The 144,179-nt window shown below is 38.0% G+C and overlaps 2 protein-coding genes across 6 annotated transcripts; both read right to left on the bottom strand.

The window, feature by feature from the left end:
- Positions 1-29,974: 29,974 nt before the first annotated feature.
- GAS2L3 (growth arrest specific 2 like 3) lies at positions 29,975-66,544 on the bottom strand. 2 transcript variants are annotated; one of them, XM_070507137.1, is made up of 9 exons: positions 56,250-56,493; positions 55,276-55,323; positions 49,384-49,552; positions 48,123-48,238; positions 46,229-46,370; positions 41,185-41,248; positions 40,377-40,515; positions 36,467-36,574; positions 29,975-34,287 (listed from the first exon to the last, which is right to left on the bottom strand). In XM_070507137.1, the coding sequence occupies exons 2-9, from the start codon at positions 55,297-55,299 to the stop codon at positions 32,953-32,955; spliced, it is 2,097 nt and encodes a 698-aa protein (XP_070363238.1). In that variant the 5' UTR covers positions 55,300-55,323; positions 56,250-56,493; the 3' UTR covers positions 29,975-32,952. The 2 variants fall into 2 exon arrangements, with proteins under 2 accessions (XP_070363238.1, XP_014690554.1); XM_014835068.3 differs by lacking the exon at positions 56,250-56,493 and adding an exon at positions 66,428-66,544 and having other exon boundaries at positions 29,980-34,287.
- A 4,554-nt stretch (positions 66,545-71,098) lies between these two features.
- On the bottom strand, positions 71,099-142,451 carry NR1H4 (nuclear receptor subfamily 1 group H member 4). 4 transcript variants are annotated; one of them, XM_014835067.3, is made up of 11 exons: positions 142,183-142,451; positions 126,445-126,588; positions 125,654-125,788; positions 111,060-111,425; positions 96,510-96,650; positions 94,447-94,580; positions 92,952-93,050; positions 92,515-92,614; positions 89,224-89,370; positions 75,107-75,220; positions 71,104-72,284 (listed from the first exon to the last, which is right to left on the bottom strand). In XM_014835067.3, exons 3-11 carry the CDS (start codon positions 125,730-125,732, stop codon positions 72,046-72,048), a joined length of 1,419 nt encoding a protein of 472 aa, XP_014690553.1. In that variant the 5' UTR covers positions 125,733-125,788; positions 126,445-126,588; positions 142,183-142,451; the 3' UTR covers positions 71,104-72,045. The 4 variants fall into 4 exon arrangements, with proteins under 4 accessions (XP_014690551.1, XP_014690553.1, XP_014690552.1 ...); XM_014835066.3 differs by having other exon boundaries at positions 96,498-96,650; positions 142,183-142,320; XM_014835065.3 differs by lacking the exons at positions 125,654-125,788; positions 126,445-126,588; positions 142,183-142,451 and adding an exon at positions 118,328-118,484 and having other exon boundaries at positions 71,099-72,284.
- Between the last annotated feature and the right edge of the window lie 1,728 nt (positions 142,452-144,179).

The raw sequence follows: 144,179 nt of genomic DNA, 5'->3' as shown, positions 1-144,179 counted from the left end.
ATGGAATCACCCCACTATTGAGACTGCTGAGTATGCCCTGAAGTCCCATGTTGATTTAGGCGTGATCATCTCCCTAATTAATACTTCAGCTCAAACCTTCTCCCTAGAATCTTTGCTTATAAATCCCTGGACATTTCTAGAGCTAACTCTGGACTCTTGGTCCTCAGAGGGCATTAAAGGAAACCTCTGATTTAATCTTCAGGAGTCCCTTTGTGATTCCTTGATGCTGTCCAGGGCACCAGGACACGAAATCAATCTTCCTCCAAATTCTGCTCCTCAGCCAATTAAGTGAAACAACCCTGCATCATTTCCCACTTCTCTTCTTCTGTGGCACAAGCTGTTTATCATCTGAATAAGTGGACTTGAAATTACAGGTGGAACCCGTGTCCCCCATCTCTTCCCTCCACACCAGGCCACACTTCTTGGGAGTAAAAGGGTAACAATGGGGTTATCCCCCAATTATTCCTGGAAAGCTTGGGGTTGGGGAGCTCATGGGTTCACCAATACAGAATTCTGGGCTTCCTCCTGCCAGTCACCATTTCAGCCTCGATGATTGAGGTCTCTGGCAAGGTCTCAACCTCACCCAGCAGGGCCAGTGCAGTACTCCCTCTGGTGCCCACTTGGGGGCACTGTTTCCTATTTCACCACTGCATGCCTTGGCTCTTGGAGGCACTGGGGCCCACAAGAGCTGTACCCAAGCCCCTCCCTATGGCTACCACAGCTGCCACCATCCTTCATGCTCCCTGCACTGACTCCTCAAGTCTTACTGTGATGCCCACAGCTGCTCTGCTAGAAGAAGGAAACGCTCTTTCTGTGCCTTTTGGGCTGTCCCCCAAGCATGGCCCAAAGCAGTGCTGACTTGTGTTCCAGACACTCACAGAGATGCATGACAGAAGCTCTGACATGTTCACTTGTAGCTTCTCCTCTAGGACTCTGATGGGAGCAGCTGGAATGTGGACTCCACTGCACTTAAACCACCTCTGCTTCAGACCATTGGGACATTGTCCTTGGGCTGGATTGTGTGCCTGGATCTCTGTCCTCAGGACCAGTTCTTTCCCAGGAGGATCTAACGGCCCCTCAAGTAAAGAGGTTCCTGCCAGGCCCACTCCACCTGTCCTTTCCCTCTGCAAGTGAATCCAACTAGCAAAAAGGGATCACTCTCCAATCAGGACCCTTGGAACCAAGACATGCTCAAATTACCTGCTTCCAGTCTTGGGTTTACCATCACTCAACCCCAAAACACACAGGAAGTTGTTGGAAAACCAGGTTGGTTGACTTCCACAAAGCAAACCCAGAAGATTCTCCCCACTTGAGGCAGATTTTTCGGAATGAGAGGTCACTGCTGCACCCTGCTCCCCACTCCCAACACACCACAGACAGAGCAGAAAGTCCAGGCCAGCCACACACTCATGCTGTGGGACAGCCCGCTCCAGCCAGCAGTTCTGTGTCACCTCCGCTGATCTTCCAGGCCTAAAGTAAGCCAGGACACCTGTTTGTTCCCACTTGGGGTGGCCACTTCTTAATAATTATTAAGGTACTCAGAGCAGGAGTCAAGAAAAATTCAGCCATTGTGAGAGTCTTTGCAATTCTGGAGTCCCTGTGACATGCCTGAGTTGTGACGGTACTTACAGAAACCTCACGATTTCTTCTCGGGAAATTTTGCTTTTCTGAAAGAGTAGTTGCCACTGGCCCCTCTGACAGCAGTAAATGCGAGGATACTGTGGGCTCTGACAAAACAAACTTCCTCCTGGAAACAGTTGCAGGAAGAGGACAAATGAGGCCAAAACAAATACAAATGGTAGGGAAAAAAACAGCCACACCACCTCCAGTGTAGCTTTTCCCCTGACCCCCGAGCTTCGACTTCCGCTCATGTTGGGAATGCCTGCTGCCAGAAATGTCAGTGCAGTGAAGCTCTGCTCAGCCTTGCCCCTGGCTTCTCTCTCACCTGGAAAAAATAGGAATAACCTGACAAATGTCGAATGCCCTCAAGACATATTCAACGATCTGTTCATGTCGCTGCGCTTGTAGGACAAATGGAGAGCATATAACCGAGATGTTGACAGTGAGCAATGACTACTACTGACCAAGCACTGTTCTCAGCAAAGCCTCATTTCGTCTGCGCAGAGGGAGGGAAAATTCAAGGGCACAGAGCAAATGGGAGAAGCCTGGCAGAGGCCCTAGACTTTTGTACATGTTTCTGGTGCTCATCAGTGTCCTAATATGAGGCAGGCCCTGTGAAGGTCTTACTTAGTTCCATCCTTCATCTGCAGAACAGGTACCTCTGAAGCAGATATTATTTTTCTTTTTTCTTTTTTTTAAAGATTGGCACCTGAGCTAACAACTGTTGCCAATCTCCTTTTTTTTCTTCTTCTTCTTCTTTTTTCTCCCCAAATCCCCCCAGTACAAAGTTGTGCATTCTAGTTGTGGGTCCCTCTAGTTGTGGCATGTGGGATGCTGCCTCAGCATGGCCTGATGAGCGGTGCCATGTCCGCACCCAGGGTCTGAACCGTCAAAACCCTGGGCCGCCGAAGTGGAGCGCATGAACTTAACCACTCCGCCACGGGGCTGGCCCCTGAAGTGGATATTGTCAACTCTACTTATAGGAATCTTGGGCTCCTCAGTGACTTGCCATGGCTTCCACAACGACAAAGGAAAATATCCCTAAGAGATGCTGACCAATCCTTAAATCGTGACTGCATTAGTAAAATCTCAGTTGCAAGAGACAGAAACCCAATTCAAACTAACTTAAGGGGGAAAAAAAGGAATTTACAGCTGATCTAACTAACTTCAGGCATGGCTAGACCCATGGACTAAAAAGTGTCACATGGACTACCTCTGTCTCTTTTCACTGATCTTTTTGTCTCAGCTTGCCTCTGCTGCATTTTGTGCGTCAACTTTATTCTCTCCTGCAGACTTTCCCCCATAAATTCAGGAAGATGATCATAAATGGTTCCAGCGAGCATCATCATTTATCTCAGGATCCCAGAGGAAGAGCGAGCCTGCTCTTTCAGAATCCATGTGTAATCTCTCAGGGAAGATGCTGGATCTGTTTAGGTCACATCCACCCTGCTTATCCTTTAACCAATCACCAAGCAGAGAGCTTAAGTCCCATGACTGACAGCCAACCGAGGCCACATGGGGAGGGAAGTAGGGGCTCTTTGAAAGGAAGGTTGCTGGATGAAAGGCCCAGGTGTCCATCAGAAACAGAATTTAACAGACCTAGTTGGAACTAATTCAGGTGTAATCCCTCACGAACTTAAGTCTACTGGTTTTCATGGTGTTAATTTCCTTTTGTTTTACATGTTTTCCGTTATCTGTGATAATACTTGTGAAAATAGGGTCAGAATGGCAAACGAGGAGGCAGCAATAAGGTTTGTGTGTATGTTTTTAAATTAATTTAAGAGCCGACAATTAGCAGTTTTCCTTCTAGAACAAAAAGTATGTTGTTAAAATAGAGTTGCTGGAATCTTTTAAAAATTGTTTTCAAGAGAATGCAACATCACCTTGTGATGTTCTTGTCAAAAATTTTAACAAATTTAATCATGAAAAAAGAATCAGACAAATGCAAAAAACAGGCCTGCACTCCCCAAAAATGCCAATTTCATAAAAGACCAAGAAAAAGGCCAAAGAACCACTCCAGATTAAGGAGACTGGCGACTCCAGAGTTGTGACAACTAAATATACTGTGTGATCTTTGATTAGATCCTAGATTTTTAAAAAAATTATAAGTGGCATTTATAAATTAAATTAAAGACAATTTAGAAAATTCAATACTAAGAGCTATATATTAGATGATGATGTTGTACCAATGTTACATTTTCTGAGTGTGATTGTGGTTCTACAGGAAAATGTCCTTGTTCTTAGAAGACGTGCTGAAGTATTTAGGCATAAAGAGTCAGGATGATGCAATTAATTTTCAAATGGTTCAGGAAAAAAAATGAACACATAGATCTGGTGAGAGAGAGAAAATGTAGCCAAACGTTAAAAACTGGTGAATCTAGGTGAAAGGTGTGTAGGTGTTCATTATATATTGTATTGTTTCTGTAATTTTTCCCCAGGTTACAGATTTTTCCAAATAAAATATTGATGAGAAGTGAAAAAATTAAGCTACAGCCTAATAAAAATCTAAAATTTAACTTCCCCATCCATAATACAGAATGAGCAGTGCAAAAGAAAAAAGTTGTGTAAATATGAGGTCATTATTGCTAGGTTAATTAAATGAGGCGAGTTTAGCAGCCAGAGCCGCAAGATCCGAATCTGTTCAAGTCTGAGCGCTGCAGTTGGCGCCACCTGGCGGCAGTTGTCTGCTTCGGCTTAAATAAGGATGGTGATTGTTCTGGCTCCTATCGGAAGTGATGCCAAGGATCTCCAGGTAGTAGCATTCATTTCCCTGACTTGATCCGGGAGTTTGGCCAGGAGTATTCTGGGAACAATGAGACCCACCCTTCCTTTTCATACTTTCGAAGCAGGGTTGCGAGTCGTGGGCAAGGATGGAGATTAGAGTCATCTGGGTCCAGTCCACATGGGAAGCAGAGGCTGCCTGGCTGTGACAGTGGCAGCAGGCTTAGCTGCTCCCTGCCTGCAACAAAGTCCCTGGCTACGGGGAACCTAACATCCATCCGTTCAATGGAGAAGTATTTGGAAGAGTTTGATGCAGTTCCGGGTGTCAAATCATGGCGCAGACGTGGACGTCATTTAGCCAGTCACATGAAAGGTAACACCAGCAATTTCTAAAAATCAACAAACAATTTAGAAATCATTTGATGGATTATTTTCACTACACGTTATATCATTTAAAGCAGTTTTATTAGAGAGTAAAAGGGAGTGCATTTTAAAAATTTTATTTACATATGAATTTAGATGACCATATCGTTTTAAAATGCTTTTAATATCACCTGTGCACACAGGCATATTTTGAATACCAACCTGTACATGTACATACACATGGGTATATATACAAATACACACACATATACATATATAGACACACAGAAGGTATTCTAGCATGTTTTCTAAATGGAAAATTGATCATGTAATACACTATTATGTGCCCTATCCCCACTGCTTCACCCTCTTTTTTTTTTTATTGATGCTGTTAATCCAAATAGTGTACATGGTGTGATTTATTTAATAGTACTATTTACTAATTATTTATATCTTACTTATTTTAAGAAAAGATTTCACATGGTTTAAGATGCTAAAACATATATAAAACAAGACAAGGAAAAAAACTTACAAGATTGAAAACCCATTAAGAGAAGAAATGAGCATGAAGTAAGCTAAATAGTCACAAGTTTAGTTTTGAATTTCTTGGGAAACAGTAAGGAAACAAGTGGCCTATTGCTCCTGGATCCTAACCAGGGTCTATTCTGGCTGGAAGGACTTTCAGGTGAGTAGGACAAACAGAGACAAAGAATGGCTCTGTGGTAGCAGCTGCTGACACTAAAACAAGAGGAGTGGCATCGTGAGGATGTTGGTGAGAGGCCACATTCCATAAGCCACAAGAGCACTCTGAATGGACTGACCAAGCCAAGGGGCCCAAATCAGGAACTGGAACACCAAGGAGACAAATTGACCACAGCTCGAATTGCAGGAACAGCTATGGTGTTGGAGGAAAAGCAATATTTTGAGGACCAGGGATGCAGAGCACATAAATATATCTCTTTGCCTCCTATAAGTAACCTATGTTCATCTTTCATATAAGGGGCATTGAGTCACACGGTGACTCTGGATTTTGTAAATGATACAGAAAGTTCTTCTCATGAATGCTTCTCCTAATACCCCTCTACAAAAGATAGGACCCATGATTTTTAAAAGCCTGGATAGGAACTAAGCACATTTTGTGAAAATCAATAGCATTTCTATATACCACTGAGAAGCCATTAGAAAATACAATGAGAAAGAAATTCCAGTTGCAGTAGCAAGAAAAAGACAAAGTACTTGCATGTAATGTTTATAAGAAATATGTATAAGCTCTATAACGAAATTCCAAAATTTTATTGAGAGAGTTAAAATACTTGGTTATGGAAAGGCATACCATACTAGAAAAACTAAATAACATGTCAATTCTTCACAAATTCATTTATAGATTAAAGACATCCAAACAGACATCTAACAGGATTATTTTTATGGAAAAAAGGAAAATATTTTAAAGTTCATGTTAAGCAATAAACAAAAGTGAGGAGCTGGCCTGGTGGCATAATGGTTAGGTTCGCATGTTCCGCTTCAGCAGCCCAGCTTTGCAGGTTCAGATCCCAGGTGCAGACCTACACACCACTCATCAGGCCATGCTGTGGTGGTGTCCCATATACAAAGTAGAGGAAGACTGGCATGGATGTTAGCTCAGGGACCATCTTTCTCCAACAAAAAGAGGAAGAAACAAAGGTGAATATGAAACTTTGAAAAAGCAGTGGTGATGTTGTTGGTGGGCAGACCAATGGTGGTGAAGAATCCTCCGTGGGAGAAGATTCTAAAGCAATATTTGAAATAGTGCAGTAATCTTTCAAGAACAGACAGATCACTGGACTAGAATAAACATAAAAGACGTAGATCCTATTACATATAAGAACTTAATAGATGATTTTTCACAAAGGCATCACCAAATAACATAGAAAAGAAGAAGAACACAATGGTGTTAGGATCCTTGGTTAGCAATTCGGCAGAAAAATAATTATTTAGGTCTTTATCTCACATGTGGATCCCAGTAAGTTTCAAGTGGATTAAGTCTTTATGTATAAAACTTAGACTATTTTTTAAAAAGTTGAAGAAAATAAAATAAATTTTTATCAAACTTCTGGGGGCAGTGCACTTTCCAAACTTGGGAGTGATTGAAGAAATCACAAGAGAGAGATTTCACTGCACACAATTTTAAACTTCTTCATAAAAAAAAATAACCAAAACAAAAAAAGTATGTCTATATGTGTGTGTGTGTATATATATATATATATATATATATATATATATATAATCAAACAAAAGACAAATAGACTGGGATATATATATATATGTGTATATATATATATGTATATATATACATAAGGACAAAGGCAGGGATTAATATTTTTTACCTTTATGTAATAACATGTATGGAAATTAGCAAGAAGATCACTAAAACTGTTAGGGCTAAAAACAGCAAAAGGACATTAATAGAAGAAATTGTTCAGCGTCAGTAGTAATCAAAGAAATGAGCATGGAAAGAACAATGAACTAGCATTTTCCATTTATTAAGTTAAGAAAAATGACTACCCAGAGTTGAGGAAGGAGAAGTGCTATAAAGGGTATGTTTCATCCTTCAGTGGCATCGGAAACCAAGAAAACATGTCCGAAAAGCAGTTGGCAATATTTATCAAGAACTATAAAAACACTCCTTAACATTGACCAGTAATCCTAATAAAATTAAGCTATTCTGACAAGTAAAAATATTTTTAGATTAGTTGCACCAAAGGAGTCTTCTTCTGTTTACGTCCACTAGCACATTCTTTAAAGTTGACGTGCAAACTGTTTAGATATCTAGAAAAAAATTCCTGCTGCCAGAACTGCTGTTCCCTAGTGCTGACATCTTTGTTCTCCATATGAATGCATTTGTGGAGTATCACAAGGCTGATGGTAAATTAGAGTAACCTAGTAAATCTCAAAATGGCTTAGAGTTCTTTCTTCCCTCAGTAATGTGACCAGTCTTTCATCCAGCAAGTATTTATTGAGCACAATCTGTATGCACACCGTTGGGAGAGGTACATAGATTAATGAGACCCAATTTGTGCTCCCAGGAAGTTTAGAGCCTGGTGGAAGGGCTTATATATCATATTTAGGGAGCATCCAAGCAAAAATCCAAAGTAGAAAACCAAAAATCACAATTTGAAGTACCAAATGCTTTGTAACACTTCTATTTTGAAGTATCTACTGTATACACACACATCGTCTTCGATATAAATTTCTAGAATGATATACAGTGCTGGTCTCGTGTTACTTCATTAGTAAATGAAAAAGCAACAGGAATTCAGTAGAGATCCTTTGTAAATAGGCATCCTGAGGTGAACATCCTTGTCAGAGGCTCAGGCACAGTGAGCAAAAGGTGAACCATTGACCACGCACGCTAACAGTTCCAGGAGAGAAGCAGGAGTGGTGGGAAGATCCAGCGAGATACCAAGCTGCTCCTTTCCCTCTTAAATTCGCTATGTGGCATCTATTCTGACCTGAGATGCATTTGGTGTTCTAACATTTGAACTAGTAATCTACAAGAACCAGGATCTGGAAGTACACATTCACTGGCCCGCCAGTCCTACTCCAAAGTGGAGGGTCTTCGTTCTCGTCGTAAAGTCTTTATTCCCAGTTGAGAAGTTTGCTAAACTTCTTTCTTCTGTAAGGAACCACATTCTGCATACCAGGTTTTGTACTTATGTACATTTTTAGGTTTAAGAAGGTGTCTAGCATATAGTAAGCACTAAGAAGAAAAAAAAAGGTTGGGTAAGGTTAATCTGGACAGGCTGCATTGAGGAGGTGAATCTTAGGATGCTTTTTAAGGGAAAAAGCTCATCTACAAGACTATTTTATAAAAATTGGTTTTCCCCCAAAAGCTTAATGCTTCACTTTAGTTTTCATTTTTGATTCTATTTCTTAGAGCCACTGCTTACTTGGTATACATTGATTTTATTTTTGCTCCTAGACACTTTAGCAGTGAATAGAGGTTAATTTGTTATCTGGTCCATTGATTTTTCTGCTAAGAGAATGGGTTTCATTTTCAGCATTTCCATAAATGAGTTCTCTAAGCTAACTTCTGTTGATGTCTAATATATTTTCTGAGTCACGCAGTATTCTGTGCTTATTGTAGTATTTGGCCATGATTGTTTGATCTCACACTTCATTCTTATTTCCAAATTCCCTAGAGTGTTTGCAGATATGTAGGAGGTCTCCCAGGGACCTCCCAATAAATAGTCACCCTATTCTTTGTCCAGGCTTAGAGTAAGTTCTGAAATAAAATAATGAGTAAAGACAGACACCAAAATATCAACATTATTCATGAGAGAAGCTAGGTGGGAGGGCAAAGTTTAGGGTATTAACCAAATGAGCCTGCTGATGGGATTAGGTAAATTTAAGCACCAAATTCCAGGCAGAAATGAACTAGAAAGATTCCCTCATTCTCATCCACCCCCCTACCTACACCGGACCTCCTGGAACTGCAGAGCAGAGTAGAATCTTGCTCTGGGCAGGCAGACTCCCTCCCAAAAGGAATAAGGGGAGAATTCTTCCCAAATTACCAATCAGATAAGTTACTACCTCCCAAGAGTAGAGAGAGGAAAGGGAGAGAGGCCAGTTGTTAAACTGACTGAGCGCCCTTCGTGAGAAGGAAACATCAGATGAGAAAAATGATTCCCACTAATAAAATGCATATTGAGAAGCAATAACAAGAAATGGAAAGAGCAAGGAAATGGAAATCAAAATATTTGGCATTAGTCCTGATTTTGCCATATTTTCTAGCCATGAGGACTTAAGAAATAATATCTCCCAGAGCCTCAGTTTTCTCGTCTGTAAAATGGAGATAATATCTGTTCTTCTTATCCTCCAAAGTTTTTACAAGACGACAAAAAATAATGCAACATAAAAAACTGCTAAGCATGAGGCTATGATATTAGCAGATTAAAACATACACAGAATCCTAACGAAAATCATAGGATCAAACGTTTGATCTCTTCGGGAATGGTTTCTTTCTCAGGTTTTAAAAGCAGAGTGTGGCTATTTTTAGACTTGTTTCTTGAAATGCTAAGTTCCTTCCTTTCCTTCTGTGCATTTCTTATTGTGACTCTAAAGTGACAAGAGATTCCCCAGGGACCTCCTGGACATTTCTGACTCAGGCGCCACATCTCTCTCACTCCCTGTACTGATGTGTTAGCACTGTGCTCTCCCACAGCAACACTACAGAAGGAAGTTCTGAATTGGTTCTTTTAATAAAGCAAATGACTAGCTCCTAGCCAGCCTATTACACCTGATCCCTCACAATAGCTTGATTCTTCCTAATTGGTGAGCAGGAAATCTGAGGCAAAGCTGTCCCTCCTCCAAGGTCCCTGTCTCCATGAGTAGCAGCAGCAACTTCTCAGTTGCCAGGCCAGAAATCTGGGCTTCATTTCTAGTTCCTCCAGCACCCTCCACATCCCACGTGAAAAGAATAGTTACCAGCCGGGCCCCCAGGGCTGAGCGGTTAAGTACATGTTCTCTGTGGCCACCGCCCAGGGTTTCGCCTGTTCAGATCCTGGGCATGGACATGGCACTGGTCATCAGGCCATGCTAAGGCAGCGTCCCACATAGCACAACTAGAATATACAATGATGTACTGTGGGGCCTTCAGGAATAAGAAGAAAGGAAAAAAAGAAGGAAAAAAACAGATGCTAAAGTGCCAATCTTTAAAAAAAAAATAGTAATAATAATTGTTAGCATTTTTTAAAATTTTTTTTTAAAGATTGGCACCTAAACTAACAACTGTTGCCAATCTTTTTTTTTCCCCTTTTTTCTTTTTTCTCCCCAAAGCCCCCCGTACATAGTTGTATATTTTAGTTGTGGGTCCTTCTAGTTGTGGCATGTGGGACCCCGCCTCAGCATGGCCTAACGAGCGGTGCCATGTCCGCGCCCAGGATCCGAACCCTGGGCAGCGGAAGTGTAGCACACGAACTTAATCACTCAGCCCCGGGGCTGGCCCATCGTTTATTGATACTTTCTGTGTATTATTAGCATTAGATGTTCTTTCAAATGCTTTATGTGTCTTGTCTCTTTTAATCCGCAACACAGTCTCATGAGATAGGCCCTATTTTTATCCTCAGTTTACAGGTGAGGAAGTTAAGACCCAGAGAGGTCAAATAACTTACACACATCCCACAGCTGGTAAGTGGTTTTACTGGCATTTGAACTTCCACATTCTGAAACCAGCTCAACACGAGGTTGACATAAGGGAAGCCATATTGTAGAAAAGGGACCATGTCATAACTTTGAACAACCTCTGACTAACTAACCCAGCTGGATTTGCACCCTCCAGGAGATCCACCTGCTCTGTGGATTTTATGGCCCCTGCTAGTGCATATACCTCCCAGTGGCGATAAGACGATAACTTCGTTCTTTTGAGTTCCTTAGGATTGTGACGAACCTCCAAACAGAGTCTGTGCTGATAGCCATCATCAATGACAACTGAAAGATCTGGTGTGGCGACTCCCAGTCTGTAACACCAGAGGGTCAACATTCCTAACCCCCTTCCCTATAACCTACTGGCCTATATAACTGCTTCAAGATTCTGTGCCCTCCTTAAGATGGTTCTTTTGGACATTAGTTGGCCATCTTCCCTCTTGCTAGCAAGCTATAATAAAACTCCCTTTCTCTGCCACCATCTTGCCTCTTGACAATTGGCTTTTGTCTCGCAGCGAGCAGATCGTGCCCTTTGTGTGGTAACAATTCTGTCAATTGCCAAGTCTTGTATATTTATCTCCCTTTTTTTCAAATCTATTCTCATCTCTTCACTCCTACTGTCTTTGTCTAGTTGAGGTCTTCATCATTTCTCTTCCAGACTCTTGAAGCTTATAACTGAAACGCCCTTCCCTCTTTCCTTGGCCTCTGCCTACCTCTTCAAATACATCTTTTCTAGCTCTGCTCACCCCACATCTTCCACTCTTCTTGAGTGTTTTCAGTTCCCAGAATGTAATTTGTCATTTCAAGTTTCCACATCTTTGAATATGGTTTTCCACGCAAACTCCTACTCAATCTGCAAGACCCAATTCAAGTGTCTTCTCTACAAAGGCTTCCCAGCCGTCCCAAGCACAGTTGATCACTCCCTTCTTTGTTTTATAAGTTTTTGTGTATTTAAATACTTACCTGATTATCTTCCCACAATCTCCATGATGACACAGTCCGTTGATAATATTAATAGTAATAATGGAAACTCCCATTTATTAGTGCCTACCATGTACCAGATTCTCTGCTAGGCACTTTATAATCTTCATCTCTATTCTTTACAACTACCTAGCATGGTATATGCTATGATCCCCATTTTACAGATGAAAAAACTAAGACTTACTGGTCTTTGTACAACTACACTTAGTACACTTCCAGGGAGAGGCATTCAATAATTGTTGAATTCAAAAAATAAGTGAATGACTTCATAATCCTCAATTATTTATCTTTGGAAAAGCATTGCACTTAAATGTGTGTAATCCTAACAGAGCTAGAACCTCAGCTTCACACAGAAATGTCTAGAGCTATAATCCGTGAATATTTTTCACATGTCCTATTTAACTCTACCCAAACATATCTGCTATATTTTTCTGCTTTATCTTTTCTCTTACTGTTTGATTTTTCAAACTCAAATAAATTGATTTCCAGTCACAGTAAAGAAGTAAGAACACATAGAAGTTTTTCTTTCCAGCACAGATACATCAAAATGATAGCTTATATATTTTTTAAGTTTAGAAATCTATAGTCACCATTAACAACAAGTTTCTATGGGACAGGAAAAGAGTCATCCACAGTAACAAGTGAGGGCTGAGGCCACAAGCTTACAAATTCACGAGGTAATCCAAACCCATGAAAGATATTCAACAAACCAAACAAATAGGAAGATTTATACTCAAAGAAATAGAAACTCCCAGATGGAAGGGTGTGTGGGAGCGGTGGTGCCAGACTCTGACACCTGCTGTGCTTCTGGGACCTTGGTTCCTCCAAATATAAAATGGGGGAGGATCTCCAGGGGCCCTTCTGTGAAGACCTTGTAGGGACTTTAGGCGGAGGCCCTTTCAAAGGTCCAGAGGATCCTATTTTGAGAGCCAGTGGGGATTTGGAGGGCTGCCTCAGGGGAAGAACAAAGAGAATGATAATGATGATGTCCCTTTTTACAGCAGATATTTCTGATACATGTGAAAATCTTGTGTAAAGTAAACCCTACTGAAAATGTTCTGGGGAACCCAAAAGGACTGTCCATATTGCTTTCAGGATAAAGTCCAATTTTTTGGTCTGGCTTTGAAGGCCCTTCATAATCTTGCCTCAACTCAATTTTTCCGTCATCATCTTCCACCTCTCCTTTCCAACCTGGCAAGTAGATGGCTCCAACCTGCTGTGTGATATTACTCCTGTGTTCAAGCCATCCCCTCTGCCTGGAGTGCCCTTATGCATGAATGCTTGTGAATCTGGATGCTCCTTTGCAAGGCCTGCCTCCCCCAGTTGGAAGGAATCTCTCCTGCTTTTGTGTCCCTGTTATCCTTGTGCATCACAGACAGCTTCTTGTTTCTAGATTGTGATGTGGTTGAGGTCAGGAGCATGTGTGATTCTGTTTGATCTCTTGCACAGGGTTGGGCCAATATTTCCCAAATTGGTGTTTAAAGGATTTGAAAAACTACAGCTTTCTCTACAGCCCACAGTTACTTTCTAATTAATGGAATTAGCAAAATCTAACATTTTTTCCTTGGACTTTCTTAAAGTGGGACTAATTCCAAAGGTGATTCTTCTTTCTATCTGTGGCCTTCATTGGGTCATTTTGTAGCTGACTATACATTGAAAACTGTTTCTTGGTGGCCTTCTTTTGCCTCAGTGTCACAGTTGACTATAGGAATGGGAGGGGAGAGGGGCAAAACACCAGCCCTCTGTGCCAGGTACTGTCTTAGGTTCTTAACATTATTTTACCTTATAACTCAATGTTCTCATTTTCAGATGAAATGTGAGATCAGAGAGTGTAAGACACTTAAAGTCAGTGGCAGAGCAAGTTTCTGAACCCAAGTTTGATTCTAAACCTGTTGCTCTTACTGCCTCTTTCAAAGAGGTTGGATATATCCCTTTGTAGGTCAGAGAGCCTGCTGTATCCAACTCTAAAGGAAGAGTTATTAGTTTTTATAACATTTATGTGATAAGTTAGTCTGGCACTTAAAAATATATTGCGCTGTTTACTTATCCCCACAGACCTGGAGGTTGGTGATAGTATCTTCATTCTACCGATGAGGGGACAGATTTAGAGGAGTTCAATGATTTTTAGGGTCTGCAAGCCTCTAATTTACATGATTTGGCCGCTGGACCTTACTGTCATCCCAGAAGGATGCTGTGGGAGCTGGGACTAGGACCCAGACCAGTGTTTCCTTGTGGGAATTCCTTCCCAGTCTTTCTCAGGAAATGTATTTTTTTGAATCTAGAATTCCCAGAAAAATCAGTGGAGAAAAGGAGAAAAGTTATTATAATTATCTGTGAATACCAAAGCTTAAAAGTATAGAGATGTTACTGGTTTGAAGGGATCCATTTTCATCAAATAAAACACAAGAGCAAGAAACACTAATATGTTTACCATCTACTCAGAGAAATGGTTACCATCTACTCAGTCTTGCTTGTGATCGCTGCCATGTCATAAGTGTGTGTGTCGGTAGCCCTGTTTGGGGCAAACCATGAGTTTTTCTTGCAAATAAAGTTAGTTTATATGTAGTATACTTTATGCAGATCCTATGAGCAGTATTCCAAGAAATAAGCCTTGGAAGCAAAATAAATTCTTAATTTGGAAAAAAAAAAGAGATAGAAATATAGCAATTCCCAAAAGGACTTTTAATTAAGTTTAAAATCTTGAAAGAGATAAAGAATGGAAGTTATAATCAAGAACAAAGAATTATGAAAAACTACCAATAAAAAAATTCTGGAAAATAAAAAAGTAGTCATTGACTTAAAAAAGATATAAATAGTTGACTGAATTCAGTTAAAGACTCAGTGATTGAAAGTAAGAACATCATCCAAAACACAGCACAGAGAGATGAAGTGACAGAAAATATGAAAATGAAGTTGAGACATGAAAGACAGATTGTAATCCTCTGACATAAGTCTTCAGAATAAAAAGGTATATCAAAGGTATATTAAAAAGTACATCAAGGTATGTCAAACAGGACAACTTTTTAAAATTTTTCCACTCTTAAATATAGTCACGTGTCGTATAACAATGTTTCAGTCAATGATGGACCACATATACAATGGTAGTCCTATAAGATTAGCAGCATATGGCCTATGTGTGCAGTATTCTGTACCATCTAGGTTTGTGTCAGTACTGTCTATGATGTTTGCACAACAAAAGAATCACCTATTGACACATGTCTCAGAATGTATTCCTGTCATTAAGTGACATATTACTGTACCTTGTAGAAGGAGAACCGCAGAACTTCAAGAAAGAGAAAATTCTTAAAAGCCACCAGAGATAAACTACAGAGAGTTACACTCAGAGCAATGAAAAATGTCTAATCAGCAGAGACAGATGCCAGAATAAACGGAGTTATAGCTCCAAAGGGCCAGGGAAAGCAATACTCAATCTGGAATTCTAAACCCGACTAAAATAACATTTAACCTACTTGAATTTTGTGTTCCTTATTCCCAAAGATAAGTATAATTAAAAAAAAGGGGAGAGAGAATGAAAGATATTTTCACACAAAGACTAACTAGTTTATTATCCAAAGATCTTCTCTGACAAAATTACTAAAGGAAGAAGAAAAATAAATCCATGAGGATGTGAGGGGTGCAATTACTGACTATAAAATAGAAATAATGACTGGCTGCAAAAATAAAAATAATATTTTTTTCTTATTTAGAAATAAGATGGACCTAAAATTCTAATTAATAATGTGAAAGATGGTGATGGCTGGGTTAAGAGGGAAGATAAACATGCTAAGTTCCTTGTTTTCTTTGAGAGTTGTATTTTGTATGTGTGTTAAAGCTTTTAATGAACAGAACAGAACATTAAAAGAACAGAAACAGAATGTTTGCAAACTAGTAAAAAGAAGAAGGGGAAAAACAGAACAGAGTGCAGAGAAGGAAAAAAGAGAAACAAAGAAGAAAGTAAGAGAATAGAAACTCAGAATAAAATAGCAGAGATAGTCCAAATAGATCAGTCCAGTCACGCGTCACTTAACAACAGGGATACATTCTGAGAAATTAGGCGATTTTGTCATTGTGTGACATCATAAAGTATACTTACACAAACCTAGATGGTATAGCCTACTACACACCTAGGGTACATGGTACTAATCTTATGGCACCACCGTTGTATATGCAGTCTGTCGTTGACCAAAATGTCATTATGCAGTACATGACTGTAACATTATGCAGTGAATGATTGTAATCACAATAAATGTTGATGGATTAAATTCACATAATAAAAAGACTTCTAGATTGAATGAAACAAGCAAAATAAGATATTTGCATATGACACACCTAAGTGGAATCATTCCATGTTCTCTGAGCTGAGCATGTATATGTGTGCATGTGTGTTTTGCAGGGGTGAGGGGGTGATAATTCAACCTAAATGCTCTTTGGAAAAGATTTTAGTGGCACTTGAAAGTTTTGTGGGCCCAGTAGCATGATTTTAACTTTTGCATACATTGTCTTACAAGGTATAATTCAATTAATTAAGATTGTCTTCACTGAACGTTCTTCATCTGAAAAGTACAGAACACTGTGTAGGGGAGGAAGACATTTCCTCTTCCCAAATGTGGGTTTGTCTGGCCGGAGAATGAATTAAATTCACATGAGACAGAATAGCAAGAGAAAATTAAACAAAGCTTTATGAGGAGCCATGGCCCGGGGCCTTTCTTCCCGAAGGAAGAAAGGGCACCAAAGAAGTGGGGTGCACATAGTGGTTATATACCCCCAAACAGGGTGTTTCCCATGTGATTGAAATGTCCCTCCCACAATAGTCACAAGATTGCCCTGTCAGCACAGTGCTTGATGGACACAGCAGGTAGTGGTCTGCTGTCTCAGAGGGCGTAGCCGGAGGCAAATCGATTGTCTGGAGCTGGGTGGTCACAGCTGAGCTCAGCAATCAGTTCCTAGCCTAAAGAAAGATGCTTAATCCTTAAAGAAATGCCAAAGTTGGGAGGGAGAGGGAAGTCAGTTACAGGAGGTTCCAGACTAGCACAATAAAATGCAGATTTAAGTCCTTGCCTTTGGTATTGATTAAGATTTTCTAGAGAGAAGGTCATCTCCTTTCTTCTTCCTGGTACAGAGAGGGAGGCACCTTTTACAGATAGAGATTTACCTTACAAATGTAAACGTGTCCTAACAAGGGCAAGTTCCACTCCTCAGAGCCTCCTTCCCTGTCCCAGTTTATCAAAAGCAATCAGCCTCAAATAAGCCTGATGCCAAAGAGACATATCTTGGGGTGGCCAATTTCAGGTCTCCACAACTGAATATGAAGCAGATCATAGTGAATATTCAAAAGAGTGATATCTATGAGAATGATTAAGGGACACTCCAAAATATCAGCTGGTTTATTCATGGTATGAGAAAGAGGTCAACATTACCATTCTATTCTAAACACAGCCATTAAAATCCCAAGGAGGGAGCATTTCACATATCACTGATTATTCATTTGACAATTTTAGCCAGATCTTCATTCTTTCCTGGGGCCTGTATAAATCAATTGTAACAAACTGTGCAATTATCATTCTTGGAACCGACTGTGGCAGATTTAAATTCCATTTGGCAAGAGAGCCAAAAACTCTCCTTTGCCTCCTAAGCTCAAAAGCCAGAAAGCAGCTGAAAGATGGTCACTGCTTTGTTCTTGAATGGAGCTAATTACAGAGTTGTCTGCAGCAGGATGCGGGCTCCACAGTCAGTGTGTAAATAGGGACAATTAGAGCTCATTTCAAGCAGACATTACTTCTAAAATAAGAAATGGAACTTCAGATTTTAATTACTCTCATAGGAATTGTTACATTAAACAGAAACTGATCACTTTTTCTCAGAATTCAGTTCAAAGAACATGACAATTCTCTGTCATAAGAATGTTCTAATTTTAACATTTCTACAGATGGTTTGGTAAGAATGTGAAGTTTAGTCCTCCCTTCTTTCCTCACTAGATTTATTTTAATCCTACATCACAGTCAGTTTAAAATAATTTGCACAGTATTGAAATATGTATGCATTTTTATTCCTACACTTTCCTAGAATAGTTATTTTTTCATTTTTAAAATTCAACTAATCAACCATTTATTAAACCCTGTATGTATTTTTCAAACATTGCACTTAACCCTTTAGAAACATTTTCTTGCTTAATCTTCATATCTACCTTATGAGTTTATTCTCATTTTATAGTTGAGGAAATTGAGGTGTGGGGAACAAGGTCACACAGCTGGTGAGTGGTGGAACTGTGATTCAAATCTAGCCTACTCCCAGGGCCCTTTCCTGCCAACAGAATTTAGAAGGCAGTACAAACAGTGCCTGTCCCCAGGGAACTTGGCTGGGGGACATAAGACACTATCAGGTAGTTTCGGAACCACTGGAGGAATTTTGGGTGTGTGTGTGTGTGTGTGTGTGTGTGTTTGTCTTTCTGGGAGAGGGAGCCCTGCAGTCTTGGCCTCTGCAGTTATCCAGGTGCTCCCTGTCACGGAAGGAAAGGAGCAAGGATTGGGCAGAAGTAGTAGTTGGGCTGTGATGTTATCACAACAGACATCTCAGCTGATCCCACAGGGAGCTCTAGAGCCCGGATGGCCCTTCAGAAGGGTCCCAAATTGAGAAAAGAGGGATGTGCCTTTATACCCATGTATCAACCTGTCATTGACCGCAGGCCACCCCCATAAATGAAGTGGATCTATAAACAAAGGCAATTAGGAATTGGAGAAGCTCAGATCTCAAGAGTAAGGTGACAAACCTGCTGACACTCTAGGCAGTTGGAGGAGTGAGTGCTTCAGTCTTGAAAGCTGGCAGTGAATCTGGGTGGCACACCACAGCATCTACTACAGGAGGTTTTTGGGGGGTTTGTTTCTTAATTATGAAATACTTCAAACATACACATGGAGAATAATAAAACAAATGCCCACATACTCATAATCCAGTTAAGAAATAGAATGCTACAAATTCAGCTGACTTATACCCAGTGTACCCTTACCCAATCCCATTTCCCTCCCTCCGTCAAGAGGTAACCACCATTCTAAGCTTGATGTTTCTCTTTTTCAGGTAAGATGACCAATCGTCTTGGTTTGCCTGGAACTGGGGGGTTTCCCTGGATATGGAAGTTTCAGTGGTAAAACAGTGAAAGTTCTGGGCAAATGGGATGGTTGATCACCCTATCAGGCATATTTTATACTTTTACTACTTATATATCCATTCACAAATAACATATTTACTATATTCCATGTTTAAATTTTATATAAATTGGATCATGCTGCATTATCATTCTACAATTTACTTTTTTTTAAGCTCAATATAATATTTGTGAGATTGAGTCGCGTGGATAATTATAGCCAAGTTTACTCATTTTTACAGCTCCAGAAGATCCCACTGTTTGGAGAACTGCAGTTTATTTATCCATTCTGCTGTTGATAAGACGTTCCGTTGTTTCCAGCTGTTCATTTCAAACTGTGCTACAGTTAGCATCATTGTATCTGTCTCCATGCACACGTCTGAGAGTTTTCCTATGTAAAAGGAGAATTGCGGGACTGTCGTGTACACACATCTTCACCTTTACTAGATAACTGGAAAATTGCCTTCCAAAGTGATTGTACTAATTTTTCTCCCCACTAGCCACGGTTGAGGGTTGCTGTTGCTTCATATCTTCACCAAAGTTTGGCATTATCAGACTTTGAAAATGTTGAAATCTAAGCGACGTGAAGTTCTTGTTCTCTTTTTAACAAAAATCTAATGTTTTTACCGTTCCCTACTGATTTTGGGCTGTGTTAAAATGTAAATATTCCCCAGATTTTGATTCTGTAGGATAATGATTTTGATCTCACGGTGAACTCCTTGAGGATGGACTCCAGGTCCAATCATTTTTTGAATATCCAGAAACCACCACAATGCTTGTCACAATGCAATCACTCAGTACATGCTTCTTGACTTAATGAATGATCAAACGCATTGTGTTCTATTTCTTGATAATATTTTCTTTCTTAAATATTTGGGGAGGACCGAATAGTCATTCATTCATCCAACAAATGTTTATCAAGTCCCCACCATGTTCCAAGCACTGTTCCAAGTGGGGGAATAGAACAGTGAACAAATAGACAAAACTCCCTGCCCTCATGAAGTTTATATTCTGGTGTTACATGCTTAGCTCCAAGCTACAGCAGATCAGTTAGGCATGAGGTGGTTAGAGGAGGCTGCATGAAGGAGATGAAGCTTAAGCCAGCCTCAGAGGATGGTGCACTGCAGATAACTACAGGGAAGACAAAGGGCACTGAGGTGGAAGAGAATGGAATATTTGTGTAACGGTGAAAAGAGAAGTGTCCAGGTGAGTAGAGGAATTTAGAGTTGGAACCATGGAGCAGACCCAACAAAGGGCCTTGGAAGGAAGTTCAAAAATTCATGTTTCTGGAGTATGAAACACTGAGTCAAAGTTTTGGAGCAAGGAAGCACTGTGGAGAAACCTCTGTTCAAGGAAGATAGGTCTGGTTTTCACCTACAGACTGTGTTTAGCATGAAAAGTCTGGAGTCTAGGGATTGAATAGAGGCTGCTGCAAAAAGCCAGAAGCCTAGGAGCCTCATGGACTCCTTCCTCTCTCTATCGCTCTCTCTCTCTCTCTCTCTCTCTCACACACACACACACACACACACACCCATACACACACACCTGAATCCATGGAGTGGCCAAGTTGCATCGATCCTTTCTCTTTAGTAGCTCCTGGAGTCACAATGCTGGTAGATGGTTTTCCTAAAAGGCAAACCCAATCATGTCATTCCATTGTTTCACGTCCATCAACTGCTTCCATATACCTCACAATAAAATCCAAGCTCCAAAACATGGTTCACAAGGCCCCACATGACCTAGCTTTGTCCACCTGTTCCCATGCCCTCAGAGGTCTGCATTCCAAACTGTGAATGATATTTCCCATTTCCATACCTCAGCATCCTGCCACTCCTTCTACTCAAAACATGTTTCCCCAAATATCTGGAACATCTTGTTCTTTCAAGTCCTAGCTACTGCATTAGCTTCTTAGAGAAGCCTTCCTTGGCCACTTGGAGAGATCACCACTCACTCCCAATGAACACCTTCATATACTCATCACACTGTGTTTGCAGTTATGCTTATAAGTTTATCATCCCTTTGAAAGAGTGAGCTTTTTGACAGCACAATCTGTGTCAAACCATGGGCATAGACATTACTTCCATTAGACTGCAAGCTCCATGAGGAGTCAACCCATACCTATTTTGCCTACCATTACCCAAAGCTGAGTACATGTAGGCAATTAATAAATCTTTGTTGAATTCATAGAAGATAGCAAGTACTCATAAGTGTTGAATGAAGGAATGAATGAATTACAAGTGTTAGGTCATGGTAGGGAAGTTGGAGCAAATTTTCCAAACACCTAGGGGTTCATATTTCTTGACTCACTGCCTATTGATTAAAAATTATAAAGCTAGACATCTTCAGGAACTGTTTATACAATATAGAGTGTCCCCTTTGTGACATGCCTAGTCTTGTATGGCTCACAGTCAAGCATTTAGTTGGTGCATCCATGTTGTTGATGGTGTCACTTATTATTCGATGCCAAGTATCCTCGGTTTGTGATTAAAGAAACAGAAGTATCAAGGGGCATAATAACTAACTCAGTCTCATCCAATGAAAGATGCAAAATCTCCCAGTTTAGAGCCCTCAGCCAAAGGCACTTTCCTTCTTAGCTGACACTTATTTTGTGTACATTCCATCAATAACATTTGCAAGTGGAGACAAGTCACTTAACTTCAAATAAAGCCAGCCAGAGCATATAAGCTTGAGATTTAAAACTACAAAGTGAGTACAAAGTGAACAACCATTTTATATACTTTCTGGACACCAGAGATCTCTCTTCAGACTAAAGGTCATTACATAGGATGCTCTCCTGCTACTTCAAAAGAAAAGGAAAACATTAGAAAAGCCCAACAAATTATTTGTGTTGGCACACTCTAAAACCCCAACACAGTGCCCAGCTCATAGTATCTCCTTGCTTGAATGAATGAATGTTCATTTCTAATTTCTGTTAATTGGTATCAAAGATTGCAACCATAAAAAAATTAGGAAAAAGCAACTCTTTACTATATTTGCAATCTTTATCCTTGAGAATTATTTCACTTTGTATCTTGATTTTGTTTGAAGAGAATCAAGGCATTTCTGACATTTTTATAGCTGTAAATAAATTACCTTAACTCTTTCTTTTCCTTCTATACCTTTCTTTTTGCTTATGGAACAAAGGCTAAATTCTTGAGCCAGGCCTTCAGGCTTTACACTGCATGGATCCTATTCCCCACTGCTTCTCTATTTCCACACGTGTTCCAGAATTTCCCACCTGTACCTTTGCTCACACAGATGCTCCAGCTGGAATGCTCTTTTGTGCCAGTGCAGCTTGGCGTGACAGGATTCAGAGATTCAGCAACAGTCAAGACAGGATCCACCACTTACTGTTGTATGACTTTAAGTGAGTTACTTGTGCTAGTAAGATTTGCCTGTTTGCTCTCAGACCCACCCTTTTCCCTTCCCCTGCTCTCCTCTAAGTCCTATAAGGTTGCATTTCCCAGACTCTGGGGTCAGCCAATGGAAGGCACCAGTAAGCCATTAGAGGACAGGGAAAGGAAGAAGCCAGAATATTTCTCCTCCACTCTTGCTGCCTTGGATAGCATCTCTGGCAGCAGTTGCATCTCCTCCTTGGCTCCAGCTCCTGTCAGACAGGCCTGCTGTGGTTTCAGCTTCCTGGGATGGAAAAAGAGGGAAGGAGTCTCAAGGATCTCAGCTCAACCCTGCATTCAGCTATGCCTGAAGCAGTAGGATGTACCCTCCTCAATTCTCATTTATGTGAGCTAGTAAGAGAATACATTCACCTAGAATACATAGTGAATGATGCTCCCTAGAGTTGTACATCGTGCAGCCTTGAGCTATGGAAAGAAGCTGAAAGTGTGGTCAAAGAGCTATTGAGAGGCTATTGTCTTCAGGAGAGAAGTGAGAAGGCCATGAATTTGGGCAGTGGCAGAGGGAGGGGGATGGATTTGAGACACATTCTAAAGTAATTTGAAAGTTTCAATGTGGGGAGAGGAAGAGATGTCAACAGAAATAGAGGAGTCAAGAGGAAGAGTAGATTTGATAGAGATGGAAAGCTCCTTTTTAAATAAGAGATTTTGAGGTAGTAATGGGAGAAGGCTGATGGTTGCTGACAGTGGAACTGGGGCTCAGGGAAATAAGGCTGAAAATAAAGACCTGGAAATCACTCACATGGAAATGGTGCTAGAAACCATAGTGCAGAAAAAATTGCCAAGAGAGAAAATATTTGTTAGAAGAGGGCCAAGGAATAGACCTTAGGGAGTAGCTACAAGGAAAGGGCAGAGAAGGAACACAAGTCAGAAAACAGGAGTGAAGAGAGAGGGATCAGAGAATCACGTGAAAAATTAGAATTGCATTGAAGGGAGGAGTTTCTAAAAGGAGGGGCTGGCTATTCCCAAATCCTTCTCCCTGCCACAGTAATTGCTGAAGTATTTTTCAAGATGGAGCTTTCCTCAGCCTGGGTCCCTGAGATGCTATGATGGGCAGAGGCTCAGATGACCTTGATGGATATCTAGTAAGAGTGAGAAGTAACCTTGGTTGCTATAAGCCACAAGAGTGTCTTATTGTTTCTGCAGCAAAGCTTAGCCCATCCTGACCAACACACGGTGGCCACTTGGGGATAAGAGAAAGAGGAGGAAAAGAAGAGAGAGAGTGTAATCAGAGACTTGAGCATGCTGATAGGATTAAGGGGGAAAGCTTGGAAAAGCGAGAAATTGAAGATGCAAGAGAGGTTGTGGTTGGCTGGTCTTGGCTCTAGGGGAGGCCAATAGCTGTGTGACGCCTCTGCAGACCAGTATACCACAGACCAGTTGGCACACTGGATATGTGGCCAACACACTTAACTGTGAGACATTTGTGACAGGCAATACCACCACATTTTTCTACCCAGTGAATCACTTCTGGAAAAAACTAAAGGGCTGATGATCAAGTATTTGTCTGAGATGATTTAGTGTCAGAGCTTCTTTAACAAGCAGAGGAATGGAAGAAACATCTCAGTGCCTCAGTTTTCTCATCTGTAAAATGGGGATAATAATAGAATCTACCTTATTGAGTTGTAAAAATTAAATGAGTTACTATCTGTAAAGCAATGACAACAGCGTCTGGCACAAAATGAGTTCTATTTAAGTGTGATCTCAGACCCATTCAGGTTTTAGAAAGAAGCTCTAAATATTGTGGTGAAATCTACTGATAGCTTTTTTGCGGGGGAAGGATTTAAACAACAAGGAAGAATTATAAGGAATAGCAAATTTCTGCCATCCTAGGAGGCAAACAGGCATGGTAAACAATGAATATATTTAACATCTCTACCAGCTTCAAAGCTAGTGTTATTAAGTAAAAGTCAATCTTAATTTACCTTTATACAGTTTTGCCATTTCATCTAATAGAAATGTCTTGGGAAGAAAAAACAACCAAAGATTCAGGATAGGTAAAAGCCCTTGAACACTTTCAAGGAGTCGTTGAAACTCATATTGGGACAGAATTTCAAGGGTAGGAATGATTGTGGCTGATAAACTCTGGGCATCTCAAACTGTGTCTACAAAACACCAAAACCACCAACATAAAAAGTCAACCAATCTGTTGTTTTATTTACATGATTCCCAAGCATTGGTTTGACTGATAGTTTCAAAAAACCGATTAAATCAATAGTTTGTTCTAGCACTGTAGTACAAGGTTTGGAATGGCTTCTCTAGAAATTGAGAAGTGAGGTTCTAGAACATTTTATCTCCCACTCAGACATGGGCTTTGGAAGATCCCACAGTGGGCCAATTCAGGGAAAACTGGTGAGTCTCCAGGATGTAGCCTTGCCAATTCGGACATAATTGGTACTTATCCTCAGTAGTATCCATGTATTTGAGCATTTCAGCCATCAAAAGTGTATATTTGGATTCGGGAGGATCCAAGAGACATATCTGAGTTATGTTGGCCTCAATGACCTTAAAAGAAAAGATCAATGCTGGAAATTGATGGCTCCTTGATGCAAGAGACCTCCAAATTCAACCAAATTCTGGATTTGTTTTCCAAGACTACTAAACAGATCAGTCCTGCTCAGCCTTTTAAGGACAACTGCCTGGCTGCAGCTTCTGCTAAGATAAATGAACCAAGCTACTCCTATATCAAGGTAGCCACACTCTAGACCGTGTGATCTATCTGTTCACTATGCTGCTTGATCAAGAGGGATGGGTATATGCTCTAAGGCAGCCAATTCATTGCTTGACTAGTGACCTACGCAGTGGCCTGCAGCAAAAAACCGCCCAAAAAAGAATGATGGTCATTAACTAAGCCAATCAGATGCTCTCCTGAGACCTTGAACTGGCAGATGGTATCAGGTAGAGGGTTTTTTTTGTCAGAGAACATCCAAGAAAACAGACAAAGAGGAATAGAAACTTGCAGGCTGGCTAGATTATGTTCATGGCAGAGCACAGAGTGAAGGGGTGGGAGCTAAGGCCGCAGAGGGATATGAGATTACCTGTCTTTAGAGCTCCTTAGGCTTTTTAATGACTCTAATTCCACTTTCACTGTACAGTTCACTGTACAGATATTTCTGGGTTGCTGCCAGATCCGATTATCCTTTTGGTTCTCTGTATCTATGATACAACCCAGTACTAGAGAAAACCAAAGTGAATCTGTTTCTTGTAACCAAAAGAGCTGACCTAACACTCCAGGACTTCCCAGGACACCTATGGGTCCGTTGGGGCTACAGGCCAGCCAAGAAGATGCTGCAAAGGCCCAGAAGGTATTGCTCTGTGATTCATAGCGATGCATTTTACATGACAAGTTTCCTCTCTCATCTGCTGGGGCAGCAGGACAAGGCAATGCTCTAAGGGAGCGTCTGCTCTAAGCTGGGCTCCTCTGACATAAATGAGGTGGCTGGAGGGACACCAGCCTTACCACATGCAGCTGCTTTGAGATCCCATCTCTGTGCTGTGACACACTTGTTAAAACCAAGGTGGAGCTTAGTGGAGGGGGCAGAGGGAATCAATCCCCGGTGTCACAGGAAATATTCTATACAGTTAGAGAAGCATCCTTGTATTGCAGATGTTTCTTGATTTTAAGTAATGGCTTACCCTGAGAAAGTCAGATTCCTTTCTGTTTCCAATCTCTCACTTAGCACTTGATTCTTACTACTCTATACTCTGAGTAACAACTGGTGGTATATGACTCTTGTACTTGAGACACAAATACTAGGTTTTCATTTTCTTGTATGGGCTCCTGATCTGAAGCAGTATGAAAAAAGACAAGCTCTTCTCATCAAGGTATTTTATCCCATGGGTAAAATAGATCACAAAGAAAGAACTGAGTGGGTTACAGTCAAAAAGAACATCACACTTTTTTTAAACCCACTTGAATGAAGATTGTAACGTCCTGGAGAACAGTGACCGGTCTCATCACTATATCAGTAGCACACAGCTTAGTGTCTGGCACAGAGCAGGCACTCAGAAAAATTGTGTGCTAGATGTGCAAATGAATGAATTCGTGTTTCACTGTGTTGTGGTCGAGTTGATTGCTTTAGAACCAATCACAAACTCAAGTAATACGAGGAATCTACTAAGCAGGACTCATTGCTTTTAGGACCCAGTGAAGCAACCGTGATGATTCACAAAGGCCCTTGGGATAAATACCTCTACCATTCTGACTTCACTCTGCTACCCAGAGTTTGCTTTTAATTCTGCAGCTAACGGGCTCTGTCAACAAACTCCCTGGCCCGAGTTTCCGTATCTGTGCAATGTGAGCATTGAATTAGGTGGCAGCGGGACCACCGCTGATCTAAGTCTGTATGTCGTGCTCTGAGTAGCCTCTCACAACCCCGAAAATAAATATTTTAAAACAAAAACTTGGATAGTAAGTTGAGAAGTTTCTAACATTTGTCTTTTGTGCAGCATTCTTTGCTGTGTTAACGTAACAAAAGAAATCCGTAACTTCAAGGCCTCTCTTATTACTGCCCTCCTCTCCTCTCTTCTCCAAAAATAAGCAGGTCATGTTTATAGGCTTCTTCAAACTCACCATGACATTTTCTCAGGAAAAACTCCTTTCACAGGTGGATGAACAATATTAAACTAGAGGATCACTTTACACATACTGGTGCTTATTTCCATCAGTAAAAGGATATTTCCTTCCCCACTTCCTTTCGTCCACACACATTTAGGTATTAAGTGCAGGAGATGCAGTTGTGAACAAGTGAGATATGGAGTTCCCATCCTACATTTGGTGAGGGATTTAGACAAGTAGATGGGAAATTAGTATTAGGGGCAACGCAATGATCAGAGAAAGGTAAGTTGGGAAGAAAGTGCACTGGAGGCATCCAATCCAAGTTTGGAGGGTCTGGAAGTTTCTAAGTACGTGATGTTTAAGACATGAAGGATAACCGTGAGGGAGGTGAAGGGTTGGAATGTGGGGAAGGAATGGGTAAGTCAAAAGACTAGCACCTCTCATCTCCTGCTAGTATTTCCTCTGAAGACTCTGAATTAGTCTCCCTTCTTAGCTTGCCCTTTGAGTTTCATTTATTTCAAAGGCTATAATTCTCAGCAGCGTCATTTTTTTTTAAGCTGTAAGAAGACTTGGGACTTTATGAACTTGAAAAATTGTTTTTGCTGATACTTAAGGTAAATGGAACTTACTGCAAATTGCTGCTTAAAGGCACTTCCCTTCATTTTACCTCAGTGCTTGGGATTAAAATTTTAAATGTCATGTTCCACTCCTCTTCCAAAATACACCAGTTTGGCCTCCTCCACAGCTATTTATTGGATTCCTGAACACCTAGAATGGTGCAATGAATTACTGAAGGGATCTACATGACACAACTTTGTATCATATTTTCAGGACTGTGTGAGAGAAATTTATTCCTTTTGGAAGAAGTGTATGAAACCTGCTTACTCAGAGAACAAACACATATTTTTAACTGTTTTTTAAAATGGAGGTTCTAGGGCCACCTACAGTAGTATCTTTTACCAATATCTATTTCCATTGCACTGTCAGGAAACTGATTTTAATTGCTAATACAAGTATTTTGTGCTAGATTTAACTTATTTTTCTCTCATTCATTTATCCAGCAAATATTTACAGAGAATTCCTACTTCATCACAGCATCCTGAGGATTAAATGCAATAATTCATTATTCCAAGAATGTTTTGAATACAGTTAAGTGCTTTATAAATATCCAACTATAAACATAATAATACACTAATCTCTAAATCTATTCAAGTTTAGAATATTTAAAATAAAGGGTAATTCAAAAACAAATCAAGAAAATTTTTCTCAGAAGAAATAAAAACCAGGATGTGATATTCCAGTGGATTTTTTAAAAGATGCCACTTAGGACCTATTTATTTATTGCATTATCATAAAGAGCAAATCAAGTTTGTGGAAAAGCATGAATAGGTAAAAATATCTATCCTTTAAATAAAATTCAATTAATCAATCCTAGTAGGTATTTTCGTATTTATTGTCAATATTTGTGAGCCTTAGTTTCCTCATCTACAAGGAGAGTTTATTCATTTATTCATTAACAAATATTTACTGAATGTCTACCATGTGCCAGGTGTTGGTTTAGGCTTTGGAAACAGTGGTAAACAAAATAGATGCCACTCTTGTCCCTATGGTAATTACATTCTAGTGGAGATAACACTACCTCATGGAATTGTTCAGAAGTTTGGAGGTAAATGTAATAGTTTTTCTTGAATTGCAAAGTACTATATAAACCCAGGGTTCTTGAACGTGATGACTATTGTATTCCTCTTTCCATCTCCCATAATTCAGATTTTAGTAAATGATGATTTCAGTCGACAAAAAAGTGTTTCAACACTGCTACATTTGACCACTAGGGGTCCTCAACAGTCATACCCAACATTAATCTGTTCTATTTATTATATTTGTTCACTCCACTATGACAATTTGTGAAATAACTACCAATAGTAATTTAAGAAAGTTGGTCATATTAAATAAAAGGTATTATATGAAACCCTAAAAGACTAGCCACAGGAGGTTAATTATAATAGGTAACACATACCATGTGCCCACATAACATGTAATAAGCATTGTGCTGTTCTTGGCTGAATGCAGGAAATTAAGAAATATTACATATAATGTCTTATGACTGCAGTCTCTCAAAACAAACCACTTCATCACCGCACATACTTCTTTTAAGATAAATCAACGTCTACAGCATTTTTAATGGCTGTATGGTATTCTATTTTATGGTTATACCAATATTAATGATGATTTGATTAATATCTTATAGCCCAATCTTTGCATATATATTTCTTCAAGATCAAATCTTATTGTATTTTTTTACAAGATCGAAGCAATATATTCATAGGAAAACCATTTAAATTTAATAATACATCTATATTTTCAGATTTACTGGCAAAGATTTCATTAATATTTTCCTAACATTACCCAAAATTTCATAAAATGAATTTAAGTGTAAACATTTTACATTCACAAATGGTTAGGAAAATATAAGAATTTTGTCAAGTGGTGTTTCCCTTTTTTCATTTTGGAAACATCACAGGAAATACATATTAAATTAACTGCTTTTTATAATTTCTCTGATCATGAATATAGGAAAAAATGGGTACTTCAAGAATATACTCACTCTATCAAAGTGTGAAATTAAAACAGAATTACAGGAATTGGAAATTCCTACTATCAGCAGCCTTCTGTGAACACAATATTTATGTGATCTATAGAATTCTGCTTTACTAACTGACAAATTATTTCTCTTATCTCAGAAATTATTAAATATGAGTCTAGCCTTACTGAGACAAACTCCTAGCAGATACAGCAACTTGGGGAAATACTGCTACTTAATGGCAAAACCTTAACTCCTACAAGCAATGACATAAATTCTACAAATGTAAAAAGAGCATTTTTAATAACAATAAAATTAAAACTACTCTCAATTTATGAATGCTTCATATATGCAACGTATCACATGAACCAAGCGATCAGAATGTATTTAGAACACACAAAAAAGCAAATTGAGAACTTGGTATATATGTTTAAATTTTAATACTTGAGAAAATAAAAGTTACAATCTGATACAAATACTGATGGCACAAGAAAAGAATATACACAAATTTGGATTCAAATCGAGTCAATATATGAACCTGGATGTAAGAATGCATCATAATAACCTGTTACCGAAGCCTTTTAAAGAAGGAATAGATTTTTAAATCAGATAGATTACAGAAGAAACAGTATTTTTCTCTCAAAAAATTTCCCTTATCTATTAAGAACTGTAAACTCAGTGTGGAGAAGAAAGTTAGGTCATCTAATTTATCAAGACATTTTGAAGATATAAACCTTAAACATCTACTTAGTTCCAGCAATTTAAAATACTCAGCATTTCATTTTCCTCTGAAGATTAATTTGATATATTAGTCACACTAACAAATTATAGCAAAAAAAAATAAAAACTTATTCCATTCTTTTTTGAAAGTACACATTGAAAGGTACTTCAGTAACTTGAGCTTAATAATCATTTTATTAAATATTAAATACAAAAAAAATCTTGCTCTATTAAGAAAAAATGGAAAACTTCTTTCCAATTTCAACAATGTATTTTAAAAATTGTGAACACAATTAGAAACACTAGCCCTTAAAGAGTATTTCAAAATATGTTTGTTTGAAGAAAGTGTCTCTGAGCCCTTGTTTATTTTAAAAAACCTTTATTTTCGAAGGGTAAGCTATATGTAAATAAAAATCCTCAACATGAATATAATTGGAGAAACTCCCCATTAATGAAGAATAGGCGAGGCCTGCCCGGTGGCGCAGTGGTTAAGTTCACACATTCCGCTTCTTGGCGGCCCCGGGTTTGCCGGTTCAAATCCCGGGTGTGGACACGGCACCACTTGGCATGCCATGCTGTGGTAGGCGTCCCACATATAAAGTAGAGGAAGATGGGCACAGATGTTAGCTCAGGGCCAGTCTTCCTCAGCAAAAAGAGGAGGATTGGCAGCAGATGTTAGCTCACGGCTAATCTTCCTCAAAAAAAAAAAAAAAAGACAAAAAAAATGAAGAATATGGCTATTTATAAATTAACTTCCAATTTTTCAAAAAAATAATTCTTGGAACTGATGTCACATGCCTGTGGGATACTTTTATTCCTGATTATTCTCAACACAAAAGTTACTATTTACATATTATAAAATCTACTTGGATTCATAGGTTGACTATAATATCATTTAATTTTTTTTTATGCTCTAGAAGTTACTGATACAGAAGTATTGTTTGGTCTTACAAGGGAATAAATTCTTTCTTGAAGGTAAAATTCTGCCTCTTTGAAAGATCCATTAAAAATTAAATATTTCTGATCACTAAAAACATAAAGCTTCTAGAACTTCTTGAACATTGACTTCACCTTCCAGAGATGAAAATATTCTCTCTCAATGCCCAGATCAATAGTAGAACTAAACCAAATATATGGTGACTGTCTCTTTTAAGAAGCATCAATTATTCCCAAAACTAGCCTGTATATATCTTTGATTTTAACTGTATTCCTCAGACAAAATATCACTGTTTTATACAGTTTTCTTGTTTTAGAACCTATAGAACATTAGTAGTCAGCTTAAGATGCTTATTCTATGAGTGCATGTTTGTGTAAACCATTATGTATTTTTCTTTAGAAAACACATTTTAGTTTAAAATAGAAAAACACAAACCTCAATATTGAATATAATAACCTGTGATAATTGATAATGCTGTAAAGTTATTAAACACACCCCTAAAACTTCTAAAAGTACATTAATGTTTTTTTAAATAGTCACAATCTCTTAAAAAACACATTATTTACAAATATCATCTTAGGTCAATGGCATCTATGCAGTCATTACATGATCTGGATACGGTCCTTGGCGAATCGTCTACAGAGCAGAAAACTCTGCATATAAACTGTCCACTTGCCATTGGAAAACTGAACGCAGCATGAATTTGTGAAAGAAAATTAACATAATTGGAAGAGTCTAATTAAAACCGGTATTGTTGTGCTATCTAAAGAAAAATAACAATCACATGATAGAACTTTTATATAGCACCACTCTAAGATTCTTTAATATAATCTTAAGATTGTTAAAACACAGTTCTGATGTTAAAACATATTTTAATGTAAAAATTCATATCTGCACTTGGAAATTACAATATTGAAATATATTTTGAATACGCTAAACACTACTAAATCAGTTTCCCCTTTCACATTGCACAACATCCATTTAAAATATAAGGTATAAGTTCTTATAAATAACATAAAAAGCCTTGTATTTTTCCGAAATTTCAGTTTATATTTCAATACCTTAATTTGTTTTACCAAAAATATCGGTAACAAAATATTACCAATGTTAATATAAGCCAGTTAAAAAATCAGTTTCTTCCTATTTAGAAAGCTTAAAAAAATTTAGCACGCATCCTACGAAACCTGCAGTAATGCCAAGCTAATCCGCGCCAGTCATTAGTGTTTACAGTATTGTTTAATCAGGCAATCCCGATCAGGAAATTAAATTAAGTGCCTTTTGTAAGAGAAGTGCCAAACCGTTGCTTTTTTACTACAATGCAATAACTAATATTAAGAGCACCACTGTTGCTATTAGCAGGTATATAACCTGCACATTTAATACATATTCAAAAATACAGCAACCAGTTATAACTCTAGCAGTGTTATTTGACCCTACATTTCCCTTAAAGGGCAGACAATAACAAAGATACTATGGATTGAAAATCATATAAATGTCTATTATTAATAAGAACTTGTGGTGATTTTACAACTGTCTGCCTCAAAAGGGTACCTTCTGGTGAATTCAGACATATGAATTCTGATGAAGCCTTTCCTCACCCCAACCTCTACCCACATCTTATTATACTTAATGTCTGAACCTATTTGGACAAACGCAAATAGGAGAAACTTTTAAGATGTGAAGCTAACAGCTTTACTCTCTTCTTTTCTCCTCTGTTTTCTTAAAATGACCCATTTGTGTTTATTTTCTAGGTTTCTTACTTCCAGTCATAACAAAATAATGGTCATCGTCTTCCTTTTTCTTTGCAGTAGGTTTTTTATCTTCACTAACTGCTTCCTTACTAGATGAGGGTGGTTTCCTGGTTGAAGCTGGGGCTTTGCCACTTTTTGGAGGCCCTGTAGCTGAACACTGGCTCTTAGTGGCAGTCTGTGCTGACTTTGATACAGTTTGTGTTTTGGCAGAAGACTGGGGAAGACTCACGATGGACAGTGGGGTACGGCCAGGGGACTTTGAGGAGCTGGGTCCTGTCTTCTGGGATGTACTTTTATTCTGAGGCTGCTTTTTAGCAACTGAAACCATATTTTTATCTTTTGATTCATGTGCAGCTTTTGCAAGAGCAACTGAGGATACAGAAAGTGGCTGGTTTAAATTCAAGGCTGACTTAAGTTTCTGTGCTGGTGTTGCCCCTGCTTGTGAGGTTCCATCAGATGGCTGAGACCGCGTTCCTAGACCTGTGGTTATGGTTTTAGAACTGGATTTTGTCATTTTTGCAGGGGACTGGGAAGAAGGAGAAGGTTTAGGCCTTATGTGTATATTTGCTTTAGGCAGCTTCGGACACTTTGATGATAAATTTAAATGTGCAGCTGAGTGAGATACTGCATTATCCCTGGAAGATGCATGATTGTGCTTCAAATGCTTTGGTTCTGTTTTTCCAGAAGACTTATTTGGCAAAAGTGTAGACTTAGGCACATCTCTTGACTTCTGGGCTGGAATAAACTTGACCTTAGGAGTATTCAATGATGAGATACATTTTCTCGATGACTCAGAAACACAAGGTGCAGTTCTTGATAAAGCTGGTGGAGCAGCGCTTTTATCTACTGGATTTAAAGAAGCAAGTGAAGATGATACACTGTTTGAAGGAGCCTCTGGTTTCTTTGTTATGCCTTTTGAAGACTTGAGTTTGAGATGAGAAGACGCTGCTGGGGAATTTGGCAATTTAGAACGGACTGACACAGAGCCCAGATTACTTCCTTTCAGGGAAGATGCTGGCAGTAACCCACCTGGTGGACGTACCTGCTTTTCTTTGCTCCTTGGAACACCAATTGGTGTGCCAGGTTTTGATTTTTGTTTCTGAATCATGCTAACTGCTGACAAAGGATTCATTTCAGGAGGCTGAGGTGTTCTGGCAGACGAATCAGGTACACTTTCATTAGAAATTCCTTTTTGAAATGCTAGAATTTTTTGTTCTAGTGTAGCAAACTGTAATATTCGACAGGGATCATATTTAAGCAAAAATCCTTGAAGGGTATCCCAGCCTCCACCAACACGGACCATGACATGTTTTCCATGAAGCATCTTTTCCCCAAAAGAAAGTAAAAAATAAAGCTGTAAAACTGTAAGGTTCACAGTTACAGTTCATTAGCACTCACAATTTGTGATGTCTGTGATCTATTAAATTCAACACATTTTTAATTTGCCAACAGCTTCATTATAAATTGACAGTCTCTTTCTTTTATTATTAATTAATAATTCATACTGAATCATGCAACTAATAATACAAAGTCCTCCAATTTGTAAGGAAGATGGTTAAACATATCTTGCATCTTAAAAATCCAAATTGCTAAGAGACAAAATTGCAATGGCAATATTGTTCAGTAAAGAATTTGATATTGTAATAACTTTGAATGGTGACTAGACTTATTGTGGTGATAATTTCATAATGTATATAAATATCAAATCACTATAATGTACACCTAAAAATAATAGGATATTGTATGTCAATTACACTTCAATAAAAAAAATGAGCATGATCTCATTTAATGCGGAATCTAAAAAGAAGTCCAATTCATTATAACAGAAAGTAGAATGGTGGTTACCAGAGGCTGCAGGGTGGGTGAAAAGGGGAGATATTGATCAAAGTATACAAACTTTCAGTTATAAGATGAGTAAGTTCTATAAGTTCTGAGGATCTAATGTACAGCATGGTGACTATAGTTAACAATAACGTATTGTATACTTCAAGTTTCCTAAGAGAGGAGATCTCAAGAGTTCTCAGCATACACACACAAACAAGAAAAAACGGTACTTATGTGAGGTGATGGATATGTAAGTTTGATTATACTAATCATTTCAAAATGGGTACATATATCAAAACACCATGTTGTAACCTTAAATATATACAATTTTTACTTGCTCAATCATACCTCCATAAAACTCTAAAAAAGTTTTTTAAACTTGTCAAATTTTACACATTAAAAAAATTTTTTTTAATTGAGTATCAAAGGAAGAAAAGAGCAGAGAGAGGGAAGGAGGGGGAGAAGGAGAAATAGGGACTTACAGAAAACGTCTCATCATAAAGAAAAAAAGTAATTATAGAAGAAAGATAAAAGCCAAAACATACTTTACAACTTAATAAATTACTTTCATATGTATTATATCAATTTTTTCTTTCAAAAACTTTGATATAATTTACTCTTAGTTCTTCTATGCAAATGAGAAAATTGTGGCTCTGAGAGATTAAGGAAATTGTCCCCAGTCACATCGCTTGGCCTGGCCTCACACACCAGGCCGCCCCACCTCAAACATTGCTTTTACGCAGATAAGGTACATCCAGGTCACCAGCACAGCTCAAGCTGGATTTCAGGCCCCCCTCCATTCAGCAGGCAGATCTGCACAATTATATGAGATTGCCCTGCGAATTTTAACTCTAAAGCCCATGCTCTGTGCACGATCCCTATTATCATATTGCCTTAAAAAACAAGCTAATTAAAAGATAGAAAGTGCACACTGGTGTTTCTGTGTGAGTTGGGTAGGGTGAGGGGAGGTAATAATAATATAAGAAATAAAAGAAAATATGGATGGTGAAATTATATTTTTAAATACTTCCATATTATATTCCTAAATTGAGAATAAAACAGCTCTTGTATCAGAAGTGGACAAAATATGGAGCAGGTGAAACTCCAATCCTCCTATCAGCAAAGGGGACAAACAATTGCAGACTGCAGATGGGACAAAGAAAGGAAATGAACATGTATATCAGCATGTAGTATATATACTGATGCTGTGTCAGTGACAAAAGGTTTTACTCTTAAGACTCGAAGTATATATTACTATAAATGGCAATGTTTCTATTTCTTTTTCTTATTACTGATATTTAATCTTATTAGATATATTGTTTTGGTTTTTTTCTCCTTCTTATGACAGAGAATTATTCCTTTTTAGAAAATTTGAAAAATGGTATGTTACCTGAGGTACACAAAGACTTTTTTCCTCCAATTATATTCAATGTCTAAACAGTCTTAACTATCCTGTAGTTACTTGTTTGCTGTGTTAAAGGTGTTTATCTAAACCCATTATATACTCATGAAAGCAAGTATGCCATAACTTTCCTGTACAATGCAATTCTTCCATAAATAACACCCTCTATTCCAATTTTTTTAAAAAGTAAAAGGGGAGCAAAACGAGGTTGGTAAAGCAATAAATCCAATTTCAAAACAAGATCTGTATGTAAATAGGACGTAAATGGTGGACTTACTCTTATAAAGAGTATTTTATCTCCTAGTCGGTACCGTCCTTCAGATAAGTACTCAATAGAAAATCGATGAGAACAACTACAAGGAGGGTCTTCAGCAATATGTTTAACCTAAGATTAAAAACAAATACCAAAATTTAGTGCTTGTGACAAAAAGTATTTTGTTTAATGTTAAAATGCAAGGTTATTTCACAGCTGGGAAAGTTAAACTTAAAGATAAAAATTTAAAGATTGTTCAGCTACTTATTATCTCTTCTCCTTTATTTGGTGACATATTGAGATTAGACATTAGCTAATCTAATAAAAACTAGCAGCGATGAAGTCTTGAGTCAGTCTCTCTCTCTCTCTCTGGCCCAGCTCGGTCAGGCTCCGAGAGTACTCCCTGACCACCGGAGAAGATTTGTTAGTGAGTACCACAGTGAAGTCAATTCAAAATGCATTCACTAAGTCACAGGAAACATACGAGTTCATTATCATGTTTGATTTGTTTTAAGGTCTGGAATAATCTGTCTGTGTCAAATCAAAGATAGGCCCGTCAGGTAAAGCTTAAATAGGAATTCTTACTTGTCTCTTAACACTGTGCTAAACTAATACTGTAGGGGAGTATCTAGATTTGTTCTAAAGATACTGTTAAAACAAGCAGAGACATATTTATATCTATTCACCCAAGATTAGGTAAAATTGTAAAAAATTCAATTCAAGAGGCCTTTTTCTAAAGTGCTCGCTTTGTTTCAACAGCCTGCTAAGGAGACGAGAGTCAGGGAGAAATCCTTACTTCTATCCCTCAAGGAGTTTACAAAATTTCTAATTGCAGTGAATATCCAAAAAGTGGCAAAAACTGGAGTACATGTAAAGAGAAATTCAGGAATCCTACATTGAAGACAAGGAAATTAAAATACATTGATTAAATGAAGATATTTGTTTAGATATGTTTAATTGAAAAAGAGAATCACATATCAACCACTGTGGAAAAATTTTATTTTCCTAAAATTACCTTTTTGAAAAAGCAAGGCCATGAATATTTTTCTCAGTTACTTGTCACACACAATATATCTAAACAAATTCATTTCATTGAACTTGGGCATGATGTTAAAGAAAGTCTCTTTAGATATGCCCAATTTAGCTGATCACTAACAGAAATTACGACTGTCTTCATTATCTACTCAAAATGAATGGACACACAGATTTACCAGGGCCTGAAAGATCCAGAATTTATCTCCCTACATCATTCATTTTACAAAATAACATGATCATAAATAGAACTGCTTTTCATAAGCTAAACAATCAAGTTTGTCTTGTTCATAGCCTGAATATATATGAACACACGCACACATATTCATATGCACACATATACATACATACACCACATGCATAAAATGGCTAAAAATAAACTGAACTTGGGCAAAGGGTTTACAGTTATTAGAAACATTTACACATTAGTTAACCAAAGTAATTTGAAAGGAGGTATTTATTTCAATCACTGCATTCTATGCATAAACGTTTCGTAAGTACACGGAACTGCAGTTGTATACTTCTTAACAGCACTTTAAATAACGAATCAGATAATAATTGTCCCTTATTTTAAACATGACCCCAAGATCTCTGTAGATCACATAGGTATAGGTGGACCTTGAATGTATTCACATAGCACATATATATTGAGAAAAATGTGTGCCTTTTTAGTTTTCATAGAAGAATGCAGACATGAGAAGTCACTTATTTTCTTTATTTAAATATCCAAATTTCACTTATTTTCAGCAGTACAAATCAGCACTAACCCACAATATAAATAAGGGTGTGAGCCTAAAAGATCTAAGAGCTGTGAGTAAGAACTGTTTTCTTCCCGTTTTATCTATTGCATAATTAACATTATAACACTACAGGAAACAGCCAAAGAAATTAAAATCATCTGCAAAGGCACTACCCTACTATCGATTATTTTCTTTCTCCTTCTTCCTATACATTTTGTCTATATACACGTGTTTTTCACAAAATAAACATTTTTCTCATTGCTCCAGTCTTCATAATGATCACATAAAATGATTATTCTGTTCAGATAATGAATCCTAATTTACCTGCCACTGCCCTATTTGAGATTTATATATTCCACATTTTCACATTATAAATTACTGTACAATAAACACTTTCATTCACACTTTTTTTTCCTCTTCAATTACAATAAAAATGAAAGAGGAACACTTTTACGGCTCTTGAGATCTATTTGTCAATTTGTTTTTCAACAGCTTACATCATTTTCCATTGCCAATAGTAATCCCTAAGTATAGTTTTACCACAACTTTCCAGCACTAGGTTCCATATTTTTAAAAAATTTTGCTAATGGGGTGAATTGTATATCTGATTTCCTTAATTATGAGCAAGTTTCAACATCATATGTTCTTCCTGTGTGAATAACAGTCCTTCTTATTTAACTACTGGAAATGTCTTTCTTATCTAACTGCATATGGTCTTTATATAATAGGGAAATTAACACATTGTATTTCTTATTTAATAAAAAATATTTTCGCAACGTTTTTCTTTTTATTTAATCATCGTTTTAGGTTATATGAGATTTAAAATAAGTTTTACTTTTTACCTACTACATTATTGCTGCATCACATATTGATATTCAGTCATCATGGATGTCAATAATATAATGTAGGTAAATACATTTTGGCCTGATAAAGAGTTGTTCAGGCTGACATTTTCTTAATCTGTCTTACAGGGCTATCCAAATGTTTTACTATAGACTTTTATTAACATTAAACAAAACAAACAAAGCAACACTTTCTAATGTTTATTAGTAATGACTTGATTATTTCTTAAATAATTTTGTACATTAAGCACTTTCATAAAATACTACTACCCAAACAAGACCAGGAATTCTAAGAACAGTCTAAGCAGAAAAGTTCACCTCCATCACTTAATATACTGTTGTAGTCATTCCAGAAGACATACAGCCTAAGCAACTACAAATTCTATTAACTTCTACATAAGGATGAACAGGTAAAGTTAAGAAGACTTTCCAGTTGAGACCCATCATCTAACAAGTCCACATATATCCATCAGGGAGAATATTCAGAAAAACTCCATCAATTTGCCCTCACAACTTTTCCTCGTCCTGTAGTCTCCAAGAATCAGCATACTACTTACTTAGAAACCTTAGGAATCATTCTAGATTTCTTCCCTCCCTATCAGAAATAGTATTCCTCAGGGCCGGCCCCGTGGCCGAGTGGTTAAGTTCTCTCACTCCGCTTCAGCGGCCCAGGGTTTCGCTGGTTCAAATCCTGGGTGCAGACATGGCACTGCTCATCAGGCCACACTGAGGTGGCACCCCACATGCCACAACTAGAGGGACTCACAACTAAAAATACACAACTATGTACCAGGGGACTTTGGGGAGAAAAGGAAAAGTAAAATCTGTAAAAAAAAAAAAAATAGTATTCCTGTCAATTCTAAGTCCTAAATATGTCTTATATTTGTTCCCTTTGCTTCATCCTCACTACTACTGCTCGAGTTCAGGTTCTGATCATCTTATGCCTGGATTTCTACAATGAAACCAATATAATCTCTACATGACCATGAGAGTGATTCCTATAATTTGCAAACCAGGTTATAACACTACCATGTTAAAGGAAAAAAAAAAAACAATGAATTCTTGTGGCCAATAGTACTGTTCATGATGGGTCCAGCCTATTTGCCCAACTGCTCCTCAACTACACATCCATTCCTCATCATACACAAGCAACAAAAAATCACTTTTAACATATAGTGCCCTGAACTCACAAGGGAGTGGAAATTAGTACTAGTGTATATTCTGAATAAGAAACATTTTCTTTTAAACATAGTATCACCTGTGGCAAACTATGAGACTTTGATGCATCATAGTCAGAAAGAAAGTGTGGCAATTACTTACAGCTTCATGCAGCTCTTCATGCTGACAGCATGATTTTGGAATGCTGATGGACTCTTCAGGCCCAGAAGTATTGAGTAAGGTCTCTTCTAGCTCAATTTCTTTCTCAAGTTTCACTAATACTGGTGGTTCAACCCCATACCTGAAAACCAATTAGGAGATCTCATCAATCAAGCTAAGTCTGACCCAAGCACTTCCCTGCATGTCACAATAGATTATATTCTATCTTTAAAAGAAGTCTTGTATGACTCTCTTCTACCAATTGTTTCACTGAGACATCTGGAAATCCTTTTAAATTTCCCACAGATTGCCAAAAATTCAGATTATAATCTTCACATCATAGCATCTATTTGGGTTACTGGATGCTCCCAATATTTAATATTTCAGAGATCCTGAAAGGCACCTTCAAAATCAGCTCAGATAGGGCTCAGCTAGGTATGGAGGACAACAAGGCTCAGCCTTCTCATCAGATCCTCTTTGAGTCTGGAGGACTTGCCTAACTTTGAACTGCTAAAAGACTACATGCTCTTACTCTATTCTTAATCTAAAAAACTTAAGTAACCACTTTTACAGTTTAATATACAAAAAAGGCAAGCTATATGAGCAAGCAGATGTTGACACATGACATAGGTCACACAAAGAGAACAAAGTTAACAAAGAAACAAAAAGAAAGAAAAAATAGGAAATTAAGTTACTTTATTTCAATAAAAAATTATTTTCTTTTACTTAAAGAAAATAGTGTTCTAGCTAAATAAAGTAGCTTAAAAAACGTTTATGACATCGAAATTCTGAAATATCATGAAATACACACCTTGACACAATTCGACCAATTTCAAGAAGACAAAGATACACCTGTCTTGGATCTTTATGTAAAACTGTGAAAAAATAAGATCAAATATTGTAAGGAGCAAAATTAAATAGGGAAATATATTCTGGTATGGAAGAAGTAAAAGAAAAGAATGATGAAGAAAATAAGTTTACTTGTTTGGAGACTTAGAAAAGACACTTTGATTTTCTCTACATATTCTCATCTTCCATAAATTAAAAAAAAAAAAAACTGGCTAAGAAGAAGAGGAAGAAAACTTACCATGGACCCTTATTCATATAGCATTTTAAGTCGAAAAAGCTAAGGGCTTAGTAACATTAAATTATTTATTTTTCAGATCTCTCAATAGGAGACACAATTTGAAGAGATGTAGCACATCAATTTTATTCTAAACTATCTTTAGCATAGGACTATATGTTAACGGCCTTCTCAAAGTCTTTCAAAAATATGAGGACAGAGCACTTCCTAACTCATTCAATGAGGCCAGTGTTATCCTGATACCAAAGCTACATAAAGACATCATAAGAAAACTAAAGACCACTATCCTCTATGAATAGATGTAAAAATCCTCAATGAAATACTGGTGAACTGAATCCAGTAGCAAGTGGGATTTACCCCAAGAATGCAAGGTTGGTTCAACACACAAAAATCAATCAATATAATACACCATATTAACAGAATAAAGGAAAAGAAACACAATTATCTCAGTAGACACAGAAAAAGCATTTGACAAAATCAAAAACATTTTCACCAAAAAAAAAAAACAAGACTCAACATGGGGCAGCCTGGTAGCATAGCAATTAAGTTCACACATTCCGCTTTGGTGGCCCAGGGTTTGCCAGTTCGGATCCCAGGTGCTGACCTACACATGGCTTATCAAGCCATGCTTCGGCAGGCATCCCACATACAAAGTAGAGGAAGATGGACACGGATGTTAGCTCAGAGCCAGTCTTCCTCAGCAAAAAGAGGAGGATTGGTGGCAGATGTTAGCTCAGGGCTAATAGTCCTCAAAAAAAAAAAAGACTCAACAAACTGGAAACAGAAGGGAAGTTTATAAATCTGAAAATGGAAATCTATGAAAAACCCACAGCCAACATCATTCTTAATGGTGAAAGACTGAAAGTCTTCCTCCTAAGACCAGAGAAAAGACAAGGATGGCCACTCTCACCACTTCTATCAACATTGTACGGGAGGTTCTAGACAGGGCATTTAGGCAAGAAAAATTAATAAAAGGCATCCAGATTGGAAAGGAAGAAGGAAAACTATGTCTATTCACAGATGACATGGTCCTCTGTATAGAAAACTCTAAAAAATCTACAAAAAACTATTAGAATTAATAAGCAAGTTCAGCAAAGTTCCAGGATACAAGAGCAATATACAGAAATCATTATACTTTATACACTAGCAACAAACAATCTGAAACTGTAATTAAGAAAACAATTTCATTTACAATAGCTTCAAGAAAAATAAAGTACTTAAGAATAAATTTAACCAAAGAAGTGTAACACTTGTACATTGAAAACTATAAAACACTGTTGAAAAAATTAAAGATATAAATAAATGCAAAGACATCTTGTGTTAATGGACTGAAAGACATAATAGTCTTAAGATGGCAATACTTTACAAACTGATCTACAGATTCAGTGCAACGTCTGTCAAAATTCCAATAGCCTTTTTTTCCAGAAATGGACAAGCTAATGATAAAATTCATATGGAATCGCAAGAGAAATAGAACAGCCAAAACAATCTTGAAAAAGAAGAACAAAGTTGGAAGACTCAGACTTTGCAATTTCAAAACTTATTTCAAAGCTACAGTAATCAAGACAGTGTGTTACTGGCATAAGGATAGGCATACAGACCACTGGAATGGAACTGAACATCCAGAAATAAACCCATATGTTTATGTTCAATCAATTTTCAACAAGGGTGCCAAGACCACTCAATAGTGGAAAGAAAAGTCTTTTCAATAAGTGGTGCTAGGACAACTGGATATCTACATGCAAAAGAATGAATTTGGACCCCTACTTCACATCATATACAAAAAATAACTCAAAATGGATCAAAGACCTAAATGTAAGAGCTAAAACTATAAAACTCTTAGAAGGAAACACAGGTGAAACTGTGTGACCCTGGATTAGGCAATGGTTTTTTAGATATGCCACCAAAAGCACACTTGATCAAAGAAAAGACAAATTGAACTTCATCAAAATTAAAAACTTTTAGTATCAAAGGACACTATTGAGAAAGTAAAAAGCCAACCGAAAGACTAGGAGAAAATATCTGCAAATCATATATCCGACAAAGCCTAGTCTCCAGAATAAATAAAGAACTCTTACAAGTCAACAAAAAAGGACAAATTACACCCAAAAAACAAGCAAAAGATTTGAATAGATATTTCTCCAAAGAAAATATACAACTCTTCAATAAGCCCATGAAAAGATCCTCAACAGCATTAGCCATTAGGGAAATGCAAATCAAAAACCACAATGAGATAACAATTCATACCCACTAGGATGGTTATAATTTAAATTTTAAAAAAGAACAATAACAAGCATTGGCAAAGACGTGAAAAAACTGGAACCCTTGTGCATTGCTGGTGGAAATGTAAATGGTATGGCCACTATGAAAACAGTTTGGTAGTTCCTCAAAAAGATAAACAAAGAATTACCATACGACCCAATGACTCCACTCCTAGATATATCCCTGAGAGAACTAAAAACATATGTTCACTCAAAAACTTGTACACAAATGTTCATAGCTGCATTATTCATAATAACCAAAAAGTAAAAACAATCAAAATGTCCATGAGCTTATAATGGATTTTAAAAATGTGGTATAGCCATACAATGGACTATCATTCAGCCATAAAAAGTAACATAGTAATGTTACATGCTACAACATAAATGAACTATTATGCAAATTGAAAGAAGCCAGATGCAACAGCCACATACTGTATGGTTCTATTTACACGAAATGTCCGGAATATGAAAATCCATAGAGAAAGAAAGTAGATTAGTGGTTGCCAGAGGATAGAGGTAGGGAGTAATCAGGACCAACTGCTAAAAGGCATAGGCTTTCTTTTGAAAGTGATGGAAATGTTCTGAAATTAGTGGTGATAGTTGCACAACACAGTGAATATACTAAAAGTCTCTAAAGTGTACATTTTGAAATGATGAAGTTTACATCACATGAAGTATAGCTGTTTTTTAAGTGCTATTAATGAAATCTAACATGCTTAAAAATGGTTAAGATGGTAATTTTGTTCTATATATTTTACCACAATTTTTAAAGCTTTTTAAAAAAATTTTTAAGGAAACCAAATGCTACTAAGCCTAATAGTTCAGAGATCCTTAAAAATTAAAAAAACAAAGCAAAACAAAAAACCCCAGATCATCAGAATTCTTGCTAAATGCACCAATGTGGTAGTTGTGGATCATCTACCTTTCTGCTCCTATCTTTAAGAGTTAAACACTCTAGGAAACTTCTGAACTCTAATATAATAATGGCATGCATGAGGAATTATGAGTACACTGACTCCTCTACAATGGAAATAACAGCTGTTCTTTGATTTATGGATAGCATCTATCATATACCTCAAGCATAAAGTTTACTCTGCCAAAGCAATAAAAAGGCCTATATTTGTCTTTAAAAGTCATTCCAAAAGCAATTAATCCTGAAATATTTATTAAATTTGTTTCTCTAAACACTGAGAAATGCCTTAAAATAGTGTATTTGTTTATTTAAGTTGTTTTGAGTTCCTAGCAAAATGTAAAAAATTAAGAGGCTCATCTCTGAGACTTTTAGAAAGTAAAAACACTAGCTTATAGTTCAATGCCTAGAATGAATTAATGTTATTGGCAGTGCTGTATTAGTCCTATACTGACCTTCGGGACAGTCAAAAGATGTCTTCTACCGGGAATGAGAAATGTACAACAACCTTATATGCTTTCAGAAACAGTAAACTGGAAACTAGAGAATTCAAAGCATTTCCTCTTTTCTTTGATCAGGAGAAGCTAAATATGTCATTAAATCAACCACACTGTCACCAATGATCACACATCTAGATTAAAGTAGAGTTCAACTTGGTGGGGGGTGTCGTAAAAGAGTAATCGATTACAATTTACGAGATAGGAATATCCAGAGGCGTACCAAACGGGTAGCAGTGGGAACAGCCTACGCCATGTGTAGGCAACAAGGGTGTGCATAGTCAGTAGAGAATTTTAAAACAATAATAAAACCACCTAAAAGTTGGTGTGCTTTTTTATTATCACCCTGAAGCAGCAATTATAAACAATGTCAGTGATAAAATACTTCTCTCTACCAAGGCACACCACTACTCCCACAACCTCTGCCCTTGGTATGCTACTACTCCTATCAAAACATTATAAATTCTGTGTGTGTCTCTCTCTATATATATGTATACACATATATAAATGCTTTGAGGAAATATATATATAGTCTAAAACTTAGATAACTTCCATATTAGTCACTGCACAGATGCTTCTGTTGACTTAAACGAAATGAGAAAATATGTCAATAATTCTTCAGTAGAGCCCATCTTCTTAAAATGAATTGTCAAAACATTAATCCATGTAGATAATCAAGTTGGCAGCTGATGTTCACAAGGTAAATTTAAATACCATGAGCTTATATTCTTTGGCCTTCTGTTATTTCTATAATTATCTAGTTAAAGAGAAATTACTAGTAATTTAGACTTGGTAGAGTAATTCTTGATGAAAACATTAAGCAGTAAAGCGTTAGTCCAGAACCTTCCTACAGCCAACTCATTTAGGAAGTAAAATATTTCTAGGATATTCAAGATGAATAAGATCTTCAACTATAAAAGAAAAGCTTAATATATTTGATTTGGAATCTGATTCTCCAATTGTTTCACAAATATTTAAAGTATAAATTTTCCTAGGAAAATGGGATATAGCATTTGAGTCCTTATTTGGAAAGACAAAGAAGTAAGGCATAGAAAAATACCCAAATAAACATTAAACAGAACAGCGATAACAAATATACTTACCTAAACCTTCAGATTCAAAGAGGTAAGTTTCATCGACCCCAATGTGTCTACACCAGTGAAGGAAGTTTGCAGTATTATCTCTAGCAAAGAATGAACCTGAGGCAGCATCTTTCTTACAGGGCACTTTTCTCATTGGAAAATTCTGGAAAAGACGAATAATTTCCAAAATGCATCAAGGATATTTCCATGAGAAATACATTTTAATATTATGGACTAAATAAGTGCTCAGTGCATTGAATGTAACCTAAAAGTATGCAGCAGTAGGGAGAAAAGGTATCTTCAAAAATTACCTTATTTTACTTTCCTTTAAGTATATTTCAGAAAATAATTCCTAGAAAAACAATCTGGTCAAAATTAGCAGTAGGACCATGCATCTATAACCTCTTTATTTTTAAAATGACATAAGAATCTTAATTAACATAAACAATGACAGTCTAATAATTCCAAAGCATATCTCTATAGTATGTCTCTCCACATACAGTTCAATACAAACACAAAATTATTGCTATGTCAAAGTTTAACAGACACACTCATTTTTGCTTACTTCCTTACTTGCAGCTTCATAAATATGGTCCTGAGTTTCTTGAAGCGACTATCAAATAAGGAAGTAGTGGCCCAGTCTTAATTCAAATTCTTTGAAAATTGATGGTCTAAGTTTTACAGAATCCTAATTTTTTGACTATCTGGACCAAGAGTATTTAGATAATCTTGCTGAGGCTGAGGCATTTTTAGGTTTGTTTTAAATTTTAACTTGAATAAGCAATACATGTATATGATTTTTTAAAATGCAATAGGCACAGTAGGGTATGAGTCTTTCTCCCACCTCTCCCACTCAGTTCCTCTCTCCCTAGAGACAACCACTATTATCAGTTCCTTATATAACCTTCCCCTTGCTATTATTTTCCAGAATTAAAATAGCCTTGTAAGTTTTTCTAATTGTATACAGAATATATGATCACTGAAAAAAAAAAGCCAAATACAAAGACAGTATCAATTGAAATCTTCACATCCACGTTTTAGTAAGACATCTTCGTGCACAAGTATATACAAATCTGTACCTATAGAATGTTACATAAACATGCTATTCTACAATCTGATTTGTGCAAGTATGTGTGCAAGCACATTTAATGATAGGTGGTAGGCATCTTTTAGGGTAAAAAATAACAGATTAAGGTAGTCATTTCTAACGAATGGATGATATTCTGCTCTCTTTAGGTACCACACAGTTAATCACCCACTGTCCCCTAGAAAGATGATACCACCTTATATTTCCACCAACACTATGTGAGTGTCCAGACCCTACACTCACAGACCCCAGATCCCAAGAGTGAAAACACCGACGTGGATGAAAAGAGAGGAAATCTTACCTACTTCAAATCATGACTTGAGGGTCAATGGAGGAAAACTGTCTAAAAAGGAATACTATTCATTCAATCAATATTTACAGAATTTACCACCTAGACAGTATATGGAGAATATAAAGATGATGATGATGATGATGATGGCTCCTAACTGTATGCCAGGAACCACCAAAAGCTCTTCTGTCATTTAACTCTCACAAGAATCATATATGGAATGTACTAACACGATTCTCAAGAAGAGCTAGCCACTGGATATTGACTATGCACGAGGCACTAAGCTAAACAGCATCTATATAGTATCTCATTTAATTTTGCTGAATCCTCACAAATAAATCCTACAAGGTAAGTGTTAATATCTCCATTTTACAAGTGAGAATATTTTTCCAGATGCTCAAAAAGATTAAGTAAATTATCCAAGGTCTTATAGATAGTTGGAGTAGAAGTTTACAACCTTGTACAGATGATAAGAAATGTACTCAAACAAATTAATATGTACCAAGGTATAAAATCACAACTGCCAAACATTTTCTTACCACTGGTTCTTCAGAGTTGCATGTTTTCACCATGTTTTGAAGAACATTAATCAGCTGGCATAATAGTACTCCATTATCAAGTTCTTCCAATAATCTTTCTGCCTTAACTTCAATACCTAAAAATATATTTCAATGTTAAAGTTCTTCTAGAAACAGTAAATTCAAAGAATATGGTAAAAATTTAATTAAATGTAATCAGATTATAGTCGAAACACTAGACAAATATCATGTCAAACTCCAAGTATTCACTCTTAGAAGGTACAGTTAAAATAGGAGATAATGTCAAACTAAATATAAGACAACTAAAATAAAAATATCTGTGATGTGGAAGTGCAGAAAAAATAAAATGAGATCTATTTTATCTCATTTAAAAAAGATCAAACTCTTTTACATTTCAATATTCACTATTAAGTTTTGATTCACTGCACATTAATACTGCTCGCACAAGAGAAAGATTCTCTATAAATAAGAAGGACTTTGCTGCAATTTAAAAATTAAAGATAATAACAAACACACAGGTAATAACAACTTTTCACCTCTAAAATTCCTTGTTTAGAAGCATTATTACATAATAAATTTTTAAAAAATTATCCAAATCATCAAATTGATATGAGATAATTAGAGCAAGTGCTTAGTGTGTTTTTGATTATCATGGGAAGGCCATAGATGAGCTTTATACATTCCTTTTCACGAAAACCTTGGAATGTGACATGTAATTCTGTATTCAAAAGAGAATTTTTTCTTGGGAGAAAGTTCAAAGCACTCATATTCTCTGAGTAAACAAATATGATGCCAAACATTTGCCAAACTGACATTTCCTCCTGGGTTTCATAAGCCTCTGCCTCTCAATGCCTCAAAAATAGTTATCATTTTAACTACAGTGTATATTCTACTCAGAATCTCATGCCTTATACAAGATTAAGGGAGAAAAAATCAGTAAAATATGGACCCCAAATTAGAGCTATATACATTTTAAAAAAATATTTTTACATTAACATGAACATGTTCATTATTCAAAGTTTACTACTGACCTCTTCCATTAAGCATCAAACTTCCTTACTATTCAAGCCCTAAAGGTTGGGGTGAATTGGAATATCTCCCCAACTAGAATGTAAGCTTGGTGAGAAGAAGGACATGGAATATTTTATTCAATAGAGCATCCCCGGCCTCTAGAACAATCACTCCTTGGCAAAGAGTAAAATTCTCAGTAAATATTTACTGAATAAGAGAATACAATTTTGAGTATCTTTTCAAGCCTTACCTAATAAACCTGATAACCAGATTGACAGATCTTCTTGCATGGGCAACAGGGTAGCTTCATGCCTCACAGCTATCCACTCATCATACTGACAAACATCAGCCAAACCTGGCCCATGCCTGGGGGTCAGAGGATTCCGTGGACTTAGAGGTAAGTCTTCTCCAAACCACACCTAGAGAAAACACCAACCAACTGAATGGATGCAACCTTATTAAAAGTCAGCATAATCCACATCTATATTTAGATGATGAATTATAGACATATATAATACACACATAAACAAAAATGCAGCAGCTCACAGAAAGTTAATAAACTAGAGGCAAACTATTATCTAGATAATTGAGACATTTTCAGTATTCAATACTGTGGTAAATGTAAGTGAATCTCTAATTAATGGACAGATTCTACTAACAAACCAAGAAGATAAAAGTCAACAAATAATATTTTTCTTTCACTTGTTAACTGAGTAAGTTTAACAAGTTACTTGACCAGAGTCTCAGCATCTTGGCTGTAAAATGGCTAATGACACCTGCCTTACAAGACACATCTTTGTAGCATCTCGCACAGAGCCTAGCAACATTTGTTGAATAATGGATAAATGAATGAATGTATAAATGGCATTCTGTAAACTTCAAATCACAATAACAGTGTTACCTAAAAAAAAATTCTAAGTAATCTGATCTGTCACCTGATTTTGCATGGCCCACAAGCTAAGAATGGTTTTTACATTTTAAAATGGTTGTTACATAAGTACCTACATAACAGCCTTGATTTTGCCTGTTGACTCCCAAGCCAAAAATATTTACTGCCAATCCTTGGTTTAAAACAAAAATGGCATAAACATACTATCAAAGTAACAATTGCAAGATTTTGAAATATGATTAGATATGATTTAATATAAGTTTATTTACAGAAAAGACTGTAGCAATTCTCAATTCAGGAAGGGGTATTAGAGCCTAAGTGAAGTGACAAGGGGGTTCTCCCAGGAGGGTTGCTTGAAATGGAGGGTCAGAGCTTGACTGAGGTGAGAGGGCATCCACACATGGGGACAGCCCTGTGAAAATGTCAGACCATGAATACGATAAGGAGGGTGCCCACTGGGGACAACGGGGGAACAACTCAGTGCAGGGTGTCAGAGCCCAAGTGAGCTGAGCAGGGCATCAACTCAGGGAGGGGGTGGCAGCAACAATGGGAGACTGCTTACATACATGGGGATTTATAAAATGCGAGCCAGGTTTCTCATTGACAAACAAGAGAGGTACAACTATGAAATGAGAGAAAACTAGAATGAATTCTATGGTGTAGGACTAGAACAACTTTTACCAAAAAAGCAAAGACGTGCTCAAAGAATGATGGGGATATGCCAAAGGACAGAGAAGTCCGCCTAAAGGGACTTCTACTGGCTAAATCAAGGGCAATTTGAGCTTCAAAATAATGATATAAATAGATTATAACACACTGAATAAAAGGGACAACTATGAGTCAGTCCTTATAGATATAAATAAGTGAATAAAATAGATTATTGATGAGGAATGAGATGTTTATACAATTTCAAAGTACTTCCCCACAAAATACTTATTACAAAGAGAAAAGAGTAATTTTACAGTAAAGAAACTTGACAGACAGCAACTTAACCAAGTGACAAAGGTGAACACCATCAATAATAGGGCAAATCAAAATCACACACCACCTGCTAGGACACAATGAGAAAACACGACATCCCTGTGTGATTTTCCTGCCAAAGACACGTAACCTGAATCTAATCATGAGAAAACGTCAGGTAAATCCAAATTGAGGACATCTACAAAGAAATTTATCTGTACTACTCAAAAGTATCAAGGTCACTAAAGAAGGCAAAGACTGAGACACTGTTGTAGACTGATAAACACTAGAGGACACGACAACTACATAGAACACATGATTCTGGACTGCACCAATGTTAATATCCAGATTCTGATTATTTCATTGTGGTTGTATAGGAGGATGTCCTTGTTTGCAACACACACATATTACAGTATTTGGAGGTAATGGGGCATTAGATTGGCAACTACTCTCAAATGGTTCAGCAAACAAGTATCTCGGTTCTACACTTAACAGCTACTTTGCAGGTTTGTGATTGCTTTAAAATAAAACTTTAAAAAGCTGAGAAAAAAAGAGATATAAGTATAGGTAATATCAAGTGAATCTAGTCCTTTCTTGGTTTTTAAATACAGATAATCTTCCCCCTACACTATGTTAAACTCACAGAGGTTTACTTGAGGAAAGTCTTACCACACCAAATCAAAAGCCATAACAACACCATTGTTAATCCAGATAAACTTTGGAGGGAAAAAAAAAAAGGACATAGTTGCTTCCAATCACCTACAATGAGAAACAAACATTTTAAAAAAAATCCCAAAAGCAAAGAAATAAAATGAATATATACCACAAGAGGCAAGCAGGAGTAGCAAAACTCAACAAAAATACTCAAAGACAGAGAAAAATAAGTTATTTGAGGGACATTATTTGAGGAACTGAGGGTAGAGATTGGGCAATCAACTCCTAAATATATGAGGATCCTATAAAATTTTAGGACAAAGACAACATGTTATTTCCCTGAATTCTCTTCAAATTATTTCAAAGGGAGTATAGCAAAGATTTACTATAAGATTTACTATCTAAATCTTCCTTTCATAAGCATTTCTTATTTCTCTTTGTAATCCCAGGACTCAGTATAAGACCTAGCACATGGTATTCAGTCCAAAATATCTGTCGAATAACTGAGGAATAGATATTAGCAAACAACTCTTTGTAGCATCAAAATCCAGATGCATCTTGGGGCTGGCCCCGTGGCCGAGTGGTTAAGTTCGCGCGCTCCGCTGCAGGAGGCCCAGTGTTTCGTTGGTTCGAATCCTGGGTGCGGACATGGTGCTGCTCATCAAACCACGCTGAGGCAGCATCCCACATGCCACAACTAGAAGGACCCCCAATGAAGAATATACAACTATGTACCGGGGGGCTTTGGGCAGAAAAAGGAAAAAATAAAATAAAATCTTAAAAAAAAAAAAATCCAGATGCATCTTACCATCAATGGTATTTCACAGTCAATAAAATGTTATTTGTCCTTTAACCATTTGGCTGAGATGGAAAAGGGCAGAGCAGATGTAAATGTTTGTCAAGGAAAGATGTGCATTAGTTAGGAGGGTGATTTTGAAAAACTCATGTGTGAAAATGAAGAAGCTAATATTAACAAAAGTCATTCTAATTTCTTGCCGTGTTAGAAGAGTACTTGGATTTTCCTGTTATTGCAAGCAGAAGCCTATAATAACCTGGGCTAGTCAGTGGCACATTAATGTTGCTAAAAGTTAGATGTTAATGACAAAAACTGCATGTTCAAAGGCTGTTCTCAAACATGCTGAAAGCTGTTTGATTTCTGCAGAGTTGATACTGCAGAGATTCTTAATCCATAGGCAGTCTATAGAGGAACTTGAGTAGGTATATAAACTTAACTCAGATTTGGGTAAAATTTTATGCCCACGTACAAATGGGCCTTTTCTCAGAGAGAGAGTTCATAGCTTTTGTCAGATTCTCAAAGGGGACTATGACCTGAAAGAGATCAGGAACTATTACTCAGTGATTTTTAGACTGTATGTTTATTTACTAATAAGAATAAAGGACATTTAAAAAAAAAAGGGCAAAGAAGATCTTAATGTACTAAATTAACAAAAAACAACTGATAAGAGCTATCTACTGGATGTCTCCTCTCTGCAAGGCACTTACAAATAACTAAGTAACTGTCTAATATACTCAGCAGAGAAAGGGCTGAAAATCCTAGAAAGTTCTCACATTCACCAGGGAGAGAAGCAAAAACTTCCATGAGAGATGTCAAGGATGCTCTTGGAGAAGAATCAATAAAGACGGATCTGTGGAATCTAGATCAGGGAAGGTTTCATGGAACTATAAGACAAAACTATGAAAAAAGTCACCAAGTTAAGAAAATATTAATGGCCATTAGGGTAGAGATGAGAAAAGCATGGTCGTTGCGGCAATAATAAAAAGCACTCCATAAGGAATCAAGAAAATATAATCACCATGAAACTGATGACATTTCTGACTCGGATAAAAAGAGGACAAATAGAAGTAATCAGATAAAAAATGGTTTTCAATAATAAAGGAGTTCTGAGCATACTCAGTGTGGACTTGAGAGGACCTAAAGGGGAATAATAAGATCTTTTGGGAGACTGCCATGGACTCTCAAGTCCCAGAAGGAAAACAGTACAATGGAACTCTTTATTAGCAGAGTGGAAGGATACAGCTGCACAGCATAAGAGGGAGTACAAGCAGAATCACATTCAGAGTTGTTCTTAACCACTTGATAAATTCTCTTCTCTAGGCGACCACCACTGCTATCTTAATAAGCCTTCCTTCTTAATTAAAAAAAAGAAGAAAAAAAAAGACTTTCAAGGCACAGGTATAATCTCCAGCTTTACAACCAAATTTCTGAAGTGCCTGCTATGCAACATACTTTCCAGTAGGCACTTTGCTCATGTTATCTCTGATTCCCCACAACTACCATGAAAAATAAGTGTTACCATCCTCACCCTAGAGGTAAGGAAGCAGAGACTCAGAGAGGGAAAATAACTTGCCAAAAATCTCACAATCAGAGTGGCAGAACTAGAATCAGAAATGAAATTTGGTTTTCTCTAAAGTTCTCACTTTCCAAGGCAAATCTTATTATCAGCTGCTTCCACCTTTCTAGGGAGACGTTCAATGTGATTTTTATCTTTAAATTAAAATTCAGTCATGTTCTTGGCTGGCTCCACGGCCTAGTGGTTAAGTTCAGCATGCTCTGCTTCGGCTGCCCGGGTTCAGTTCCCAGGTGCAGACCTATACCACTTGGTGGCCATGCTGTGGTGGTGACCTACATACAAAATAGAAGAAGACTGGCACAAATGTTAGCTCAGGGCAAATCTTCCTCAAGCAAAAAGAGGAAGACTGGCAACAGATGTTAGCTCAGGGAGAATCTTCTTCAGCAAAAAAAGAAAGAAAAATTCAATCATGTTCTATTTTTATCAAAAGAAAGAGAACTTAAAAAGATATAAAAATAATATAACAAATACCAACTCTGGAAATCATTCAAAAGTAAAATTATTCTGGTTTTCTGGTTTGTCTCATTATCTCCATCTTGCCTCCCCTTATCAAAAAATAAACAAAAAAACCCACTCTTTAAATTTTAAGGGTTTTTTTTCCCTTTTTTATTTTTAAAGATTGGCTCCTGAGCCAACAACTGTTGCCAATCTTCTCTTTTTTTTTCTTCTCTTCTTCCCAAAGCCTCCTACTATATAGTTGTATATTCTAGTTGTGAGTGCCTCTGGTTGTGCTATGTGGGACGCCGCCTCACCATGGCCTGACAAGTGGTGCCATGTCCATGCCCGGGATCCAAACCAGAGCACACAAACTTAACCACTTGGCCACAGGGCCGGCCCCTAAATTTTAAGTTTTAATGCCTTGTTATTACAGGCATTACAGGGCACATGAAAAATTATCTAAAATAAAAAATTATATTTGTTTTAATTGAAAGCTCTTTAAACTACAAATGCATACTAAGTTGTAATGAGAGAAAAACTATGAAATATTCCAATTCTTTTCCCAGGGTAATATAAGTAAGATAGACCCACCAACCCTAAGGTATTTTTGATTCTTACAAATATTCAGTATAAATGAAAGTTTAAAATTAAAATCTTTTCAGAACTAGAAAGTCCAAATACAGTATTCCTGTTATTAAAATTTGATGCCTAAAAAAATTAATGCAATAAAAACATTTTGTGATAATTTTAGTCTTTAACTAATTACATTATAATTTTAGCATATTAATCTCATAGCCTAATTATACATTCTTCCAAGAAAAACACTTACTTGAATTGCAGGCTGCATGGTCATCTATATTGAAATGAAATCGCTTTTCTGAAAATAGAACAAAACATTAATATGTAGACAATGGTAGCTTTCCTATACCCCAAACTCTCAAAGGAATCTGCTTACTCTCCTATTTGACTGAAAACCCAAAACTTTTTCTTCTAGTTGGAATAGCTTGACTATAGGAGAATTCAATAATCACTCCAAGCTTCTTACTTTATAAAGTAAGCTTCTTACTTTATAAAGTGCTCATTTGAAAGAGGAAAACATGAAACACATTTTAATATGTCATTTCTGGCATTAATATCAAAGTAATTCTTGAAGCATCTGGCTAGTAAAATAAAATTAACAATGAAACTTAGCTCATGTGAAAGTCTCCCAGAATTTTCCCCTGTAAACATAATGTAAACATAATGCAAACAGAAATATCACAACTGATATTGAAAGTCAAGTATCTCTCATCTAATCTTTACAAAGAAATCATATAAATTCATCTAAATTCTATGTAAATTCATAAGCTTAACCATAAGCTTCTTCTGCCAGACAACAAAGTAATAAAGATAAACATCAATTTTAACTATGAAACAATATTCAATGCCTTTCTATAATAATTTTTCTTAAGTTTTCTCTGTGAGATGCTAAAGACAAAAAAACAAATAGCAATTTTAACTCCAAAGTACTATTCTTGAAATCTGTAAGAAAAAAAATACAACTTTAATTAAGCTAGGTTAATAGAATTCTTTAATGTATTTTCAGAGGAAAAAGAAGTGAAGAGTTTAAAAGCACTCAGAATAACATAGACTATAAAACCTAGGATTTTTGATTGCTTATTGCAGCATAATATATGAGTCTAATTTTTATTGTAAACCACCATTAAAACATTATAAGAGAAAATATAAAATGGTTTATAAGGCTATAATGCTATCCATTTCCAAGGAAAAGTTATTTTCTCCTCTAAGTTACACCAAACATACCTCATGCACGGTGCCCGCTACACATACCACCTTCCTTACAGGAACATTTCTTCTGGGACCAAAGGTGAACTTGAGCTAAACCTAACTGAAAAGTCTAATATCGCACCATATTTTCTTTGCAGGAAGGCAAAGGATAGCAGAATGTCCTTTTTGATATCATTTTTCCTTCTCTCTACCATAGCAAAAGGCCAAAGTACAATTGCGCATTACTAACGAGCTTGTTGTGCTTCCCACAAGCTAATTCAGTGGGGAATACATTTTCCTTGAGCATAAATAATCCTTTGTCCCTAACAAAGATCCACAGTAAGAAGCTTCCGAGACCATTTTTAAAAAATGCAGCAAAGAAGCTGCTCTCATTAAAATAAGGAGTCCCACATAATCAGACAAGAGCTTGAACAGTTGGAACTGCCAACCCAAAACAAAAGAAGGCCTAAATTATAAGGCGTGTGCAAAGCAAGAACAGTGACACTTTCACAAAGAAGCTATCACAAGAATGTTTAGTAGTTGCACTTTTTATGGAAAATTCAACAAAATTCATTCTATAAAAGAAAAGAAGGATTTGTGCACAACCTTCGGTCATTGAACATGAGCAGAAAAGACTTTTATATATATATTTTTTCCACATCACTCTTCTTGTGGAATGGAAAGCACTACTTTTAAGATGACAAAAATATATCCATCTGTATTCCCTTTAAAAAGAAATTACTTAATAAATGGCACTCAAGTTAAAATGTATCCTCATATATGAAAAACTATCATGCACACAAATATATGCTTTTATTGGAAAACTTTCATAAACTGATGATATTGTATCAGTGACTCATCAATTAATTCATGGGTACTCATTATGTCCCAGATACTAAGAGCCAGTTATTGATATTTTCTAGTCATTCACCATTCTCTTTCTAAACCATTTTTGTGTCTCAGGCATTTAATCCCAAGACTAGCTTCTTTTCCATAGTTAGCCCCATTCCCAATCTGCATCACAATCACAATTCTTGCATCTCACTCATTTTATTATCTATTTTCCTCTTTTCTATCTTTCCTAAAAGTCTCAGTCTCTATTTTTTTCACATAACCAATTATACTGATTCAACAACTCTTCATGCTTGGAGCTGCATCTTAATTAGCAATTTATTGACTTTATCTTGTTTTTGTTTTTGTCTTTCTCTCTTTTTGGAGATTACTTCAATTATTTGCCAACTTGAGGATGTCTTTTTTCCCTTAGATTTGGGCAAAGAAGGACCTCTCATGTAACCAAGTCCAAACTATACTCTAACCCTGATGAAAATCTTTCACAAGACAAGGAGCTTACACAGAGATCATGGTGAAGAATTCTACACTAAACCTGGGAAAAAGTTAGAAACATAAAATGTGCTCATCCACCCAAAACTTGAACAGATTTTGGGCCTAATGCAGTTTCCGTCATGAGATCCTCAAGGTGATTTATGGTAAGGCTCTTCAGGGCAATTTGACTTCAGATGATAATGGAAAAAAAAGTCAACTGCTGAACTGATCCTTTGTCCCATAGCTGTAGGCTCTGAGGCTGGGTACATTTTTATTCCTCACCCACACATAAGATATGGTGGGGAGGGCACAAGGTGGCATGACTCAGTCCTGGTACAAACAGGGGCCAATTTGGAAAAGAATTGGAAAAAAAAGTTAAAAAATAGGGTAAGTTTCTTCAGAAAAATAATAACATGAACCACCACTGTACCACACACACATTCAGCACTCAGCCACTAGATGACTGCCAAGATACACAAGCTGCAGGGCTATGATAAATGCCCAAGTCAGGGCAGTGGTTACTGCTAAGGAGAGGGAGGAAGATGAGATCGGGAGGGATGCACAGGGGACTTTCAACTGTACCAGGAAGACTTTAGTTCAAGATAGGTGGTAAGAACACAGATGTTAATACGCTAGTCTGCATGCCCTTCTGTATGTCAAAAAGCATTTCATCATTTTTTAATGCTTTATTTAGAAAAATAGTTGAAGAAGATATCCTCTCTGATTTGTTCAAAAAAACTTTCTCAGTTTTAAAATTTTGAGCTAAGTATTTCCTAATTACTGAATAGAGAAAATAGAAATGTTACATCCATACCAAACACATTTCATGTTTTTTTATGTGTACTAAAATAACTCACCATAAAGACACCACTGTGTTAGTAGAAAGTAGCAGACACATCTGGTTTGAATTCCAGCTCTAGCATACACTGGCTATATGACCTTGGGATCATTAACTTCTCTGAGCTTCAGTGTTCTCACCTGTAAAATGGAAGACCACTACTTGCCTCATATGGTTATTGTAAAGATTAAATGAGACGATGCAAATAAAGTGCCTGACACATAGCTAGCACTTAACAAATGAGTTGTTATGATTAATACTAGGATGAGACATAATTATAGTTCATTTAATATAATTTATCAAATTAAAAAGGTAAGAAAACAAGGATAATAATACTCAGAAATCATTAAACATAATTTGGAAAGCATTTACTAACATAAAAATAAACATGGTTATAAGTGAAAATAAAGTTTTAAAATATCCACGTAATAACTGGGAAGATACTCAAGTATAAATTTGTGACTTACAACTCTCTTGCTAGAAGAAAAGTCTTTAGAGTTTAGCTAACATAGGCCCTTTGCTCCCACTCAGCCTGTCTCCTCATTGTCCCCCCTATCGGTTTCACTCTATTCTGTTGCTATACAGCTGTTCAGGCTATATGCTTTTTCATGTGCTGTACACTCATTCAATTATTCAACAAGTATTTGCTCACACCCTTTATTGAACTAGGCAGCAGAGGCAAAAGACACGGCGATGAACATAACAGACCTGTGACTGCCCTTATGGAGCGAATACATTCACTTTGTACGTAGCAAATACATGAATGAACACACAATGTTAAATCACGATAATTGCTTTGAAGGAAAGAACAGAGAGAGAAAGAGCACAGGTCTACTTTAGACTTAGATTGAGTGATCAGAAATGGTTTTGTTGAAGGAAAAATACAATTTTGAAGAATGGTAGGAATTAGCCAGGGAGAGAGGAGGAGGAAAAGTTCTTTGCATAGAGAATAATTTTTGCAAAGACTATGAACAGAGAAAGAGTTTGGTGCATTCCAAGAACTGAAAGAAGCCAGTATGGCTGAAGCATGGAGAATGTGTGGCTTAGGACAGGGTTAAAAAGGTAGGCAGTAGACCCATCAAACAACACCACAGTGAGGAAACTGGATTTTTTTTTTTTTTTTTTTTTTTTTTAGGAAGATTAGCCTTGAGCTAACTGCTGTCAATCCTCCTCTTTTTGCTGAGGAAGACTGGACCTGAGCTAACATCCGTGCCCATCTCCCTCTACTTTATATGTGGGACGCCTACCACACCATGGCTTGCCAAGCAGTGCCATGTCCGCACCTGGGATCCGAACCGGCGAACCCTGGGCCGCTGAAGCCGAACATGCGCACTTAACTGCGGCGCCACTAGGCCGGCCCCGAAATTGGATTTTTTATTCTAAGTACAGTGGGAAAAGTTTTAACGAAGGGAGAGACATACTCTAATTCACAGTTTTAAAAGAGCTCTCTGAGTGGGAAAGAGAAAGATGGGAATGAAATAATGATGGGTTTAACAGAGAAAGGGGGGAGGAAAAAGAAAGAGGGATGAATAGAGAAGTGGGGAAAAGAACCACAGGAAACAATGAGAGGAGGAGAAACAGAGGGGTAGAAACAGTGAGAGGAAAGAAACAGAGCACATAGGAAATGAGATGGAAGGTAGCCTGGAAGGGGAGAGTTCGGAATCCACAGCAGTAGTTCAGTGACAAACGACAATGATTGCGCTAGAATGCTGACACCGTTTCCAGTGGAGAGAAGTGGATGGATTTGATATCTATCTTGCAGTTAGAATCAAGACTTGATAATGGCTAGAGATGGAGGGGTGAAGGAGAGGGATGTAAGGGCAGAATGAAGTGTCAAGAACGACTCCTAGGTTTCTGGCTTGAGCAACCAAGCAAACAGAGCATTTACTGAGGTGAGGATGATGGAGTCTGAACAGATTGAAGCTGGGAACACAGCATAGATAGGTCAAAAGTGCTGCATTTTGCTCATGTTTAATTTAAGAAACCTTTAAAGATATTCAAGTGGAAATATCAGGCTGGCAGTTGGAAATACCAATCTAGAGCTAAGAACAAAGCTCAGAAGGAGAAAGAAATTGTCAACAAATGCTTGGGAGGTAAAGCCACTGGAAAGAATGAGATCATCTGAGAAAGAAGTGGAGAAAGCACTGATAAGGGCCTAAGAAGATGTTCTGTGAAAATCCAACATTTAGACATAAGAGGAGTCAGCAACGGAGATATAGAAGGAACAGTTGAAGAGATTCTTCATCATCTCAACTAATCCAGGTTTATAACTTGATTACCTCCTCCCAGTAGCCCCTTCTAATTGGCCTGAATTAATTCTGATTATATCTTTAGCTCCTGAATTCACATAACATTTCTCTCAATCACTTGCCTTTACAGTGCTTTAACCATTTTGAGTTAATTCTGTAGTACACTGCTTGGCTAAGTATAGCAAAAGTTCCTGGACTGCTGTTGGAAACAGTGTTGATAGAAGTCTCAAGCCTAAAGTTCAGGAAATACTTTTGGTGAGAGAAATGTGAAAATCTCTAGGAAAAACTGGGTTGTCTCCCTTCTCCACAGGGTTTCTGCTGTAGAAGAAATGTGACAGCAAATCTTGGAAGCAGCCACATAGTAGACAAGTGTCTTACAGAAGACCTTTTTGGTATTATTTATTAGTTATTATTTGTTTTATTTATTAGGTGACCTGAATTGATAAATGATTTTGCTTCTCACTCAACATGTCCAAGGTGAAATATGTAGAGTGGTTACTAGTCAAGGCACCAGCAGGTCAAGAGAGCTGCCTGATATACCAGCGGAATCACTAAGAAATAAGTAACCAAGACTGATGTGTAGGCAGAGGATCCAAAGGAACAGGACAGAGTAGCTGTGCCAAGGGGCAAGGATTCTGGGGGCAATGTGCTACCCAGGAATTCATATGACTGTCCCAGTAGACAAGTGCATTTTTATTACATCTTAAATAAACTCCATTTGTGGTAGATAAAATAATGGTCCCCAAAGATGTCTATGTCCTAATTCCCAGAACCTGTGAATATACTACCTTCGTGGGCAAAATGGACCTTACAGATTGAATAAATCAAGGACCTTGAAATGGGAGATTATCCTGGTGGGCCCAATGTAAGGACAAGAGTCCTTACAAGAGAGATGCAGAAAGGTCAGAGTCAGAGAAGGTGATGTGAGAACAGAAGCAGAGAGAGAGAGAAAGAGATGTCATGACGGAAGAGGCACAGGGAGAGGGATGTGAGGGGTTATGCTGCTGACTTTGAAGATGCAGGAAGGAGCCAAGAAATGCAGGTGCCCTTGTAGAAGGTGGAAAAGGGAAAGAAATGGACTCTCCTCTGGAGCCTCTAGAAGGAACACAGCCCAACTGATATCTTTTTTTTTTTTTAGCTCATTTTAGATTTTTGACCTCCTGAACTGTACAATAATAAATTTTTGTTGTTTTAAGCCACTATGTTTGTAGTTATTTGTTCTAGCAGTAATAAGAAACTAATACACATCTTAAGTGAAGAAAGGAAGATTTGCCCAGAAGGTCAAGACATTTGACCTAGAGAAAGCAATACATATCCAAAACACGATCAGAAGATGTAGCAAGCCCAACATGTTGAAGTAATGAGAAAAGGGCACCAGTTGTATATAGCATGCTAAAAAAAAAGCAGCAAAATTTATAGGCAAAACCCATTGAGCGCTGTGTGTTTGCTATCATCATTGTCATCAAATGGCTCTGCCTTTGTATGTCTCAGATCCTTCATTCATTCACTCACTCATTTAAATATTTACAAAGGCTTCCTGTGTTTACTAGCACAGGGAATGGCACCAATATTCACCAAGTCACCAGGTCATCCTCGATTCCCCCCCCTTACACCTCCACCTCCTCCCAGGTCCCTACTTTACCACAGCCAAAAGAATCAATGACCATATCTTGTTGCTTCTACCTCTGAATTTTCTTTTCAATAACTATGGCCACCCTTCTAGGTCAAGCCACCATCATCCTTGTCCAGGTTTACTCAAACAGCCTCCAACCAGTCACCCCTTCTCCAGCCTTGCAAGCCTCCAACCTGTTCTCCATGTACTGCAGCCAGAGCTATCCTTCACAAACTCCATCTGAGGACATGTTACTACTCTGCTTAATACCCTTAATGGCTCTCGACTGCCTTCAGGATAAAGCCCAAACTCCTTAACAAAGCCTTATGGGTCCCTTCTAGCTCACCTCTTGACCTGTACTCTGCAGCCGTACTGAACTTCTTTTAGACCCTTCAAGCACCATGCTCTCTCATCTCCGGCTCTTTGCACAGGCAGATCCATCTATGTGAAACACTCTTCTTCCTCCTCTCTTCCAGGCTCACTCCTACCTATCCCTCAGATTCAGTTCCTCTAAAAAGCCTCTCTGAACCCCCTCCCCAAGTTAGGTTATACAGCAATATATGCTTCTATTTTATACTTTTTAAAATAAGATCCGTAAGGGGATAACATTCTCCATTTCTTCTAATTCTATGTAGAAATGAGTGCTAAAATTGGTAGTGGAATTACTCCTAAATACAATAAACGTTGCATTTTTTACTAAAGGAATATGAAACAATAAAGAAACAAATCTGTGGTATATTCATTTAAGGAAAAGGCAGCTTCTGAAGCAGATGAAGACTTTTAAGAGAAAGAAATAAGATTTTAACAGTTTAATAAAACATCACATGTTATTTGCAAAATATAGAGACTGTTCATTTGTTGGGAGTCTCTGCTTTTTTATCCGAAATTTTCTTTTTGCAATGTTTGCCAGAGGTTCAACCTGAATAACTTAATTTTATATTAGATAGAATTGTCATAAAATTTTGTGGGATACAAAATTTTTTTTAAAGAACTTAAAATAAGTTTGCCTTTATATATAAAAGACTTTGTGGAAAACATACACACACACACAAGTACTAATATAAAGAACTGTAAACACATTAAGTGTCCATTAACAGGAAACTGCTCAAATAACTCATGGGACATTCATACAGTGGATTCATTCAGCCACTTGAAAGAACAAGATAGAGTCATATCTACTGATATGAAAAAATGTCTATTATATGTTATGCAACCAAAAGAAATCTGCAGGACAGAATATAGATTACGTCACTGGGATCACAATGTCTTTTAAATTGTGTGTAAAAAAAAAAACTTCTGAACAAAGTTACACAAGTTTTTCAACAATTTTATTTTCGGAATCAAAAATATTAACAAGTCATCCATCAAGGGAAAACAAAAGTCATTATGTTTAAAACTCTATATAAAGTGAGCCCTTCACCACAGCTAACATTATACTTTCTTACAGATAAGTTTATGTTATGTTGTATGATAGTAGGCAGAAATCTCTATCAGTCAGCATGTCAGCAATATCCAGCATGTGACTAATGGTCATAATACTGTAAATTCATGACACTTTCAGCAGAAACTAAGAAACTACACTTAATGTATCTGCTATATTTTATTACACATGCTCTTTGGAAATTAGTAATTCATTTATAAAATACATGGTAACTTTCTGTTAAAACAACATACTCTGTAACAATGTAATAACTTGAGAAAACTTTTTGAGTTTTTAGGAGAAACACTAAAGAAATACAATTATAATTATTGCCTGTATCTTGTAAATGTTACTTCTTAGGCATTTTTCTATGGCAGTTACATTTCAATTAAAAATAGGGAAATCAAAGTGGGACAACTACCTGACAGACTCAAGTTTCCTATTCTCTCAAATTCTATGTACAGCAGATAGTTCATTAGGTATGTAAAGGTATATTTGATGTCAAAGGATAGAAAGCAACAAGTAACAAGAAGAAAGTGAAATACACACAGACATTCATCCACAGGCATGTTACTGTAAAAGAGTAAAATGTAACAATACATAGTAAACTTAATCCCTTACTTTCTTCATCAACACTCCGCTTGAAAAAAAATTACTGAAATACCTGAACTTTCTTCTCTTATCTCAAAACTGAAATTAAGATTTACAGGGGGGAAAAAAATAGAAGAGTGCTGCTTAGTAAAAATACAGTGAATAAGCAAAAACCTAATAGGTTAATAAATTAGGAAACATTGATTCTGAACTGACCAATTCTCCGAACATCACTGTACTCATTTAGTTTTTTAGTAACACCACGTATATTGTTGACACTATTCTCTTATCACACACTTTGACATACCATCACAAGTTATTTTTCATTATTTTTTAATTAATGAAGTATTCAAAATAAACCCATGCCCATGGCAGAAATTAACCAGGGCTATCCAAACAACTCTGAACAGAGAAGTTGCTTAATGCTGGGAATATAAATGCAAGGGTGGTGTGATACAAAAAAGAGGCTGGATGTTGGAATGAGACACTCTGGACCGAATTCCAGGAGGATCTCGATAGATTATTTCCTTTCTCTGAGCTTCAGTTTCTTCATCCATAACATGGAGACGACACCAACTACATCGCAGGATTACTAAGAGACTTAACAGCAATAATATAAGTAAAGCAGCTAGAACATGGTGCCTGCACATTCTAGATAATAATGTGTTTGATAAACAGTAACAAGTGCTTAGTATGCGTCAGATACTATTTTAAGTGCTTTACATGTATTAACTTAATCAATGAATGAAAACTACCACTACCTATGGCACTGCCTTCACCTTCTGCTCCTCTTTGCCCTTTGGGGATAGCTTGAAACTTTTAATCCAAATTAAACAGCAGAGAAATAACAATAGCTATGTGTCAGGCACTGTACTAAACTACTTATATGGATTATTTCATTTAATCTTCACAAAAACTCCCGCATCAAAAAGGTAGGAACTATTATTAATCTTATTTTATGGATTCGGAAATTTAGAGTTAGAAAGATTAAATAACTTGCCTAAGGTCACACACACAGTAAAGTCTGATTTCAGAGCCCACACGCTCAGCAACAACGCTACACTAAAAAGAATACTACTTTCATTTCAATAATGTCAAAATAGGAGAGACATCTACTATTCAAAGTCTGTTGGTTTTTAATGAGGTTTTGAAACAGATGAGTCAGACAGACGTGAATCAGGATCTATACAGGAAGATTATCCCTAGAGTTTCCACTTTTTCATTCAAATCCATTCCAATTTCTTCCCAAAGGGAATCTGAGGTGATGAAAATGCCAACTCCTAATCACTTAAATGCCAAGGAAGATGATCAGATAGCAGTTCACAGACAGCTTACCTTCTGAGAGAGTGGTTATTAGGGCTCTTCACACAAGCGAAGCAAACCCATACTCTGACCTAGACTGGGTCTACAAAAAACCATCTCTTCACCTAACGACTCGACCAGCTACTCCACCACGCGGACCACAAAGAATACTAAACCCATAAAATTCAATCCCTGGGTTTGAAAATTCAGTTAGGAACCAGGGGTGACTGAATGGGGAAGTACGCCCTCCAAAGCTTTCTTCTGATTTCCAGCGCGACCTACAAGCCTTCCTTTTTTTTTTTTTTTTTTTTTTTTGCAAGCCTCCCCCAACGCAGCCCCTCCAAAACTGAGGAAAGAATAGGAAAGAGACTGAAACTCTGCCAGAGGACAAAATAACGTTCTCTTTCCAAGGTCACTAAGTTCATCAATTCTCCCCGAGGATGATGTGGAGCAATCAAGTGACCCCATACGTGCTAGGCGCTTGGGGATAAGGTGTCCCTGGAAACTCTCCACTAGCTTCAGGCTCTGATCCCTCTTCGGATTCTAAAGCAGAGTGGCAGCAGCTCCAGATCTCTTCCCCAGCCTAACGGGCCTGCACCCGCCGCCCCCCGCCCCGGCACACCTGTTGCCCCTCACAAGGCACCGCGGTGGGCAGGTGAAAGGCAGGCATAACTTCACCTTGACGGCCCCAGGGACCAATCAGAGCACGCGACTCCCGCAGCGGGCCAATGGCCGAGCGTCTTGGAATCCACAGCTCGGGGCCCAACTAAACCACCTCTTCGACTCCGCGCGAGCAGCCCCCAGGCTGAGGCCCGGCAGCCCCGAGAAGGCGAGTAAAAGTTCGCGAGGAAAAGAGAAGGCAAACAGGGAAGTACTCACCCGCCCTGGCGCGTGAGGGTCACTTCTTCCTACGGGGCGACATCTCGGCTCAATCTCTGCCGTGCCGACACGCCCCTGACCAACTGCCGCCGCCGCCGCCGCCGCCGCCTCGGCCTCACCATCTGCCGCGGTTCGCCGCCGCCTGTTTCGAAGGGACCAATCAGAAGGCGGAGAGAGGGCGTGGCTGGAGTCCCCGCCCCCGAGCCGCCCGGGGAGCACGCGGCCTGAGGGCGCCTCTTGTCACCCCGGGGCGCGCGCCTTCCAGCGCCCGGCCTCTCACAACTCTGGCGGCCAAGCCGCATATTTCCCTGAAAGGTGAAGAGGCTTGCTCACAGAGCAAATCCTCCCATCGGGCCCGTCAGCGACAGCAATAGCCCTTCCTATTTGTCCCGATAGGCAGGAGAGGCGAATCGACCTCGCCTGTAAGCGTCTGGAATGTTGCGGGGTAGAGTTCAAGGGCCTGCCCTGAGTTTTATCCTGATCTGTGAAGAACCCCTTCCAACCCTAGATCCACTGGAGATCTGACTGGACTGGGAGCGCCACTGTTGCCGGAGACAAACTGTCACCCAGCCACAATGGGAGTCTGAAGCTGAAACCTTTCAGAGAGAGCCCCCTCCTCCCGCGAGGGGCTGGAGTGAGGGAGGGAGAGGAATCCTGTAGCGCCAGGCCACAGCTAAAAGCGAAAAGAGGATTTGGCTCTTCCTTCAGGAAACACAGGAAGGGGAGGGGGTGGTGGGGAATTAACCTCAACACAATGAGGGATGCTTACTAGCTCTAAGAGTTGAGGGAAAACAGACTGGTCTTAGATGTAACAATACGTAGATGGGTCTATGATCACTGTAAATGTGGCTTGTTAATAGCCGGGGCGGGGGGGCGGGGACACGACTCAGTGGCTCTAAGCCAAGAGGCCCAGGCTCCTCCCCTCCTGTTAGTTCTGTTAGTGTCGCCTCCCTGAGCCTCAGTTCCCTACCTGTGCGGGGATTGAGCTAGAAAAATGGTCTCTCTCTAGCGTTTATTCATTCATTCACTCATCAAAAACAATGAGGAGATACTTTGCTGAAGAGACTAAAATAAATGAGACAGTCCCTGCCTTCAAAGTGCTAAGCAACATGGTAAAGGCTCAAGGGAAGTCTGGGGGGGCCTGTGAGAGAGGGAACACCTAACAGTCTCCAAGGGCGATGGTCAGAGGTCTGAAAGGAGCTGAATTTTGAAGGATGAGTAGGAATCTGCCAAGAGACAGGATAATCGGGACTATGGAGTGCTTTCCAGGCAGAGAGAGCAACAATGTTCCAGAGATGTGAGAGTGCCTGGAATGTTCTAGGAGTAGTAGTTCTTATAACTAAAGGTTGGGGATCAGGACATGGACCACCCTGGAGGAGCAGGCCCAGATGAAAGGCCTGGTAGGTGCTAAGAAATTTTGATTCTTTCTTGCAGGCAATTGGGGTTGATTATAAAAAGGGAGTGGTATGAATAGATTTGTGTTTTCAAGCATTTTTGAAGGAAGGAATAAGACTGGCAGCAATTCTAAAAATTAAAAGATGACAATTACCTAAACGAGCTCAGCAGGGACGGTGAGGAAGAGGTGTCCCGAAATACCTAAAAGGCTGACTTATCTGGACTTGGTTATCATGTGACAGTGATGCCGATCTAAGGAATACAGGGAAAACAACTGTGGGGGAAGAAGAATGCATTTTGGTTTGGGGTGTGTTCAGTTCAAAGTGTGAGAGGAATGTGCAGGTAGAGGTCTTCAGAAGATAGTTGGAAAGTTAAATCTGAAGCTATCAAAATATGTATGTACACTTTTCTACAGAGCCTTCAGAATAAGTAAATTGGTTATACAGATCTTGTTTGATGGTCATTAGTTAACAGTTCTTTTATTTTTTCTAACTTGTATACTGTGTGCCTAAACATTCGAATACCACTTACTAAAAATTGAAGCTATGCTATATGAGGTATGTACACAAACATTTTCTCTGTCTCTCATACACGCACATACACCCCACTTAATATTTCTAAGCCATTTACTGATACTTTAGCTGCAGGGTACTTTACAGTTGCTTTCTTTTTATTCTCATTGTCTATTTGGTTTGTCTTGGTAACTCCTCTACCTTATAAAGATATAATACAATGTGGTGGCAAGTGAGCCTCAAGTCAGGAAATCTGTGCAGATCACTTCTCTTCTAAGCCCATATTCTTCAATGGTTAAATGTGGGATTGGGTAAGCGTTCTCTTCTAGATTCTTTGATTCTTGTTGCTTTTCCCTTCTGTATAAAAAAGAAAAAAGTTGTCCTTGTTGCTTTCTCAGCCTCACTTTTATGTTGATTCCCAGTTAGCACCCCACTCCCTAAGTGCACCTACCGTCTTACCTTGATTTTAACACTGCAATTAGTAATTGAGGGTTCCATCTAATGAGCTGCAATCTACTTTCATGTGTAGATTTTCTAATTGGTGGTTAGGTTAATAACCATATATTAGAGGCTCTTGCTCGACTTGAAATTGGCATGCTTGTAACACGCAGAGCAAGCCTCAATAGTCTGCTTCTACCAGATAACAAATTCTATTAGTTCTGACGTTTCCAGAATTGTGAAGATGTGCCTCACTTTAAGAAAGCACCATGCTTGGAAATCTAAATTTTAAAAGTTATTACATTAGGAATAATCATTCATCTGACTAAACATCTGTACAGAGTACAGAAGGTTCTCTTATAATCATATAACCTTTGGATAATGAAGTATGATTTGACTTTTTCACAGCCTTATGAGGATGCTCTATGCTTAAAACATGCCGTAGTTGTTGGAGATTTTATTTTTGCTTTTTATTGGTTTATTATTTGTTTTGCTCTGCATTTTGTGGTTGCTGCTGTTGTTTTTAATGCTTTGACATTAGTGAGTGTCAGTCTATGGATTGTGCCTTTTGTGAAGTACTGGATGAAATTTTGGAACAATAGAGATCTTGATTCTTTCACAATTAATTAAACTACTCATTCCGCACATAATCTAGGGAGAGCCAACTACATTAAAAACAATAGTAATATATATCTTAAAGGGATATTACCAATTTACACCAACAAACATTATGTATAAGTAAGTTGGTGATACAAAATTTTATTACAACAGTTGTGACTAATACTAAACTGTTGTATCTACGTAGTGGGCTGAATAGTGACCCCCTCAAAATTCATGTCCACCTGGAATCAGAATATGCCCTTATTTGGAAATAAAACCTTTGCAGATGACCCCCTCCTCAGGTTCAATAATTTGCTAGTATGGTTCACAGAATTCAGGAAAACAATTTACTGTTACCAGTTTATCATAAAGGATACAACTAAGGAACAATCAAATGGAAGAGGCATAGGGTAAGGTATGGGGTAGTGGGGTGGTGGAGGATGGCATGGAGCTTCCGTGCTCTTTCCGGCACACCATCCTCCCAGCACCTCAATGTGTTAACCAACCCAGAGGTTCTCCAAACCTGTCCTTTAGGGCTTTTTATGGAAGTTCCATTACATAGGCATGATTGATTAAATCATAATTAGCCATTGGTGGTAGACTTCAATCTCTGAGGTTCTCTCCTTTTCTCAGAGGTCTGGGGATAGGGCTGAAAGTTCCAACCCTTTAATCATATGGTTGGTTCCTTTGGCAACCATCTCCCATCCTGAAGCATTTAGGGGCCTACCTTATTAGCATAAACTCAGGTATGGTTGAAAGGGGCTTATTATGAATAGCAAAAGATGTTGCTCTCACTCAGGAAATTTCATTTTAGAAGCTCTGTGTCAGGAATGGGGATAAAGACTGAATATATATTTCTCATTTTATCACAATGAATTTTCCACATGAGAAACATTATTATTTGCTGTTACAGGGTCTTAACCAGTTGAATAAATCCAGACCTACGAGATTAACTCCTAGTGCTTTCTACAGGGCCCCATCAGTTCCAGCTCATTTTCCCCCACTTTCTCCACAGATGCCTTGTGATCTGGAGACACCAAACCACGCTCAGTTCCCCAAACTGAATCTCCTCCTTCAGACATTCAGAACTTTACTCCTCTGTCTTACATGTCCTTTCCTCACCAGCCCTCTCCCCTGGTGGGCCTGCAACTTCCTCTTCATTCATCAGCTAAATCCTTTTCCATGTAGGAGCTGATATCTTCATTTTACAACTGTGAAACTAAGGCTTAGCAAGGGACTGTGCACCCTATGTCTCTGCCTGAGATTATCTGTGGTCTTTTAACATCTGCACAACTCCCCCCACCATTCCTCCTTTTGCTCCTGTCATCTCTTTCACCTTGAATCCCTGTCCCTCTTACTGTGGCCCACGGAAGTCCTGGCGATCCTTCCAGCCCAAGGGAAATGCCACCTCCTCCCTGAGACTTTCCCAGGTGAGCCGATAGAACTTTCCTCTCCTCTTCTTTGTAAGACCTTCCAGGCAGTTAGTGTCTTAATCATCTTTGTATCTTTCATGGAGTTTAGCAAAAGAATCTTGTACTCGGTGGGGACTCGTGTTTGTTGTTGTAGCAAATGGGACCCAACTCATGCTAGCCCCAACTCACTCCCTTTTCCACTGACTAGCTATTTTTAGGACTTCAAGGTTGCCCTAGAATTTTAATACAAAAAACCGTTTGTCTGCTAAGCAAGCTCCATTTTTGCTGACTTCAGGAGAAAGGGAGATAGAAGTCCATTACTTATAGAAGGTATTTTATTGTATTCAGCAAAGGATAATGGGGAGAAGAATGCAACAGTATAACAATGAAGGAAGGAAATGAACTAATTCCTGCTTTGGGGGAAGTATATAACAGCTGTGCACACAGCTGTAGGAGTGTTTTCCAAAAGCAAAACAAAACAAACAAAAAAATGATTAATTATATGCACTGAAGCCAATAGTGAGCCCTTCTAAGAGAGCAAAGGGAATGTCCTATCACTGGAGTTATCTGCATGCTGTGAATTTGTAAATGCTGCCTCAAGACCCTAATTATGAAAAGGGATTGTTTGAGGGGATATTTTATGTGAGAATCATTAACTTTTCTGTACACTATTCTCTTTGAACTTCAAAGAAAATGAAATGATCAGAGGGCTATTACAAATAAACGGCTATTCACCAGGGCTTCTACAAAGATGAGAAAAGCACCATTCATGTTGTGAGAGTTTATCTTTTTGTAAATTACCCCCTGGGGCTCAATAGGATGTCATTCATCATTTAAAGAAATAAGAGTTTGTATATTTTTCAAATTTTGTTCCCAAAGAAAACCCTGTTGCCATTATGTTCGGTTTATTGCCAAAGTTGAACACAACTCTTTAATAAAATATATGCAATAAAGTAAAATGAAGAGCAAAATGAGATGTTCCCTATTTCAACAGATAGACTTGAAATAACGATAAATTTAATTAGGCAAACAGGGCATGCCAATTAGAATGAATGATTCCCTGAAGCCTTGCAAAATACAATGTAGAGAAAGTAATTTTATCTAGCCCCATATTTACAATCGTGGATGTTATATAATTACTACATAAATATTCATCAAAATTCTTGTGTGAAACAAAGTGCAAATGAAGTAAAGGAAAGTTATACATCAGATTTGTATTGTGAGGAAAATAACAGGTTAGACCCTTCCCCTATGATGCTCATCACTGCACATCCCAGATTTCACAGAGGAGTGGGGTGAATTTGTGGTCATTCACTCTCCATGACATCAGCATCTCTGCATGGTGATGGTTGAATGTCCGCAGTTCAGTCAGGCGACCCAGGAGACAGGCGAAATGTTGAGGGTTTTCAGGCTGATGGATCTTGCACAACTTTTGTAACACATCAAGCAGTGGCTCCTGAAGCTTCTCTACTGCTTCTCTATCCTTTATATATTGTCTGTCTGTTTTGAAGTTTTAAATAAAATGACAAAATTTAAAAAATGGAAAGTTTTAGTTTGGCGTAATTATAGCAATGTTAACTTTTTTGAAATATAACTTACAAATGTACACTTAAAATGTACAATTTAAGTGTTCAACTTGATGAATTTTTACACACATACATATATACTCATGTAATCACTAGATCAAGATATAGAACATTTGCGCCTCCCAGAAGCCTCCCTAAATTCTCCTTCCAATCACTGCCCCCAAAGGTATCCCACAGGGTAGATATAAGCATCATTTCTGGTAGGTATAGTCCAAGGAGCAGAATTGCTGGGTCATAGGATATATACATGCGTAATTTTAGTAAGTACTGCCAAAAAGTTTTTCTTTTTCTTAATTATAGTTTTTTATGATAAGACAAAGTAACAGCCAGCTTCTGCCACAATATCATGTATGAAAAGTGGTTTAATGCTAACATTGTAATTATGCTTTATAAATCATGAACGTGGCATCACTTATTCCCAAATAATTAAAGTAATCCAAAAATATAGACAAATTTTATGTATAGAAGTTGTAATATTATGATTTATAGGAAATATATACTTGGTCATTCAGATGTAGTGAGGGCCATCGAGACAATTCCAACTCTTAGTGACCCTGTGTGCATCAGAGCTGAACCCCGCCCTGCCTTTTTGCACCATCCTGTCACTTTCCAATGCTATATCAGACAATGCTCCACTGCTATTCACAGGGTGTTCATGGCCAGTTTTTTCAGAAGTAGGTGACCAGGTCCCTCTTCCTAGTCTGTCTTAGTCTGGAAGCCCTGCTGAAACATGTCTACCATGAGTGATCTTGCTCGTAGTTGAGATACTGGTGGCAGAGCTTTCAGCATCACCGCAATATGCAGACACCATCATGTGACAACCAACAGACAAGTGATGTGGTTCCCTGACCAGGAAACAAACCCTGGGCCACCTCAGTGAGAACACTGAATCTTAACCACTAGACCACTAGGGCTGGCTTCATTCAGATGACCAAAATATATTTCTCATGTATATATGGTCTTCCTCCACAGTCCCTGGCTCTAGCTTTCAAAACCTTTGCAATTTCCTGTGTTGAGAGTGTTAAAGGTGTCCTGTTTATGTTAATGAAGGTGACTTTTGGACCACATCCAAGGGTGGGGACTGATTGCCAGGAAAGCCAACCTTGTGATCAGAGGTTTGGAACTTTCAGTCCCACCCCGTGATTTCAGGGGATGGGGGAGGGAGGGGAGTTTGAAATTGAATCAGTTGCCAATGGCAAATGACAGTCAATCATGACTACGTAATGACGACTCCATAAAACCCCAAAAGGACAGTTCATTGCCCTTTCTTTTTCAGAGATTCCATGTTGGGGGACCAGAACGCTTCCACGTTCCACTGTGCTGGGCCCCAAGCTCCAGGAGGACAGAAGTTCCTCTGTTCAGGACATCGCCCTATAGTGTATCTCTTCATCTAGCTGTAGATTTGTATCCTTTAATATCCTTTGTAATAAGTGGGTAATCTAGTGAGTAAATGGGTTTTCTTGAGCTCTGTGAGCCATTCCAGGAAATTAATCAAACCCAAGGAGGGAGTAGTGGGAACCTCCAGTTTGTAGCCAGTCTGTCCAAAGCACAGGTAACAATCTGGGCTTGCAGTGGGTGTCTGAAGTGGAGGGCAGTCTTGTGAGACAGAGCCCTTTACCTGAGGAATCTGCTTCTATCCCCAGGTAGACAGTGTTAGAATTGAGCTGAATTCTCAGACAGCCCGCTGGCAACCAAGAACCGCTTGTTGTTGTGGGGAAGCCTCCACATACTCATTAAAATTGGGTCCAGGAACCCCTAGCAGAGGTATTCATTTCAACGTTGTTTAAAACAACGACAAAAAATTTGGAAACGCCCCGACTATCCAAACACAGGATAAAAATTAAGTAAATTATTGTACATCAATACAACAGAATATGGTGGCTGCATTACAACAAACTTTTACCAATATAATGTTTTAATGACATGGGAAAAGACTTCTGAAGAAAGGTAAACTTAAAAAAAAAAAGAATATGTTCTCTATTATGTTCAAAAGTATGTAATTTCATTTAGGTCCATGCTCAAATATCAACCCTTCCGAAAAGCCTTCCCTGACCACTAATTAAAGTACCGTTCTGGAGGCTGGCCCCGTGGCCGAGTGGTTAAGTTCGCGCACTCCGTTGCGGGCGGCCCAGTGTTTCGTTGGTTCGAATCCTGGGTGTGGACATGGCACTGCTCATCAGACCACGCTGAGGCAGCGTCCCACATGCCACAACTAGAGGGCCCACAACAAAGAATATACAACTATGTACCGGGGGGCTTTGGAGAGAAGAAGGAAAAAATAAAATCTTTAAAAAAAAAAATAGCATTCTGCTGCCACTTCCTTTCCTTGTATCCTCATCTTTATATTTTTTGTAGCATTACCACCTCCTGAAAATTATTTGTATTTGTTTCCTCATTTATTGTCTTTCTCATCTTACTAGAATGTAGGCTCCATGTAGCTGTGTCCTGCCTGTTTCTTTACTGCCATATCCGCCAATGTCTAGGGCCATATTTTGTGCATAGCAGGTGTTCAAAATGCAGTTATTGAATGAAGGAGTGTGATGTTTAGAAAAAAGCTGAGAAGAACGACACTGGAATGTTAACAAGGGTTCAATTTGAGTGGTGGGATTATAGGCCATTTTACTTTTTCTTTGTGTTTCTGTGTTTTCCAGATTTTTTTAAATAAATATTATTACCACTGTACTTGGGAAAAAATGAACAAATGTCTTAAAAACAAAAATGTAACTTTGAAATTACCTGGAGAGAGGATAACAATTGCTGTAAGCAGAGCATACTCTTCTTGAGTCATTTTCAATTCTGCCACACTTTTATAAAAACTAAACATAGGTGTTATATATTCATCAGAGATACCTATGGGGGGAAGTTGAAAAATTACAGAGGCATAGTAAAATTTTTGAAATGACTGAAATACAAACACATTATATATACACACACATGTTAATATTTATACCCACATGCACACATTCAAATAATGACGGTATAGTATATGTCCCAACTGAAGGCAGGGCATTGCAAAGAAATTCAGTTAACAAAATCCTCAAAACAAAACCGAATCAATGATTTGAATGTCTGATTTCAGCACTGCCTTTGTTTCTGTTACTACTGTGTGACAATAAATGATAATGTTCTTGAATTGCCAAAAGAATCTCTGAACTTCATCCGTTTCTGGATGAGGTGTAGTTAATCCTTTTAATATTATCTATAATCAAAGCATAGATAGCACCTTAAATGACCAACAAATTATTCTTCAGTCCAGAAGTATAAATGGCTCCACTTAACACATCGGCTAGGGTTCTCATCAGAGTTCTGATCTCTCCAAAGAACCAAACCTGTTTATCCATTGCCTATCAGGCATTGGTAATTGGCTGTTCTCTTCAAACTCAATATGTCCAAAATCAAAGACACCGTGTACAGAACTAAACTTCCTGTTTTCCTCCAAATCCACCCCTTGCCTGGAGTTCCCGTTCTCAGTGATTAGTATCCCCCCTCCTGACAACTGAGGATCAGCCTCCCTCTAACTCAGTCATGTGTAAGTCCTGTCACTTGACCTGCCAACTCTCTCTTAGGACTCCCTCTCCACTCTACTGCACCTAGCATTGACTTAGTTTAAGTCCTTATTTCTTCTCATCTGGACTACTGCAATTATCTCCTCTCTAGTCTTCCTGTCTTCAGTTTGGTCCCCCTCAATCCACCCTGTAATCACCTTTCTAAAATTCAAATCACACCCTGTCTCCCCACTTCTTACAAACCTTCAAAAACTCTCCGTGACTTTCAGTGTAAATATTCTTCCTTTGTACGTAGGAAACGCCGAGACCTGTTACCTGCCTATCCCACCACCCACTTGGATTATATATACTCGCCCACATGATAATACTAGTAGGAGTTCACGTTTATAGAATACTCATTATGCATTAGGCACTGTTCCAAGTACTTCTTATATATAACTCATTTAACCTTTCTAATGCCCGTGAGGTTGGTATAGAGGGTTATATAACTTGCACAAAGACACACAGCTGGTGAGAGGTGGAACCAGAATCCAAACCAAAACTGGCAGGCTCAGAGTCTGCCTCTTAGCTATGACTAAACTGCACCACCTTTCTATCACATGGCCTTTACTCCGGCCATGTTTAGCCTCTTGCAGTTCCCTAAACAATTCAGATTGCCTGGATTTTGTACACATTGTTCTCTCTACGTGGAATATCCTCCTTCTCCTTTATATAGCTTACTCCTCTTCATAATTTGATTCCTTTGTGTTGCTTCCTCCACTCATTCAACAAATATTACTTTGGTGCCTGTTCTGTGCATGGCCCCACTCCAGAAGAGCTTTAACTGGGAAAGTGTGGACAGAAAAAAAAAAATAAGACTGTGATGTGACTTAAGGGATGAATTAAGATGAGGATGAGTTTCCCAGGATTGGTCCACGCTCGAATAGACTGCTCTGTTGGGCCTATATCAGACCTAGAGCCACAGAGTTTTGGTCAAACCACACCAGAATAAAATTGGATCCCAGATGCTAAAAAGTACAATTATCACCTAATATTGCTCTTCACAGAATCAGAAAGTCTGAATATTCACCTTTAGAGGAATCTAAAGAATCTTCCCAAACTGAATCTTTGGCCTTTCTCTCTTTCTCAAAATACCACACTTTTCACCCCCTTGACTTTTGATTCTTCAATCCGCCCCAGTGGGCTTTCTAAAGAACAGTGTCTTTGTTAAGCAACTTGGGGATTATTACATCATGTGGAAGATTGCCCACTATCCAGTTGTTACAGATTAAACTGAATACCCAGGACCAAACTAGACACAAGTTAAACTGCAGAGGGTCAGAATCTGTGAGCCTGGGAATACCAGACCTGGATTCCAGCAAACATCACGGTTAAGAGGTCATGCTCTGAGTTTGCAGTCTGACCTATGACTTGATCTTGGGCACATTACTGAAACATTTGAAGCCTCAGTTTCCTCATTCGTGAAATGTGAATTGTAACAATAGTATTCTATGAGATAATATAAGAGTGCTTAGCACAACGCCTGGCTCCATAGTAAGCCTGCAATACTGTTAGAACAAATAATCATAACTATTATGACTGTTATTCAGGAGAACTGGATCAACACATCAGTTCATCCTAGTCTCCGTTCATCTTTATCGTAGTTAGATTAACTTCATGTCCTTTTATGTTTGCAAAGGTATGCTTTTGTTTTTATTTTGTGTTACAATCTGAGTTTCCTAGGGATGAATACAAATTGGCTGATCAGTGATTTGCCTCAGTATTTTTCTGTGTATTAAAGCTAAACTAACATCTGTATTTTCTTGGTAAAGTTGTTCTTTCACCTTCAAAAAATGGCTGTCCTTAGGCTTTCTTCAGCATACGGGGACTATATCCATCAGTTGTGGTTACCTAAACTAATAGCTCATGACTGTGTCATTATTTTTAATAGTATATGAGGATTTGGGGGATAATATTAAAAGCAGCTGATTTGAAAATATTCAAGTTTTAGAAATGATCTTTGACTCCCTAACTTCCTATTTTATTTGTCTTTCTAAAGCCCGACTCACTCCTCAAAAATGTTACTTCCATTAACTGTCCAATTGTAGTTGATAATTTGGGGGGGAAAGCAGCTAAAAATGTTTATTACGATTGTTCATCTTGTGCATGTCATAAAGGCCAACAGTGAATATAGAGAAAATGTAGAATACAAATAGTAGATGAGTTTTTTTTAAAAAAAAAATAATTTTCCTACAAGATAGATCAAATATAAAACTATCTGTGGAATTAGAATCAATAATCAGAATTAACCACTCCAGCATAAACAAAGAGATATTTTAAGTGTTTATGAACCAATAATTTCTAGCTTAAGAAACGTAACAATAACGTCATCCTGAGGGGGCAGTCTTCCTCTTTTCCTGCTTCTTCCTTTCTAGAGACTTGCTTCATTTTTGCTCTTATACCCAATTTGCTAATTTTTGGTCACAAGGGGGAGCTATTTTCTAACTTAACCATGAAGACTACCGTGGAAACGTTCAAAGTTGTAAAGAACCATTTATGTTTCTGCTCCTCTGCTTATTATTTGTTTTCCTTTAAAAAAAAAAAAAGAGGTCTGTGATTCATTAATTGTTCAATGATCAGAAATATTCTTTGAGAGAATAACCATTTGAAAGAACTAACGCTATTATGGTGTTTTAAGTTGCTTTAAATGTAAAAGTCTTTTATTTGCTAATTAACTATCTAGTTTTAATTGGGAACAAAAATAAAGCAGAGGTTTACTTGTGGGTATGTGTGTGTTCATATGTGGATTATAATCAAGTGTGAATATTATACAGGACACATTTCTTGGTGTTTTAGATAACTCTATATGATTTATTATAATTGACAATCTCAAGATTGACCAATAATCTTGTTTAAAATGATGCTATTTGCTCAAAACTATATAATTAGACATTTTTCTAGAAGTGACACCACTCCATAGCATAGAGTTAAGGTATAAGCCCCTGACATGGCATGCACAGCTATTTCTGCCTCTGCTTTCCTTTCAAACTAAGCACTCTCCATACCAAGTTTCCCTATGAACTAATGTCTCCAACTCTTCTTAGTTCCTGAAGCTGTTTCAAGTCATTGTCTACGCAACATATCTACCTCCCCCACACCTGCCCCATGGCCATGTACTATGGCGGAGGCAGATCCCACTCCAGCCCAAGGTCCAGCTACTATTGGTTTCATTTCCCTTGTCAGAGATTGGCATAGTCAGAGACAGTGGTAAATTCTGGCCCATGAAAAGAAGGGGAGTCTACTGCGAAACTCCTGAGAAAGATTTCTATACTCAGGAAGAGAGCATCTCTTTGTCTTTTGGCCGTTGTTGCACCTGGATATGATGCCTGGAACTGCTGTGGCCATTAGAAGACCAGGAGGAGAACCAGCCTGAGGATAAAGCCAGGATACCAAGGATAGCAGAGCAGAAAGAGGAAAAAAACCTGTGTTTCTGATGGTATGTTGAGCCTGACTTAACCAATTCTGCTGCCACCTTTCCTCTGTTTCTCATTTGAGCTAACACATTTCCTTACTTTTTTAGGCCATATTGAGCTGGATTTTGTTACCATCAGCCAAGAGCATCCTAACTGACAGCTCATCTAACAAGTTAAGATACGTTTTTACGTCTTCATGCTTTTTTGCCTGAAATATAAGGCAGGATCCTTGTTAGGCTAGGACACCTCACCAATGTTTTAGAGCCAAGTTCAAATTTTGCTTTCTCTGTGGAGCTTTCCCTGTCAAAATGAGGTAGAATGAGTTCCTCCCTTCTCTATGTTCTCTTCTATTGCACCTATCACAATTCATATCTCTCCATCTCATTAAAGTCTGAAATACTATACAAATTATATGAGAGCAGGACCAGCTGCAGTATTTCCAGTGTTTGGAATGCTGCCTGGCCAAAAAAGGGCGCTCTATAGATATTTCTCATTTATCTCTGCATTTTTAGGAAATAGCATCCTGCTGGAGAGACGTAGGAGATTAATAAATGTTTGTTAAATTAGCCAATATTATATTTTGCTAGTTCCTTGTGACGTAGTTGTGAGATGCAATGGGGCCAAGAGACAACATTAACACAATGGAAACATTCTTGTAGTGCTAAGAGATCGGACCTTGGCCTCTATTTCAACTGCTAAACTCTACTCGGTGAGTCAGTTGTGCCATACTGCTGGCCTTGAGTGCAAAGCTGCCATTGAATTAGAAATTCAAAAAATAACCACTTTCAATATAAAATATTTAATTTAAAATAATTAATAAATAACAGACTTTCCATTAGTTCTAGTGGCTGAAAGCTATTTGGCCAAATTAGATCTCAGTGGCACTTAGGAGTTGCCAGGGTTTGGACTGTCAAGTCCTAGATTCGTCTCAAGAAAATCCACCAAATTTTTATACACCTAGTCTGTGCCAGGCACTATAATAGTCCTGGGAGTAATCCCCAAGTGGTTAACAGATTAATAGAAGAGGAAGATACATAAATAAGTACATAATGTTCAAAACTGGACAATATAAAAACACTTGAGGAATATAGCTGAGAGGCAATGGAAATTTTGACTTGTATTACTTTAATATTTCTTCTTATTTTGAAAAAGCTTTCTTCTTATAATTTGACCCCCAAATTTTTCCATGCCAAAATTATCACGTGACCATTTTGAAAAGCAAAATGAGAGGTGGTAAGAATTCTAAACTTTCACTTAAGCATTAACTTTTCTTGTATATATTTTGTCATTTGTTTCTTTACGTTTTCAACCTTTCTTTCAAAGACAGTATCTGAACTGATAATCAGCTTATATTTGCTTCTTTAGACAATTTAGTTATCATAAGCATTTTCATTTTGCACAAGTTGCCAAGGCTGAAACAGTGAAGTCACATATACAGTATATACCATGTATAGTATACTTTACTAGACTACCATAAACTAGCTACAGCTTCATCACTCAAGTAAGAATCTGTCCTTTCTCTGACCTCATTGTCTCTATTCATTTTATCATTTACTTAAAATCAATTTCAAATGGCTAGCTGCTTCTTATACTTTATCTCTCAACCAAAGGGCAGGAACTATGTCTTACCGGGTCTTTATATTCCCTACCAGCTGATAGTTGGACAAATACTAGATCTTAGCAAGTGACAGATGCAACATATAGAAAGAGTGCTGGGCTTTGAGTAGAATACCTGTGTTCATCTCCTGGTAATCTACAGATTCACTGTATGACCTCTTAAACCTGTTTTCCCAAATATAAAATAGGAGCATAGCATCTACCTTTAGGGTCCATTGGGAATACTAACAAGATCTTGCATGTATAACAAGATGATGTATGTAAAAGCAAACCATTGCAAAATCACAAAACATATTGTCATCCTGACAAACACTTACTGAATTGAATAGTTCATTTGTGTCTGTTATGGGGAATCAAAAAAGGCAAAAAAAAAAAAAAAAAGTAAACTTCAAAGGTTATTTGCATTTGAAATGAACTTCACTGAACAAGTTGCTTTGGTCTCTGAGAAGTTATTGCTAATTTCCACAATGTTAAAATGTCAACTCATTCAGTGTTAGCAAGTCTATTTCAGTTCTATCATATTTTATGGTATCATATGATTATTCCTATTTTTATTTACAAATTCCACCTTAAAACCTAGTTTGCATAATACTACATTAGGAATAAAAAAATTGGTGCACTAGAATTATGTAGAAACAACTCAACCACAGGTTGTGTCAGATATGTGTTCTGAAGCCTCAATTAACATAAACAGTGAACCCTCATTAAGTAAATGTATCTCAGGAGACAACATCTTTGTGTCTATAATCGGAATTTAATAATAGCAAACAAAAGAGCATGAATTTGGAGAACAAGAAAAGAAATTTTACATTATATTCTTTAAAGAGTTCCACATGTTTAAACAGGGTAACTTTGAGACGTGTTACTCTGGAATTAAATGTGCAATAGAAATAAGAATATGTTATATTTGCATAAGAATAAAAAGTTATTCTGAAAGGTCATTTTGCAAGATCAAGTTTTTATGTGGTGTGTGGAAGAGGCAATGTTCTGAAAATCCACTGGGAGAAGCAAATTCATAAATATTAATAAATGGAAGTAACATGGATAATAAAATACAACGCAGCATGTGAGTTTGGATGGTTTTTATTGTCACAATATGTGGTTGATATTTGGGTAAACTATCTTATGATGAACTACAGGTATGCATATTTATTTACAATCCCTCCAACCCTTCCTTCACATTGTAGCTAAAAAGATCTTTCTACAGTACTGCCATGGTCATGTCACATCTGCTCAATATCACAAAGATTCCCCATTATATATGAACTAAATTAAACTACTTTTGTGGCATTCAATGTCCTTAATAATCTAGCAATTACTATATTTTCAGCTTCATAAATATTATTTTCCAGCAATATCAAGGTATTTTTGAGTCCTATACGTGAATTCTCTCTCATTTCTCCATATCTTCACACTTGAAATTTCTATATTATTATATTATAATGGTTATATCTCTTGGAATGCCTTTCTCAGACTTTTTTGGCTTGACGCTTCCTAATCATCCTCCTTGATTCAACTGTCAACTTTTCAAGTCTTTGTGACTCACTAAATAGAATCACGCAGGAAGGCAGCCACTGCTTTATCCTCTAATTTCATTTTGCATATACGTTCCTTATAGTCCTTACTACACTGCACGTTGATTTGGAATCATTTGCTTGTACATTTTGCCCACTAGTCTGTGAGTACTTTGGGGACAAAGATCGTTTATTCTCATTGCTATACCTCAAAAACTACACAGTTCCTGGCATAAAGCAAGTATTCAATGTATATTTATAGAATAGAAAGATGTCCTATAAAGCCCACTTTACTGTACATTTTCACAAACATTTACTGTAGGATTATCACATGTAGGACACTGTTATTTCTTCTGCAACATCCATTCTCTCCTTTCTCTAGAGCGGAATTTCTCAACCTTGGTACTATGGACATTTTGGGCCAGATAATCCTTTGTTGTAGAGGGGCTGTCCTGTGCATTGTAGAATGTTTAGCAGCATCCCTGAGCTTTACCCACTAGATGCCAGTAGTGCCCCTTCCCCTACTTGTGACAATCAAACATGTCTCCAGTTACTGCCAAATCCTCTTGGGTGGGGGGGGGGGAATTCCTCAGTCTAGACCACTGTTCTATAGTGTAAAAGTAGCATTTTTAGCTGGGCACATGGCTGCCTTAAATCTAGGACTGCCTCATTCTGCCTTGAATGAGGAAGTTAAGTTCTTGCCAATGGAAGGTGAGTAGAAGTCATATGTATCAGTTCTAGGTCATTCCCTTATAGGGAGGGTGTGCTGTTAGTTTCTTTCTTTGCCCTCCCCAGTGGCTGGAATGTGGGTATGACAGGAAGCCATTTTAGCCCATATGGATGAAGTCAACACTCTGGATGGATGAGCAACGAAACAGAGGAACACTATAAAGCTGCCTTATCATCATTTCCTTATGCTCAGACCATTAAATGATAGAAATAAACTTCTATCTTGTTTAAGCCTCCTTTAATTTTGATGTCTGTTACACCAGCCAAACCTTTAACTTAATTTATATATGACACTATTGTGATTATTTCTTTTCATATCTATTTCACCTAAAAGATGAAGTCTTTCAGGGTTGTGACTTTATCTTATTCATCTTTGTATCCCCAGTGTACCTTGTTCATAGCAGTACTCAATAAAAGTTTGTTGAAAAATAATGAGTGAACAGATGAACAAATAGAGGTCCTCATGGAAATGGTCTCCTATTGTTACTAAACAGTAACCATATTGGAAGAGTCAAATGGAAACAACGGCATTCTAAACAGACTCGGGGCTCATGAAATAAGAGGAGGAGAGACAGTGAGCCACCAATCTAAAAAATATGGGGAGATGTTCTGAGATGATTGCTTGAGTCAGAAAGGCTTAACTATTCTTAGAGTTTAGGGGATATTAGTCATCTCTCTAACTGATCATAGAGGTGAGCTTTAGGCAAAAAACAAGTGTTTGTAAAGTGCTTAATTTGATAAAAGGAGAAATAGGGCATCTGCTTCTGCCTGCTGGAGGTAGTTTATTTGTTTCAGAGAGGCTCCAGAAATATGGTGCAGCTTGAACTCAAGGGAGGCTGGGTATAAACACCTGCCTGACTTTTAACCTTGAAGCTTTTGTGTCTTCATGGCTAGAACCACTCCACTCACCCCAACAGGCTCAGACCTGCCGCAGACTCAGAAAACTCTGGGGAGCTCTATGTTACATCTAATTCTAGGAACTTGGCTCCAGCTTTGTTTCTTGTGATAATCTCTGTATTGACATATTGTCTAAAGTTGGGGAGTCCACCTTCCTTTAAGCTTGTTTACATTTCCTTGAACCCCAGCTCCTATGGTATGTTCTTGAAATCCGTTTTTTTTTTCTCAACAAAATCATCAGTTGAGAATGAAGGGGAAGGATGTTGGAAGCTTGAAGAGAGAGAAGAACATATGAAATGGTTTCTCATAAGAGTAAGAAAGTGGGGCCTGCCTGGTGGTGCTGCAGTTAAGTTCACACACTCTGCTTCCGTGGCCTGGGGTTCCCCGGTTCAGAGCCTGGGTGCAGACCTACCCACTGCTTATCAAGCCATGCTGTGGCAGGCGTCCCACATATAAAGTAGAGGAAGATGGGCACAGATGTTAACTCAGGGCCGGTCTTCCTCAGCAAAAAGAGGGGGGTTGGCAGAAGATGTTAGTTCAGGGCTAATCTTCCTCAAAAAAAAAAAGAGTGAATTGAGTAGGGAAGTGGGACAAGTGGGCAATACTCAGGTTCATTTGAAGTGTGTGGTTATTAATTTAAAGCAGGCCAATCATATTGTTTCAGTTCTCAGGTTAAAGCACAGAGTAGACGGAGAGTTTACTCAATCAGAGAAGGGGTTTTCTTAGGTGAGTGCGATGGTGGGACAGAAAGACAAAGGAGTTGAGGATATCCAGTGAACGAACCAAGGAAGTGATCATATTGATGGACCAACCATGAACCTTAAGCCAAGCACTGAAGGAAAGGTAATAGAGTCAATGGATGGAGGGTTAGTGAATGAAAGATCAATGAATGGAGATTGTTTTGCAACAAAGAATCATTGCAGCCAGGGCACTAGAGGGGTGTTAGACATAAAATCAAAGGGAGATGTCAGAGGGAAGGGATACTTGGGACTGAGATTTTGGAGGGGGAAGTTATTGGTATTAACAGGGTCTTCATCTGGTGAAGGCTTCATAATATTTACCTCAAAGCATTATGAAGAACGAATGAGACATTTTGTGAAGCCTGATGTTGGCCATGGAGGAGCCCCTCTCACATCTCCCTTTATGAGAGATAGGAAGCACAGTTGACTGATAGCCTCCTGCTGCGGGTTCCTGTGAATGGTGCAGCATGCTTGCACTGGCCTTCTCCCAACCAGTGACTAAGCATGGCAGGCGTATTAGTGCTGGCCCAATCCTGCCCAATGGAAGAGTCCTCCAATGGGCATCTTTGACTTAGTCCCTCCCTATTGGCCTAGATAAGACTTTCTCAGAACTGTGCTGTGGTCTGAGGCTCTTCCTACAAATCCTTCCTTCCCTCTTTCACAGGTGTCAGATCAGCATAGTGGTGTAAAGGCTCTCTTTCCTGACACCTGCTTCCACCTCATTTATTCTTCAGAGGAATTTCCCTCAATCTCCTGCAAACACCATCTTGGTGTCTTGCTTCCTGTAGAACTCATGTTCACACAAAAACCTAGGATAGAGCCTAACACAGAGTAGATGTTGAATAATTGTTAGCTTTTGGCACTATAATTAAGAGATCCAGACATTACCCATATAAACATTTACAATTTTCCTCTTAGTTTTCTAACAAACTTTTTTTTTGAAAATCCGTTTTTTCTCTCAGCTTAACCAGAGTGAAAAGGGATTTCTTCCACCTCAGCCAGGCTGGGGGAGAGACCTGGGACTGCCCCAGTAGTCATCATGGAAGTGGCAGCACCTGACTTGGCTCAGAACCCGGAAGATTGATGGAGCCAGGCAAAGAGAAAACTGAGCGAGAGGGAGAGATAGAACAGCTGCTGGATAATTTCCCTTCAGATGTCCTCTTATCGAAACATTTCAATTCATATGGCAGAAATTGAACTCCTTTTTTTCTTTGTCTGGCACCTGAATCTATTTTAAATGACTCATCTTTAAGGAGGAGGAGGAGAGAGAACACAACAGAGCTTCCCTACTCAAACTGTCTTTCTTCCTTTTCTTACACTCAAATGCAAAGGGATGTCTGTCCTCCAAATTAATTACTATAGGCAAGGTCTGGAGAGAACTTTTTGTTAGTTAGTTGTCAGTCTGGGATATCAGTCACTGTGATATTCAAGGGGAAAACCATCTGAAAAGTAAATAAATAGACCAGACTTATAGCTTCAGACAAACATCCATCCATCCATCCATCCATTCATTCGCTTCACAGATGTTTGTTGAACACCCACTTCAAGCCAGGCATGTGCTGGGTCCCTGGAATAAAATCCTGAGTCAAAAAGATGCAGTCCCTGCCTATGGAGTTTTTAATATCAAAATCCAGACAAGACTGTAGGACAAATATTAAAGTTTGACATGATTACAAAGAGATTAGTTATGCATTCTATTTCGGTAGCTTTTTTAAAAAATGGGACACGTACCTAATAAGTCATGGAGACTACATTCAAGCAGGATTCTTAAATACCACTGTCACTTAATGTTTAAACCCAACAAGCATCAACTAGAGTAGGATCCTTTGATAGTTAAAGAGACCTATCCGTTTAATTGAAAGTATTTTGTCATATGAGTCATCATCCCTTTTTATTAGTTTTAAAAAAATTAGATCTGACTCATGGCTTTTCTTAAACACAGTACTGTCAAAATCTATGGAAACCAGAACCAAATAACTGACCAAGTTAAGCTGGAGAGACTTCACCCATTACAGGCTGAAGCCACAACAATTTTCTGCATAGAGAGAGAACCACTAATTTACATTCACTATCCTGAACTAACAAATTCATACCTGTGAAAATTCAGCAGCTTGCATCCTTTAACTCTTTCCTAAGTTGAACTGTCAATTACTAATTGCAACTTTAAAATCAAGATACTTGCCCATTGATTAGTAACTCCTTCTTTCCCCCTTCTGATCAATGGCATGAAGTTTCAGTTAAGCAAGATGAATAAGTTTTAGAGATCTGCTGTACAATATTGTACCTGTAGTCAACAATACCATATGGTATACTTAAAAATTTTTAAGAGGATAGATCTCATGTTAAATGTTCTTACAACAACAACATAAAATAAAATAAAATAATTAAAATTGAGATACTTAAGTAACTGGCTGAGTGACTGGCTAAACCACCAATTAGAAAAATTGAATTAGTTAAGAGAAGAAAAACAGTAAGACTTGTAGACCTGAATAGTGCCTTGGAGGTTACCCGATTCAACCCTTCTCCCTTACCCCCAGCCTCCTGGACACATATACACACGATATAAATTAAGGCCCAGAACAGGTAAGTGACCAAATCTGTCCAAGACCAGAATCCGTATTTCTCAACACCACGTCTTTCAAAGGGTGAAGAGCTGCAATGGTATATTTCCCAGATCGTTTCCTTCCTCTCCATTTCTTCTAGCAGCAGGGGTCACATCCTTGAAAACTTTTCCATCCTAACAGGTGTCTCCCATCCCGGCTTATCCTAACATTTCTGGAAGATTTGTAAAGCACAATTTGATATTTTCCTTTCCCTGTTCAAAAATCTTTGGTCTCCCCACTACATAAGAAATAAAGAATAAAATCTTTAGCCCAACATTCAAGGCGCTCAGCCATTTGGTTCTGCCTTTTCAAAAATTTCTCTTTGACGTAACGATTAATCCAATCAAACTCAAATATTCACTCTTCTTTGTGTGCATAGCTCGAGCTTTCTTGCCGCAGTCCTTTGCTCCTGCTGGTCCTTCTCTCCTGCACCCTATCCTGAGTATCACATCAAATATCACTCGAGGCGCAGTTCAAATGCCAAGGAAGCCTTTCCAGAGCCCTCCCAACTGGAAGTCAGCTCTCTCCCAGTTCTTCTCTTCCACATTTTATTATAACTATCTCTGCACAGGTCATCTCTTCCCATTCAACTATAAGTTTCCCAGGGGAAGAAACTTCAATAGTTGTTAAACTAATGGTCAGTGGATATATGAGAATAACGCATCTTTTTAAAAAGTATATTTTTTAAATCTACCAATGTTAATTATGCTTTCAGTTTTTAACTAAAAGGAGAAAACATAATGACTATTGGAAGGTTGCTTTTAAAAAATAATTTTAAATTTTTAAATGATTTCACTTATATGACAGATGCAGAACTGCCTGAAAACATTCCTTCCAATCTCTATTCTAAAATACCAGTGTTATGATTATTTAAACTTGTTCCAACCAATCATAGAAGGATATTTTTCTTCCCAAAACATTTTAGGAAGAAAAAAAAATCTTCAAAAGTCATCTTATCTCAGTCATAGCCACTTCCCAACCCATATATAAAATCTCAGGACAATGAGAACTTATCCTATTTTAAGTATCTGCTAAGATAAATTGCACAGAGTTCCTGGTAATCCATTCTGACGTCTTTTGACTCTCCCTGACACAGTATTACTCGGTAATAAGTTAAACTGAGTCACTCATACTGTTATTTCATTTTGTCTCTTGAGAGGCAGTGTAGCATAGTGGTTAAGAGACATGGCTTCTGAAGTCAGACTTTCTGTCTGTCTCTGGGAAAGTTATTTAACTCCTCTCTATCTCAGTTTCCTAATCTTTAAATTGGGAACAATAGTAGTATTTATTTCCTAGGATTTTTGCAAGGATTTGATGAAATCATATATGTATTCTGAACAGTGTCTGTAACCAAGTAAATGATGTATAAATGTTTCTACTATTATTTTTTTTTATTTTACTTTCAATAGAGATAGATAATAGTTTGATACATAGTCATTTGTACCTGGAAGTTTTGAATAAATGAATCTTCCTCTGGGCCGAACAATCCCAGCTCCTTTACACTTTGTTTTTTTAATCAGACTAATTTTCCAGTCTTTTAAAAATTCTTCCTGTGGCCTTCATCTTAGTGCAGTGAAAAGAGCATTTTCGGTATTTTGCTATTACAACAAGGATTTTTGAACTAAGCCTCTAAAAGTTCCATCTATTTAACACATATCTCTTTAGAGGCATTCTCCATGCTAGTCACAATGGGTATATAACTTTGAAAAAGATAGACAAGAGGCCTGCCTTTATGAGGTATACAAATTCTTACTTGCGGAAACAAATTCTTTTCGCCACTAACCAAATCACTTACCACTCTTTCGAATTCTTTCTTCTAATACATCAGCATGTCCAGCTGGAAGTTTCTTATTGAAAATCTCAGCAGAACGGAGGAACATAGCTTCAACTGCAGACCCTTTCAGCAAAGCAATCTGATCTTCATGGTCCAATGTCTGAAATCCTGGATGAAGATGATAATCAAATCAGTATCAAAGGGTAGTGAATGCTGTATAACAGTATTTCATCATTAATATCATCCCCATTGATAAAAAATTTCCATAAAGTGATTTGTAATTGTTTTAAGATTTGGTAGTCGAGTCAATAAGTATCTCTCGTACTCCTCCAGATAAAAGCTGACTTTTATCTTCACTGAGTAGGATTTGTTGAAAAAGTTGGACAAAAGAGGATGTCAAGTCCAAACCAAATACGTGTATTATGGAAGAGACAGGCTGATTCAGATGAAGCAACTTTCAGAAATTAAAGGCAAGCAGATTCTCTTTGAGCCACTAATTTAGTCACATCTCATGTCACATGGTCAATTCTGCATCATGGAAACATCCACATCCAGAAAAATCTTTACATGTATCCAGAAGATTAATGGAATATTTGACCATCTCATGAATCTTTAGTCAATCTGGAGAACGGGTAGCATTTCCCGAGAAAACCAATCAAAGTCATGTTGAAGTATCTGCTCTGAACTCAGCACTGCACCATGCAAGGTGGGGAAAATCAGAGAAATATGGGAAAGAATAAAACACTACCTGGAAAATCCAAAGTCCTTATACAAGTGTATATGCTACAGTCTCCAGAAGCCTCTTTGATCTCATTTCCTCCTCCTTCCCCTCACTCATTGTGCTCCAGCCACACTGACCCCTGGCTCTGCTGTGAACACAAAATCCTACTTTTGCCTCAGGGATGAATTATCTTCCCCAGATATCCCCATGCCTCACTTCCTCACTGTATGCAGGTGTCTGCTTCAAGGTGACTCTACCTAAAATAGTACTCCCCAGCACTCACTAGTTCCTACCTGCTTTATTTTTATTCATAGAACTTACCACTACCTGATATAATATTATAAATTTATTTGCTTATTTGTTAATTGTCTGAAAATTCTACTAGAGTGGAAACTTCTTGGGGGCAGAGACTTTGCCAGTTTTGTTCACTTTTGTATCCCCAGTGCCTGGCAGAGAATTGGTATCCAAGAACTATTTGTCGAATGATTGAATGGCTGCAGGAATGAATGGGAAACAAACACAAGCTCGCCTGCACATGTGTACACTCACACACAACACAACTAGAGATAAACTAATGCCTTCAGGGTCTAAATGGCTTAGAAAAGTATTACACAGCAATGGGAGTTTAGAGAAGAGAGTAATGCTAAGGGTTAAGAAACACTATCTTAGAAAATCTAAGCTCTCCTTTGAGGGCAGGAGTCATGCGGGGTCTCCAGCACCCTGGACAGTGCCTGGCACAGGTTATATTCCATGAACTGCAGGATAGAATTACTCAACTCGGTCTTTCACAAAACACCCTTTTATTATTGGTATTATATCATTATTATTACAATCTGTAATAATGTTATCATTTCTATAATTATTGCTAAAATAATTTTTTTCTTTCTCAAGGGTTTTTTGCCTTTTATTTCCTTCTGTATTTTTAATTTTTTCCTTCTGCTTTACTCATTAAACAGACATTAACTGTACTCTTTCTCTTGGGAACTGGGTTAGGCACTGGGAATGGGGAAATGTGTGCAATATTGCCTTTGCTTTCAGATAGCTACCTTATTATTCTTTTTTGTCTTCAATTATTTCTTGGTTCAATACCAACTGACCGTTTGAACTGAAAAACCTTTTCATACAAACAACCAAGAACATCATATTCTCTCTTTCCCAATTCTTCCCCCCACAGCTTTTACCCTTTTGTAATCTTGTTTCTGATCAAGATTACCTTCAGCTTAATTAGCGTATAACAAATTAAGTTCCTCTTTCATTGTTAATAGAGAAATGAGAGAATACTAATGTTTCAATGATAATAAGAAATTTCTCCCCACATTTTATGAGTTTTATGTAGGCTTATGTCTATTCATGACACATTTAATAAAATAATAGTATAATGCTGACAAAAGAAGGCAAATTAACATGTCTAATTAAAATCCTATGTCAGAAGTTACCTTCTGTAATTTAATATTACAGTATTATGCTGCTATACAAGGTATTTATTAAACTCTTCTAGACCATGGAATTCTAATATACTAGTATATTTTTAAAGAACTGAAACAACTTAAACCTATTGGCTTAGATCAAATTGATAATGTGTCTGAAAGAACTTGGGGCTGGAAGCTAAGAATCTTGCATTCCTGTTTCTGTACTGGCACCATCTGAATCACTGTAGATAAATCCCTTTCCTCATCCCACATTTGATGAATGCTTGTTCATCGAGTCCCATGAATTTTTGAATCTCTCTTTATTTTGTTTCTTCTTCCCTCTCCCACTGCTCTTGCTTTAATTCAAGCCCTCTTGCCTGGACCGGTGCAGTATCAAAGTAACTGATCATCCTTGCCTCCAGTCCCTGCCTGTTCAAATCCATTTTATAAAAACCTGATAAAGGCATATCTATAACACAAATTTCATCACTTCCTTCTCAAAACAAGAAGAAGCCACCAAAAACTCTTTACTATCCAGGGGACAAAGATTGAATTCCTTAGTTAGGCCCTAATCAATCTGGTACCAAATTAGCATATGTCTAACTAAAAAGCCACAGACATTTTGCTACAGCAACACTGAATTTTCTCTCTCTTCTCTAATAATCCTATTCTTGTTCATGCTTCATTATATTTTCACAAGCAGATCTCTCAACTTGCAATGCCCCTTCTCTTCCATACCACCTGGAAAACTCACTTTTCTTCTAGACTCAACTCAAATGTGATTCTCTTTGAAACCTCCCTATCTTTCTCAGATACAATTAGCAACTACTTCCTCTCTGTTCAAACAACACTTTGTATATATATTTTTTCATTGTATCCTTTAATCACTCTCCTTGAACGTAATAGCTAAGTAGTTAGTGTAGAGTAAGTATCAACAAATGCTTATTAAATTAATAAATGGATGAATAACAACTTTTCAAAGCCTCAATTTCTTAGTATATCAATTCGGAAGAATTATTATAAATAACTTGAATATCTAACATTTCATGTTTATAATAGTTAGACATATTAATTTAAATCAGATGTGAGATGATTCCCATTTTACAATGAACAAACCTGCCTCTCTCAATGTCACAAGAATGTTGCATAGTGTAGCAGAGAAGTAACTACATGGAAAAATACCTGGCAATTTTTTTGTGAATTCTACAAGAATCTGTACATGATTGGTAGCCATTTCAGTTAAAATGAGAAAATTTTCTTCTGCACTGAATTCTTCTTTTAACTAAATTTTAAGAAAAAAAGCAAATGATTAATAAGTAGATAAAAGGATAATTCAATACAAAATCATTAGACTAAAGAACCAGATTTAGATAATAAAATTTAAAACGTAGCTCATATTTCTCAGATCCCTGGAGAGAAATTACCATTACTAAGATAGATGTGAGACTTGTCTCTTCTTAATTGTTTAATAATGCTCCTAAAAATTTAAATGTATAGCTTAAATTTCAGCTCTAATCATTTCAAACTAACATATTCATAGATAAATCCCACCTCCAAAGTAGTAAAAGCTCCAGAAAATATTAACTTTAAACCCATGTATTTTCAGATGTTGTACGTACGATTTTATTTGTTATTTCCTGAGGCATTCTCTGTTTGCTATATGAGTCCATAATATAATGTAGAAGATTCTGTTGATCTGGGGTGAGTTCAGTTTTCTCCTACACTGGCAAAAAAATAAAAGGTGTGAAGGAGGGTGGTTATAAAGCATTTTTCCTATATGTACATTCATGTGGAGTAAACCACTAGCAGAAACTGTTGAAAAAAGCCCTAAATATGGAAGGAACTATGTGCTCTATTGTAATGTGTAATTGCTTTCCCTGGGTCTTTGGGCAAGCCATATCACATTTCACTAAATTTGTCCCAAGGTGCTCATTTTCCTATCTATAAAATAGGGATAACAAAATATTCCTTTCATGTATTTCTTGGGAATTAATAATAGTCTGGATATGAGTCCTATTGAGCACATTCATAGAGAAGTTCAGTAAAAGTTCAAGGCTTAATTATAACTAAGGAAAGGTTCCCACATATGAAGTGGAGAATCCATTGAAGGATATTCATGTAGAGCAGTGTTTGAAAAACTGTAGCCCATGGACAAAATCCACCTGGTTTTGTAAATCTATTGAAACACAATTATACTTGTTGGTTTATGTATTATCACACTAAAATGGCAGAGTTGAGTAATTGTGATGGAGACCATGTGGCCAAAGCCTAAAATAAAGAAATTCTTTTCCCTTCACGGAAAAGAATTTGCTGACCCCTGAAGTAGAGAGTCACCAATCTGGATAATTCAGACCTCAAACATCTCTTTTCCCCTAACTAGCATCTTTTAAAGAGTGTGAATAGTTGTGTCAACTCTTTGCTTTCTTATACCAAGTTGTTATTGAGGAAGCCATATGACAAATTAATACTCACATAAAATTATTTGAAAAACTAAACGTGGATGAAGTTTTCTTTGTCACTAGCATAATATTGATAAGGCTGTGACTTGAACAATCATGGATTATTGGTTTTTCAACTAATGGCAAATTAAAATTCCTCCACATGTCTTGTGCATTATCACAATGTGTTTAGCTAAGCATACAAGATACTGTTTCTCTATTTTGTCCTGTGTTGCTCAAAGGAACTCTTGAGTAATTTGTGACCTCAGTGGGAAGGGCCTTTCTCTGTTGATCCACAGATGTGTATTCACCCTGTTAACCCATTGATAAGGAGTAATCCACAAGCTTTAATTGAATCCACATCCTTCCCAGTTTGAGCCTCCCTTCTCAATGATAGGGAAAAAATGGCCCTCAAAACTCAGTTTGAAAAATCTGTTTTATACATTGAAGTATTTCTATAGCAACCTCTGGGTTGTAGGAGTGGAATGGAGCCAGGGAGGAGATCTTTCACTTTTTACTTTGTATACTGCTATTATGTGAATTTTTACACCGAAGCATTTAATGCACAATTATGCTTATGGCAATGGCTCTAATTGGAAAGCCCCGCAGCCAGATCACTGAAAGCCCCGAAGCTCAGCTGGTGCTGACTTTGGCAGACACTGCTGCATGCTATTACCCTGCAGGACTTAGTTGTCGAAGTCACTTGTCGCAAGTCACGTGCTTCGCTGTCTTCATTAATGGTCTGATCTGCATGCTGCTTCACGTTTTTTCTCAGTCGTTTAGATTTACACTGAATTTCAGTTAACAAGCCTGAAAAAATAAACACAGAGACTTCACCAACCACAGAAAGTACTGTTGGGTATGTGGTCACAAGGCAGATGCTGTGTAGTCAGGTCAGAATATCTCCTATGCAGTTAGCTCCTAGGCACAGAGATAATTCTAGCGCTCCAGACATTTCAAGACTTGGTCTTGAACAAGAAATTTATCCTCCGTGAGTCTCAATTTCTTCATTTGTAAAACGGGAATATCAATCTTACAGAGTTTTGTGTAGATTAAATATAATCAGGCCATTTTTTAAAATGAGCTTTATTCAAGGGATTTGTAATACCAAACCATTGTGCAAATGCAAGGTATTCAGTCAATAAAAAGGTAAGTGACACTGTCTCTATTCCTGGTCTAGGGGACTGTGAAAGCTAATGTTTCAAAACATAATATTATTATTATTTTTCATCCATGTTTACATAACTGTACCATAAGAAGTATATTCAATTTCACGTTAAACACATAAGTAAATGTGTCGAGTAAAACAAATGTCAACATCGTTTAGGGAAAATTCTAAAATCCTGTTAATTTTCAGAAGTGTATAAATTATTGAGAACATAGTTAAAGATGAAAATAATTCAAGGGGACTTTGAAATTTTCTTTTGAATCATCTTACAATATCATCACTAATTTACACTTACACAGAGCTATACAAATAATGTAGAACAATCTTCCATATTTCCATTTAACTTCCTTATTCTCTCAATGTTAATGAAACTAAGTTCCAGCAATTTCTTTGTCCAGGGAATTTATTTTATAAGATCCTATGAAAGCTCTGCATCTGTTACTGGATGAGTCTGTGTTCATAAATAATATTATAGACTCTTGTAGATGGAGTCATGACAAACGTCCTCAGTTGGAACAAGTTCATATTTAAGTAATGCGCAACATGAACCACCCAGGATCAAAGTAAATGTTTCCATTGCAAGATTGGATTCCAGCAGCCGCCTCTACTGTAGTCTCTTGTTTCACATATGCTGAGAGGAGATTGTGATCAGCCACTATAAACTTTCATCCACCCAGAACTGGATTATTTACACTGACCTATTTTTCCCTCTCCTGCACGCATTATTTCTTTGGGTCCATCCCAGTTGCTTCTGCAGTTTGGGAACAATAGAACTGGAGTCGCTTTCCAAAGGCTTTTATTTCATGTGGCATTCCCTCCCTAAATGTATCATCTCCTTGGTGACATTTGTTTGTCTATTTGTGTTTTGAGGAGGAACAGCTCATATCTCATAATCTGAGTGGTCTGTAGAATGAAAAATTAATTGTGTTATATACTAGCATGCATTCCAAAGTTTGATGGAGATTGCCATTCCTCACAAAGCCAGCAGTTAATACAGTGTCTCTTTATCAGATCAAAGGACCAAATTATATTAAAACTCGGAGTAGTTAATTTCTGGTGTAAACCTACACAAATTGGTTCAAAATTGCACTAAGAGAAAGATTCTTAATAAAATAACTTGGTTTAAAACTCTATTTAGATAATTCAGAGGCAGTTATACCTTATAAAGCATTCTTAATTTTTCCCACAACTGTGAATTTTTATGTTAATTAAACAATAAATAAGAAGGCTATTAAATCAAATTTGGAGGAAACTTTTAGACTGTCATTCTTTGTAGATTATTAAAACATATTGTCTAACTGTATGTTAATGCCACTTCACTCTACATATTATTCATTGCAACAATGAACAACAAAACACAGCCATTTCTTTCAGGTGAATAAAATGCTCTTTAGCTGACAGTTTGGACAATTTCAGTGTCTCATTACCCTTTTCAAGAACTTAGATGGCTTAGTAAATCCCTTCTTTAAAATGTGAAATACCATTCTAATCATATGAGTTACCTGACATCTGCCTCCTTAAGAGATTTTTAGTGGAATTTAATTTCTTGATGTGAATACCTGTATACATACATTCAGCCAACATTCCCATCTCTTTGCATTTCCTTAGTCGACACTCTTGGCACTTCCTTCGCATGTACATGTCCATCACACAGTTGCCCCCGTTTTTACACTTGTACACGGCGTTTTTGGTAATGCTTCTCCTGAAGAAACCTGTGGAAGAAATACAGAAAGGAGTAAGAAGCCTCCTAACAACTTTTACTCAGAAAAACACATAAAGATTGAGAGATGCCAGAGCATTTTCTCGTGAACCCCTGGAAAGCACCAGGCAATCCTTGAGCATACTGGTGACAAAGTATGTCAGTTGCACTACATCTTCCAGAAAAGCTGCTGTTTTTAATTTATCTCTCAAAAATAAAGATGTTTGAATTATAGCCTCTCTTAGGAAAAATCTTAGTTTGTTGCTTAGATAGATTACTTTCCTTATATCTTTATTGGGAGGCAATTATGTGCCAGTGAGCTCTATGTGTTGGTGACACAAAGGCAAATAAGTCATCTCTTCTCTCTTAGAGTTTACAGGCTGGTTGAAGGCAAAGCCATCCAAACAACCAAACAAGTGAAATCAAGTGTTCCTAGGCTGTGCTGGGGCTGAAGAGTAAGGGAGAATGGTCAGTTCTGGATAAAGAGGTCAGACACAGAAGTGGGAGTTGAGCTAAATCTTGGAAAATGAGTTGTTTACCAGGCAGACAGGGAGAGGTCACATCAAGGTTTCAATTCAGTACTTAATGGGCCCAGCTTGGTGTAATAACAAAAATGTCAACTGTGATTTAAAAGCAAACATCTCCCCTGTGCCTGCTACAGTTAAGCTATCTAGAGTCGGGGAGGGATGGGACTGGGTTCCTTTCTGCTTCTCCGTTTCTCCACTTTCCACCTCTACTCTTTCCCCTCCATCTGGCTAACCACAGTTCCTGACACTTCCAGAGTCACTGTGGAGTGGGAAATAAGGAGAGGATGGTGGAAAAAAGTGACAGAAAAGCACTTACTTGCCTGTATTGTTAGAAGCTGGCTAGAAACCCAGCAAGTTTCTGAAATTGACTCTCCTTTGGGTTGGTTCTTTAGAGAACTCCTCCTATCTTTGGGATACTTTCCTCTGAAATTCCTTGACAAGGGCAAATACATCTCTGTTCTAGCCCATGGCTTCTATCATCTTCTTCAGAAATCTAGACATTTGGAAATTCACTTCCATCCTCTTGACTCCAAGGTCCCTCCATGTGGCCCTTTTGGCATGGACTTAAGATAACCCCATGCCAGCTTTCTCTGGTCCAGCAAATTCTTTGCGGCAAAGAACCCTCTCCCACTTATCCATAAGCAGTCAGCCACCCTTCCTCTTGCCCTTTCAACTTCTCAGGTAAAAGTCAGATGCAAGTCTCTCATCTCCCTATGCTTCATGGGGTACATACCAGTCTCCTCAAGTAATGCTGTTAAGGCCCCTTCATTGGGCCTCAAGCAACAGAGCCGCCTTAGTATATAGATTTTACCTTGGGAAAGAGGGACACCTTTTCCTAATTCTTACAACAGTACTATACTTTTCAGTGGTGGCCCCCAGCGGCAGACACCCACACCCCACAATTACCCCTTTGCAATGAGGATGTGAGATTCATAACACACTAGTCACATGCTCCAAAATCTTTAAAGACTGCTCTATAACTTCCAACTCCTGCCCACTTCATACCCTCAAAGCAAGTGAAATATTTAATTAGTTCTTCACTGCCCACTGCAAGATGTGCTCACTTTGGAATGTAATGTCTTCATGCTTCTGCCGAAATTGAGACAGCAAGTGTTTTTCCATTTGAACAACCTGTTGGAATAATATCTAACATTTACTAAGCGCTCACTAGCTATTGTTCTAACCGCTTTACCTGCATTTAATTATTCAATCTTCATATAGATTTTATGATGAAGATAATATTCTATGTCCTCATATTATAGATGAAGAAAAAAAGACACTGAGTGGCTAAGCAACTCGGCCATGATCATATGGTTAATAAGTGTACTAGGAGGATTCAAAGACAGGCGGTCATGCATCACAGCCCATTCTCTTAACCACTATATTATAACTATAATTGCCTCCCTTGGGTCACAAGAGAGTAGAATAACTTATTATTAGGTGCCTACTATCTGAAAGCTGCATTCTCTGACCTGGGAAATACCAAGATGAATAAGACATTTCTAGTCCTCAGAGCTTCCAGCTTAGTCAGAAGACAAAGAAGTAAATTCCCAGCATAACACAAGAGAGAGTGATAGGACAGCTAATTAAGTAATAAATTTTTGGAATGTGGATGAAAAAGTGATCATTTCAGGGCCACACTATATGCTTGTGAAGGTTGTGCCAAATTTAAGAGGGGGCAGCACTTCCGTCATAGACATGGAGATTTACACATTGGTTATGACAATTTTTCTAGCAGAAGGCAATAAAAAATTGTCCTAGTAAAGTAAGTAAAATATGACAATTTCCCAACAGCTAGAAGTCAAGTGTGTTGAAGGAAAGGTGTTAAAAAGTCTGGGAATGGCCATGATTAATTCTGAGTAAGGGAAATCAGAGAAGAATTCATGAAGGAAGTAGCATTTAAGCTGGACCTTGAAGAACAGGTAGTATTTTGAAACATAGACTGTGAAGGCGGAAGGACATTCTGGGAACTGAGCAAAGGCTGGGAGTTATGGAAATTCCAAGGACGAGTGGATAATTCATCTTGATGGGAGGTTAGAGCGTGGAGAGAATTAGTGGGAGATGGTGAGGGCATGCAGTGGGACAGAATACGGTTAAATGCCTTTAAACACCAAGCAAAGGAGCTGAGTCTTTACTGTGTAGAAAGAGAGAAGCCATCAAAGGGTTTTGGCAGGGGAGGGTATGACCTAACTTGCATGTCAGGAAGAATCCTTGGTTCAAGGTGAAGAAAGGTGAAACAGGGACGATAGAGACTAGGGGCAGGAGACTGTTACCAGCTAAGAGGTAATCAGTGCGTGAATTAGATGCAAGGTGGTGAGAACAGGGAGGAGGAAACGGAGGAACGTTCAAGACTTTGTAACTAACTAAATACGAAAGAGGAAGCTGTAGGAAAAGTTAGAGACTTCAAGGTTAAAAAAGTCAGAGACTTGCTCGTAAATTTGTCAGCTGGTGTAACTTTCAGTAGGAAAGATCTTACCATTTTCCTAAATGTCAAATCCAACCACGTGAAGTCTAAAAAAAGACTTTGTGCTTCAGATCAATGTTGATATTGGGAGTACAAATACCAAAGCATGCATTTAAAAAGAGACTATAGGGGAAAAAGAATTTTTTTCCTGGTACCAAATCATTGAGCTCAATGACCACTTTAGCCTACCTCAGTCAATCTCCCCACTTATCTTCAGCCCCTCCCAGGAATGATTCCCTTAAAACCACTGTAGACACTGATAGCTCAATAGTTAACAAAAATAAAACTTCTTGTTCTAAGATGAGTCAAAGGAACAGTGCTAGGACAGTTCTGAAGGATATTTTACTCTGGTATTAACTGAGAAAGAAATCATTATCATCTCAATAGCTGAATTAATTAGCTTTCATTCTGAGATGGTAACACAATATTATCATTTTATCACTTAAATATGGGTACATATACTGTATTTATACTTATGCAAATATATCCATACACATACCTCTGCCTCTGTCTTGTTCATATTCAACAATGCCCATATCAGAAAAGTCATTTGAAAATGAATGGAAAGGAAATTCACTGAAGAATAGAAGCTCCCTGTTAATAAAAGATGAGTAGACTGGGCTGGTATTGCCATCTGAGGAATGTGTAGCACTAGGTGGGTGTCTGGGGTGGCAGAAAAAAGCTATAGGAGGGTAAAATGGATCCCTCAAATATGCAGAATATCACATATCCTACTTCTTTTTTTCTTATCTTGTTCTTCTTTTTTTTTTTTTTTTTTTTTGGCTGAGGAAGGTTTGCCCTGAGCTAACATCTGTTGCCAATCTTCCTCTTTTTTTCCTTGAGGAAGGCCAGCCCTGAGCTAACATCTGTGCCAATCTTCCTCCACTTTATATGTGGGTCACCACCACAGCATGGCTGATGAGTGATGTAGGTCCACACCCAAGAGCCAAAGCCAAGAACCCAAGCCACCTTAGCAGGGCATGCTGAACTTAACCACTACACCACTGGGCTGGCCTCACATCTTGCTTCTTTATACAGATGGAACCCACATATGCACCCTATTCCTAACTCATACACATATACATGTGCACACGCATGCACATGCACACATACAAATGCACATGCACAAGCACACACCAGGCTCCAGTGACTGACAGTAGGCTATCCATTACTTTGAAATCAACAAAATATTCATTGTTTAAAAATTAAAGGTCTTCATGCCTTTTAAACAGCAACAAACACACAGTGCTGAGCAAATAGTAATGTTTACATCCAATACGACCTAAATAGAATCAGCCTTTAGGTCTGTCTCAGCACATTGTACAATACAAAGGACTCCCCACCCACTTCTATAGGACTTATTTTGTATCAGGCACTGTTCTAAATACTTTGCATATGGCAATTCATTTAATATTCATAACAGTCCTATGAGATAGATTCTATGATTACCTCGCTCTTACAGACAGGGAGACTGAGTTACATAGAGATTAAGCAAATTGCTCAAGGTCCTACAGATAGTAAATGGTAGAGCTCAGATTTGAGCCCTGATAGGTTCAGTTCCAAACTCTATGCTCTTAACCACTACATCATGTTGCCCTTCCAGTAAGGAGCTTACGTTCTTAAAAATTATCTTTAGACAGTAATCTCCCCAAATGCCGTACACATGTTAAGTGCTCCAGTTTCTTCCCTATCTCCAAAACTTCTTCAAAAGCATCCTACTCTCCCTTCCTTACCCCAGCTGTCTTTTCTACCTCTGTCTTGCTCCAAGGAAGCTGAAAACTTGCACAAACTAGAGAGAAAGTCTGACAATGCTAAAAAGCAATCTTTGGTCTCCACCACACAATTCTTATTCTTTAGGATCTCAGACATCTTCCTTGAGCTTCTTGCTGAAATTTCAGAATTTGACAATAGACTCCTGATCATCTGGTAGGAGCTGTTTCAGACTATTGTTGAAAAAGCAAACCATCAAACTTTTGAGATGAAGTTGATGAAAATGATTGTTGACTATTTAGTACCTGCTACTAGTTGATTTTAAGGCGTTTTCCCCCTGATCTCTTGGAGAGTCACATACACAAAAATTGTCTACCTGACTTTTCCAACACTTTTACCAACTACAATCTCTATTGATTTTTTTATTAAATAAATTTAAGAAAGACTGACTGAATTATTTTTTGAAGTTGCCTAACATCATTCCAGGGTAGACAAATCTACAGACAACTTAGTAGTCAAAGGGCATTCATCAAACTTCTATACTCCCTTCTGTCAAAAATACCACGAAATAGAAAAAAATTAATTAGAATAGCATAGTCTATAAGAGTTAGAATACAACTCCATCAGTGTATCAAAAGTGTTAGTGAACCTCAGACAGCTAGAAAACAAAGTAAATTTTTGAATAAACATTGCCCAAGACAGATGGAAAAGAATCTCCAAATTCAGATACAAGGAGATGCCAACAGCCCGGGAGCATTGATAGGGAGCATTGTGCTAAGCCAGGAGTTGGCTAAGTATGGCCTACAGGGCAAATTTGGCCCCCTCCCCATTTTTGTCTGGCCTGCAACATAAGAATGGTATTTACACTTTTTAATGGTTGAAAAAAAATCCAATGAAGAATAATATTTTGTGATATGTAAAAATTATCTGACATTCAAATTTCAGTGTCCATAAATAACATTTCATTGGAACACAGCTAAGCTCATTCACTTACATGCATGTCTTCTTTTGAACTACAATGGCAGACAGAGATCTTAATACTCACAAAGCTTAAAATGTTGACTATCTGGCCTTTACACAAAAAGTTTGCCAACTCCTGTGCTAAACCATAGATAGCAGTAGTATTTGCACACAGTCTCAAGCAATGAATATAAGCCAGAGGGAGGGGGCAATGCCCAGGAAGGAAATGCCCAGAAGACAAGGACCAGAACATTCTATCTGACACACATCTTGTCCTCCCTCCTGACTGCTAAAAGCAGGCTGCACAAACACAAACAGCATCCTCAGAGACATAGCCTGCTTAATGAGACCACTCTCGCATCTAGAGTCGTTTGGGAATCGCCTTTGTGGGAATTTGCCTAAAAGGCAACTCTGAGTCTTTTTTTTCTTTTGCCTTAACTTATTAATAGAAGGTGCAGGATCAAGAGGTAAGACATTGCAAGGTATCGTATTGATAAGTTAACTGGCACAAGCTACAGATTAATAGTTTTTAAAATCCTTTTTATACAAAAGGTACAAACTTCCAGTTACAAGATAAATCAGTACTGGGGATGTAATATACAACATGATGACCAAAGTTAACAATTCTGTACAGTAAATTTGAAAGTTGCTAAGAGAGCAGATCCTAAAAGTTCTCATCACAAGAAAAAAAAATTTTTGTAACTCTACGAAGTGATGGATATTAACTAAACTTATCATAGTAATTATTTCTCAACATATACATCTGTCAAGTCATCATGCTGCACATCTTAAACTTATACAGTGCTGTATGTCAGTTATATCGCAATAAAACCAGAATAAAAATAAGTACAAAATAAAAACGTGTATTTAAAAAATCTTTCCTATAAAAATAAAAATGCTTAATTTATTCATCAGCTCAACCACATAACTGAAGTGGGACAAGTACTCTGTTAGTTACTTTACAAACATCACCTTATTTATTCCTCCCAAGACCTCCTAGATATCTACCTCAAAGGGTTGTCCTGAAGATTAAATGTTAGTACACACAAAACCCCCAGATAGAGCCTGCACATAATAATCACTTGATGTATGTTATCTATCTGTCATCACCATTATCATTGCCATGATCATCACCTCACTCTCCTCCTCCTCATCTTTATTATCATCCTCATTTTATAGTTGAGGAGTCTGAAATCCAGAGGTGTTAAGTAACTTGAAACAGCTAGGAAGAGAATCAGGTGGGGCTGGAATCTTGGTTGTCTGCCTTCAGAGTCCTACCCCTCCCACGATTTTTATAACACTTATTACTAAAGGCTACCAAGGCAGTGAAATACTTTAACCTCCACCACTTGCATCACTCTCTAAGATAATTTGATGGATAGAGTTCGTTAGGACCATTACTTAATTTTATAAAATCAGATCTCAAAATCAAATAGGATTTCAGTAGGTTTGTGTGTGAGTCAGGGCACCTCAGCCCTGACCCATAAACAAAGGGCCCGCTGGAAACACTCCACATCTATTTAATATACTAGAATAGTTTCAATAATTCTGGAATTTTTTCTAAAACTTCAGATCTAAGTCTAATGCTGGTTCACTATTTTATGTAAAAATATGTTCAAAAGGACAATAGTCACTCACTTGCTCATAAAATGCCTTTTAAGAATTCTACCATTTTCTCACTGATAGGCATAGACTCTCCTGGCATGAAGATGGATGTGACTGACGCTGACCTATTTGGAAATGTGGCAGTTTGAAATATCCAGTCAGATGCAGAGCAGTTTTGTTAGTTGAGATTTGAAGTTTGAATAAAATTCATTCAGACCTTAGCATATTTCCATATGCTCACTGATAACAGAGGAGGAAAAAAAGCTCTTGATTCAATCTTGCACCAAGCGAATGGCAGTCATTGTCACTCCGCATTATGCTTGTGTTCTACAGTTTTGACTTTAAAAAAATACATCAAAATTTCTCTCATTGATGCCATAAATGCCTACAATAATAAAACATTCAGAAAAATTAAAATATTTTTAATGGAAACAGATATAGAGACCAATGAAATCGTGAAGTTTCACCATGATCTTTGTTTTTAACTTTCTAAAAATTTCCTCGTGTGTGTGTGTGTATGTGCGTATGTATGGGTATGTTTAAAGTATCACATTCATGAAAGATCTGCAGTGAAGTCCTAAGTCAGGAGAGCTGCCAGGATATTTTCATATAAAAATCTAACTTAATTCTCATAAAGGCCCTGTGAAATAGATATTGTCCCTATTTTGCAGATTGGAGACCAGAGAAGTTAACTATTCCATCAACTAAGGATCGGCTAGCTGGATATCCACTGCACTTCCTCCTACTCTCTGTGTACATCCTCTACTGTAAAGGCAGGAAACATAACCTTTGAACACAACCTTTCCCAGACTCCCTTGCAGCTAACATTGTGGATATGATTTATGCTCTGACAAACAGATGCCCTTGTAAGATATTTGGAAAGTAGAAGTGAGACAAGAGCTATGCTTTTATTGCTTCTGTGGTTTCTGCTGGCAAGTTTTGCTATTGCAGCATCTTGGTTTCTAGTTTCTAGCTTTAAGGGTATTGAAAGGCAAGACACAGGGTGTTCATCATTTGTAGGTGCATATTTAGCAGGCAAGCCATGGCTCTGGAGTCAGTAATTGTAGTAAAGGCAGCTTCCTGATCCCTAGACGGCAGCTGTGGTGGCATCTTCAGGGAGCTAACAGTTCTTGTGTTATCTTTCTGACTCCTCATCTTCTTGAGTAACAACTGCCCTGGCAGGCCAGTTCTGAAGTGTGACTCCAAGCATCCTCTTGAAGACTTAGCATAGAACCTGTTCCTCTGCCCTTCCACCTTCTCCTGCATTAATTCCTTTCTGCTTGAAATTTTGGTTTCCATTTTATTTCACTTACCTCCGACTGATATGTTAAGTAACTTGCTTACTCAGGCAGGAAGTGCAGAGCCTAGATTCGGTGCCCGCCTGTCAAACCCCAAAGTCCACACTTCCTTTGATGGAAAGCTATGGAGTGAAATTCATTTTGCACGCGGTAAGTGCAGATATCCAAGGGGTGTGGGATGGGGGCACCAAGTTGGCCAAGTTGTTAGGCCTGCCTGGCACAGAGCACTGGTTTTTTTGTTTGTACTCTACCCCATTCTGTGCATCTCCTCCCCATTCATTAAGCTAGGATGACTTTCATTTATTTTCTCAAGAGAACATATAAAAAGCACAAAATGCTAATTACTGGCTTTTCAGACACTAAAGCCTAAGCTCCAAGATGGAAGACACTAATAAAATTTCCCGAAGTTGGGAAAGGCAGACAATCAAAGATGAAATAATAATTCCTAAGACACGTTAAGTACCCAAGAAGGTCCTGAGCTCTTCCTTCCCACACTCCATCCCCAGACTGAGTCCCAGGATGGGTGCATTGAAAGATTAAAGAAAGTCCATGTCACTCGGGAATCCTAGAACAGAGAGATTCTTGCACCCTTTCCTGGGGAAAGCCTAGGGAAGCCCTTGGGGTTCCCTGCACCCAGCATGACCTAGGAGCAGATGAAATGGCTGTGTGTTTCTCTGGGAATCCAGGAGTTCCAGTGCAGACACTGGAGCAGCATCAGGAACCCACCCACCTGAGCTGCAGAGAAGCAGGTGGGGTTGGACAAGAAAGAGGCATGTGCTCAGGACACCAGGATGGAGCCTCAGAGACCCTTCCCACTAGTTACTGAAGATCAGAGAGTACAACTCCCAACAGATGCCGGACTATGTTAACTGCACTGAGAACCAGACCCCCGCCCTAGTGCCCTATTTCTCCACGATGCTACATAACCCTGGAATTTAAACAAAACCCCAGAAAAAAAATTGGGGGGGAAGGAGTGCAGTGAGTAGAATAATCCTGAATTGAATGAAATAAAGTTTCCACCAGGGCTTGAAATGGAATTAAATCCAATTATACAAAATAAGGTTACATCTCTTGCACACATACCCTGAGTATTGTGCACTCTCACTGCACAGCTTCCAGTTAATTACGATCCTGACCTTCAAGAGTCATTGGTCTAGAACAGGAGTCAGCAAACTACAGCTAGACCCATGGGCCAAATTCGGCTGACTGCCTGTTTTTTAATTTTCCTGCCTATTTTGGTAGGCTAAGTAAAGCCACAACTATGCCCCTTCTTTACGTGGCTGCATTTGCAGAGCTGTGTAATTGCAACAGAGACCACCCTGGTGCAAAATCTAAAATATTTATTGTTTATTTACAGAAAAACATTGCCATCCCCTGGTGTAGAACATGGAATCTGCCTGACTCCATCTCATCTCCTCCCTTGCGTTCTTGTCCTTTTGCTGGCACCATGGGAGTAAAGTCCCCAAAGTCTCAAATCAAAATCAGTGGAAAAGCTCTGCCTTTCTCTGCTCTTGAAGATGTAGCTTCCTCCCAGCTTTTCCTTCCTGAACCCTCCCAAGGATCAGTTCTCTTTTGACCACTTTTCTGTCCTCTTGTCTCCTGTCCCACACTTTCTCATAGCCCCCATCTCTGACTTGTATTCTGTGTCCTTTATGGGCTTCTCTTCCCCTGCCTGCCTTTAGAGTCAGTGTCTCATAGGGTTGTCCTCCCTCAGCACACTGGTCTCACTCTACTCACCCTGCCACACCCGGAAATTCTTCTCAGGAGGACACATTTTCACTACCGCGTTCACCTGTATGGAGGTGAGCCAGCCCAAGTTATTGACTTTAGAAGTTTATTTCCTCAGCTTGGACAATACCAATACCTTAATACCTAAATGGAGCACTTGATTTTCTTCCTTTTGTCACTGAATTAGTTAATATTAGCCTTGAACAAATAGCTCAAAGAATAGAATGATCATTTAGTGGGCAGCCGTAAAAGACGTCGTAGTCTAACGGTTAATAATAAGGGCTCTAGAGTTAGATTTATAAGCTGTAGATTTGAAACTCCACCCCTTATTAGCGGGGAAGCCTTGAGCAAGTTGATCAACTTCTTGTGCTTCACTTTCTTTGTTTATAAAATGGGGATAAAGTATGAAAATTAATGTTTACTACTGAAGTGTGGAAAATACATCACATAAGCTACTAGCACTGGCCTCTACATCTCAGCTTCTTTTTGAAATGATATGCTTACTCCTCACCTATAACATAGGCACAATAATACCTAATTTCCACAGCTGCTATAAGGACCCAAGAAAATGTTTGTAGCATGCCTGCATAAGAATTGGCATGTCATTGGCATTGAAATTTGTCAGTTCAAAAATATTCATAATGAGATTTTTCTTTTGAACCAGATTTTCAGAATAAACTACACGTTTTCTTATCTATTTCTCTCCAAGCAGGAAACATGACTTAGATTAGACATTGTGTCTTTCTAGTCTAAATTTTATGTATTGAATTTTCCTTTTGATGACCTAATGGAGAGCAGCATCCCCACCCTTGAGAATTTCACAATCACAATGCACAACCAAGCTGCTTGGCCAAGTAGGTCCCCCCAGCTGCATTTATGTATGATTTACACCAGTAATTCTCAAACTTTGGCAAGGAGGGATTGTTAAATCATAAGTTCTTGGGCCCCGTTTCCAGAAGTTCTGATTCAGTAGGTCTGAGGCAGGGCCCTCAAATCTGCATTTCGTACAACTTCCCAAGTGATGCTGATACTGCTGGTCCAGGCACATGCTTTTGAGTAGCACTGGTCTACACAGACAAGCTGGAGAGGCTGTTGGTAACTTGAGACAACATCAAATAGAATAAGTCTTGCCAAACAACTGATAATGGGTTGGGCATCAACATTTATCAAGATAAGCAGAAAATAATTACATCGCTACTATACTCAATGTTTATAGATTCTAAGACTGTAACAATAATAATGATAGGCATTTACTGAGTTTTGACTATGTACCAGACTTTTTTCTAAGTCCTTTACTCATATTAAACTTATTTTTACATTTTTATTTTATGGATGTCCTTAAAAATTAATAATAGCATTCTCTGGATCATCTCCATGATCATCTTATACTGCCATTAAAACTAACTGCCCTCATTTTTTTGTGTGCCCATGAGGTCGTTATCAGCAAATGTGTGATTTATTTGTCAAGAGCTGTGAGAAGATGACAAAGGTAAATTCAATATGCATGGGATATACTCAGTTTAGGGATGCCCAAAAGGAGCTCTAGATGAACCAAGGTTTGGGTGGACCAATGTTTGAACAGAGAAAAGCAGAGGGGACCTGAGGCCTCATGTGATATGTGGTATAGGCATACCAAACTCAAAAGAACTTGTGCTTTCATAACTTTTTGAGCAACAAAACCACATAATCTAAACAGCACATTATTTTTATTGGTTTTGTAGTTTTGTTTTAAAAAAAAGAGCATAAGGAAGCTGATAAAAGCAATTTGAATCAACATTAGACATAGCCAAAAAATGGCTGCCTTCAAGAAATCTCCACATACAACTCAAGTGTAAGAAACTCTATATTATAACAGTACTTTTAACTGAATAGTCTATCCATTGAGAATGGTTCTCAATGGGGTGATTTTGCCGCCCAGAGGACATTTAGCAATGTCTTCAGACATTTTTGATTGTCACAACTGAGGGTTACTACTGGCATCTAGTGGGTAGAAACCAGGGATGCTGCTAAACACCCCACAATGTATATGACACATGCCCCCACAGTAGAGTTATCTGGCCCAAAATGTCAACAGTGTTGTGGTTCAGAAACCCTGGTCTAACAGTCTCTTTCATCAATTCATAACAATATGAAGAGTGAGATGAACTATAGATATTTTTTAATTATGAAATTTACAAACTATGTAGGAAGACAAGACACACAGACATGAAACAATTAGAACATTATAAACTGTGGTACTATAGATTCAGAAGATTTAAAGAAGTACCTCAGAATCCAACTAATACAATTTCCCATATAATGCAGAAATTTCCTGTATGAGGACTCAAGCCTGTTCATGTAACCTCTTTTTGAATTCCTATAATAATGAGAAGTTCATTATCAACTGAGGCAGGAAGTCAATCTCATTGTTGGAAGACTTCTTGCTAGTGTTAGAAAATTACTTCTTGAATTAAGCCCCAAATATGCCATCCTGTCAGCTTCATCTTTTGGTCCCCATTTTGCCCTCCAGAGTAACAGACCCACCCACTTTTTGACTAGAGCTACTACAAAGCTCTCCTTTTCCTATGTAGGTAGGTCAGCAGTTGGTTTCTCAAACCTACGTGTAGAACTTTTATTTTTATTTTAATCCAACTTTCAGGCTGGTCATTTTGAAACTACTTTATTTTTCTAACCAATTAGCAGTCCTTTCCTGCTTTATTTCAAACTCACTTATTACTGTCACATAAGCACATTTCCATTTCCATAACTCTGCCTGCTCAAAAAAAAAAATGCCACCAAATACGGAGGTTGACGTGTAGTATTTACTTTCAACATTTGGAGGTGGGGAAGAATTAAGTATTGTAAAAAATTTTGAACACATTTTTTATAAAGTAGAGTTATATATACTAAGTACCAGCAAGGAACATGAATTTTCATTATGTCATTCACAAGACATTTATTCCATACTTAGTACATACCAGGTGCTGTGTTAGGTGACATGGGGAGTAATATGTAATATAGATAAAGAAGACATAATCTATGCCTTCAAAGAATTGGTAAGTTCTTTTTACCTATACAATCTTGACCCTCCACAGAAAGGATAAGGATATTTTGAAGGCTGTAAATGAGATCTTTTAAATTTTATTTATAGATCTGTTTCAATTTTTAAATTTGGGGCATAAATATTATTTTACTTTTAAAAAATCTAGTGAAATCACACCAGATTTTCAAATGGTGACTAGTATAGTTTTACACAATCTGATCATTTGAACTTTCAAAACTTTGGAATGTCCTTGAGCCATTCTTATGTGACTGGGTCCTCTGTTTATTTTTATGGCAATCATTGGCATGTGGGAGCCCCAATTTGGCACAACATCCAACAAATTCTGTTCAAGGGACAGTTCTTAATCAGCTTTCAATTTCCTAGAAGCTAACAGAGTGCCTAACACATGCTAGGCATCCCATAAATATTTGTTGAATGAACAAACACAAAAATAAATAGATACATCAACTAGTCCACTCTGTTCCTTGCTTCTGAATTTTACAAACTTATTGTTTGTGCCCTCAAGGGGAGAATAATCACATGGGATTTTATACTGACATTTTCATGTTTCATGTATTATATTATATCCATTCTACATGGATTGCAATTTCATTGATTCCCCCACAGCATTTCTCACAGATCTGCATTCCTGTGAAGTGAAATATTTGTTGAATAGTATTACTGACTTTTTTCTTTCTGTTTTTCCTGCTCTGTCTCTTTCTCAATTAACCAAAATACATGAAAATGTGTTTTAAAATATTTATTGAATAAATTCTTATTCTCTTTGATCTTCATTTTAAAAGAGATGAGTTTAACAGTTTCTCTTCCAAAGAAAACAAATAAAACCCACAATCATACATTTCTTTTAACTATGTGTGAAGTTGGGAATAGGAAAAAGATTACTGATATCCAAGCCCAATACTCTAACAGGCTTCTTCTAGAGATCTATGACATCTCTCAATGAAGGTGAGGAGTTATAAAGAGGTAGAAGCAGAGGAGATGAAAATGGAAGTTATCTGGGAAAATGGGAGATTCAGTATGAAGAATTTCAACAATCAATATGGCAAAACCGTGACAAGGAGAAAATTGCCAACCAAGAGATGCTTACCTTTGCACCCCTCACAAGTCAGTGCATTATAATGGTATCCAGATGCTCTGTCTCCACAAACAACACATAGCTCATCCCCTTTTATTCTCCCTGCTGACGCACCCAGTCGAGCCTTCTTTGTTACAGGAATCTCTGCTACCTCAGTCTCTTCCTGGTAGAGCGTTTCAGCTGGCACTCGCCTGAGTTCATAAATTCCAGGAGAGTACCACTCTTCAGGCTGCTGGGGGTAGAAGCCCAGGTTGGAATAATAGGATGACGAGGAAATCTGTGGTTGAACTTGGGGAAACTGAACATTGTTGTATTGTGAGTATGGTTCCACTTCTAGATTCTGTCCCAGAGGACCTTCCGCTGGTTCTGTTAGGACACCTGAATAAAAGTGACAACAAAACTGGGATTAACATCATTATTCTATAAATTAGAGAGGCAGTGCAGCACATGATTAGGAGTGTGGGCTTTAAGAAAAGACTGAAATAGTTAACTATATAAAAATTAACAACTTTTTTACAGCAAAAAAAAAACCCATGTAAAGGATTAGATGACTAAATTAAAAGCTCAGAAAAATATCTGTAACAAAGACAGACCAAATACTCATATCGGTAATATGCGAATAGCTCTTGCAAACCAATAAAAAAATTCAACATGTAAAAAAGGAAAACAAACAGGAATGCTAAAAAAAAAAAAAAAGGAAAACAAAAAAGAATGTTAAAAAACTATTCAACATGGAAAACATTCAACATTCCATGGAAGAAAGGATAAAGGACATGAATGGACAGTTTTTAGAAATACAAATACAAGTGTTTAAAAACACATAAAAATGTGCTCACCCTTGCCAATAATTAAATTTAAATTGGAAGTGCAATAGAAAATATCACAGTTTTCATCCTCAAATGTATAAAGCTTTAAAAGTTTGACAATACACACTCTTGGGAAAGCAAACCTTCTCAGAGGGGAATTTGTCAATCTCTTTCAACATTTTAAACTCAGATACTCTTCTAACCCAGCAATTCCACTGCTAGAAAATTTATTTTAAAGAAACACTTGTATCTGTGTAAAAAATGTTTTGTGCAGGGACCAGCCCAGTGGCGCAGCGGTTAAGTTCGCATGTTCCACTTTGGTGGCCTGGGGTTCACTGGTCCGGAAGCCGGGTGCAGACCTAAACACCACTGGTCAAGTCACGCTGTGGCAGGCATCCCACATATAAAGTAGAGGAAGATGGGCACATACGTTAGCTCAGGGCCAGTCTTCCTTGGCAAAAATGAGGAGAATTGGCAGCAGATGTTAACTCAGGGCTAATCTTCCTCAAAAAAAACAAAAAGCAAAGAACAAAAAATGTTATGTGTAACGACGTTCATTTGCAGCAAAATTTGTAAGAATCATAAGTTGGAAACAATTTAAATATTCATAAATAAGAATCTACTTAAATAAATTATATTTCAGCCATACACTGAAATACTACGTAGATGAAAAAGAATGATTTAGATCTACATGTGCTCACATGGAAAAGTTTCTACAATATGGTGCTATTTGAAAAAATTAAGTTATAGAATAATGTGTATATTTATGTGTGTTAAAAAAACATACATGTGTGTGTGTGTATATATGTGTGAGGCAAATTTCTGCAGAATACAAAAGAAACTGGATGTTAGTGACTGTGGGAAGTGAAATTATTGCATTATTTTCTGGGGTGGGAGATTGCACAATCTTTTTACTGTTTTGCAATTTTTGCCATGAATATGTGTTATTTTAACCATTATAAAACAAATGAGGGAAAAAAAAAAGAATGCAGTGCATGGAATTAGTCTACCTGGGTTAAAATCCCGGCTCAATTACTTATTATCTGTGTCCATGCTGGCTATTTACTTAACATCTTTAAGTCTGTTTTCTCTCGTAGAAGGGGGTATAACACCTACCTCATTAGGTTGATGTAAGGATTAAACAAGACAATGGATGCAAAATGCAAGCACTTTGCTAAATATTTGGCACACAAGAAGTGCTCGATAAATTATTGCTGCCATCAAAATAGTAATAACAATTATTATTCCTGTACCATTATTATGAAATGAGCCCCTTATCTATAAAACCTCTAGATAATAACTATCAGGTTGTGAAAATGCTTCTATTTCCTGGAAACATAAACTACGACTCTTCAGAAAACAGGTATTGTTAAATTATCCAAAAGGCTAAAAAATCTCGTAGGCATAAATAAGACACAGAAGAATATACAAATGTGTTTGATTCTTCAAAGCATAGTCAGGCAACCCTAGACCAAAATTCCAATTCCACCTCTCACGAACAGCGAAATGCAGAGCAAACTACTGATGGACCTGCTTTTACAGCAGCAAGTTTGAGATGAAAGTGTCTGTATCAAGCGTTATGCCTAAGACTGAATGACACAATACAGATCCCCACTTCCTCATCTGGAACTCTCGGGGTCACATGTGTTTTGGAATTCAGAACTGTTTGGATTTTAGAACAGAATACTGTGCTGTTTCTCCCAGTATGGTTGGGGACAGAACTCAGAATCAAACAGCAATATTTTCTACGGCAGAATGTATGAGTATTCACACTAGGAAGAATAAATAAAGGCCATAGACATCCTCACATCCATTCAGGTCAGGTTTTGCCAGCAGAGAAGTTTGTGCCAAGCTTTAGAGAAAACTGTTTAGTTTTCAGAGTTTTTGGAATTTGGAGTTGTTGGGGTTTGTGGATCTATGCATCTATACGTGTAGAAGGCCTTTTGCAGCACTCAAAGGATGGTTGATGCTATTACTATTACTATTATTGTTAGAAAACTTTATTATAGAGTCCTTCCTCGTGTCAGACACTTGTATGTTCTCACTTCTTTCTCACAAAATCCTATGAGGTAGGTAACATCACTATCCCTGCTTACAAATGAGTAGTGTGAGGTGTACAGAAGTTAGGCCACTTTATTCTGATGCACCTAATTAGTTGAGATTTGAACTCGGGGGTCTGACTTCAAAGCCCATGTGCTGAATCTCTTCTCTCTGGCATAATTTCAGATGTATGATGCTTTAAAGCATCAAAGTAAAACCTTTCTCTTCCTCCCTTTGTACTTCAGTACGTTAGTCCCTTCAAAGCCTCTGCTTGCAAGTAGCTGATAACAAGCCCTGCAAGGCTCTGCATGATCCTACCCTTTCTTTTCTAGAATGTTCCACATTCTGACTTCTCTATTCTTTGAATGTGGCATGCTGCTTCCAGACTCAAGGCCTTTCCCACGTGCTCCTTCCTGAACCTGGAAACTTCCTCAACGAAGCTGTCCCCTCTGAAATCTTCGTCTCACTCTTCTCCACTTAACTCTAAATTTCCTTTAAGTGTAGCTTCTCTTGGGAAGTCATCCCTGACTCTAGGTCCTGGGCATCCTGACCCTGAATCTAGTTACATGGTACTTTCCTACCCTGCCTGGGCTTCGATTCACTCATCTGTAAAGGGAAGAGTCCATGCTGGATGATCTTATGGTTCTTCATATCTAAAACCTCTATAAGACTAATAGTCTTTGGGCATTAGAACTAAAGGTCTTTCTACAACGGCAAAGTGGAGTACATGCATATTAAACTTTTGTTGAAAAGAATGCTTCGGCATTGACCCAGGAAATGATTGACAGGACACAAAGTGTACAATATCTGTGTAAATACCAATTTCCTCTCTTTCATGCCTGACTTATCCATATAAAATCAGCAGTGAGTCAGAATATCTGACAGACAAAAACTTTTGGCAATGGTATTTTGTCTTATGACCACAAAATGGAAGAACATAAAAGTGTGGAATTATTACAGAAAAAAGAAAAGATAAAATATAAGCAAAATTCTAATGTATTTAACAACTAAATATGACTAAAATTTCTAGAGTGAATAGTATTAAAAAGAACTAAAAAGCATTAAAAGTACTAGTTCAATGCTTAAGTACACTTAAACCTAGATTTTATTCTCTAACCCATCTTATCTTCACTTATCGCTCCATCTCCATGCCCAGCCCCAGTTCCTCTCTGCCTACAGCTCCAGTAAAGTTAAGCAACTTGCCTGAAGAAAGATAATCAATTAATTACAGAATCTGGATTCTGTAGACTCCAAGAAAATGTGTATTTTTTTTCTCTTCACTTGACAATTCAACATCTCTGAGCACTATGTCAACAAAACAAATCTTTTAATAATCAAGAGACACAATGGAGTCCCAACTCAAGTCAAATTATGGTATCAATATTATATCAATCTCTGGAATCATCTCAATTAAAATGAAAAGACTTCACAAAGACATGGATTCTATTACATGAAAACAACAAAATATGGTAAGAATATGGGATCAGTACACAATACTATTGAATATTGCCTCTATTCCCAAAGCACATCCACTTCTAGTATTTCAGTGTCTCTACCAAATGTCCACAGAGCAGAGACAATAAATATACATGCAATTTACAGTAAAAAAAAAAAAAAAACCAGCAAGGCCAACATATTTCAAAATGGTGGAATTAGAACAACTTCCACAGTGAATTTACTGTGAGACCTTGAACAACTGCTTACCATTTTTTGTTTCAACTTCTTCTGTAAAACGGGGCGATTAACACCCAGCCTTGCTATCTCATAAAGTAGTTCTGAATATAAAATATAGTTGTTGAGAAAGTTTTGATAAGTTGAGTGCCATAAGAAGACATGTTTGTTTCCCAATGAATCTAGCAAAATCCTGATTCTAATGATAGTTAATTAATAATTATTAATACCTATAAATCTGTTTCGATGACATAAGTTATAGGATAGTTCTTTCACTTATAAATATATGTTTAACACTTACTGCTTGCCAGACATCGTGCTGGGCTCTGAGGATGCATCAGTGAACAAGACAGATAGAAAAGCCCCAGCCTTTCTCCTGTTTGTGTAGGCATGCAGTGGTGGAGTGGCAGGGAAGGGATGTCAAGGGGTGGGATAAAACCACGTAAACAAATATGGAATTTCTGATAGAGCATAAGATGTAGAGGGGGCAGAAGTTGGTCAACTTTAGAATGTGCTTTCTGAAAAGGTAAATCTATTTCCACTTCAATACAATTTAAAGGGAAAGTATGTATATTAAAATTCTAATTTATGAGTGGTTTTCTGGAATCAATCTGTCAAAAAGTGGGAGAATTTGGATTCCTTTATGACAGGAAGTTCTCCATTAGAGTTTAGAGAAGAGTTCTTAAATGGGAACAGTTGAATGGATTCCAGAGGGGTCTGAGACCCCCTGCAAAGGAGGGCAAAAGACATCTGGGTAGAAAGTCTCCAGTATTTAATAGTTTCTCCAAGGAGTACCATCTAAGGGAACTTTCTGAGATGATGGAAGTGTTCTATACCTACCAATACGACAGGCACTAACCACATGGGATAGTGAGCATTTGAAACATGGCTAGTGATAACGAGGAAATGAATTTTTCACTTTAAATAATTAAAATTTAAAATTAGATAGCTACATGTGCCTAATGACTACGGTATTAGACAGTCCAGCTCTAGGGAGTTTGTGATCAGAACCACTGTGCCCCCAAATGGGAGACTCACGTTCATGACATAAGGACGGCACTTTCCCATGATCTCACAGACAGTTTCTAATGAGCCTGATAAAGGGTCCAGGTTATATCCAGTTTTTCACCCTGGCACAATGCTGACCATAACAAATGTTTCATGAATGTTTGTTGAAATGTTTCACGAGTGGAAAAATTGCCTCTGTGCCTTTGCTTATTTCCTAGTCCATTGTCTCTTAACTAGATGATATGGCTTCATTTGGGAAGTTGTTTGCTGTTCCTGGTGCCAGGCCTTTGTGATGTTGGTGCCTCTCCCTGGCTTGTCAGCTGATCTCCTCCTCTGGGAGGTCTGTTCCAGAGCCCTTAGGTAGAATTAATCTCTCCTACCCTCTGTACACACTTCTACTGCAGCACTTAGAAGCACATACAATCGTTTCTGTTTGTTTACAGGCTTATCTTCCATGCTGAAGTTGAAGTGGCATGACTTGCTGATTACAAGGGCCCTACTGCTTGGACAAATCTGGATTTAGTTCATCTGCAACACGCTGGGTGTGTGAACTTGGGAAAGACATTGAACTTCTTTACACCTCTGTTCCTTTCTCTATAAAGCTGGAATAATATAGTATCTAGTGAGAGGTTGTAGTAAAGATAAATTAAGAAAAAGTGCCTAGTGCTTGACACAGCATAAACATTGAAGACATTTTTGTTATTGTTGTGGTTAGTCTGTGAACTCTCTGGGGAATATATTATATTTCCTTTTTGTTCATTCCCAGGACCTTGCACAAAGCCTGATACAGTATAAATGTTTAATAAATGTTTGTTATATTGAAATGATGGAAACTTTGCTTCACCAGCCTTCCAACTAATTTCCATTTCTAAACGCACTAGTCACTTCTAAACATCCCGTTTAAACAAAATAGTATGCAGTCAAGTCAACGATCAAAAATATGTTCAGAATTGTGATTGTCATACAAATTATTGGTTTCTCTTTTAGCTGGAAATTTAAGAAGTAAGATTCTGTTTTGAGAAAAATATTAAAAGAGACAATATTATATTGTCTATGTTTTAATTATAATCTATGTTTTGCTTTTTCAGAGAAAACAAATAGCCTAGGCCTAAAGCTGAGCTCTTTACTCATCCGATTTTCTATAGACCATAGGGAAAAATCTGCTGTGAAACTAGTAAATTAATGTTTCTCAGTGTCTTTTTATTTTTCTCACCACAACCCATAGTTTGAAATACATCTTATATCATGATCCCTGTATACACTTATACAAATGTATAAGTAATAAAACAGAATTTGATGAAATAACACTTATCCTTTCTTCTTGAGGTGCGCTCTGACATTTCTATTCTATTCTAGTTTTTAATGCTAATTACAAGCTACAAAATAGATTTCATGACCCTCTTGGATCTGAGATTTGTCATTTTTAAAACACTGTATTAAATAATGTACTTTACAATGTTTTTTCAAGTGCCCACAGGCATCGAAGTTAGAACTACCAAGTGTTTACTTTGAAAGAATGACGCTAATTTTACATAATAGTCAATGAAGAATTGTAGGGAAAATATAGTTAGATTTCATCTCAATGAGATACTCTCCTGCCTAGAACCCTATAAAAATCACCCCACCCAAGTCTTCTGGCTCTGACTGAGCCATCTTTGACCGAGATCTGTTGCTCTAATCTCGAACAAAAGTCCCCCACATTTCCTCAGTCGAGTTGCAGAAGCTTGACAGAGAGCACCTGTGACAGTGTCCTACCTTTAGCGGGCTTCCTGCTCATCATTTCCATGACAAATCCTGACGATGTGCAGCTGTGGCGAGGACTAATTTGAACTGGATTTTCGCACTCCTGAAACTGCGTTACCATTCTTAGCTTATTCACAGTGACTGAAAAGGAGACTAGGTAAGGAGTGACAGAGGCCAGAGGTTGTGTGGTTTACTGATTAACTTCATTACGGAGAAGAATATTTGTAAATGTTTATGAGAAATGTCCCTGATGCCAAATTGCCTAGTAAGCTGGAAACCAGTCCCTTAGATAAACATTTTTGGGGAGCACTTTCCAATTGAAGAACTTTTAGAGGGTAGATTTCTGTTCAGTGTCTCTAAAAGTGGATTTGGGGGTCAAGGGCCACACTGTAAGTCTTGACATTTCTTCCTATCAAAAGGCTTCAGAATGGTATAATTTGCTAATGTCAGGAAGCATTAAAGCACAATGCTTAACAGTGTGAGGCCAATTGATCTGGGTTTATATCCAATGATATGCATGGAATCATGTCCCCCCAAAATTAGTATGTTGAATTTATAACCCCAAGTACCCCAGCATGTGACATTATTTGGAGACAAGGTCTTTACAGAGGTAATCAAGTTAAACTGAGGTCATTAGGTTGGTTCCTAATCCCATCTGACTGGTGTCCTTATACAAATGGGAAATTTGGATACAGAGGCAGATATGCATAGAGAGAAGAAGATATGAAAAGACACAGGGAAAAGACAGTCATCTATATGCCAAGGAGAGAGGCCAGGAAGAGATCCTTCCCTCACAGCCTTCAGAAGAAACCAACCCCGCTAACACTTTGATTTTGGACTTCTAGCCTCCAGAATGGTGAGGCAATACACTTCTGTTGTTTAAGCCACACAGACTGTGGTGCTTCATTACAGCAACCTTAGCAAACGAATACATCCAGGCTCCCTTGGCACTCACTAGCTCTGTGGGTCACGGACAAATTCCTGAACCATTTTCTGCCTCAGTTCCCTCACCTGTAAAATGGGGCTGATAAACACACAGCCTCACAGAGTTATTATGAGGGTTAAACAGAATAAAATTTATAATAATGCTTAGCAAAGTGGGTGGCTACCCACCATCATTATGTTGATGTTATGATTATTCAGCTTTGGATTCACATTGTAGGGCAGCTTGCTTATTGAGTATGAATAATTTCTACAGCATAATTTGGATACCAAGCTTGTGACTGGTGGTTATTTTTTGGAATAGAGGGCTTTAGAATAGGAATCAGTGTGTCCAGAGTTGAGCTCAGGCATAATGCATCCAGGTGCACTATACAACCTTAGGCCATCTCTCAGCTTCCCTGGGCCTCATTTGTCTACATCAACAGATGGTAAAACATAGATCATAATTCCTGCCCTACTTCCCTCATAGACCTGTGGTGGAGATAAAATGACACGATAAATATGAAAGCGGTTTTAAAAGGCAAAAGTGATCTATATAAACATAATAATCCTTGCTAAGACATTGCTACAGCCTTTACAATTTTATTAGTGTTTCCACATGCATCATCTCATTTGATCCTTACTTGCACCCTTTGAGGAAGGCATTATTTATGATTCCCACTACCTTCTACCCTGTTTTACAGTCAGAAGTGCAACTCAGTGAAGTTAAGTGATTTGTCTAAAGTCGGTCAGTTATTAAGGGATAAAGCTAGGACTCTACCCAAGGTCTTCTGACTCAAAACTCTGGTTGAAAAACTAAGTACACTTGCCCTAATTGCCAGGAAGAGGTAAAGGGTGACGGCCCATGAGTGTATTTCAGTTTGGATTGCTCAATCAAGGGTTACCATTTGCAAAGCTGTTTTCAATCCTCAGTTTACTTCTGACCTCATTTTCCTCTCCTCACAACCCAAGAGCTATCCTTGCCTTAAGAGGATCTTAGGGGGAAGAGCTACCCAAAGTATGTGAGCCAGGACAAACTATCTCTGAATTTTATATTTCAAGAATTCCCCACTGAGTTTTTCACTGGTCAAACAAATGGGCCTCTCTGTTGTCCTCTGAAACTTCTATACTAAAAAGGAAATGAGCACGATAATTTAGCTGATCCAAGAAACCTTTGTTGCTGAAACTCACACAGAATATTCTCATAATAAGATTAACTGAATCCCTTTGCTTCTCTCTCAGTGATGACCAACTACCTCATGTTATTGTTTTTCTAAAAATACATTTTTTCTTTGCAGGCCTGTACTATCTGAAACAGTAGCAACCAGCCATATATGGCTATTTAAGCTTAAATTAATTTAAATTAAATAAAATTAGAATTAGTTCCTCAGTTCCACTAGTTACAATTTAAGTGTTCAATAGTCACGTGTGGATAGTGGCTACTGTGTCGGGCAAAGTAGATGTAGAACATTTTCATCATCACGGAAAATCCTATTGAACAGCACTGTTGTAGATGGTACTTGGGAGTAATGTGAATGGTACTCCAATCATGGCAAGTGGGGGCATCAGCTATGAAGCCATGAAGAGAGGGAAGTCCCAGAGCAAATACTCACAGTGCTTTTCTGATAATTATCCTTGAGACGAAACTTGACCAACAGACTCAGTGATACAACCTCATTGGAAAGACTTTCTCCACTGAGAAGATGAACAGGAATGTTCTCTTAGCCTGGATCCTTAATCAGCCAATTCTGTTTCCTTGTCCCAATTATATTTTGGTTGCCTCCTTACTACTATCTATGGGACTTTAAGCAGACTATTTAACATCTTTAAATCTCCATTTTCTCACCAGTAAAAGGGGAATAGTAATGGCATCTACCGTATAGGGATGTTATGAGAATTAATATTAGTGGCAAATAGTTACAGAGTATTTATGATGTGCCAGGCATTCTTCTGAAAACTTTATTAAATAAGGCAAGTAACTTGCAAAAAGTTAAGGAATTTGCCTAAGACCACATATCAGTAAATGGCAGAGATGGGACTGAAAACAGGAAGTCTGCTAACAAATCCAAAATATACTTAGTATGATGACTGACATATAGAAAACGCTCAAGAAATGGTAGCTGGTATTATTATCACAATTCTTTTTATTGTTGTAAATATATAAATTTGCAATCTGATTGTTATAGTCAACCTTTCTCAGCTTGGTTATTCTGAGTGCCCCTGACAGCTGTTTCTTAGCCTGCAAAGTTGAGAGCCAGGCCTGGTCGGCAATGGATTCACACACCAGCTGGCCAATTTGTTGGTTGTTAAAAGTTAAATTGTTGTTAAATTAAAAGTTAAATATCTTTTAATATTTCTTTTCCATCTCCCATTTCTTAACTCCATTAACAAGAGTACCAGATCTGAGATTCCTGGGAGAGCAAAAACCAAAGTCATAATGAATGAATAAAATCTTGGAGACTGCTTAAATCTGCAGAAGAGATATGAGTAAGAAACAGTAGTGAGAAAATATTTAAATTATGCTAAAACAAAGCTTCATTTTGTCTGAGCCAACGGTATCTTTCTATCTACTGGAAACTTTCAGCTTTGAGTCACCCATCAAGTCAGGACTACATTCACTTGAGTTAAACTCAGCGAGATGGAAAAATACCTGAAATCCAATGTCAGAAATAGTCCACAAAACTGCATCTCAAACCTTTAATTGTATTTTTAAACATCTGGCTGATTCTGTAATGTACGAAAAGCTCTTTTAATTTAAGAAAAAGACCTAAGTAAGAACCAGACTCCAAAGTGAGTATCTTCTCATAAAAATAAAGCTACCCAGAGAAAACGGGCATAAATAGCTGAGAGAAGCATAAAGTAATGAGAAATAGCTAAAGGAAATGGAATAAAAGTGAGTAAGATTATATGGGATATGCCTCCTGCCACTTGCTGGGCCTCATTCAGAATGGGGCTTTGGAAAGCCTGTTAGATACAATAATAAAAGTAATATAAAAATGTGGATTCCATAGCTGTTGTTAGCAATGCTGTAATGCCAAGATAAGATAGAATATGTGTTTCCTTCCTTAGGGTACCCAGAAATTTATTTCCATACTGTTGGGTTTTTGTTGGCTTCTTGAAAATTCTTTGCACTCAACAATGTTAAGATAAAAAGAACTTCCTCCCTCTAATGAGTAGAGTGATGTTTATCATGCTAACAATTTAAATAATAACAACTACATTTCAAACCCTGGATTAATTATACTGTTTTATGAAGCCTTGAAGTTTACAGAACACTTTCCCACACAGTCATTCAATCCTCCCTACAAGTTGTGGAGTGAGTGTCATTATTATCCCCATTTTATAGGGAAGAAAACTGAAGTTCAGAGAGTCTCAATTGCCCCAGAGACTCCCTTTCTTTCAATTTCATTGCTTATTTCCACTCACATTCAGTGCCTTTTCCCAGTATCGTGGAGCTAAGTGAACCAGGACCCAGTGGGAATATTCAATACGGGAGCATAAGACTGTACCTTTTGATGCTTATTCTGTGCTATTATAAGAATGTTCTTCTATTTACTTAGTTTTTTAAATTCTGTGATTTTTTTTTTGAGTTCTTAAACCACAGTTTGCTACAAGAATACATAGATTTTCATTAACATGCCACCTCCTACCCTATTCACTACGTCAAACAGTGGGAAGCTGTGGACTTTGTCATTATTACCTTTTATTATGCACTAATTGCACAAAGACCCTGCCTTCTTCATTCATCAGAAAAGCCTTTCTTAAGCCACTAAATTAATCTTTGACCAAGTCTCCTGGCTTGCAGGATCTCCCAAAGGAAAGGAGATTTATCTCTGTTAGGTCACCGTGTCCTTCCGTTCTGTGTGCTGCTTGTGGACTGAATTGCCGATGAGCTAGATTCTCATCTGGATTTGTTAGACGTGTGTGGCACCAGAATAAATTAAAGGACCTCATAGAGGTGACGCCAGCCCTGTCTCTATAATTCCATTCTGTCCAAGCTTCTTTCCTTCTTTTCTGCAAGGATCAGCTTAGGAAAACAGCTATAGAATAAATCTGCACCATCCCCCCAACAAATCTTAGCCTTCCTTTGAATATTCTGATTGATGTTGGGGAGAAATCACATTTATAGCATGTGGCAGATCCCTCTGGTGACAGTCACATCCTTGGGCCCACCTCTCATTTCAGCTGTAGCTGTTGCAAATGATCATATGCAAGCTCCGACTCACCTCACGTTGACAGCCTGTCATTTCAAGAGCATGCCTCACATCTTTTTGCTTTCTGCCCAGAACTTCTGCAGTACCACAGGAGGCCACTTGGCCTGATTCCACTGGGAGTAGCAAAAGCACAGCCCAGAAGTGCAGGGGACTTAGTGCCCCCAGAGGCGACCCTCAACTAATGGGAGTCAGAGGCCAGTTGATAACTGCCCTAGTCCCTGGTGCCTCAATGGACAATTCTCTATGCTACTGCCACTGGGATCAAGCTCCCTTTGCCCATAGCAGAGCTCTTCGTAACTCATCTCATGTTGATTTTCCCTCCTTCCCTCTCTTACCACCCCAACCCTTCACTTCTGTTCCCTGAGATCACTTCTAGCATAAACTGCCTGCACACAAGTCCTTGCTTCACACTCTGCCTTTCAAGGCAACCATTTATATGGGTGGACATGCTTCCCCTTCACCTTAAGCAAAGCTTTTAAGAGTGAAGGGTCCACAGCCCTCTCTAGAAGAAACTAAGATGCCTCACTCAAGAAACCTTAAATGAAGTGTTAAGACATTGGATAAGAATGTGATCCAGCAAAGGAGAGATGAGGGAAAAGCAACACTGAAAACAGGATTTACAGGGCATCCTTAGCAATCATTTTCAGATGTCTCTAACTTAACAGTACCTTCACAACTTTTTCTCTATTACTCACATCTTTTTCACCTCATGGCTGCTGAGATCAACCTTCAACCTGATGTGCTTGCTTGGAGATCTTAACACACAATCGTAAAATTTCAGAGCAGAAAATGGAGTTTTTATGTGAAAAAATAATCTTAAGTGGAATTTTCCTTAGTCTATGATATGTACCTACAGTCCTAATTATCCTGTGAGTGCTGATTCATAGAGAAAAAATTAGAAAAATATCTATACACAGATTATATTAAGGACCCATAGCAGGGTAGGCCAGAAGTAAATGGTCAAGTGTCTGGACATGGAGGTAGACATCCTACTGCCCTTGACTGCATCCACAGGATGAAGAAAAGCCAACTGGAAGAAAAGATGCAGCAAGTATGTCCAAGAACTGGCACTTCGTAAATAATTACTGCTGCCTTTGGTCTCTCTGAGAGTTACTGATAAACATCTCTTTTTTCCTCTAAACCTATTTTCTCTTTCCCATCTATTATTTGTTACTTGATTCTTACTTATCAAGTGCATACTAGCATTAATAAAATGTTTCCTTTCCTTAAATGCTCTTATACTGTATGAGGTCAGGTAGACATGCAAATAGGCATATTATACAAAAAATGACCTGATAAACCATACTCACTAAGGTGCTAAGGACTGGTTGAGAATAGCCTAAGCTACTAATTAATATCTCCAGGGATGTCTGAAACCAAATAGGGGATCATGTCTTAACACATTGAATTTTGTGGAATTTCAATGTTTGTATTTTTACTATCGTAGTCTACCGTGGGCTGTATGTTAATGTACAGCGAAAAACTGGGAGCACCCAAGCCTCCCAGCAGGGCCATTAGGGAGAAGGGAATTATTTTAAGAGTGGCAGAAAGCCTCCCTACCCCACCCAAAATATGGCCCCCGCTGACTCTTTGCTGATGCTCTAAATTATAGTGAGGTTTTTTTTATAAATGCATAAAGTGGAGCAATATATCATTTTATGGTATCATCTAGTTACAGATCTACTGAAAACAATGTAGTACAATTTGTCCTCAATCAAGCTTAAGTGACTAATCCTGACGCAGTGCCATATGTCCCCCAGCACTGGAAGGATGGTAAAAACGAGACCTACTGCACAGCTGTAACCTAAGTAACTGCAGCCTTTAATAGGTATAATATTAAACCACAAGAATCATCATTTCATACTTTAGTGCATGCTATAATAATATTAGAATTAGCCCTACAGCAGAAACCCATTTCTACTCTCAGCTCTGTTAATTATCTAGCCTCATGGCCTTGGACAAGTCACAAAGCTCTCTGAGTCTTGCAGTCCTCATCTATAAAAAAGAAGACCATTAGGTTCAATGAATCCAAGGTCCGACCTACCTCTAACCTTGCATAGTGGCTAACGTTTACTGAGTACTTAGAAGGAATAAGAACATTTTCTGGACTCTCTCCTAGACTCATCATCTAGGATTTTTTTTCTCACGTATTTCCAAATTACAGTTTCTTTTTACCTATATTCAAATGAACTTGACAACTTACCAAATAAGTTGTCAGAAAGAGAAAATTCATCCGTAGCAGGTAAGTGGGAGTGTTCAATGAGATTCATTTTTGATCCCATCCAAACTTTTCTATTTGAGAACGTGCCTTCGTGATAGTGGTCTTCAAAAAAAAACCCTGAAAGAGAAATAAATAAATAGAGAGTTGGGGGGGGGCGGGATGGTTGAGAGAGAGAGGGTGGGAGAGAGAAAGCTAATTTACGTAAGTGTAAATGACTCCCTTTGTAGACATTTTGCCATAGCCTTTCTGTATGTATCTGTTTTCAATTTTTATCAGTTTTACCCTCCTTTGTACTACAAATGTCCAAGATACATGCTTTCAGAAGAGATACTCTCTAATTTATCTGAGAAAACACCACTTGTTTTCATTTAAATTTCAGCACTTAGGAGATTTGAGCAAGACATGGTGACATTTTGGTTATGTCTTCATTCCTTTTTCATATAGAAAAAACATAAACAAATATAAAGGCCTCGATTCAAAATAGGATGAATCCATGATTTATTATCTTAAACTTTAATTTAAAGTTGAACAGGTCTTTGCAAAGACACAAAAGTGATTTAAGACCACTTCCTGCTGGAATTTTCTTGAGTTGAATAGGCATGATGTCAGTAGATCAAAAATTCAGGAAGTTTTCTCCCAAGATCTTTATTTTTATCTTTTAGGGAAAAATTTCAGAGGCTTGCATTTTCACTCTCATGGTCTACCATGGTCATGTATTTATCTGGGATAAAAAGAAGCTCTGGTAAAAAAAGAAAAATGTTAGTAAATCTCACCAAAATGCCTGAAGTTTCATCCTGAGGAGATGTCCAGAATGAATCCAAGAATCCGGAGAAGCAATGTTCACGTTAGTTATATCTCTAGGTCTTCTTCTCTTCCTTCCTCCTCTCTTTCCTGTCTTCTAGGATGTCTTCTACCTCCTTGAAGAAGTAATTTGAAAGGTCAAATAATCAAAAGATGTGCTATCAGAACCTCTTCTCCAAGGCTGTTTTCTAAAGATGATTTTCAAACCTTTTTTATCCTGTTTCCACCAAGAAATCATTTTGTTTACAAATAAATAACTACTTATATTTACTACTCAGGAGGAGAATATAGAGTTTTTGCTGAACAAATATTCATTTCATTAGAACTTCTCTACTATTTCCATCTATATTTCTTCCTTTTTCACTTAGCAAAATGCTCTAGCTCAGGAAGAAGTGAGTTTCACATACATTTGCCTGCTGGTAAAGTAGTCCGCTAGACTACGTCTGCTGCATTCATTCATGTGTTCATGCTTTCAACAAACATTTAGTGAGAACTTCTTCTGCACTAAGCTCTGTACCTGGTCTGGAGATAAAATGATGAAAGAAAAAAAAGCATCCATGATCCATGATATCAAGCTTAATTAGGAATAGAGATGCTAAAATATAATCACACAAATATACAGATGATTACATATTGTCATGCAAGCTGTTGATAAAGGCAAAGATCAGGATACTCTAGTAAATGGTTTGGGTTTGAAAAGTTGTCAAGAGATAGGAAAGTAGTTGAAAGAGGATGTAATTTCAAGGGCAATATTTAAAGATGGACATATTACCAGGCCTCATCTGAATTGATGAGAAGACATCAGAGAGGGAGTGGTCAAAGAAGCAAGAAAGAGAGTCTCCTGTGAAAGGATATAAACTGTGTGCCCTGTGGGAATGCAGACATATCTGGGTCTGTGTGGGAAAACAACAGCATGACCCTACCAAAGACTACTGTCCAGTAAGCCAAGGGGCTTGCTGGGAGAAAACCCACTCCAAAGTCAGAGAGAGCGAAGAACCATGACCTTCACCCCAAAGCAAAGCCTCAGTCATTAGAGGAATGTGTCATTCTCAATGTGGCACAATGTTTGACCAACCTGTACCAGATCCAAGAGGCCTTTCTGATACCCTGAAGTGAGAAGGGAAAGGGTTAGAAATAAAAATGATGTCTGGAAATATTGAAGTATAAGGTAGACCCTTCCAACAGAAGACAACGAGTAGGAGAAAGCTTATTTCAACTCCACCCTCACCTTCAAACAACTCTGCGCATATCACAGTGGAACTTTGATCCTAAGAGGACTCAGGGCCTTTCTGGGGCAATTGTGAAACAGCAGCAGCACCCCAGGTATCACCATAACCCTGGAGAAGTGCCCAGCAGAGGAACTGTGACCACTGGTTGGGCACTGCTCTCCCCCATGGACACAAAAAGTAGTGAAAGAAGTGGCAGGAACAGACTTTATTATGAACAAATATGAAGAGCCCCAAGGCACTCCTGAAACACTAGGGTGGGGGACAGGCTGTGAAGGGAAGCTGGAGGTCCTGAGGAATAAGCCAGTAAAAGTTGAGTTGTCGCTATTAATGTGACCTCATTCATATTCACAAGTTAATTGAGGACTAGGGGAAATTCAACTTTCAATATGTATATATGAATTGCATATGTAAATATTCAATGTGTACATATTAATGTATATGAATTATGTGTAATAATTCTGTATTTGTTTCTGTATATCATATCATAAATGAGTTGAAAAGGCCTCCAAAATTCAGGCACCTATGGTTCTAGATAGAGTTTCTCCTATCTTTGGAATAGGAAATTCCACAGTTTCCCATAATAATAATTTTCAGGAACCCACAATGTGCAGAGTCAGGAGTTTTTCCTAATATTCAATCCAAACTTATACTCTGTAATTTAAGACCCATTTGCTCTGGTCTTAAAAAAACAGATTTCAGCTCTGTGGCCCCTACTTCAGGCTTCCCTCTGTGTTAACTTTTTCTTATACTTGTCTTTTTTAACCCTCAATCACGGTCATCAAGCTCCCTCATACTTCTGTAGCACATTATGGCTCTCTAATATTTTCCAGGTACATTCATCTTCATTTTGGATTCTGATAGTGTGTTTTCCTCTATATGTTCATATAAATTTGGCATCTTCAATTCAAGTGCCTGGCACACAATAGGCCCTCGAGAAATGTTGGCTCGGTTAAATGATCTCTATTAATTGTTTTTCCTGCTTAGTTTGGCCAAATTCCCTGACATTTTGACATGCTCTTTTTGGAGAAATGGCACAGGATAAGGATTTCATTCTCCCGTTGGCACAAAGGATAATTTATCGCTCTCTCACCCAAATGAAAATCCAATTCCCCTAATTCTATATTATTTGGGTTACCCTTAGCTGGAGACCCACTATGTGGGTGTCCCTGATTAGCTAACAACAGAGCCCTCCAGAATCCAGACAGGTAGCAGAATCTGCTCAAATCAGGTTTGTTGGGTTTATGATTCCTGAAGGGGCTTAAAGAAAAAAAAACTCTTTAATATTTAAAATCGTAACATAAGCTCATGGTAAGCAATTCAAACAATACACTGAAAAATAAGTCTTCCTTCTGGCTCTGTCACCAATTTCTCTCACCAAAATGTAATTACAATGGCTGGTTCCTTGTGTATCCTTCCAGATACTATGCCTATTCTTAGCAAAGAGAGCCCTTAAACACTATACCTTAAACTGGGGTTTGGAAAACTATCGTCTGCCAGACAAAGCTGGCCCACTGCCTGTTTTTGTACAGGCTTGAAGCTAAGAACGGTTTTACATTTTCAAATGAGTGGAAAAAATCAAAAGAAGGGCAGTTCATAACATGTGAAAAGTATATGAAATTCAAATTTAAATGGTCATATATAAAGTTTTGTCGGCACACAGCCGTACCCACTTGCTTATGGAACAGCTATGGCTTCTTTTTCCCTATACTGGCAGAGCTGAATAGTTGCAACACACACTACATGGGCCACAAAGCCAAAAACATTTACTATCTAGCCCTCTGCAAACAGATAACAGAAGACACAAAAAAATCAAGGCAAATTATAGGTAAAGTATGAATCAATGTAATGATTACCTTGGGGTGTAAATCCACTTAATTATAAACATCTCGTAACAGCAGGATCCTCTTTACCTCTTAACAGCTCCTGCCTGGGATTGACAACGTCAGTCTTACTTGACTTGTCATTTAATAAGCATCTACTATATCCCAAGCATTTGGCTAGTGTTTCCACATACATTATTTTTTTAATTAAGGATACTTCTGTGTATTCCTTTCTCTAATACTCTTTACTCCCTTGTTGGGGAAAGGATTGCAATGGGAAGCCTAACTCCCAGAAGACCCCAGATGTTAGCTCTGGAGACTTTTTTTTCCCCTTCAAATCCTCCCTTCTTTATAAAGAGTCAATTTATAGGTTGAGAATAAGCAATGGGTATTCTCTACACTAGTGACCTTTGAACAGTTTTGCTCATTTACTCTCTACAAGAAGTTCAAAAAACAATATGTTCCCTCAACAGATTTTTGGGTTGACATCTAAATATTTTCACTAAAAAATGAAATAGTCTCAAAAAATGCAATTTCTGACATATTGTAAAAATTGACATCTTTATATATTGTTACATTGCTTTTAAATACACTCAATTAAATTTAAATATCACAGCAACTTAACATCCTCCTTCATCCTTCTAAGAAATACAAGAAGACGTTCTTTAACATTTGGAAATATTTTTTATCATTGCTGTTCTTCTTTGAGTTTGTATTTCATTCCACTTCAGTGCAAAGTTTTATCCTAATGAGATATTTTTATGCTTGAATGTCTATTATTGATCATCCTATCATACTTTTCTGCAACTAAAATATGCATAAGAATTTGAATTTTTAAAAAAATTTCTAGTGACTTTAAGATTTTAAATGTTTAAATAAAAAATTTCCTGGATTGAGTTTATTAGTTATTATTAGTGTCCATTTGATCAAAACTACACCTTGCCAGTGAGACTTTCTCTACAAATAGGGTGGATCATTCTCCTCTGTGCCAAAGAGCACAAGTAGAGAAAATGGTCTATTGTGCAAGAGAACCTTCAGATGAGAAAGCAGGAAAGCATCGTCGGGGAACAGACACAGCCAGATTGGCAGCCAGCATTGGCAGCAACTGCCACATGCACTAGAGGAAGAGTACCTCCTTAGAAACACAGTTAAAGGCTCTGTTTAAATAATGAACTTTGAGAAACTGCAGACCGAATTCTAAGAATTCTCTGAAGTTAGTAATGAAAGCGCAGATAAGAGGAAGCCCTCATTTCTATTCAGATGAATTCACGTATGTGTGAGTACACAAAGGATTCATTTGGAATCGGAGCAGATAAAGAAAAATAGCTGAATTTGCACACAAATTTCCCTGCTTTCATGCACTGTTTCCCTGAAAAGTTGTCAGAATTCATTTTTTAAATAAAAGTACTTTTAAAATAAAAGGGTCATTGCAGAAAACTCAGACAATACAGAAAAGCATTTAAAAAATGTCAAGTTGCGTTTCCTACCTTTGTTTTTTCAATTTACACCACCACCAGCAGTGGATAAGAGTGCCTTGTTCACCCCACCTTCTTTCGCACTACCTACTCTTACTTTAAACAATCTTTTCTAATTTGCCGGGTGACAAATCCTATCTCGCTGTATTAAATTGCATTTCTCTGATTACTAGTGAAATTGAAAAAATTTTTTCACATTTTTATTGCCTATCTGTGATAGTTTCTTTCCATTTTCTGTTTATGGCCTTTACCTTTTTTTCTATGGAAGTGTTCATCTTTTTCATTGACTTAGTTCTTTGTATCTTGAATGTATTAGCATTCTGTTATATTTGCTGCAAACATTTTCATTTGCCTCTTAATTATCTTTACCCAGAAAATTTTGCACTGTATGTAGTTGAATATATTTGATCTTTTAAAGCTTCCTCATATTGCCTTTTATTTTCAGTTTATGGTGCAGGGTGAATTTTTCTCAGAATTGCTCATTGAACACTTTTTCCTTTCCACGTTGATCTATGAAGTTTCTATGCTTCAGACTCACTTTAGCTTTCCATTGATAATACAGTTACAACTTGTACCAATATCATCCTTTCCTATTATTGTTCATTCTTTTTCAAAATTTCTTAAAATATTCTCACTTACTTGTTCTCTATGATAAACTATCACATCTTGTATCATATTCTTTAAAAAAAGTTTCTTTGGGAGTTGAGATGGCCACAAACCTATATTTTTAAGTCGGAAGATCTACATCTTTGTAATATTCAATTTTGCCTTTCAGGGACAAGGTATGTCTCCATTTATTCAAATGTGCTCTTATGTCTCAGTTTTATAGATTTTTTCCCATGTGGGTCTCAACCTCTCCATGGAGGCTTCTTCTGTCATTTATCTTCCTCCTTATCTTCCTCTCTTTCCTCCTCCAGGAAACTATGACTCAGGGGCCAAATTCAGCCTGCCAAGGGCTGTATTTGCCCATTTTTTTACATATTGTCTATGGCTATTTTCACTCAACAATGGCAGAGTTAAGTAGTTGGGACACAGCCCACACGGTCAGCAAAGCCTAAAATGTTCACTATTTGGCCTTTATAGAAATAAAAGCTTGTGACTCCTGCTCTGACCTATAGAGACATGAATGGAAGTGTGGAAGCCACGTTCAGAATAGTGGTGCAGAGTGACTGAGTGGGTACATAGGTAATTTTCACAGCATCTGTAATGCTCTCCTTCTTAAGCTGGAGGTAAATACAAGGGAGTTGATTATATTACTTAATTTTTTGCATGTTGGAAATATTTCATAATGAAAAAGATTGAATGAAATTATATACGTATGTGAAAAGCTTCCTCATCTTTAAAGATAAGCCAGTTCATATAGGCATTCTTTCCTTCTTACACACTCTTAAACTCACACATATAAACATTTTTAAGGCTTTGAAGAAAAAGTAATTCCTTCCCATAAAATGTCTGGGAATTGTAACTGTCAATGAGATGCTATTAGAAATGTTGAGTGGCACAATGAAATCTGTGCTCAAGAAGATTACTTTAATGAGAAGGTGGGACGGGGAGGGTAAGCAGTAAAAGGAGAAAAATTCCAGAAATTTGTTGCTGAAGTGAGCTGTTCAGATATCTATATCTGTAACTGTATGTGTAGAGACGGAAAGGAAGGGGCTTGAGAACAGCATACATAAAGGAGAAAGAAGGAGAGGAAGAAGCCTGATGATAGCAAGTTTAAACCTTGGGTATTGGTGGAAGCAGAGACAAAATGTTTATTTTACTTTATGTTTATTTGTATGATATTGTAACCTAAGTCCTAATTTAAGGACCCAGAAATAATTCCAGAAATGGTATGCGCTGTTTGTTTTTAATGTGATAAGACACACAGTGACTGGTCATTTGGACTGCCACTTTCTGGTTATCACTTTTTACTTGTTTAGATACTGTGTCACAGGAAGTTCATGGTGTATGGAGCTTCTCTGATTTAACGTAAACCATTTGCAAATGGAGACCTTGCAAAGACCCTGATCCAATTAAATAGCTTTGACTCTGATTTAGAAGAATCTCAGCTCTCAGAAGATGAAGGCAGAAATGGTTACATGTGCTGGTTCCTTATGAACTCTTCACGCCCAAAAACACCATCCTTGGTGATGTTTTTCTCAGATGAACCCAGCTGTTGATGGTAAAGCATCCATTTTGTTGGATATCTGCGTAATCCATTCTTAAAGGGCAGGAAAAAAGTGAACTTGTTCTAGCCATAATCCTTTCATGCCCAATGGAAGCCCTGAATTCAGCCAAAAGCTGGAAGAATATTCTTAAGGAAAAGAGAAAGGAACTCCAGAGGAAACAACGTTTTGTCTTTCCACACATTTGATCTTCTGAGAAGCACTCAAACTGAAGTGATTATTTCCAAGGCAAAAATACATATTTAACTTAAATAGATCCTTCCCAAAGTCTAGAGAGATTTGAAGGGCCATGCATGGCCAGTACTGACCACAGGCCAGGCAACATGGCCTCAAACCAATATGGCCATTATGACCACATTATTCTGACAGCGGTGCCCTATAAGAACCGAACCATCTTTGTTATTATCATAGTAACTATTACTTTTCTTGGGAGATTAAAATAATAACTATTATTTTATGAATGCCTATATGTGGCAGCCTCCTTGCTATGTTACATCACTTAATCTATGATAGGCCAAGTAGGTATTAATATACACACTGTATAGATGAGAAAACTGAGGCTCAAAGAGATTAAGCCACATTTCCAAGCTCACGCCACTAGTAAGAAGCAGAGTGGGGATGTAAAAACATCTAACTCTACATGCACTCTCTCTCATGCAGCTCTCCCGCTGAGACTGAGGGTGAGTTGGAAGTTCTGCAAGGTCACTTCTGCCTAAGGCTTGAATTCAACATTAGCAATTTCATATGCACAAATTAATGAAATAAGCCTGTACGGGGTTTGCCGTTGCATCATTTTGTTTCTTCTCAGACTTCTTTTGCTGTTTCTAAAGTCTCCATTTAAAGGTACTTCCTTCAGGTGTGGTGCACCAAAAACACTTTAGCTAACCAGAGCTCTACAGCTTTTTGTGCTTCTGTGCTCTGGAGGCTGCACAATGGGTCCCAAACAGTAGATATAAAAGAAACACTTGGAGTCGAGTCTTCTAGGGCTGTGAACTCAGAGTGAGTACTCCCTAAATTTTGCACCCTAAGTGTCTCACTTGTCTCAGTGTAGTCCCAACCCTGCTTCTCAACCTCCTTGACTAGCACTAATCTCCAGTGGACTTTCATAGTACTGGGTACCTCTTCTTTGTAGTGCTTATCACAGTTGTAATTCTACCTTTGTTTTTGTGATGATTTGGTTGTCTGTGTTCCCCATTGGCCCATCAGCTCCAGGAGAGCTTATACTGGATCTACAGGGCCTAGCACACTGCTGGGCACATATTACATATACAATAAATACCTGTTGATTGAATGAATAAATGGGGGGATGAATAAACTAACTAAATACATAAGTGAAGGAATGAATAATATATCTTATTAGATAACCACCTTTAGGATCTGTCTTTTTGGGCCATAGGATCATTAATAAATAGAGATGCACAAGAACAATACACATAAGAGCTGAAGAAGAATATTTTTTTTTTAATCACATACAAAACCTGACAGCTAAGGCTGCTTCCCCACAATGTAGTCCTAATTAGTAAACTGTATCCTTTCTTGCTGGAAATCTCTTAAGCATGTCTCCCCATGGGAACCATTTCATACATGAATTGATCACCTCAGGAAATAATTTCAAGAATCCTCCCAGATCTCTCTTTGCTAATTTCTCTTACTTTAGAACCACTAGAAATAGTTTTTAGTCTTCTCAGTGTTCGTTATTCATAGTCAGGAAAGTTTTATCTTTTTATCCACTATATGCTTTAGTCAAAATGATCAAGAATTTGTTTTTTTATGCTTTCTTCATGACTGATCTGTCATCTTTTTTTCAAATAGTTCATTGGATCCTCTGAAATTTTATGACTATTATTTATGTAAATTATTTGTTATTAGCGAAAATGACCACCATAACATCTTCCATTCTACCTTTTGCAATGTGAGTTTGCCACTACCCATCAATAGACGAAGTCTATTTCCCCAGCCCTTGAATTTTTTTTTTTTTTTTTTTTTGAGCTGGTCTGGTGACTTCCTTGACCAATAGAATGTGATAGAAGTTATGTTGCGGGGTTTCTGAGCCAGGCCTTAAGAGACCTTGCAGCTTCTGTTTTTCCCCCTCTAGGAATGCTGCCCTGAAATGCCACACTATTTTTAGATGCCCCAGATATAAAACCTCATGGAGAGAGAAGTCCAGGTGTCCCAATTGTCCCATCTTCCAGCCACACCGAGACTCCAGACATACGAATAAGGTCATCTTGGACCTTTCATTCCAATTGGTCTTCCATCTGAATGAGCCACGTGAGTGAGCCCAGGAAAAACCAGCAGAGGAACTACTCAGCTGACTCATAGAAATATAAAAATTAATGTATCATTACTCTTTTAAGTCAGTAAGCTTCAGGGTAGTTGGCTACAAAGAAATAAATAACTGATATAGAAACTGGTACCTAAAAGGAGGATGCTGTTAAAAAACAAAAAAAAGGCTAAAACATACGGCCTTAGCTTTGGGACTGGGAAGTGGGGAGGGGCTGGAAGGGCCGTGAGGAGACCGTTAGTGGAAATTGGAAGAGCAGTGAGGAAATTACTATAGGAAGCTGGAAAAGGAATGGGTCATGTTTTGAATTGGCAAAACTGTCACCTGTGGTAACTAGTAAGATAAAAAGTTTCCTAACAAACTTATGGATCTAATTAAGGAGATTTCCAGGTACTATGGTGAATGTGTCAGTTGGTGTTTTTAGTTTTAGCTGTGCATAAAAAGGTACATGAAGAGAGAGATGAGTTAAGGAAGGAGCTGTTCATTTTGCAGTCAGAATTTAGAGTAAATATGAAGGATCCAGAATGCATTGGGTTGAAAAACAAGACTGTTTTGCATTTTGGGCCCCTCCATCTGGCAGAAGACTCTCAAAGGAAGAAATGGCCCCAGAGTAAATATCAAATCATGAATGTGGCTGTAAGATCCTTTGCTAAGGGCTCAAGAAACTTAAGGAGGCACCTAGTAGACACAAGCATCTAGGTAAAAGAGCATCTAAGAATGTCAAGGGCCTTTTCCCACAGCATTATTCCACGGTAGCTTGACATGTCCAAAGTAGAAATGTCTGTCGCAAAAAATCATGGATGTAGGTTTTCAGGCATGGAGTGAGTCCCAAAAATACTTATTAGAAATCCACGATGTGTTTAAGCAATTGCTTTAGTGAGAGTTTTTGAATCAAAAACTGACTTTGCCGTTTCAATCCCATTGATAAGTGAAGTCTATTTCTTCATCCCTTGAATGAGCTGTTATTATGATTTGCTTTGACCAATAGAATTGTTCTCCTTCTGAGGTTAGGTCTCAAGTGATCTTATGACTTCTGCTTTCACCATTTAGAATGCTCTCTCCTCCCCTCCCAGTAATTTTAGTGAGATCATAATGGTTTACAACATTGTGTAATTTGGAGTTTATATTATTATTTATCAATTTCTGAATAAAGACTTCATCGTGGTCACCATCAGTAGTCTAATTTGTGCCCATTACTATACATTTGTGTCCCTTTACCCCTTTCGCCCACACTCCAACCAGCTTCCCCTCTTGTTACCACTAATCTGTTCTCTTTATCCATGTATTTGTTATTTTCCACATATGAGTGAATTCATGCAGTATTTGTCTTTTCTCTGTTAGAATGCTGTCTTGAGACCACCATGCCATGAAGAGGCAGGACTGAAATAGCATTGGAGAAAGAGATTTGGGCATTCCAAATATCCCAGCCAACAGCCAGCATCAAGGCCTCAGGCAGAGAAATGAGACCTAGTTGATGATCCAGTTCAAATCAATTGCATAACTGAGCCCACGTAAAACCAGCAGAAGAACCCACTAGCCAACCCATAGATTATAAGAAATAATAAATCATTATCTTTTTAAGCCATTAAGTTTTGGGGTGGCTTGTTACATAGTGTTAGATAACTGATACAATCCCCCAAATAATCAATATGGCATGTTGGCTATCATCTTACTGGTGTCTAAAGAAAGTGAACATTTTCTTAAAGTATTATATTTACTCTTTAAAAATGATGCCTTAATTTCAACTTCCAATGTCAACGCCAAACGAATTCATTCACTCATTTATTTGGTCAATGTATGTTTATTGACTCTGTGTCAGGCACTGGACATATAAAGAAAAAAAAAATCATGCTCCTTCAAGAAGTTTAGTGGAAAAGTTCGGCAAAGAAAACCCAATTAAAATAGTGTGGGGATTGCTATGACAGCAGTAAGCACAAGCAAGGACATTCATTCACTCAGCATTCATTAGTTCTCCACTATGTATCAGGCTTTGATCTAGGTCTTGGAAATAGAGCGATGGGTGAGACAAGGGGGAAAAAATCCCTGTCTCAATGGAGCTTACAGTCTAGTGGGAAAGATGGATAATATGCAAATAAACAAATAATGAAATTTCCAATGGTGATAATAAGAAAATAAAGGAGGGGCTGGCCCGGTGGCGCAGCAGTAAGTGCGCACGTTCCGCTTCAGCAGCCCGGGGTTCGTGGGTTTGGAGACCAGGTGCAGACATGGCACCGCTTGGCAAGCCATGTGGTGGCAGGCATCCCACATATAAAGTAGAGGAAGATGGGCACGGATGTTAGCTCAGGACCAGCTTTCCTCAGCAAAAAAAAGGAGGAGGATTGGCAGCAGTTAGCTCAGGGCTAATCTTCCTCAAATAAATAAATAAATAAATAAAGGAAAGAAGGGATAGAGTGATGTGGTTGGACACTATTCTGAAGAGGGTGAGCTCTCTGAAGAGTGGGCATTTAAGCTGAGATGTGAAAGATAAGGAGTAAGACATGCAAAGGGGAAATAAGTCCAGGTAGAGTGGCCAACAAGCACTAAGGGCCTGGGTTTGGAGTGCTGGAAGAACAGCAAAAGGCCAGTGAGGCTGGAGATGAGTAAGGAAAGGAGGATTGTAGGGGAGGTCTGAGAGTAGGCAGCTCTCAGATGGCCTGTTGACTATGGTAAGAGTTTGGATTTTATTCTAAATGGAAGTCATTGGTGGTTTTAAGCAGAGAAGTGAGGAGGAGAATGAGGGGAATCCTCCTTAAGGTGGAGGGCTGATTCTTGAATTTGATCTTGAAGGAACAGGCATTAGACTAGACAAGTGGCATGCAGTGGGGATGGCTATAGGAAGGGAAAATAGCACGTTGTGTTCTGAGCAGATGTAAATAGTTCTCTATGCTATAGCTAGTGGATTTAGCTCAAATCAGTGGAAGAAGGATGGCCTATTCAAGAAATAGAGTCAGGAAAATTGGCTAATCCTTTGGGAGGAAAAAAACAAAGATTCCTATCTTGCATCATTCTTGAAAATAAGTCTCAGGTGGATTAAAGACTAAAAATTATGAAATTATGAAGAGAAAATATAGGAAAATACATTTATGATCTTTATGAATTTAGGGATTGAGAAAGACTTATTAAACAAGAAATAAATAGGAAAAGAATAAATTTGACTACATTTAAATCAAGAAGACAGAAATCAAGACACCATAAACAAAGCTAAATATATGAAACAAACTTGGAGAAACTGTTTATAGCAGCCAAAAAATTAGTACAAACAATATATAAATAATTCCTATAAATAAAAACAGAAAGGATAAACAATCCAAGGGAGAAATTGGCCAAGGATATAAAGAGGAAATACACCAAGAGGGAAATACAAGCGGCCAATAAACACACAAAACATCTGAAACAAATTAATAAGTAGAAAAATGCAAATTAATATAACAAGATACCATTTCCACCTATCAGAGTGCAAAAATTTTTGTTTGATAATATTAAAAGTTGGAATAAGTGTATGGAAGTGTGTATTCTCATACACTGCGAGTGAGGGCATAGCTTTTAGCCATTTTGGAGGTCTCTTCAGCAGTGTATGTTAAAATAAAATGCAATTCTAATTCTTAGGTATCTTCCCTGGAAGATCATTGTAGATGTGCACAAGGATGTTCATTGTAGCATTACTTCCAATGGTGAAAAGGTAGAAACCATCTAAATGACCACCAAGAGTGGAATGGCTAAATACACTATGCTCAATCTATAGTATCAAATATTAGGCAGTGGTTGAAAAGATTGAGATGGTTTTATAAGTATTAATATGGAAAGAGGGAAGTAGAGGAGAATAGGTTTGGGGGAAGTCAAAAGACATTTTAGTTATAAAGAGACTTAGTAATAATGTTGTAACTTTTCTTGAGATGAAAGCATTGAGGTATGTCAATTCCCTAGGATAACGTTCCCCATCCTCCATTTTGCCAATTACAGAGTTGGATGCTGTAAACAGGTACATTTAGATTCTCTGGGAGATAGGGTTGTTGTTTTAACATTTTTAGAATTGTGCAGCATTTTTTAGTTTCGATGACAAATTACAACCTCTCTCTAGAAAAAACACATAAAATGCACAGTTTTTTTTTTTAGTTCATAAACTTTATCTTTTTAGAACAGTTTTAGGTTCACAGCCAAATTGAATGGAAAGTACAGACAGTTTACCCCTGTCCTTATAAATGCACTTCCTCCCCCAGTATCCACATCCATTAGAGTGGTACATCGGTGACAATTGATGAACCCACATTGACACATCATCACTCAAAATCTATAGTTTACATCACGGTTCACTGTTGGTGTTTTGCATTCTATGGGTTTTCTCAAATGTATAATGACATGTATCCGCCATTGTAATATCATACAGATTAGTTTCACTGCTCTAAAAATCCTTTGTAAAATGCACATATTTTTTAATACAGTCTCAAAAGATTCCCAGCCTCTTGAAGCCAAACATGGCCTGAGATTCAGAGTCTAGAGGAAGGTGAGAGAGAAGAGAGGAGGGTGGATACGTTTGTATAATGACAACTTTTTCCTCCCCGTGTAGCTGGATGATCAAGACACTCATAGAGTGATACCTTGTAGTTACATCTCCACCGGTAGAAAATATAGGAGCAAAAAGAAACACCTGGAAAGAAGAAAATTGTTCCTATTTCTTTTAGCCCTTTCATGATCTATGTTGCTAAGATTTGAGGAAAATGAGACCGTGAGCACAATGAAGGGAGACCACTCCCTATCAAGAAAAGAACACACACCTTCATTCTTTCCTTTAGTCCCCCACCTGATGACAAATGTACAATGACAACATGACAATGTGAGCATTTGAAAATACACCACATGGCGATATGCGTTCTCATGGCATTCATAACCTACAGCCTCTGTGAACCACAGCAGTTCTGAGCTTCTCTGGGATATCCTTCATCATAGCACTATGATGGTTTCATGGTGCCTTTAACTAAGATGCTGATAACTGAAGTCTCCAATCAACTCTTCTAGGCTGACCTCTGCATTAAAGCAAATGGCGCTGAAAATTTTGCACTTCCCCTGCTCAAGGTGCAATCATTAGAAAATGCCCTACGAGGTTTTAGGAATATTCACAATTGTGCTGGGGTTTAACAAATCACCCCATCAAGCCAAAATGTTTGCCGGCTGGTCTGCCTGCCCTCCTATCATTCTAGACTTCAAGTTTTCCCAGCATCCAACAATATCAGGGTAGCAGGAAAGGACTTTGGAGTCAGAAAGATATCTGCCCTTATATTCAGGTCCTGTACTTCCTAACCATATAACTGTGGACAGGTTTCTTGTTCTCTTTGAGCCTCAGTTTCCTTCTCTGTAAAATGAGTACAAGAAAAACTTCTAAGCAGGGTTATTGTGAGAAGGAAGCAGGCAATTTAGGTAACAGCTGTGACATGTTAGGAGACATTCAATCAAAGTTAGCTCCATCACACACTCAAGCGCACACACACTTCTTTTCCTTACGAAGTACTCGGGACCTCACAACTATTGGGTGTTCCATTATAATTTAGCCAGATTCTGGAGGGATGGAAATAAGAGGAAGGACAAGGATTACATGACTTTCTCTGTCTAACTGTGGGGAGAGAGCAAAGGTGAGTGAGGGAAGACAATGCTGCAAATCCTGAGGAAGTGTCTCAGGACAAGAGAGCGTCATCCTCGGCCAGGACTTTATCAACTAACTCTGAGTTGCATCAGCCGTATTGCAACATGCTCAGCAAAACAGAAAAGTCCATGGTGCAGATGGCACAGGTCCCTAATTTGGGTGGCGGTGGGGGGACTCCAAGATGAAGGTGTCTATCGTTTTATAAAATCGTAGCTAGAAACCAGTGATGCCTCCTCCAACATCTTTCTCTATCCCTCTTGTCGATACTGCTGAGGTAGTCTAAGCCAGCACCAGCGGCAACATCAGATTTCTTTAAAGCTCAGGTGAGTTTCTCAAAGAACCTACGTGAGTTACTTGCACCCCACCTCCCTTCTAAATAAAAACTCAATTAAGAAAAATGATCCAGCTCCCCTCATAGATGCCTAATTCACTATGGCAGTAAGCAGACAAGGAGATGCCTTATCTGTAGATTTGGACCTTGGACAATTGTGATAATAAAGTTTTTCCCAACATTTTCCATCTTTTTAAGATGTTTCTATCTGATATTCATATGAGAAATGGAAACCAATAGAAGAGTTTACAGCCAAAGTCAGAAGAGAAAGCTAAAATTTTAAACCTGCTCTTTTCCTAGGAAACACTTACGTTTCAAGTAAGTGTAGAATTGTCCTATTGCTAGATCCCAAGACATCTGACGTTAGCAATATTCCCAAACTCACATCAAGATATGAAAAATCACCAAAATACAGCACATTATACAAGTCAAAATTTCTGTGGAATCAGAACAGAGACATTTCTGAAACTCACTGTCTCCTGTGATTCTCCTGGGCAACCACGATGTTAAAAAGATAGTCCTAAATAATTTTTCAATAAGGTAAGCAACTTGGTTTTCAGTAAGGCAAGGTTAGACCCGTTAACTTCTGCTTCTGTTTGTTTTTAAGTTTCTTTCTTTTCTTTTTAGTTTTCAGGATTTTACATCAAACTCTACTAACTTAGAATTCATTCATCCACCAAACTTTCTGATACTAAAGAGAAACTTCAAACGACAATCTCCCCTCTATTACCTAGAGATACCCCACTCCCAGGGGAATTACGTACTCACCTGGATTGTCTTAGGGCAGAGATGAACTTTGAAGGCCCTGGGAGGATTCTGAGCCCAGTCTTCCTCTCCAAATCACAGCGATTTGCTACAAATGCTCAGAATCCAATTTTGCATTGGGGTGAGTCCAGGAGACAGTGAGGCCAGGAGGAGGAGGGAGTTCTAGCAAAAGCCGTGGGTGATCACTGGCGGCCTTCTGGCCCAGCAGCAGCATCTCCTCCTTGGCTCCGTGCCTCATGGACACAGATTAGTCATTAACAATCCTTTCCCTGCTAAATGATATAAACATAGAAAGGAACCTTGGGAGAGCCTCGAAATTCCCAGGACAACTCACAGAGCCCCAGAGAAGGGAATGTGACAAGCCAAGGACCCCTGAATCTCGCCTTTTAAAACACTTCTCCTCAGGCTGCTTTTTAGGGTTCTGAGTATCCAGATTTCTGTTCACATGGTCTAAAACTGAACTGTCATCTTCCCTCCCTTTCTCCAATCTCCTTTAATAGTTCCACCACCTTCCAGGGACTGAAGTTAGAACCTCTGAGCCTTCTCGACCCTACTGTCCCCCAAGCCTCCTATATCAATAATAACAGATTCGTATGGATTCTATCCTCGGAATGTCTCTTATTTCCAACTCACCCTGTTCCTCTGCTAATTTGGGCCTACCACACCTTCCTTTTTGAAGAACAACACTGACCTCATAACTCTTTTCTCTTCTCCCCTTTTCTTTTTCTATTTTCCAAATTGCATAGCACTGTGAAGCGTGGGCTCTTTTCAGACACCTACTCATTTGTCACAACCTTGGCGAGACACTTACCCTCTCTGAGTTAGTCTTCTCATCTGTAAGATGGAGATAGAGTAACTATCTTATGTGCTGTGATGAGAATCACATGAGTAGTTAAAAATGTGTAAGGGGTTAGAAAAGTGTCTGGCATATAGCAAGCACCCAATAAATTTTAGCCATTATTATTTCTTTCCTTTATCAATTGAGCAAATATTGATTGATTGTCTCCACAATACATACCCAGCACCTTGCTAGATGCTCTCTTAATCGAAAATCCCCAGTGGGTCCCTAGTGCCTAAAAAATAAACAAAATGCTATGGCCTGACATTTAGAATCTCTTTGATCCCCCGACAATCTAGCCCTAATCTATCTTTCTAGAATTTTCTCACATTCTGAATCTTCAGAGGCCCCAACTTTTTGCCCGCCTGTGACAAGCTCTCCAGCCTCCATGCCTTTGCGCAAGCTATTCCTTTTACCTGAATCACCTTCCTTTAAGCCACCTGGTTTCAAGGCCCATCACAAATGCTGAGTTATCCCTGAAGCCAATTCTATTCCTCATCTGTCTCCACTCTGCCCATCAAAGTTATCTCATCCCTTATTTCTCTCATTGTCCCTTAATTTCTCTCACCTTGTATATTATAGTTACCTAGTTATCTCTTCTACAGGAACAAAATTTCTGGAGGACAAGCACGGTAGCAGCCTTGCCTTGTATCCATCGCTGGTCTTGGCTTAGTGCCTCTCAAAGAAAAGATATTGCATAACTATTTGTTAACTGAATCAATGAGTAAGCTGAGAAAGTAGCATGCCTGGGTACACACAAGCGTGTGTGTGTTTGCACTTATGTGCACTTATGCACACAGGCCAATGTTTCCCATTGTAGTTAGTGGAAGGCCAACACTCAAATCTGTTAGGAATGCAACATTATACTTCTCTTATTAAACAGCATCTGTAGGTCCTACAGGCTCACACTCCCTACCCCTGTAGGTTCCCAATATACTAAGGCACACCCACACACTTTATCACTAGGAAGAGGGGGAGCCCAGACTTGTAAATTCTCCCTTGCCCATTTGAAGAGTTTTTGTGATGAAACTCACCATGATCTGCAGCTCTGGGCTGGCCAAGGGACTCCTGCATGACCTCCAGACCAATTCTTCTTGGGTGGCAAGAGTCTATGTTGTGATTTCATTCTTTCCAGCAGCAGTGGAAGGAGATGGTTGAAGAC

The sequence above is a fragment of the Equus asinus genome, chromosome 4 (genome assembly GCF_041296235.1).
Source record: "Equus asinus isolate D_3611 breed Donkey chromosome 4, EquAss-T2T_v2, whole genome shotgun sequence".
In the NCBI taxonomy this organism is placed as follows: Eukaryota; Metazoa; Chordata; class Mammalia; order Perissodactyla; family Equidae; genus Equus; species Equus asinus.
The sequence above is the reverse complement of the archived record's forward strand: the minus strand, read 5'-3'. Positions and strand labels throughout refer to the sequence as shown.

What these genes read in the sequence shown, in the direction of transcription:
- NR1H4 (XM_014835064.3), bottom strand. Translation starts at nt 118,436, where the DNA reads ATGGTAACGCAGTTTCAGGAGTGCGAAAATCCAGTTCAAATTAGTCCT. An exon ending in CGACAACTAAGTCCTGCAGG is followed by an intron (nt 93,051 to 94,446) that starts GTAATAGCATGC and finishes TTGCCAGTGTAG; the next exon opens with GAGAAAACTGAACTCACCCC. An exon ending in ATTCACAAAAAAATTGCCAG is followed by an intron (nt 89,371 to 92,514) that starts GTATTTTTCCAT and finishes ATCTTCATCCAG; the next exon opens with GATTTCAGACATTGGACCAT.
- GAS2L3 (XM_014835068.3), bottom strand. Translation starts at nt 55,299, where the DNA reads ATGACCATGCAGCCTGCAATTCAA. An exon ending in CTGGTTATCAGGTTTATTAG is followed by an intron (nt 48,239 to 49,383) that starts GTAAGGCTTGAA and finishes ATATATTTTTAG; the next exon opens with GTATTGAAGTTAAGGCAGAA. An exon ending in ATGAAGAGCTGCATGAAGCT is followed by an intron (nt 36,575 to 40,376) that starts GTAAGTAATTGC and finishes TTTTAATCTTAG; the next exon opens with GTTAAACATATTGCTGAAGA.